Here is a 140502-nt window from a genome sequence, read left to right on the forward strand (position 1 = left end):
AGTTCGATATTACATAATTGCCAAGCACACTAGAAAAGTCACATCACTGATTATTATGAGGGAGTAAGCATTGAAAGTTCTGACTTAGGCTGCACATGCTTCAGCCTAGCCGCTGAACACTGCTGAGTGCATTCCTAAGTATTGGTAACAAATGTTGGCCAAAGCTTTTTGCTAAGATCTTTTAGAAAGTGTTCTAACCTTTTGTGTATGAGAATCGCCTGGGGGAGCCTGAGTAACTGGTACATTGCTGGGCTTTGCCCCTAGAGATTTTGATCCTATAGGTATGAAGTAAGGCAAGAAATGTGTTTGGTTCAGAAGCTTCCCTGGTGATGTGATTGCAAGTGGTTTGCGCAAAAGAATTTATGGTTTTTGAATCACAGATGTTTTTTGGAGCTGTTAAGTACTTTAGAGCTCATTTGGTGTAAGAGTTCTTCATCTTTTTTCTTCATAAGAGCCGAGATGATTGCCACAAAGATAAATGCATGACACTTTCTCATTAATATATTCTGATTTGCCAAAATCACAATGTTAGAGAGAATGAAAAATGCTACAGTTTGAACAGCAGCAATTCATTGCAGACAGAGGCATAGATTTTTCAGTGTATTTTACTCGGTGCTCTACTGTTGAACTTAATACTACCTCTTCAGAAAACTCTTCAGAATGCTAGGGAGAAAGAATAAGCAATAACACAGGGTGACCCTGAACTCAACTCATGTTTCTGGAATTGTTAATAATTTTGAACATGCTGTTAGTGATTGATTTCCTGGTGATACGAAACACAATTGGCACACGTCATTGTGTCAGAGCTAGTTGTCTCCTGGAATTTCTGTTCCTTTTCTTCCCTGGGTGAGAATCGTCAAACTTTAGACAGGAACACAGACACCCAGAGAAAATATAACTCCCGGCATCTCTTACAACTAAGCATGACCATCGGACTAAGTTCTTACCAACAGGATAAAAGGAAACAGTGTGTGGGTTCCAGACAATGCCCATTTGGGTAAGGTCATTCACCATGATTATTCAGTTTTAATAGCTTTCGTGTAGCTTTGTTCCCACCAACTGAAGCTCTACCCAAACTCAGAGATTTGCTTTTCTCAGGAGGTGAGAATACTATTTAAACTACAGATCCCAAGGGAGTGGAATGGGACAAGAGGCACCATTATCAGGAGGAGAAATATGCCGGATCTTTGGAGGTTAATTCTCTTTGGTCACCAGGCTGTAGAGGAATAGAACAAAAGATCCTGACATACATACATACATGACAAGGCTAGTGTGAGCAGGGAATTAAAGCACATAGCTTTCAGGTAGCGTGAAAAAAGGTGAAGAGGAGAAGATTTACCCACTGAGTGGGGTTTTGCAGTGCTAGGAAATTCAGCCACTGGCGTAGAGAGCTAGCTACCTCCAGGGTGTTACATTGAGGAGGGGTTAGGCACTGACTTCAGGAAGTTATGGCCAGCAATATGCTTTGAGACTGACTCAGAGGAAGAGCAGTCAGGAGAGTTTTACTACTGGCTTAGTCACCTGGGCTGATATATATACAAACCATAGAAGGTTGGGCTTAAGCAACAGATAATTATTTCTTATGCTATTTGGTTCCTGGCTAGTAGATGGCTGCTTTCTCATTATGACCTCAGTGATAAAGAGATCTAGTCTTTCTTCCTCTTCCTCTGGGGACATTAATGCCAGCATAAGGTCCCCATTTTCATCACATTATCTAATTACTGCTCACAGGCCTTATCTTCTGATGCTATAATGGGGGAGGGGAGGGCATATTTTGTCACAGTTTGTTTGGACTACCATAAGGAACTACCAGAAACTGGGTGGCTTATAAGCAGCACAAAGTATATACAGTTCACTGTCTGGAGGCCAGGAGTTCAAGATCCAGATCCCAGTAGACAAATCATCTGGAAAGGCCGGCTTCCTGGTACATATGTATTACCTCTCTGTGTGTCCTCATGGGATTGAAAAAAATCAGAGGAGCTCTCAGGAATCCCTTTTATAAGGGAACTAATCTCATTCCTGGGAAGGGTGTTACAGTCACCCACCAAATATGTCACCTCTTAGTGGCATTACATGGGGATGAGAATATCCCCTTTTGTATTTGGGAGGAGGAGGGTGGCTAGAAATGTTCAGTGTATAACAGCTCCATCCAGAACTTGAATCAGGGCAATGTGAGAAGGTATAAAATTCATAAAATAAGGGGAGAAAACTGAAAAAAATGGATTACATTGCACAGGTGATGATTTCATTAGTGATCTGGAAGGTCGAACGAAGAGGTTTATCTAGAATGGAAACATTTAAAAAGAGTCCATGAGGGCGGGAAAATTAAGGCCCACAGCGGATAGGTCCAGAAGTTTGTGCATTTGTGCAGAAACAAATTATAAGGAGAATGGAAGGAGGAGAGATAATAGAGATATGATAGAACATAACCTTCAAATCCTGAACAGGATGAAGGAAACTAATCTACATTAAGTGATACCTGGGGAGACATTTCAGAGGTCACAGGATCTAGGGAGATTTCATGTTACTTCAGATAATGGGGTTGGGAGTTATTGCTTTAGTACCTTAATTCCTGAAATAACTGCTCCTGTGCTCTGCTGACAACATGTGGGACAAGTAGGCAAGAAATATGTCTTGGCTGATGTGCCTCAAGGGAAATATGATCCAAAAAATAATATGTTTAGATTCGAGACATAACATCGCATATAATGGGATACAACATAATAGTGAGATAAACAATAATAACAATAATTCATGGGTGAGATAACTATATTATACTTATGCCTGCTGGTGAAGCCTCATAGAAAATGGACCCAAGAAACCTATTGCTATGCAAGCTGAGTTTATTGAAATCTGCTGAGAAGAATGACCTTGATCACACCTCAGTAGAGGCCCCAAGGAGGAAATGGGAGGAAGTTAGGGAAGGGCACTTATAGGGAGAGAAATATGTATTCTTGATGCCTGGGTACCAAACCCTAGTACAAAAGGAAACAATAACAGCAGTGTGAGACATCAACTAACCTAACATACACAACAGATCTCCTGTAGTTAAAAGTACCCAGTCTGAAGTCAGGCACCAGTGGCTCATACCTGTAATCCTAGCTACTTAAGAAGCTGCAATCTGAGGATTGTGGTTCCAAGCCAGACAGGAAAGGAAACATTACATGAAACTCTTATCTCTAACTACCAAAAGGCCAAAGAGGAGTCTCTGTAGCTGAAGTGGTAGAGTGCTAGCCTTGAGTGTAAAAGCTAAGGGATAGTGCCCAGGCACTGAGTTCAAGCCCCAGTAAACACAAACTTTGCACCTCCCCCTTCCACTTCCACATCCATACCCACACACAACCACAGAAGTACAATATCTGAAAACTTTCTGACATTCCTACTGGAAGTTAATTGAAATGGCCAGGGTCACTGCTTTTTTTTTTGTTGGTCATGGGGCTTGAACTCTGGGCCTCGGCGCTGTCCCTCAGCTCTTCAGCTCAAGTCTAGCGCTCTACCACTTGAGCCACAGCGCCACTCCTGGTTTTTTCTGCTTCTGTGGTGCTGGGGAATTGAACTCAGGGCCTCATGCATGCAAGGCAAGCATTCTACCATTGAGCCACCTTCCCAGCCCCAGGTCACTACTTTTATTCACTGTGGTTCAGTGAAATGGTTTTTATCATGTTTATTAAAGCCAAGGAAAAAGTGCTGGTTACTGCATTGTTTAAAGTTTCTGTTGCATTAACATTCAAATCTCAAGCACAGAGAGAAATGGAGTGATAAATCTCAGCGTTGCCATTTGGACGGGTACTATTCCTCTGTTCTTTGGCTCTGTCCTCACCTGGATGGACTGTATTCATAGGCAGTTCTACCTGAGTGCAAAATGGTCACAAAAATCTGTCTATTCTCACCACCCCAACTCCCTGACCTCACCTTGTCTTTCTTTCTTGAATTCCTTTGGCTTCAGCCACATTGACTTCCTTTCTGTTATTCACATATAACCTAAACTAACCTGCCACTGGGCATTTGTGATTGCTGTTCCCTTTGCCTTTCTGCTTAGAGCAATTGTTCCAGTTATTCACATGACTCATGGTTAAACTCTTCTGACACTCTAGTTACATAGGAAACAGTGAAGCCTTCCCAAACATGGTTTAAATTACAGCATTACGTCTCCCCAAAAAATCGCAAATCATGTTATCATTAGCCAGATCAATATAGAGAATATTATATATTATATATTTGCCTGCATATTTCCATTTGTTTCCCATAGTTTCCAGTACATTATAAGCTCCATGAAGAAAAGGCTTTTAAATAACTATATTGAAATACAATCTATATGCCATATTTTTGTTTTAATGGAAAGTGTATGACTCAATACTTGTATGTGGGTTTGTAACTATTTCTTTTTTCCTAAACCTAACCCTACATTAATGGGAATACAAATGACAGACAACCTTAGTCATAATTATAACTGAATCATTAAAATGAGTGCTCTATGCAGCGGAAATCAGGAAAGCAACTCCTTTTGTAATAGCCCCACAAAATAAAATACCTAGGAGTAAACTTAACTAAAGAAGTGAAGGACCTCTATGAAGAAAACTTTAAAAATCTGAAAAAGTAAATTAAAGCAGATCTAAGGAAGTGGAAAAACCTCCCATGATCCTGGATAGGGAGGATGAACATCATGAAAATGCAAAGGCTATCTACAAATTCAATGCAATACCGGTTAATATCCCAGCCTCATTCTTCAATGAAATAGAAGAAACAATCCAAAAACTCATATGTAACAATAAAAGACCCCAAATAGCAAAAATAATCCTTAGAGAAAGAACAGTGCTGGAGGAATAACTATACCAGACTTCAAACTCTACTGCAAAGCCATAGTAATCAAAACAGCTAGGTACTGGCACAAGAAGAGACCTGAAGACCAATGGAATAGAAATGAAGACCCAGAAATGAACTTATAGACCTATAGCCACCTAATCTTCGATAAGGAGGCAAAAAAATAGAATGGAAGAAAGATAGTCTCTTCAGTAAATGGTGCTGGAAAAACTGGTTAAACACTTGTAGAAAACTAAAGCTAGATCCTTACATATCACCCTGCACCAGAATTAACTCCAAATGGATCAAAGACCTCGAAGTAAAAGCAGACGCCTTGAAAAAATATAAGAAGGAATAGGAGAAACTCTAAGGCTCCTTGGCATAGGCCGAAATTTTCTTAATAGAGATCCAGAAACTCAACAAATCAAGGAAAGTTGGACAAATGGGATTGCATGAAACTCCAGAGCTTCTGCATGGCAAAGGATATAGCTGGCAAGATCAATGGAAAGCCCACAGACTGGGAGAAGATTTTCACTAGCTATAAAACAGACAAGAGCCTCATATCTAAAATATACTTAGAACTCAAAAAATTAAGTCACCCAAAAAACAAATTCTCAAAGAAACAATCACCCCATTAATAAGTGGGCTAAAGACTTAAAGAGAGACTTCTCTGTAGAGGAAATAAGAATGGCCAATAGACACATGAAGAAATGCTCAACTTCTCTGGCCATAAAAGAAATGTAAATCAAAACAACATTGAGATACCACCTCACCCCAGTTAGAATGGCTATAATCAAGAACTCTAATAACAACAGATGCTGGAGGGGATGTGGCCAAAAAGGAACCCTAATGCATTGTTGGTGGGAGTGTAAACTTGTTCAGCCACTCTGGAAAGCAGTATAGAAGTTCCTCAAAAAACTCCACATAGAGCTCCCCTATGACCCAGCACTCCCACTTTTGGGCATTTACCCAAATGATCACAAACAAGGCCATACTAAAGCTACCAGCACAGCTATGTTTATTGCAGCATTATTTACCATAGCTAAGATATGGAACAAAACCAGATGTCCCTCAGTAAATGAATGGATCAAGAAAATGTGGTACATATATATGATGGAATTCTATGCCTCCATCAGAAAGAATGACATTGCCCCATTTGTTAGGAAATGGAAAGACTTGGAAAAAATCATATTAAGTGGTTACCCAGTCCCAAATAAATTTAGGTCCCATGGTTTCCCTTATTTGCAATAATTAGCATCCATATAGGATAATCTTATCAGATGAGCTGAAAAGCTCAAAAAGCATGTACAAATGACCATATAAATTGATGCTAAGTGAAATGAACCCCAAGATAGGGACACAAGAGGTCTATCTTTATTGTTACTGTTTTAAATGTCCCATGTGATTTTATTATTTTTTGTTGTTGTTTCCTTTGTGTGTTCATTCCCCTACGGCATATCCCCTGTTGTCACTGTACTTGATTTTGATACCCTGGATCTTGTATATACATATGTCTAATCTGGGGAGAAGAAGGAGAATAACAAAATGCTGAAACAAGGACACAGGATGACCCATTGCAACGAAGATCGCTACTGGACAGTATATTGGAAATGAACTTTTTGACTTTGGGCAGCAAGGGAGGGGGGGGGAGGGGAATGAGAGAGGTGGGGAAGGAAGGGAAGGGGTAACAATGATCAGTAAGCAATGCACTCATTGCCTTCCTCATGTAACTGTAACCCCTCCGTATAACATCTTAACAATAAAATAAAAAATTTAAAAATAAAAAAATGAGTGCTCTATTTTACCCAAATTCTAACTTTGATTGTACTTGTAATTCTCAAATTGACTTTCAGTTTCATCCTAAACTTTGTACCGTTTTCCTAACCCCCTACCAAACCTCACCTTGTAACCCTAATCCTAATTATACCCCATGCCGAATGGTAATAAAAATGTTCTAGTTTTCATTTATCCTAACTTCAATTCCACGAGTCCTTTGTAAAACAAATTGCAGTATTGCCCTTTACCTTAGCCTTTCTTACCCTACCCCTAGTCCTAACTGGAAAACTAACCCTTGCCCTAACCCCACTGATTACCCAATCCTAAAAGTAACACAAATACACTAGGTTTCATTCATACTAATTTGGACTGGGCTCATAACTTATTAAAATTCATTACAATTATACCCTAACCCTTACTTAACTGGATAACTAATGATAACCCTAACGCTAATTAATATCTAAAACCTAAAGTTAACAGAAATACACTATTTCACACCCATTCTAGCCTTTACTTTACTTGTAATTCTAACATTAACTTTCATGTTAACCCTGAACCTTAACTTTTCCTAATTCTAACCCTAACTCTGGCCAGAATCTTAATTCTGATCCCAATTCTTGTTATATTCCAATCCTAATAGTACCAAAATTCAATCTAGATTTCATTTAACAGAATGAATTCTACTCATCCACTATAAAATTAGTTTCAATTTTACCCTAAACCTTATCCATTTTTTTACTTGAGCCTTATGGGGAACCCTAAATGTCATACTGACTAATTAACTGAAAATCCTAATGGTATGAAAAATACTCTAGTTTACACTGATCCTTTTACTGAACTCCTAGATGCTAAAAAAGAAGAAAAAAAGGTTTCAGTTTGATGCAAAAACTAAGCCATTTACGAAGCTTAGCCCTAAATGGAACCCTAATCCAAACCCTAACCCCAACCATAGGTAACCTGAACTGTAATCAGAAGAAATAGACTTTATTTTCCTTTAATTGTTCCATTTATTGCAACTGTAATTCTTAATATATAAAGAAGTTTTACCCAAACCTTAGACTTTCATAAACCTAACCCTAACTGGAAAACTCTTACCCTAAAGCTAGTGGTACCCTAATTTTAAATATGTGAATTTTCAGGCATCCTAACTCTGACTGGATTCATACTTTGTAAAATACCTTGTTATACCCTAAAAGTTTCCTTTCTCCTAACCCTAATCTAAGCGGAAGACTAAGGGGAACTCTAGTCCTAATTCTACACTATTCCTAGAACACAAAGGCTCTATTCTATTGAAATTTTAATTTTCATGCTGCTTTTAATTCTAACATTTACATTCAACCACTGTCTACTTTTTCCTTTTCTCAAAACTAACCCTAATCCAGGTTACAACCCTAATCTTAATCCTAATCCTAATTGTTCCTCATATCCAATAGTAACAAAAACATACTCTAATTTTCATTCATCTTAACTTTAATTCTACTTGTTTTTAATAAACTAAGTAGTTGTTTTGCCCTAAATCTTACCTTTTCCAAATGTAACCTAACCCCAACTAGAAAAATTACTCTTTCTCTAGCAATACTATACCCTAATCCTTTAACACAATTTCACTAATCTTAACTTTGATTTTGCTCACTCTTATCCTTTTCTTAATCATTATCCTTACCCTTATTGGATCACTAATGCTATCTCTGACCTTAAGTATACCTGAATCCTAAAATGAACAGAAATGTTCTATTTTATATTCATTTTTTATTCCACTTGTAATTCTAATCATATGTTTCTTTATAACCTTAAACCTTAACTTCTCCTAAACCTAATCCTAGCCCAGGACAGAACCCTAATTCTAACCCTAATCTGTATTAAACTCCAATACAAACAGTAAGAAAACCATATGCTCGTCCATCCCAAAACAAGTTGCAGTTTTGCCCTAATGGTGTTTTCTTTCATTCTTGCATTAATTGTACTGGAAATTCTTACTATATAATATAGTTTTATTCTAAACTTTACCTTTTCCTTACCCTAACCCTAACCCAAACTGGAAAAGTTACCCTTACCCTAACCCTAATGACATGCCAATTCTAAAACTAAGAAAAACATATACGTTTTCATTCATCCTACCTTTGACTTGACTCAGACTTCTGAAAGTAAGTTGCAGTTATATCTTAAATATTTCCTTTTTTCTCACTCTAAGTGGAACACTAATGGAAACCCGAGCCCTAATTATAACTGCATCCCCAAACTAAAATGAATGCTCCATTTTTCTGAACTTCTTTTACTCCATTTGTAATTCTAAAATTTACTTTCATTTTCACCCTAAATGTTTTCAGCCTTTCCTTTATTCCAAGCCCAATCTCATCAGCCCCTGGAAAGGCAGAAGACAGAGCAGGCCTCATGAAGGACTCATCAGGGACTACAGAGACATCAACACAAAGCCACTGCTTGGGTTGTTCCCTGTGTCTGGACACTTAAGTTTATCTCCTACTCATTACCCATGGGACTCCACTCAGCTCCTCCGAGTCTCCTCTCTCATCACCCATCTATACTTTGAATTTTAGCTTTCTATGCTAGACTTCAGTGTAACTTAGAGATCAGGGACATATTTGTGAGAATAGTTCCAATGGGTGAGGAACAGAGCATCCCTTTCTCTGAGAAAATCTACCTTCACAAAAAGGCTCATGGTTCAGTAAACAGAGTTCAAACCCCCTTTTACCTTATGCTCCTTTGTGTCGTGCACAAACTATACAACTAAACACAGAAGCTAAACCAGAACCTCTAAAATGTGCTCTTGGAAAACTCACTTACCATTTCTTTGCATTGCCTGATAAAAATGGCAGCTTTACTTTGCTTACATGATTTGAAGAATATCTCCTTGCATACACGTAGCCTGAGGAAGACAGTAACCAGGCTGTATTGACTCAATATGGTATGCCTAGAGCTGAATGCAGTGTGTGACACATCAAAGGCCTTTGATAAATAATGGTTGTTTCATGAATGGACAAGCAAATAAATATTCGTGTTATCTGTTCCTCCAGGACTGGCCTTTTCAATAAGGTTGGAGCCATAGGTTCTGACACCTATGAGCCCATAGGCAGGAAAGGCTCTCCTCTTTGATTCTAAGTTTTAAAATGTCTGGGAGAGGTGCCAATGGGCTCAAATAGACTCCTGGGCTTATTGAGGAGTAGTGGAGGGAGGAAAGGATTCCTAACTGGGATTCTTGTCACAGTTCTGTTTGGTAAAAAATAGGACGAGCAATTCCATCCAAAAGAGGCAGTCCTTTCCAGCGAATGGGAAGCGACACAGAAACAGCTCCTGATAGCTCCCCATTGCACCCCCCACTCCGCCTCTGGATCTTTGTTTCCTCATCTATGAAGTGAGAGAATGTGCTGAGCTCACCTCTGAGGTTTCTGAGCCCCAACATTCCGTTCCCTTTTGTCCTGGGGTTCTGGTTCTGCTGTCAAATTCTGTTCCAGTGCAGAAGGCGACACGTGGAGAAAGACATGACTGTGGGCAGCCTCAGTCAGGAAAGAGTTGATGGAGGTGAGCTGGGAGGGCCAGGAATGGCCTTTGAGGCTGGCTGGGGAGCAGGCCCTGGTGGTTTCAAGCTATTGTTCTCTTTCTCTCTCTCAGATATATTTGTAAGGAGTAATATCTTAACTCATCTCTCCCCACCCCACCCCACTCTTTTTTTTTAGCTTATCCAAGAACAGCAAGGCAGTCATCCACAAGTCTCTGAGGGCATGAGGCATTGGACAGGTAGGTCTCTATAAAGGGCATGTTAGTCAAAACAGGTCTTGCTTACCTTGGGTTCTGTCTGTGTTCTAGGGCTGTGTGGGAGAAATGCTTGCAGGTTTGTAACATGTACTAAGGTTATAGATAAATCAGATTTCTGTTGCAGCCTCCCACCTCCTCTGCAAACCAACAAACAAAAAAGAGAATACATGATATAACAAAGAGAAAGGATTCATTTTGGCCCACAGTTTCAGTGATTCTAGCCCATGGCCAATCAGCTCCATGGCTTTGGGCCTCGGGGGGAGGCAGTACATGGTAGTGGGAGCATGGGGTGGTGCTGAAGCACCCACATTATAAGCCAAGGAGGAAAATGAGGACAGTAAGAAACAGAGGTCTTATAATCCCCTTCAAGGGCATTTCCCCAATGACCTCAGGGACCTCTTTCCAGGATTCACCTCACGAAGTTTCTACTACCTTGGATCCCAAGCCTTTAACACATAGGCTGAGGGTGGGGTGGGGAAGGGGGGAAAGAGGTGGAAGAGAGGGAGAAATTCCAGATCTAAATAGCAAAGAGGCTCAGGAAATCGGGCAAAGAACTGTTTTCATTTCATGAGATGTTAAAAAAAAAAAAAAAGGCATGAGGCTCTTACCCATGTAATCTTCCTCAGGATCTTGGGACTACAAAACTCTTGGCCACTTATCAATTCCCTCTTCCAGTTCTTTAGGCTATCCCTCTGTGGTTTGCTTTTCAGAATGTGGTTCAAGTTTATTTCAATTTTATGCAGCTTGTGAACAGAGTTAGGACCAAACAGTACAATTTGCCCTCTCTCACTGAGGACAGGCCTGTAAATGGGAATAGTTTTTCAGGGACTGTCAGGGACAGACCCAACCTGTGGAGCCAGGACACCAGGACCCATAGCAAGGGTCCTGCGTGACTGCAGCAAGGAGTTGGGACAGGGGGACAGCTTTTGAAGGGCATGTGGAAGATGTGAGCAAGAGAGGCAGTTCTGAGCTGTGTCCTGGGGCACAGGGAAGCCAGGGGCTTCCAGTGACCACAGTGCCCAGCATGTGGGCCTGTTTTTGGATCCTCTCATATGCTTAACAAGGAAGGGTGATTAAAGGCCCAAGCTCTGTAACTGGACAATTGTGATTCACATTGACACTAATGATGGGCAGAGAAAATAGATTTGTCTTGGCCTCAAGGACTGTGCAAAGTGGGACTGCTTACTAGGCTAGAAAAATAGACACAGATCCAAATGAACGGACTTGAAGAGTGTGTTGGGGAGGGGGCCTGGGGTAAGCCAACAAGCCTCTGTTCCATGTCATACAAAGGAGCAATGTAACACAATGATTAAAAATACAAATTTGAGGCAAGCCTGCTTGGGTTTAATGATCTCAGCTCCATACTTCGTGTGACTTTGGACAAATTATTTATTTACTTGTGCTTAAGCCTCCTCACCTGAAAATAAATTTATTTATTTATTTATTTATGTGTGCTGAAACGGACTTGGGTGCTGTTCCTTAGCTTTTACAGTTCAAGACTGGCACTCTCCTACTTGAGCCACAGCTCAACTTTTGGCTTTTTGGTAGTTTATTGGAGATAGTCTCACAGCCTTTCCTGCCTGGACTGGCTTCCAACCAGTATCCTCAGATATCAGCCTCCTAAGTAGTTACGATTACAGGTGTAAACCACAGGTGCCAGGCTGTAAAATGTGTTTTACAGAAGTACCTACTTGGGATGATTAGAAGGGCTGAATGAATTAACTTGTGTTTTCAGCTGGTACAGAGTGAGTAGAACCTTAGTGCTTGCCAGTATTTCTAGTCCCCAGTAGCCCTGGGCTCAAAATATTGCCCTGAGCAACAGTTTGCTTTGGGAATGAAGATTTTGAACATACTAAAGTGGTGGTGATAGACTTTTAAAGCAAAAAATAAAAAAAGAAGATTTTGAATTGGAGGGATGAGGAGTAAAACACAAATAGCTGTGGCTCAAGGTTATACTTTCTGTGTAACTTACCAGCCTGGGCTAGGGGCAGGACAGCAGGAGGCTTAAGACACAAGGGGAACTGCCATTCCTGGAGCTCCAGTGTTCAGGAATCAGGGGACATTACCATTCAATGAAAGAGAAGGCATAGGGAGATAGTGATGAGGAAACCTACAGCCAGTGGGCAGAAAAGCAAGTTTGTTGAGGACCCACTTTGGAACTGGAAGAAACATCTAGAAAGAGATGAAGTTTATTCTTGGCATTTCTGTCAAGAAAGAGCATGTTTCCTCTTGGGCTCCATGTGTAGTCCTTCATCATGCTCTGGAGATGCAGCCCAAAGCGTGGTCTTCCTTGCTCTACCTCTGCTCCCTAGTCTGGAACCAGCTCCCCTGCCAAATTCTCAGATACCAGCAGATATAAGAAAGAATCTCATGCCTACAGAACTCTACTGATAGTTGACTAAAGCCCCAGGATTTTAAATGGAAATACCTGTTAACTTGAATGTCCCATCTAGGAACTCTTATTGTAGGAGGAGCAGGAACAGCCCACTCAACCACCCCTACGTTAAGAATAATAGCACTATTATTCTCAATGACTTTTTTTGTTATGGTTATTATTGTTTTTGTGCTGGCACTAGGGCTTGAACTAAGTGCCTGGGAACTGTCCATTAGCTTTTTTGCTCAAGGCTGATGCGCTACCACTTGAGCCACAGCTCTTTGGTGGTTAATTGGAGATAGAGACTCATGGGATTTCCTGTTAGGTATGGCTTTGAACTGAGTGTCTTAGATCTCAGCCTCCTGACTAGTGTTGCAGGCTTGAGCCACTAGTGAGATGGTCTTCCTTGGTAGCCCAGGCTTTGCCTGGAATTTCCTATGTACAACTCAGGCTGGCCACAAACTCAGGATATTCCTCCTGAGTGTTGAGAGGTCAGATGTATGTCACTACACTCATCTTTTCAATGGAAACTTAAGGAGATCAGTGACCTCCAATGATGGGGCACTGTTTAACCTATCCTGGCTAAGGCAGGGAGCATTGAGGTTAGTTGAAAGAAGACTTTAGGTGTGTGTGTGTGTGTGTGTGTGTGTATTCATGAACAGGCTTGAATAGGTACATTTATATGTGCTTCTAGATTCTTTTTCAATTTTGGACCTGTCCATTTTCTGTAGGTACTTGAATGTGTGGCTTTCTTCACCAACACGGCTTACTAGAACAGGAAGTTCTTGCTTCCATACTATGTTATCACCACCAAGGAAGTGAACATATAATTTTCAGAACTCATGTCCTCCTCTTCTCTCCCCTTGTTCCTACTGCTGTCTGTCTCCCCTATCCATTCTCCCAGAATGCTCCACTCCACGATAATGAGATGCTCAGCTGCCGTGCAGCTACCGTCATGTGGAGATGGATGGGGTCTCCCGTACTGCCCTGAGAGGGATGTTAAAAAGACATTGTACTCATGAAAGCAGGCTACAGAAGGCAGGAGAAATGAAGAGACTGACAATACACAGAAGCCATTGTCCAAGTAAAATGGTTATTCTTTCTGCCCATCTCCTGCTAGCTGAAGTAATTGAAGCAATGCTATATTTATGGAAGTAACCATAAAGAGCAGGCATTGTTTAGATTCAATTGGAAAATTCTACCTTTTGAGATTGAATTAAATGCAGCATCATTAGGACTTGATTAGCTCAATGTAGAATAAGATGGAAAAAACCCAATACAGAGAACATGTGGTAATGAATGAATACATTTTTATTCAAATGCTGTTAATTCCCTAGGCAGGTGTGATTTCCATAAAGTAAAAGGCCCTGGGTAAAAAGAAAAAGAGTCAATTTATGCATCTTATATCTGTGTTGGAGAAAAAGACTGGCAAAAAAGATTTATTAATGCTTCCTTTGCAGTTGTGTGTTGAGAAATCATGGGAGTTAGAAATAGTTTTTAAAACAAATGAAATTTCCCTTGTAGCTACTAGAGGCAAAAAGCAGCTTATTGCTAAAGAAAATTAAAATTGATATACTGATGTGAAGCATAATTGGAAAATTTTTAGTTTTTTTTTTAATATTAAAGAGGGATCCCTAAGATGGCTGCTTCATAAGGGAAGAAGCAGTTTCTAGAAGATTAAAAATACAGATTCATTTTTACTTAATCCTTTCCTAAACAGGGAAATTAGCCAACTGTACCTGTTAGGCTCACAAGGAAATAATGATGTTCCATAACATAGTCAAAACATTTATTTGAGATTCCCTCTTTTACTCTTATGATTGTACATATTTTATCTTTTTGGACGCTTATTCATCCTCTGAAATATCACTTTGAAGGAACTGAAGCCCAGACAAGTTGAGATTGGGTCTTACTATGCAGCCCAGGCTGGCTTCAAATTCTCCATCTTCTTCCCTTTGCCACCTGAGTGCAGGGATAGCCACAGGAATTCTTCTGTGTCTATCTAAACTCCCAATATCAATCAATTTTAAGTAAGGTACTGTTCAAAGAGTTTGAATATTGTTGAGTTTTTCTATGCAAAGTCTCACATCTAGCTTCAAGCTAAGCTAGTTTCACATTAATGAAGGATGCATTTGTATCCTAAATTTATAAATTCACTAAATCCTAGAAGCAGGGAAGAAAGGAAGCCAAGTCATAAAGCACAGTGACTGTACAACCCAGGATTAGTTTACAGGAAAAGAAGGATGTGGGATGACAAACCGGCTGTAATGGGGAACGTAATGGGGAGCAGAGTATACGCAACAGTACGTTTAACAACGGCATGATTTGTGTGGGATTAATGAAACATCACTAGGGTCCGAGAATTCTAATCTCTTCACTCAATACTTTCCATTTACCGCTCGATCACAGCATCCCTATGTGGCAGAGCTTATGATCTTCACTATTTTGTAAAAAAGGAGGAAAAAAAAGGCAAAAATACTCCTTAGGCTAAAAGCCCAGCCAAGAGTTGATTTAAGAAGGTTTCTGTCAATTTCATGTGTTAGTGTTTGTTTGTGACTTGGAGGAATGCTTCAATAGAGGCTGCTATGAAAGAAAGAAAGAAAGAAAGAAGAAAGAAAAAAAGACAGACAGAAAGACAGAAAGCAAGCAAGCAAGCAAGCTGGGCGCTGGTGGCTCACGCCTGTAATTCTAGCCACTCAGGAGGCTAAGATCTGAGGATCGCGGTTCAAAGCCAGCTTGGGCAGGAAAGTCCATGAGACTCTTATCTCCAATAAACCATTAGAAAACTGGAAGTGGTGCTGTGGCTCAAGCGGTAGAGCGCTAGCCTTGAGCTGAAGAGCTGAGGGACAGTGCCCACGCCCAGAGTTCAAGCCCCACGACCAAAAAAAGAGTCTTAGCTGGGTACCAGTGGCTCCCAACTGTAATCCTGGCTACTCAATATTCTGAGATTTGAGGATCATGGTTTGGAGGCAGCCCAGATAGGGAAATCAACCATCAAAAAGCTGAAAATGGAGCTATGAATCAAGTGGTGGAGCACTATCTTTGAGCAAATAAGCTTGGGGACAATTCCCACGCCCTGAATTCAAGTCCCAGGACTAGCATGCACGCGCGTGCGCGCGCGCGCACACACACACACACACACACACACACACACACACACACACACACAAAGGAGTTCTATTAATATGCCCCCACTCCAATAATTTATCAATTCAATAATGCTTAACTCTACTACAAAGATTAGAAAGCAGTCATGTGCTTGTGCTTAAATTTCAGTTTTCTGACTTAGAGACAGGCAGGGAAAAAAGCAAGCCATGCCATGTTGTTAGTATGAGGATGTTAGTTATGATGTCGTTGCTGGACAAGGACATACACCTCTGTTTGTTCACATTGACCCTATAATTGTGACCTGTCTATATGCAGATTCTGAAAAGTGGAATCAACATTTTTAATCATTCTCATAGCATCTAGCAAGCAGCTATTTGCTTTTCTATGTATATGTATGAAAAGCAGCATATGTTCCAATGACATTCTGTTATGAAAAGCTAGACAGATGAAGCGGTTTTTCAAATAGCACAGTCAGTCCTCATTGGTTAAAAGGTTAATTCCAGTAAGACTGAAGGGGGTTGCTCCTTTTCAGATGAAATATCAAAGTAGAGAATGTATCATATTCAGCAGAACCTCTTTTCGTACCCTGGATAAATAATATCATTAAAACTACAACAAAGTAGAGAGTTGCTGTTGAAATAAGATCAAAAGCATAGATAAAGAAGGATCTGTAATCAGGAAGTAATCTTTCTGATTCATCCTTTCCATAATAGAGTCATCTACAAAGGTACCTGAGAGTTCAGAAGTTGAAACCTGGTTGAAGAGTTTAGAAGTTTAAGCCAATTAATATCTGGGTTCCCTATCTTTTTAAATCACATTCACATCCATATCCTTATAAACAAATACGCGAAGTATGTGGGGGTATATATTAACTTGACTATAAGGAGAGACAATCATTCATGCTATTCTTTTCTTGCTTGAATTTTCCATACAAAGATCTAATCTAGGTTATGACTATTTCAAAATATATCTGATTAAAATTAATAGCCCTGTGCTATTAATCTTAGTTACTCAGGAGGCTGAGACTGGGGATCGCGTGTTGAATCCAGTCAGAGCAGGAAACTATGTGAGACTCATCTCCATTAAACTACCAAAAAAGCCAGAGGTGGAGCTGTGGCTTAAGTGGTGGAACCATTAGTCTTGAGCAAAAGAAACTCAGGGACTGTGCCCAGGCCCTGAGTTCAAGCCCCAGGAGATGTGTGCATGCGTGCACGCACACAAAATTAGAAAATTGCCCAACGAAATCAGGTAACACTTAATATGAAGTAATATGCTTCAATATTACCCCAAGGCACTAACCAAGTAAAAAGAAATGACATAGATATATCTCCAAATATCTCTACCCATCTCAATCCTAAGACACTCAATCATTAATTCCCCATCCTGAGATTTGAATATTAATACATAGAAATATAACATTATAAATGCACAGAAGTAGAATGTTACCAATGGGAAGAAAACTTAAACAGTGCAGTGTAGATTGGGAAAAATTTCCTTAAGGGATTTCATAAAAAGGCCATATCCCAAATATGAACCAAAGACTTCAAATCAGAAAGGGGAGCATATTAGCTATGTTTGGAACTTAAGCTTGTAATATTTGAGCATGTGTCCTGGGGACAGGGATTGACTGGGGAGTTGGGAACTTGAGTTTTTAATGTCTGCTTTGTTACTAACTCCAAGTGACTTGGATTATACATTTAATTCTTTTGAACTTCAAGTCTCATTTTCTTAAAATGAGGAAGTCGGATTTGATCATCTCCAAAGTTGCTACCAGATATAAAATTTCACCTTAAGCAACTTTCAGTTCACATTTAGGAACAATGAACTAGGGCCTGCTATACTAGGAGGAAAAAGATAACTATAAAAAGTTTCCTGACCTGAAAGGTTTATAATCCTGTGGATTACAATGACTTTAATATTTGTACAGTATCATGTATTCATTTTATTATACTTTTTTATTACTCATAAAATATGAGAGGCAGAGATCTTAGCAGTTTGAACCTTGCATGTACAGCAGACCTATTATAGCCGTCTGGGCAATTATTCTGTAGTTCACGTGAAAATAATTACACTGACCCAACTAACAGGTATATTGATAAATAATGAAGATGGCATAGTCTATACAGCTTTAAGGAAATCATTTATGTGCCAAGGGTGTGCTGAGAGGGAAAAAGCAGCAGGGAGATGCTTCACAGAATTCAATTATACAATTATAAACTTTCATTTCAGTATAGCAAATGGATAACTAAAGCAAATTGCGGACTTACTTTAGGAGTGTAATGAAGCAGTTCTCTTCTTGTGCGTTGAGAATAGTGTCTTAATCCTGAGACACTGTGATAAAAAAAGTAACAACACTTCAACCATTACACATACAAATGCTACATACAAGAGATTAAAAACTTGTATAAAATACATTTTTGCTTCCTGGATGCAGATTGGGTTGCAAATACAAGTGGAATAAAGAATGCAGGAGCATCTTGATCTTGGAGTAAAAGCAGGTTTTCTTCTTAGGATCCCTTACTTACCATATTAAAGGTACCAGAAAGGGTGCTCTATGAAAGGTTCTTGTCTATGAAAGGCTCTGGTCTTGAAAAGATTTGCACTGGTCACTTCAGCTACAATTCTGAGATTTTGGATTCGATCAGGTGATTCATAAATGTTTGGATTATAAAGGCGTCATAGAGATAAAATTACAAGGATTTAATTTATTAGGAGGAATTGGGGTCAGGAGGTATGAAGCATATTACAACCAAGGTGATGCAGAACATGACTGCTTTGACCTCTTGCTTTCAAATATCTTTTTAATTGTATCATTTATGTCCTGATTAAAAAAAAATTCCGTGTGTGTGTGTGTGTGTGTGTGTGTGTGTATGTGTGTGTGTGCGCGCGCGCTTGCGCGCTCGGTGATCATCTCAAAGTATTGGTTTCATATACTTAAAAGTCAGGGCTCATAAAAATGGTGCCAATTTTTTCACCTAGGAAACATAAGGAACAGTGTTCATCTCTATTAAGACCTTCCAAGGTTCCCCCCCACCCCCATTTTCCCCCTGACAGATGCTGGGTGACAGTGACCTTAGGTTTTCTTGGATGAGCACAGCCCTGGGTGGGGGTGAGGGAAAGTCTTGATGCTATTTGGAGGCCTGAAAGAACTGTCTGAACAAGACTTGTAGCACCTAGCCCGTTAACAGCCCGTTTGTGCCGTTAAAGGGGGAGAAAGGGAGAAGAGATATGATGTCTCTGGAAAAATAAATGCATTGCGAAACGGGGGAGATAGAAGCTGATCGTAGGAGAAACGTAATTGTTTCCCACTAGAAGGATCCACTGGAAATAAAGACGCAGCAATTCTTTTCCCAGTTCCTTGCTAGTAGGAAACAGCTGGCAAGAGACGTCCCAGTCCAAGCTGAGTGCGGACAGAGCCGCTGTGCAGGGCCTGCGGTGGGAGACGCGGGGCCAGCGGCCGAGACCCAGGTGCTTCGCGCCGGCGCTAGGGAGGGGCCGACTGCTTTACCCACGGGAGTGAGATTCCAGCGAGCCCAGCACGTCCGCTCGCCCGCCCGCGTTCTGCGGGCAGCATTTCGCGTGCTTTGTTTCGGACGCCGTCACGTCTTCCTCGGTTGGTCCCCAGGTCCACCAATCCAAGTCGCCTCGGGGCGGAGCTTCAGGGTCAAGGTGGACCAATTCCCCAGCCTCACCCCTACACGCGCTCTCGGACCCCCGGGGATGAGTGACAGCAACCAGCTCCAACCTGCGGCTCGAGAGCGTGGCCTCCGCCGGGGGCGTGACCAAAACGAGGAGCTAGAACCAATCGTAGTGCACCTCGGGGGGCGGAGCCTGGTTGCCAGCTCCAGGCCGGCGCCACCGGCACTGCTTTCCACAAATGAGAGCCGAGCAGGGGCGGTCCCTCGGCCGAGCTCCAGCCAATGAGAAAGACGAGATGGGCGGTCCGGGAGCTATAGGTGGCCGGTCCTCAGCTCCAAGCCGAGGTGCGGAGAGCCGGTGGGGGAACCGCGAGGCAAGCGCGGGAGTCGGGGCGGCGAGCTGGTGTGAGCTGCCCGAAAATGCACTCGGATGCCGCCGCTGTCAGTGAGTAGCGGAGGCTGAGCGGGCCGAACGATGGCCTGCACTCTCCCCTCGGTTCCCGCTGTCCCCGCCCCACGCCTCCGGTGTCCCGAAACCAGCCGGGAACCCCTGCCCGGGAGCCACCCCTTCCCCTTCTGGGGCCGGGGCGGGCGGTGACGCTGCGGGCGGGCGTGGGGGGGGGTGGGGGAAGGAGGGCGGAGGTGAAGGGGGTGGGGACGGGCTCCATTTCAGGGCCGGGGGGAGGGGGCGGGACGTGCGATGAAGGTCCCGGACCCCAGTGTCCGGGGTGAAGGGAGGTGGAGGCAGCTGCGGGCGCGGGCGAGCTGGGCCGGCTGTGGCCCCGGAGTGGGAGAGGAGGGAGGGAGGGAGGGAGCGAGAGCGCGGGGCGCAGGGGTGAGCGGTGCGGGCGGCCCTGTGAGGAAGGCGGGTGAGTGTGAGGGGAGCGAGCGCGGGGGCGGGGACAATGGGAAGAAGGAGTGGGTGGCGGGGGTGGGGGGAACAATGGGGTGCGGGAACGGGGCAGCGGCCGAGCCGGGGCAGTGGGGCGGGCGAGGGGGACCAGGGCTGATGTAACGGGAGGGCGAGGTAGTGTGGGGCACGGGGGTGCGACGGAATAGTTGGGGAGTCCGGGGTGCGGGAGGGGAATTGGAAGGGGTTGGGGACAGGTGTTGGGACGGTAGTGTGAGCCGGGGAGAAGATGGGAGGTGGTGGCACGGGGGCCGGGGGGAGAGGAGACGGGGTGGGAGTGCAGAGCTAGTTCGGGAGGACGGGGAGGTGGGGAGCGATTGAGGCACGGCCGTGCCCACACTCGTCCGCGCCGGGCTGGAGGTGTTGGACTGTGTGCTTGCGGGGAGGTGCTGACTCCCCAGTCGAGGCTGGATCGGCGGAAGGGGCAGCCCCGGGCCCCGGGGTGCGCGGAGGGGAGGAGGCGGGCTCCCAGGCCCCGGGGTGCGCGGTGGGGAGGGGGCGGGGCCGAGGCGCCGGCGAAGGGGACGGGGGGAGGTGTCCCGAGCTTGGAGCTTGGAGCTTGGCTGTGGCCGCGGCTCTCCCCGAGCGGCGGGAAGCGAGGTCAGTGTTGACCCGGGCGCGGGCTGCGGGACTGGGAGGCGGGGCAGGGACGCGGGCTGCGGATTTTCCACGGCCGTGACCGGAGGGGGCTCTGGCCCTGGAGCGTGGGTGGGTGGGGTGTTTGCGCAAAGGAGGTGTCAGGGTCTCGGGCGGACCGTGGGTTTGGCAGTCTGTGACGCAGTTGTCTAATTTCTGACCATCAGGTGTGGAGGATCTGGCCTGGAGATCCGCCTTGCTGTGGGGAGGGTTGGGCTGGAGGCCCAGCGCAGGGCGTGGGGAGGGGGGGGGGGCGCGACCTCTCCCCAGAATGCAGGGAGGGCGCTTTTGGGGTTTCCTTTAGGGTCTGGCTCCAGTCGCCGGTGTGAAGGGGAAAAGGCAGGCTCGTGGAATTCTGGGACTTGTAGTCCGGGCCGCGCCGGGCCGCGGTTGGGTTGGATGCACGTGGGTAACTGTGGAAACGAGTCCCACAATGCAGCGCGCTCCTCGGAGCCTCCCTGTCCTGCTAACTCGTGCTTTATTCTCGGGCTCCGGGGAAGCGACCCGGTCCTCCCGGGACTGTGCCAGCGTGAGAGGGAGAGCCCGGGCCAAGCCCTGTCCTTCCGCACTTGGGTTCTTGATCGCCGAGTTAATTATTTCCCCCAGCATTTGGTGGCGTTGCAGAGTAAATGCTTAGTCTTGAACCTTGTAGCCCGTAGGTTGTCAAAAAATATTCAAGAAGTAGCACAAAACACTGTGCCAATCCAATGCACGAGCAGCGCTAGGTTGAAAGGTACAGCCCTATGTAAATAGGGGCACACAGCAGAGACAAATAAATCCTTTGTGAAGATAATACAAACCGTGTGTTGGGACTTCGTGGTCTGTTTGGATTGCCAAGAATAAGAGGTATCATACTTTTTTTTTTTTTTTTTTAAGTGAATCGAATCGTGGAAGCAGGTTAATAGAATTTGAATTTAAGTTGTCCCAGTGAGAAAGCCAGCATGAAAATGTGATGTCTTCACCTTACAGAGAGGTGTGGAAAGGCATGAAACATTACTGGACTTGCTTCTCTTGTTAGTATTCGGGACCTTCCCCTCAGTTTCTTGTTTATATTTATTTTTAAGGCAGTCCTGAGGCTTGAACTCAAGGCCTTGGAGTTTTCCCTGAACTTACTTTGTTCATGGCTAGCACTCTACCACTTAAGCCACCACTCTACTTTTGGCTTTTTTGTTTGTTTGTTTGTTGGAGAAGAGTCTGACAGACTTCCCTGCTTTGGATGGCTTTGAACCACGATCCTCAGATCTCAGCCTCCTGAGTGGTTAAGATTGGAGACCTGAGCCTGGCATTCCCTTCAGTCCTCCAGCACATCTATTGCCATTTCCCTTTACTGAAATAACTCCCAAATGTAGAGGGCCATAAGATTAGGTCAGAAATGATATTTTTATGTGACTTATCAGTTATTCTGAAACTTGTTAGTAGCATAGTTACTAGAAGCATATAATGCAATCTAAGTTTAAAAACTTTTTGTATGATTATGAGTATATTGCATAATGATTCTTTTTGTAATATCTAAAAAAGCTGGTCAATGTATGATTTTTTGAGGGAAGTAATTTATATCCATTTATTTGATTTTAAGCCTGTGGTGAATGTCCAAGAAACCCTTTGTAATATGTAAATATGTAATATGGGCATTCTTTTAAAAGCACAAATCCTGGGATTGGTCTCACAAAGAATAAAATAATGGTTTTGAAAAATACACAGGAGCTATCATTGCGTTCAAGAGTTACAGTAAATATTAGGCTAGTTGTATCTTTTCTTTTTCTTTTGTTCTGTAATACCCCAAAGGACAAGTGTCCTTTTTATATATCAGCCATTTCCCTTTCCCCAAAGTCCTAGGCTGCTACAACAATGATCAGCTTATATATACTTTCTCCACTAGTTTTTAGACTTTTTGGTTTTTGATCCTTAGGGACTTTTAAATTCTTATGAATTTAGCTACACCTTGAACAGATGTTGTATATATTTTATCTAGAACTTTTTTATTATTGTAGAACTACCATACAGAGGGGTTACAATTACATGGGCAAGATAGTGAGTACATTTCTTATCAAGCATTGTTGCCTCCTCCTTTGTTTCCCCATACTATCCCTTCCTCTCTCCATCTCCCTACCCCCATAACTAGAACTTTTGATTTTTGTTGTGCTGGTGGAGAAAGTCTGCCTCATCTTCCTCTCCTTTGGATCATCTGTACATTTAATCTCTCCCCTTCTCCGCTCCTGGCTCCAAGAAGTGCCTCTGCTGGTGCTAGATCACAGTTTTTAAATCTCATTTATCATTATCTCCTTTTTTGTTTTTTACATTAGCTCTTAATTTAGCTGTGTTCTTAATGTTGATGATTACATTGTTTTCACCTTAATCATTACTATTGTCATCATCTTAATAATTTTACTAATAGTTAATGACTAATAGCCCAGCTAACTCTGCAGTATAAAAATCAGTCTGACAGAAACTGACCTAATGGTGAATTATATTATTGTTAGTTAGGGTACCTTTGGCATGTATTATTACTTTACTCAACTAAAACTATTTAAGTGATAAGGCCTATTGTCCAGTAGCAGGAAGTTTAGAGATTGGCTGATGGAGCCACTTAATTTTGTCATTAAGGAATATCTTTTCTTTCTGTATTCTTGAGAGCTTGTTTGGAGGTTCTAGCAGGGGAGCGCAGCTACTCGTATACCCTTGACTGAAGACCGGTCCTCCTCTATTGGGGATGGTCGTCCTCTTGGACAGATCGTGCAGCTTCGGGAGGGACGCACATGGAGCGGTGAGGGAGGAAGGGGACACCCGCCTAGCCAGCCAGATCAGCCGAATCAACCTTGGCGATCAATGGGGTGACAGATGTCGCAGCCAGATCGCCCTCACATCCTCTTTCTGTATTCTTAATAGTTTGGTTTTTGATAATCAGGCTTACTGCCTCATGTTTATAATGTGGTTGCAACATCATCAGACATCATGCCTACCTTACCTACATCAGAAAGCAGAGAAGAAGGGAACATGTGTCCTTACAATTTCTTCTTACTGAAAGTCCCCTTTTGCATAGGCTCACTTGGAGACTTTTCTTTCAGTGCTGGTTGTGAGGAAAGCTGAGCAAGTGCAAGTCTGGCATTTCCAACTTTCATTGTAGGATGTGGCCTCTGCTAAAGTGGCAAAAGAATGAGGAGAGTGCTCTGGATTAGCAGTCTAGGGAAATAAGCCCTATGTAGTTTAAACAAAGAGGAATCTGAGACTGATTTGGTTAATAAAATTGCAGTAACTTTAATGACATACATTGGGACCTTAGACATTTTTCTCATCCTCTCGCTGATTAGTAGCGAGGAGAGGCTCTGTCTCTTCTTACACCAATCTCCTCTTTCTGTATCTGTTGCCATTATCTTGAATAACCTAGACTTCTGTTGGGACAACCAGCAATCCTTGTGCCAGGCTCATCCTGTACAACTTTGATCATCTTCATCACCAATTGAATGCTCTTTGTTCTTAGGATTCCCCTACCTGCCCATGAACACTCAGGTGTTCACTTAAATATGTACAGAAGAAAAGTCCAGTGAGATTGCCAAGCCGCTGTACTGAGGCTCAGCTTCTTCTATTTGACCACTCCTTTTCCCCACCTGCCTTAATGTTGGCTGTGGAGCTTCTATTCTGTGCCCCCTGTGAAGAGCCACTGGGCTCTGTTCCCTCCCCTAGCTCTCTAAAGTAAGGATAACTTCTGTTGCTCAATTTCATGTTACATAATAGTGGATCCTTGTTTACTTATTCCTCCTTCAATTAGATTATTACCCCCATGAAATCTGGATTATGTCCTACTTAGCATGATACCTTGAATAGGTGCTCATATATGTATTGAATCTAATTAGTCGTTGCTGAATTGTTAGTGAATTATCTAGATAATTTAGTTCTCTCCTGCGGTTGTACAGGTCGCTTCTGGTTCCTTTTTCATTATCTTTTGTTTTTTCAAGGAATACAAACTTCTGCTTTCTTGTTCTGCACCTTAAATTTTTCTTTTACAAAGTCAGCCCACTGAAAACTAAATAACATGTTAAAGCCTACATGTAGATATTAGTCTTGAAGAATGTATGTGATGTGGAGAGGTTAAAATGGTGGCAGTATGGTAGAGTTTCTGAATTGCTGATCTCATGTCAGGGTTCTGCATTCAGCAGTGTATTTCTCCTTTTTCTTTCTCTGTCTTATGACAATGTCTTGGTCCTAAGGATTTATTTAATAAGATAACAGTATTAGTGAGATTACTGAAAGGGTTTCTTCAATTAGAAGTTGGAAATAAAATTTGCAAAATAAAATTATCTGTAGTGAATCTGACATTAATGCTGGTTATTGTAGCTGAACAGTCTGAATCAGTGCTAATAGTTTCCCATAGCTTGTTCTTTTCCTTATTTTGAAATTCAGGTTAGAAGTACCTCTTGAGAATTATTCTTTTCAGCAGAACATGCATCTAAAAATGTATTTTAAGAAAAAAATTGAAATATATTTTAAATAGTCATGCATTTTAATAATCATTGCATGGCAGTTTCACATCTAAGAATCTTTAATTAATTTATTTTTTCTGTGGTGTTCAGGATTCTAGCAGGGTGTGTACTACTTCAGATTTGGATTATTTTTCTTTTTATTAAAGACATTGTTAATGAGTTGTTTTCAACCTAGGAAGGTAAGCTTTTATTTTTTGAAATTAAAAATACATACTGAATAAACCACTGAGTGATAAGAATGAAAACCCATCCTGCCCCAAATAGCATTACCTTTTTTTGCCCGGTCGTGGGGCTTGAACTCTGGGCCTGGGTGCTGCCCCTCAGCTCTTCAGCTCAAGGCTAGCTAACACTCTACCACTTGAGCCACAGCATCACTTCTGGCTTTTTCTGCTGAGGAATCGAACCCATGTCCTCATATATGCAAGGCAAGCAGTCTACTACTGAGCCACCTTCTCAGCCCCTATCATTACCTTTGAGATGATTTTATTTAGTTCATCTTTGAGGATTATTTTCTTGAGTGTTTTGGAAAATGCAGTACTTGCTGCCTTATATCAGCAGGAGTTATAGAGCAGGAGGTGACACATTTGTATGTGTAGTGGTAGGATCAGCCTTCAGGGCTTTGGCTCTTGGTTCTTGATAGGGGTATTCAAGCTTCTCAGATCCCATTCCCCTCCCCTCCTCAGGGTGATCCTGCAGGTGGAAGCAAGTGATGGGAGGAAGGCTTGAGCTTAGGAAGGCTATTTTGGAAGGGTGGTCAGTACCAGCAGCTGTGCTGCTGTTGGAGTTGAGGTCCAGCTCTGTCTATGTGGTACCTGCCCATGTGGTCATAGATGTTCTTTTAGAGGTTAGGGCCTTTGTCCATATTAGTTGATGATTTGTTACTCTACTGTTCATAGAGATGATATAAAAAAGTATGATAAATCTTACATTTGCTCTCACATACTGAACTCTCTCAATTTAAAGAAAAACTATCAGTGCAGTTTAAGTTACGCATTTGATAATACTTCACTACATAAAATTACCTTAGGTTAGATGATGTGCTCTGTTGAAGATATTCCTGTGCATGACTCTTCTGTGACCCAAAGACATGCAATGCCAGCATTTGCTCTGTGGATGTGATGGTCTTCTAAGTGCTCTGTGGGTCAGGTTGGGAGGTAGGAGAACAGAGTAATTGGGTGTGGATCTTGGGGTCAAAATATCTGCATTCATGCCTTGCTCTGCCATCTTAGTTGTGTCATTGTAGGTGAGTTACTCAACTACTCCTCACTCAGAGTCCTAATAAAAACTACCTACTTTGGGCCATAGAAGTGTTTGGTCACTAAGTGTTTGAGCACCTCCTATGAGTCAGGTTCTATTCCTCACTGTTTTCATTTTGGTGTGGAGGAGGCCAATAGTAAAGCCAGTAGTATACTGGGCGGTGACAAGTTCTGTAGAGAAAAGAAAAGCAGAGAAGGAGGTAAGCATATGGCTGCTCCTGCATATGTCAGAGGTGCTATGATTTTACATAGTATGCACAGGGAAGACCTCATTGATAATAAGGCTTTCAGGTAAGAGCTGAGGAGGCAAAAGACCCTTCTGGGCAGAGGGCATAGCATTGCAGAGGCACTGATGTCCAACAGAGAGCTGCTCTGAATCTGAGGAACAGCAGAGACAGGCATGCTGCAAAAGAGCCAGAGTTCAGGAAAGGAAAGGAGGAGGAGAGGAGGAGGTCCTGAGAAGTAAATGAATTAAAAGAGAAGCGGTTACAAGAAAAGAATCAAGTGAGATTCCTGCATTCAGCCATTCTACAAACATTTGATGCATTCTTGTTGCCCAGACACTGCTATCACAGAAAAGAACGAGCCAGGTCCTTCTGTTTCCAGAACCTTCCTCTCCGTGAATTTCCATCCTGTGGAGCAAAGTAGTGTTCAGGTGAAGTATGAGAAGAGTGATGGCTATTGGGTTAGATTGAAGCCCACGATGCTTTGGGAACCTAGATTTTAGGGAAGAGTTAACAGTTGTCTGTGAGTTTAGCTCTTGGAGTTTGAAGAAAAGAACCTGAGTACAACCAAGAGAAGGAGGGTGCCCTCTGAGCTGAGGGAACAGTGGCTGCCACGGAAGACATGTGGTAGCCTGAGGGGCATGTTGTAGGCTAGAGTGCTGGGGGAGGTGAGGGACAGGGGCTGGGAAGCATTACAGGAGTGGAAAGGAAGCAAGAGCAGGACGAGGGGAAGGCAGTGGGAAAAAGGAGAGGCACAAAAGGACACAGGGAAGGACAGTTATAGTTGCTTTGCCCTCTTAATGCAACTTCTTCCCTCTTCAACTGAAGGTTAAAGTTTGTTCCTGTCATTTCCAAGATGAATAAGCTGAGTTGCAGAGAGGTTAGGTAACCTCAAAAATCACGGCTAATAATCATCAATGAGCTGAGTCTCTTAAGTCAGGCCTTCTGACCCAAGTTGCTCCGTGTCTATCCACTGCAGCAAAAGTAATTCTCAGTGTTTTATTTGTGCTTTTCATTTTCTCCATAGAATAACCCTCCGAGTGTCCTGTCTTGGTTTTTGAATGATGATGCTAGAGCAGCTGATAAGGTTATCTCCAATTGGCTTTTAGCTGTTTTGGCCCTAGAGTGATTCTAGCAAGATCAAGATGTAAGATTTCTAAACGCTAGATCCTGCTCTGTGTCCCTCCTACTCTGCAGGTTTGTTGGCAAAGGCAGTAGGTATGGAAACACTGCTTTCAACGGGGCAACCGGAGAATCGTGGCAAAGAAAAGTATTTCTGTACTTGCCAATGAAATAGTTCAGTCTTTTCAGATTTTATTTTAAATAGATGCATGCATATTAAAATACTCATGGAACTTTTAATATTATACTTAATTAAATATAGGAGATAACCTAATGACATTGCAGAAAAACCATAAAACATGAAGTTCCACTCTTAGTAGAGCTACTACAGCTTTTAGCATTTTGTAAAATTTTTTTCCTTTAGGGCAAGTTTATACTCAGGGTAGTTTTACGGCCAAATGCCGTGGTTACTAAGTTAATAGTTTTAGAGATACATCCCCTTCTTAACCCTTGTGACTTGTTTTGCAGTTCTGGGTTCAGTCTAAGTCCCTTCTACATTATAGTAGTGGGGTCTAGTGCAATTCACTGGGACTGATGTGTGGTGTAGGCCAGCCCTGTGCTAAGTGGCTCATGTACACCATTATTTAGATCTCTCAGTAACCTTGTGGAGAGGATCCTGTCGTTCTGGTTGTACATTGGCAACACTGAGGCACAGTGAGTTGGGTGGTTTACCATGGTACAGGGTCATTCAGCTTGGGCACAGCAGAGCTGGGACTCCAACCCAAGATTCTCTGAGGATACAGCTGATGTTCTTTCTCTAAACAAATCTGGAACTTTGTAACATGCATAAGATTTGGGGATGATTTTCCACTCTGAAAGGCCCAGTGAGTCTTTGTGCTCAGTGGGTCAGTGGGGTGAGACGGAATCTAGAGTCCTTTGTACCTTGCCTTATTGGAAATTCAGCCAAACTATGTATCCTGAAGTGACTGGCTCCTTGGAGGTGGAATGGGCAGGAAAGTGTGTTGGGTGCTGGATGGCACACCACTGTTTGGTACTTTCTTCCAGCTTTGCTTTTGGAAACTATGAGAGTTAGGAGGAAGATGCCAGTAGCAGCATGCTTGATAGGCTTTAGCTTTGTGTCTTGTCTTCAAAACAAGGGTTCCCTGTTTCCCTTTTTATTTTTCCCCTTTTCATGGCACCCCTCCCCTGTGGCTTTTGTGACTCACCCATAGCAACTATTTATTGATAAAGCAAATGAAATTAGTATCTTCCTCCCTTGCTGCCTTCAGTTTTTTCCCCTCTTGCTTCTGTCCAACTTTCCAGCCTTGTACTTGTGTTCCTGGATCTTGATGTTTATTTCACACACCGATGGGTGCCCTTGCATTGGAGTCCAGTCTGGCATTGTTGAGATTGGAGGAGTGGCTTGGCTGCTGGCATCCAGAATGTCAGTTCAGGACACTGCACATTAGAATCACCTGGGGTTGGTAGGGTAAAGATGAACACTGGCTGGCTTTTATTTTTCTTTTAATTATCTGGATTGAGGCCTGATTTGGATGGTTGTGGCAGGTCTAGGTACTTCTCATGTGCCATCAGCAAGCTGGGTTTGGGCCATGTGGGAGAGGGCTCCAAAGATGCCCACCTTGTCATGATCGCCAATGCCTAGGTGGTGCTTTACATTTTCATTTCATTCTTGCAATATCCTGATGAAGAAGACACTGTTAGAAAAAAGAATTCTTAATGCTGGCAGTGAATGCCATGTACTAGGACACTCACTGGTACTTACAGGTTTTGGGCTTTCCTATTCTTAGAGTGTGAAAGTCATGACAAATCATTGTATTTTAATAATTAGCCTTAAATATGAATTTGTTTGTATTTACAAGTGAATTAAGACCTGTGCCACGTCATACAGTAATGATGATTAACTGCTATGCAGTTGTAAATTTATACTGTAGATTATTTTATTTATTTATTTAATTTTTTGTTGGTCTGGGGCCTGAACTCTGGGCTTGGGTGCTTGTCCTTCAACTCTTCAGCTCAAGGCTAGCGCTCTACCACTTGAGCCACAGCGCCACTTCCATGTAGATGATTTAAAACATTCCTTTTTTATAGTTCAAGGAAAGTAGGCTTCACTTTATGGTAGATTTTTATATTCCAATCATTTTAAGGCAGAACTCATTTTAATGTACTCCTTTTTCTAAAATTTAATAGCACATTTTGTATTTTCTTTCAAAATTCTATGTACTGTGTATCTTTGATCTCAAATACAGGACTAATTGCTAATTTGTGACCTGACGTACATCTTTACACTGGCTACAGTAACATTCTGAGATATGAAGCACATCTAGTATGTGGGACTTGAGAAGATCCACAATGTCCTACCATCATTAAATTGCAATCAGCACACCTTCAAACTAGTATCAAGTTCAATCTTCTTGGAAAAGTTGCTGCACATGTCTGTCTGGACATGGTTTCCTCTTTTCCTGTTCTCAACTCAGTCTAGTTTCTTCTGCTTCAGTTCTGCCATTTGCATCTTCTCTGAGACCATGTTAGTAACCTCCATGTGCTAAGTCTAGAGACTTATTTTCAAAGCTTTAATCCCTCTATTCTACTCATACCTGCCAGGTGTGAGGATTCTGCTATTGGATGTATTGGAATAGTGTGGTGAATAAAGCAAAAAAAAGTTCTTGGCCTCTTGGAGCATGGGCTCTATATAGAGTGACAGATGTAAATGTATATAATACATAGGATGTCAGAATTGTGAAAGACCCCAGAAAAAATTGTCCAAAATAGGCAAATCTAGAGATCAGAAGTGGTTGCCTAGTGTTGAAGGGATAAGCGGAGTGATGAGGAGCAGCTAATAATGAATGTTTTATGAGATTGTAATGAATATGCTGAAACCACTGGATTTGTTGTATGTTTTGAGTGAATTATATATATGAATTCTCAACAAAGCTGTTAAATTGTACTATCAGCAAGTGGTAAGTGCTCTGAAGAAAATTGAATTCCAGTGGCAGTGAAGGTACTGCTTTGGATAGGAAAGTCAGAGGCAACTTTTCTGTGATGGCGTTTAAAAAAATAAGGTAGATAGCTGTTGGTACTTACAAGCTCCAGGTCATTGAGGCCGAAAGCACAGTAAATTCAAAGGCCCCGTGGTGTAAGACTTGACTGGTATATTCAAGGAAGAGAGTGCTGAAATAATAGGGCCAGAAAGGATAACAGAATAAGTTGACCTGGGACAGGTCATGGGGGTAGAGGGGGAGCTCATGAGGACTTTTTTTTTTTTCCCTTCCTTTTTCTCTCAGTATGAAATACAGAATCTCCATGATGGATGTCAGATAGATGTCTCTGAGGTGTGACAGGAATCTGTGCTCCCTATCATTGATACTCTCATCTGTCTGGGGAACTCAGGAGGAGGGCTTCTGTTCCTGGAGGGAAAGAAGCAAGATGAACTGAAAAGAGGCACTCAGCTACTGAGTACCCTTAGCTTTAACTGAACTCTTTTTCTTTTTCAGAACACTTAGTAAAATTGGCTTGTCAAAAGACTGAGCTGTGTACCCCATGGGGCTTGGAGCACCCCTAAGCATTCTCTGTTGATTCTCAGAGAGGAAGAGCTCTGTGCCACTAGATTGTCTTCTTGTTCTGTCCCAAACTCATTCAGAATGAGTGCGGATTTTAATATTCTGTAATTCTAATTTTATTGTTTTTGGTACCAACACGGTTGTGATTCTGCCCTTATTTCCTCCTATCCTGACCCATTACAGGTTATTTAATCATTTTCATTGTTATGGAAAAGTGCTAGGGATGTATTTAAAAGGCTTATACCTGAGAATATTGCTTATTGATTGGCAGTCTGCAGTTTAGCTAATAATAAAATACTTCAGTGACTCTTTAGTGACCAGAAGAATGAAGTGTACTTAAAATGGGAACAACACTGGTGTTATGTATCTTTTCTTCACATCCTTCTTCCTTTTTTTTTTCTCTTTTTTTTTTTTTTTCTTGTGCCTGTCCTGGGGTTTGAACTCAGCCTAGGCACTGCCCTTGAGCTTTTTTGCTCAAGGCTAGCACTTTACCACCTGAGCCACAGCTTCACTTTTAGCTTATTGGTAGTTAATTGGAGATAAGAATCTCATGAATTTTCCTGCCTGGGCTGGCTTTGAACTGCAATCTTCAGATCTCAGCCTCCTGAGTAGCTAGGATTACAGGCATGAGCCACCTCCACCAAGCTGCATCTTTCTTTTTCTAAATGCTGAACTGCTATGCAATTTGACTAATTTGGCAGAGAAATAGCCATCATTTTTGATTAGGAAAGAATATACATTTTCAAGTTTTTAAATACATGTATTTTTGTTCTAATTGATTGTAATTTTATACTAGGGAAATTGACATAACTACCACCTTCCACATACATTTTTTTTGGTATTCAGAACGTTCTTGTAGCTATTTGAAATATGCAATTAATTCTTGTCAGCCGTATTTATCCTACTGTCACACAGAATATTAGGAACTATCTAGCTGTACCCTGTACTCTTTAGCTACTCTCTCCTTCCCTCCTTGCCTCCTCTCATCTTTTTCAGGCTTTTGTTAACTATTCTGTATTTCTTTGGAGTAAACTTTTTAGCTTTTACACTTAAAAACATTCAATATTTTTCTGTGACTGACTTATTAGCATGCAGTTCCATGCACGTTGGTGAAAATGACAGCATTTCATTCTTTCTTATAGTGAATAATATCACATTGTACATAGATGCCCCATTTTCTTTACCATCATCGATTGATGAACACCTAGACTGATTCCTTACTTTGGCTATTGTAATAATGTGAATAGTACTGCACTAATATATACTATATAATATATAATGGTATGTTAATATACATATCTCTGACATACTGATTTTGTTTCCTTTGGATATATACCAACTAGTAAGATAGCTGAATCATATTGTAGCTCCATTGTTTAAATGGGCAAATGATTTGAGTAGACATTTCTCCAGTGAGGTTACACCAGTGACCAAGAAGCTTATGAAAAGTGCTCATCAAACTAATCATCAAGGAAATGCAAATCAAAACCGTAATGAAATACTATCTTACCCTACTTAGGAGAGAGCACCTAGCTAAGTGCAGCTAGAGACGGAGGAATTCTCACACAATGATCCCTTTATTTGTTTTTCTTACCTTATTTTTCTGGATTTTTTTTAAAGAAAAAGAGTTGTTCAATTTTCTAGGTTTAGCCACTTTTTTTTTTTTTCCTAATATTAGACCTTCACTTAAGTTTATGTACTTGTTTATTAACAACTTTGGGTAGGAAATGCTACTGCTTTTTTTCCTGTTATCCAATATGAAGATAGATTGCCTTTTTTTTTTTTTGCTTTTATTAGAAGTAAGTTGGACTGGGAAAAGCAGTTTTGCCTTAGCAATTAAAAAGATGTAATTATTCCTAACTTGGCCACAGCTAGCTACCCTGTTTTTCTTGCAGTATAATCACATTGTATATAGAAATGGATTCTTAAGTTTCCATCTAAGGAGAAGAGTACCTGTATTAAAAATATTATTAGAATAATAGCCGAGTCCCATTGGAGAGTATGGGTAAATCCAGCACAGCTAGTTCCTTTTGCCAGTGCTGGAACGGTTGAGCACTACTTGAAGCAGCTGGCATGTGTTTTGGGACTGTGTTTTAAATACTAGATTCATACAGTGTTTGATGTAGAAAATGTGATTGGCATGTGGGAACTGAGACTTGAATGCATTACCATTCGTGTGTCACATCTCAAGCTTAGTTAAGTGGGACAGGGCAGTTAATGGGGCAATCGAAATTTTTTTCCCTCTCCCAACCTTTTTTTTTCCATTTGCTAAGTGAGTAAAAGTCAGGTTTGCCCGGGGTGAATGGCTACTTTTTGCAAATTTAGTGTACTCAAGATCTTTCCACTTGTACTAGCACCATGTACCACAAGGCTCTGATTATTTCCTACCTCAGTAGTGGCTGTCTCTAGCTGTCTTTATAAATGACCACTTTAGGTCCAGGTCATCTGTCATGCAGGCTGCATACTTGTCCAAGCGTGAGCTTTCTAACTCACTAATGTCCACTCCATGACACCTGGACTCTCACAGGTATACATCTCAGACTGAGTTCTGTTGTGCAGGGGTCAGGGAAGCAGTCCCCTGGGGCTCAGGAAGCTCAGTGCATTCAGTATGGTAAAACATCTACTTCTCCTAAAGTCTTGCTTGATTCCATATAAAATTGTAGATAAATTACTATTGATTAGAACTTGACTGTGCTTGAACATGCCATGTTTACCTGTTAATTTGCATACACATTGGTGGTGTGGTTGAAAGTGCATATTTTTAGGAAACTCAGTCTGTTCTAAACTCTCAAGCAGAGTTTACAGGCTCTTCCATTTTTGTTTTTTCTTTGAATCTGTTCTTTTACTTGTCACTTCTCACATCTGAAGATCTTTTGGAACTCTGTACCTGAATATTTCCTGAGCACTTAATATGTGCCAGTACTGCTCTTGATACAGCAGTAGACAAGACCAAGACTCTAGCTTGGGAGTTTAGGTTATAATACATTTAGGTCACAAATACATTCTATAATACCAGGCATAAATACAAATGGCACTAATACCATAAAGTAGAGTATGGTAAAGTGTAAGGAGTGCAAAAGGGATCCTAGTTTTCAGTCTCTTGAGGTAGCAACCTATTGAAGTGTGAGAACAAGTCCTAACTGGGGAGAATGGAGGAAAGAACTCAAGGCAAAGAGAAAAGCATGTACAATGACCTCTGAAGTGGAGTGTACTTGGAGTGTTCACAAAACAACAAGAAGCTCACTGCAGCTAAGAAAAATGAACAAGGGTAAGATGAAAGGAGATGGGCTTGGTGAGATAGGTAGAAGCTGAGAGTGCAGAGTTCTAAGCCCGTGGAAAGTTTTATTTTGCTTCAAGCCCTCCCCTTCCATTTATAACTTTTAGATGAGGTTAGAGTTATTTTTTTAGGTTGTTGTACATGCTAGCTAATTGTCCCTTTATTCCTAGGTAATTAATACTTTTCTATTGATGTGAAATGTTATGTTGCCATATATTAATTATATAATTTTATATGTGCATAGACATGTCTGTTGATTCCTGTTCATTCATTTATCTTCTTGTGCACATACTGTATAATTCCATACACACTGTTATAATGACTATACCTTTGTATCAGCGTGACAAATGTGGTCTGCAAGTCACATCTGTCCCCCCCAGCTAGTACTACAATTAAAGTTTACTGGAAAGCAGCTGCCCTCATTTATTTGTATATCGTATATCGTATATTGTATATGACTGCTCCTGAACTACAGTGACTGAATAGTAGAACAGAGACTAAAAAGACCCAGAAAACCTAAAATATTTACCCTGGCTTGCCAACCTTTGCTTTATGCTGTGTATCTGGTAAAGTAAATTCTTCCTCATTCTTCTTTTTCAGCATTTTCATGGCAAGTATGTCTAGCATGTTTGTCCTGTGTTAATTTCAGACTCCTCTGCTGAACTTGCCTAACTCTCTTCCTTTACTTCTTTTTTGAGTTTGCAAAGAACCACAGAGTAGGCAGAATAGGAGGAAACTGCATTTAATTTGTAGCTTAGTGAGGGAAAAGTGCTTGCTGTATAATGGCTTTAAGTTTACTTCTTTCACTAAGCTTTTAGTGTTTCTTCATTTATGATATATATATATGCATACATATATATCTACTTTATTGTTATTTTGAGATCTCCTCCTGGCCATAATTTTCAAGTAATTTTATAGTTTAATAGCTTTTACTCTTTATGTATTTAGTTTTTTGTACTCCTTATGTATTTAGTTTCTGACTCTCATGTGGGAATCAGTTGTTAGGACTGCTGATTTTTAAATTTGATTCTTTTGCTTGAATAGTCATTGTTTGAACTTATCCATGATATTTCATTCCTATCCTTTACATGACTACCTGTATTTATGGGGTTCTATAGCTACTATGGTTTAGGGAAATTGACTTTGATTTCAGTGGTGTTCATTATTTTTCTTTGATAATATGTGGGTCACAGCACATAATCCTAATAATCGAGACAATTTTTATACCCAGCTAGCATTTGTTGAAGGTTTTAAGAATATCAAGAAGATGATTTGGGCAAGCAAGCTATCAAGCAGGCTTTGCTATTTTTTAGAGCTAATGGTTGATTTTAGTGTGGAATATGCAGGAGTGTGTCTGTCACACAGTGCAGCCATCACTTTTACTGTGGAAAGCCATTTGGTGATGGAGTACAATTGACTTAACCTCATATTTATCCTTTGGAATTGAAATATGAGCAGGAAGAGATTTTGATGATTTTGATTTGCTTCCCTAAATGCATTGTCTGTAAAGCATTTGCTCTTTACCCCTAATGTCTAGGCCTTAAGGAAGTAAAATCTATTTTAGACGTCAAGATCTGTTACTTGTTCTGAGTATTGAACCACAAATCCAATGTGTTAATGTTTGTGGATTTATCTTATTCCATTTTTGTTCCCCCTCCCCCAGTTTGCATTGTCTTAATTGCTTATGTTAATAAAATTAAAGAACAATAGTTCATGTTACCAGTTTCATATCTTTTTTTCTTGAGTAAAGTGATAATGGTGCTAGTCTTAGTAGGGTTTAGATTTGGAGATGGATAATTGCTACCATACACTGTATGATTTATTGAAATGAAATCTTTGTGCAGCGTTCAGTGAAGTGAAACATTATGGCTAGAAACTAGTAAAATCTTGCGGCATTTTTTTCACTGTGTTGAGATTACCTGCGGTCATTATAAATGTCAGATGGTGGATATAAATACAACAGTGCCCTCAGCTGTAGAAATGAATCAGGGCACATGCTGAGTCATAGAATGAATCCTGTTAGGGTCTTTGAGGTGGGGTCTGAGTTGGACACATGGAAAGTAATTTTTTTTTTGGGGGGGGGGGTCCGGTCATGGGGCCTGAACTCTGGGCCTGGGCGCTGTCCCTCAGCTCTTCAGCTCAAGGCTAGCGCTCTACCACTTGAGCCACAGCGCCACTTCCGGCTTTTTTCTTTTTTGCTTATGTGGTGCTGAGGAATTGAACCCAGGGCCTCAGGCATGCAAGACAAGCGCTCTACCACTGAGCCACCTTCCCTGCCCAGTAGGTATTGTTTTTGATGACAAGAATGCAGTAAGAAATATAGTAGTAATTGATAGCTTAATGGTAATCGTGGTAGATACCTGATGGCTTGTTTTTATCCTTACAACAACATTAGGAAGGATAATTCCCAGTTCTCATACAGATGAGGAAATTAAGATTTAGGTCAAATAACAGGTAGACTTAATATTTGAACAGCTGTTAGATTCTAAAATCAGGTTGCAAAATAAAGTAGTGTTTTGGCAGGAAGAATAAGTGCTTCATTGTGCATGCTTGGAGTTGGAAGTAAGGTTTTGTTGAATGATGTGGTAAAAGACGTTTGGAAGTGTGGAAAGGGTCTAGCTCTGAAAAGTCCTGGAATTCCAGACGAAGGACAACTGGTTTCTTATCGTTTCTACTTCTTCCATATTCCTATACAAGAAGGAGAAACATTTAATGACCTCAATTCGTTTGGATTGTCTTTTGTGAACTCTGACAATTCAAAGAATGGGGGAGCTGGGTGCTGGGAGGTTAGCTCAGTGGTAGAGCGCTTGTCTTGCATGCATGAGGCCCTGGGTTCGATTCCTCAGCACCACATAAGCAGAAAAAAAAAGACCAGAAGTGGCACTGTGGCTCAAGTGGTAGAGTGCTAGCCTTGAGCTCAAGAGCTGAGGGACAGCACCCAGGCCCAGAGTTCAGGCCCCACGACCGACCAAAAATAAAAGAAAAAAAAAAAAGAATGGTGGGGAGGTGAATTGACAAGCATTGTGTGAGGGCCAGAAGGGCCTCATTTTTTATCACCTCTCTCCTGGCCCTCCTGTGTGGCCTCCTTGAAAAGAGACTCTGTGGCCTCCAGTTTCCTGTTTAGGTTATTTTGGAGGGAGCTCAAGGGCTCAATTTACATTTCAAGACGATAATAGAATGTATTATTTGTCTTTCTGATTTTTGTTTGTTTTTGTTGTTGTTATGAGAGTCAGGGTCTTGCTAGTTGCCCAGGTTGGCTTAAATTTGACATTCTTCTTCTGCCTCAGGCTCTGAGTGCTGGGATTTCAAACATAAACCATCAAACCTTCTTCCCTACCTTTCTAACCTGTTTTAAAATTGAGAGAGCCAGAGAGGTATGGTTTGGGGAGGGGCTGTGGGAGTTGGCTTTTTCAGTTCAAGAGGATCAGGACAAGGTTAGCACTTGCAGCTTTAAAGACCTTTCATTTGTTTTTCTTAAATGGAAACTTGAGTAAGTATATACATAGATTTGCAAAAGTTGCACACTCCAAATGCTATTCTGATCCCTTCCTGTGTAATTGTACTAATTAAGATGGAAGATGTAGATTCTGTACAACCTTATTCACGTGCCAGATAGTTCACATGTGTCTATATTTGAGACCTGTTTCAAGCCTGAGGTCTTGTGCTGGCTGGCTCTTAGTCACAAGTGCTGTTTTTCGGGAGCATTCTAGGTGGCTGTGACTGGTCAGAGCAATGCTCATGTAGTATACAAGTCCAGTCTGCTGCTCCTGCAGCTGCATGTGAACGTCAGGGGCTCTGCTGTCGCTCAGAACTCTGTCCTGCTGTCTTGCCAAGAACTAGATACTTAGCAAGATCTAAAAGAGAAAGTAAACTTTTCTAAGTAGTGGCAGGCAAGATATTTTGCTTACTAGATTCAGAGGGGCAGCTTGGAGATTCTAGCTCCAGCACAGACAACTTACACGGTAGCATCTGATCTTTGGGACTGTCATTTGCATTTAGAGTGTGTATATGTTTCCCAACTATTCCAGGAAAAGGGGCTTCGTTTCTTCCTTCCGACTAAAATGGTATCTCTTGGGGACTTACAGGTTCTTTTAAAAGATTTCTTTCATAGTAGTGTTTATGATAGAAAAGGACCTAATATAATTTTGTATATTTTATGTGAAAGCACTTCTAATGATGGATTTTCAAATTTGAAATTATTCATCGATTTTCAACTCATTTCGTAGCCTAATATGTATGTGTAGGCATGTTTTATAGAAACATTTGAAACAAGAAGTGCTGAAGCCTATCAGCTTATTATTGTTTAATTGTGCAAGATTCTAGGATGGAGCAGTTTCCCTGTCTTTTTTGGTTGCATATGATTTAGTATGTGATTCTGAAATGTTTATAGAGATGATAGGAAGTACAGTCCTTGATCTGGGCCTGGTTCCCCAGGCGTGTGGCATAGGCCTTGTTTCTGTGGCACACTTCACCATTGCAGTGCCTGTGGGCCCTGGAGCTCCAGGATAGCTCTGTGGGTTTTCTGTCATTGTAGGAGAGCAGGAGGGGTAAAGAATCCAGATTTACTCTGCTGTGTAATCAATCACAAAATAAATGTAAACAACTATATCTTAAGAAATGCTGACTGTTAAAATACATTTCTATTATTTTCTTGCCAGGAGCTAAAATTCTAGGAAACGGCAGTGGAAAGTGAACACGTTTTATTTGAGATATGATCTGAGTTATTTGTGTGACTTGTTTAATTTGCTTGTATTTTTTACATCTTGCTGTTAAGTTCGAGTTTATTGTGAGTAGGATTTTACAGCTACCACAGTACTTTCCTTTTATCTTAAATCATGTAAAAATTTGGTTGGGAACATTTGACACTACTAACATTTGGTTGGAAATTTGACGTTTTTGTCATATTTTATTTCTAGGAGATAGCTTAGTAATTGTATGGTTGGGTTTTTAAAATACGTAAGGATCAAATTAATCGATATGCCAAAAAACATTTATCTTCGCTTTTAAGGGTTTATAAAATATTTTTTAGTGGTCTTTGCAGTTTGGAAAGTAACATTGACTTTTCCCCTTTTTTCTTTTGAAGACTTTCAGCTGAACTCTCATCTCTCAACGCTGGCAAATATTCATAAGATCTACCATACTCTTAACAAGCTAGTAAGTCAGTCTTTTAAACATAAATCCACTACCTGCTTAGTCATTTCGTACAAGTGTATTCAATTTTTAAAAAATGGAATTATAGATGAGGTAGCAATTGCTTATGAAATTCTGAATCTTAAAACTTGCTATATGGCATGTGATTTCTTGGTTAATAATGTGCATATATTTCTTACAGAATCTAACAGAAGACGTTGGCCAAGACGATCACCAAACAGGTATCTATAAAAGCTAACATTAATTTTTTTTCAAAATATACTAACATAAAACTAGGAAAGCTCTGTGTTGTCATATATGCACTCCATTAGCAGTTGCTACTTGATTGAGGATGTCATTCAGGTAAAGCAAAGACAGCTATGTTACATGTTATTCTCTAGTCCTGTGTGTCTCCAAGTTTAGGGTGCATTATAACATCCTGAAGGGCTTGTTTTAAAGATTGCTGGGCCCCACCCACAGAGCTTCTACAGAGATTTAGGGTAGGGCCTCAGAGTTTGCATTTTTCACAAGCTCCCAGATGATGTTGATGCTGCTGATCTGAGACCTTTTTTATTTCCTTCTTTTTTTTCTTTTTGTTTGTACTGAGGTTTGAAATTAGTCTTATGCTTGCTTGCCTTACTTGCTTAGCTGATACACCACCATTGGCTTTTTGTTGGTTATTTTGAAGATGGAGTTTTAAGGTCTTTTTTGCCCAGGCCGGCCTGGAATCTTGATCCTCCCGATCTCAGCCTCTTGCATAAGTAGAATAACAGGCATAAGCTACTAGCACCTAGCAGGACACCACATTTTGAGAATCATTTCTCTAAAATGTTAATGTGCTTATAAAGTTCAGACATTTGCATCTGATTGATATTTACTAAACTTCTAGCAAAGAACGATTAAAATACCTTTTAAAATTTGAAAATTGCCACAGTAATATATGAATCTATGCTTATCTCAGTCTGTTTGGGCTGCTGTAACAAAAAATCTTAGCCTGAATAACTTACTGACAACAAAAATCTAGAACTCATATCTCTGGAGGCTAAGAAGTCCAAGATAAAAGCACCAGCAGTTCCAAGATTAAAGTACCAGCAGGTTCAGTGCCTGGATAGGGCCTGTTTCTCCTTGCTCCTCACACAGGGGTAAGGAGGGTTGAGGTGGACATTGCTTTAGGATTATTTTGTCAGAGTACTCATCTCAGTCACAAGGGCTCCACCCACCTGGTCTTACCACTCCTAAAGCCACCACCTCTTTATTTCAGTACTTTGGGGATTTGATTTCAACATAGGAATTTTGGGAGGGACACAGACATTGAGGCCATAGCAACCTCTATTGGAGAATTTTGAATAGCATGAAAGTAAGTGAAAGGTGATGTCTCCTAACTCCACTGCTTATTCTAGTACATAACTAGTTGATTATTTCAGATATTTTTATGCATATGTATATATTTGTGTGTGCTTTTTAAAGAATTTAGAATCCATGATATATTATGCCATATATTTTTTAGTGTGTGTGCAGGTCCTGAAGCTTGAACTCAGATGTGGGTACTATTTGAGCTTTTTTGCTCGAGGCTGGTGCTTCTTGGTGGTTCATTGGAAATAAGAGTTCTGCCCAGGCTGGCTTTCAACTGTGATCCTCAGATCTGAGCCTCAGCTAGGATTATAGGCTAGAGCCACTGACACCTGGCTCTTTCTTCATAAAATGGTATATTTTGGAAATTGGTTCACAATCTATTGAAAACTAATATTAAGATGAAGATTAAAGTAACAGGTTTTTTTGTTGTTGTTGCTGTTGGTTTTTTTTTTTGGAAAACAGATTCGCTGTGCAGCAAGAATGCTCATGTTTTTTAGAGTCTCACCTGAATCACTGCCACAGCTAGGCAAGTACAGGTGGTTTGTCCCCTTAACCTTGCTACAGACTTGAAAGGAAAGGATTCAGGCCTTTTCTGCCTGTTGCTTGGCCTGGCAGGCAGGTCTGAAACAGAACTCCAAGGAGCTGGACTCTCTGTTCAGTTTCTACTCTTTGGATCACCAATCAGAGCACCATCCTTCCAGGCGAGTAGGGAAAGGGAGTGAGGCAGGCAAAAGGGAGGGTTCTAGAAGGTCAGGGATGTGAAGGGTTTGTTTTTTTTTTTTTAATAGTAACACATTTATGAAGAATCTCTTTTCTTTAATAGTTGCATAAGTTTTTTCCTTTTAAATATATATATTTTTGTGGTATTAGGGTTTGAACTCAGGGCTTTGCACTTGCTAATAAGCAGGAACTCTACTGCTTAAGCCATACTCACAGCACTTTTTGTTCTAGATATCTTAAGGTCTTGTTTTTTGCCCAGGCTGGTCTGGATTGCAATCCTACTGTTTATACTTCCTGCTGTACCTGGGATGCCAGCTGTCCCCCACTGCCCAGCATTATCTGTTGAGATGGAATCTCACAACTTTTTTCTTTTTTGACCATGGGCCAGCCTGGAGCTGTGATGATCCCTGTCTCAGACTCCCACATTGTTGGGAGTCCTATATAGTGACACAGTGGCAGCTGTGGTTGAAATGAGTTCTCATGAACTTTTTTGCCCAGGCTGGCTTCAAACTATGATCCTTCCTATCTGCCTTCTGAGTTAGCTAGGATTATAGGTATGAACCACTGACTTGTGCTGGCTGCATAAGTTTCTAGTGCATGTATATATCAAAATATGTTTCTCTAGCCTCCTTATGTTTGATATTTGCATGTTTAACTTTTAAATATTTTCAGTGATACTGGAATAAAATGTTCAGGGCCAGTTTTAATAGTTAAAGGGAAAACACATTTGTTTTTGTGAAACAATATGTTAGGTGTTGTCCATTCCCTATTTGGTTATAGCATTGCTTCATGATTCCTGTACTCAACAGAATATGCTTGAACAACAAAACAGTGTAAAATCAGTAATGTTTAAAAATCTGAACAAGCATAATTAGCTAAGGTGCTTCTTTGACTGTCTTGTCCAGTAGTCTGTCTCTCTGCTGTTCTGTAACTGGTGCATGTGAAAGAACCAAGTCTATACAGAAGACTGGGTGTCCTTCTCTATCTTTAAAACCTCTCTTTGGAACTTGGAGACAGAAGGAGAGTGGGGTATAGGAGAGGAAAAGAACAAGTGGAAGGGCCGAAAGAAGGGAAAGAGACTGACTAAGAGAATGAATAACTTTAGTTAAAAAAATAGCACAAATAGGATGATTTTTTTTTAAAGGCCAAAACAGAAAGGACAAAAAAAAAGTAAACAATGACAGGTATGAGAAGTCAGTTATTTAGAGATGAAGAGGGAAGGCAATTTTGTCTTAAATAGTAGGATTTAAGGGAAAAACAAAAACAAAAAACCCTTTGCATTTAAAAAATAATAGTTTCCCATAAGCAAGCAAGTAGTTTAATGAAATGAACTACTTTTTATTTTTGCTTTATTGTGTTGGTCCTGGGGCTTGAACTCAGGATATGGATTTTATCCCTGAGTGTTTTTCTTAAGGCCAATGCTGTACCATTTGAGCCACAGCTCTACTTCTGGCTCTTTCTATAGTTAAATGGAGAGAAGAGTGTCATAGACTTTCTTCCCAAGGCTGGCTTTGACGTGTGATCCTTAAATCTCGGCCTCCTGAGTAGCTAAGATTATAGGCATTGAGTCATGGCCTTTTTGGTAATGAGGAACTTTTACTCTTGCTTTGGGTTCAAGGGAGATTGTGCCTGGAAAAGTTGTGGTCTTTGGAAACTTACTTCTTAGGATTGAATTTAACCTATCTTTTCTGTGAGGTGACAGGATCCTTCCATTCTTAGCTCCTAGGCAGCTGGGACTACAGATGTGAGCCACTGGCTAGACATGATTTTTTTGTAAAAAATGGCTATAGTCATTCATGTTAAGGTTTAGGGAAGAAAGATCTAAAAGACCCTGCCACATAAGTTAGTGGTTAAAAGTTTTGAATAAACTAAAGGATAAACTGGGCTGATAAGCTTACAAATATGACTAAGTTTTCATAGACACAAGAAAACTTTACTTGTAAAATTTTAACAGAAAGCATTTATCAATAAGAAAAGAAAAACAAGAGAAAGCTGAGAAAGTTGGTTATTTTTGACATTTTAGTGTTTACCAAAAGCACTCTGCTGTTGACAAGTGGGATTTAGTGAAAGGCAGTCATATACCAGTGTCTATGAAAAAGCAGATGGCAGTGGATTAACTTTCTATTAGAGAAGACATAATTTTAAAGTGTTCATGTCCATGGGCTAAGGTAGTGAGTGTGTTTTGTGATCTCTAAATACTTGGGGAAGGGCCAGGTGCTTAGAACCAAACATGGTGTTAGAAGATGTCTTTTCTTCACATGTACATATAAGGAGGAAGAACAGCTCCAGATGGAGGGTACGCACTCATTTCATGTCATTTCACATGCTTTACTACTAGGTGAGGTTCACCTCTTTATTCTGCAACCTGTCCCTGAGTCATTAAGTGACAAAGATAAATCTTGTCTGTTGAAAGTCTTGGGAGCTTTTTCGTGTGCTTTAGTGTTGTGTGCAAGCAGGTTTCACAGGGAAGATGAATGAGGTATGTGGGTTGTGAACAGTACTCTGGCTCTTCCTTTTCCCATTCTTGTTCTCACTGAGGTTAGAAACTGCCCATATGGGTAGTTTCCCAGTTTATAAGAGGTGCTGCTGTTGCCTGGTATGCTCCCTAAAGTATATTGTCCAGGGAATTTAGCACAATAGCAGAAGTCTAAATGGGAATCTTAAGATTCAGGTTCTAGTTCTATTTATTGCACTTAGCAGGGTTGGGACTTTCACCTTGCCTTGCATATGTGCTGCAAGAGCTGCCTACATCGCTGATTTCACCTAGCAAGGTGAAATTCACCTTACATTCACCCAGTCTGCTTCAGGCTGGCTTCTGACCCCTACCTAGCTATACTGTCCTTCACTGCTCAGCGCCTTTACCTGATGGGCCTCTGTGTGGCAGTGGATCACTGTCTTTTCCAAACTCTCTCCACCTTTGTCTTCTAGGCTATCACAAAGGATAGGAGAGCCTGGGTTTCCTTGCTGTCCAGCCCCTGGAGTATCCACACACCCATTTCTCTGCTCCTCTCAATGGGTTTTCATCACCTGTAGAGGTAGCAGCAGATAGTGGCTGAGAACTGGCTTGACTGCTAGACCACCTGAGTTCCTTCATGAACCTGGTCATCATATACTTGGCACCGTTTAAGCATTTTCTGAATGAATATTTTTCTTCATGAAAATTCTGAGAGAGAGAGACACTGTTCCCATTCTTTAAGAAATGAGTAAGCAAGAGGCCTGGACTAGATTAGTGATTGCCCAGACTACAGAGGTACCTTAAGAGTTGGAGCCTATTCATTGAATGAAGGTCACCAAATCTCAGTAGGTCTCCTGTCCACACAACTCACTAAGGGTCCAGGACCTTCAACCAAGGACTAAAGGAAGAAGGAGTGGTATGTGTCCCAGATTTCACCACTTCTCATCTCAGAGACCCAGAGACCTTGGCAAGTTACCCAAATGCTGAGCCTTAGTTTTTCCCATCTTTTCCATAGAGATAATTGTTTTGCCTGGCCTGTCATTCGGGGTTATTGTGGGAACTAAATGACACACCTGATAGCATACATGCCAAAATGGGAAATATAATTATCTTATAATTACCTTGTAATTTATAATAGTTTAAGACAGTCTGAAGCAAAACTGCTGGTCTTTTGAATCCCAGTTTTGTCCCAGGCCTTGCCTCACCTTTTACTACCCCTGCAGTTTAAGCTACATGAGGAAACTACACACTTCCTACATAGCCTTCCTTTTAGGAGCGTCACAATTAGTACATGCAAGGCTGAGGGCCTGGGCTCCTGCTAAGTTCTCAGTACATTTTCAGTGTTGTTATCTTCTGTGAAATTCTAGCATTCTTTTGCTAAATGAGAGTTTGGCTTCCTGATTAAACGCTGTGTGAAAGTGGTAGAGTTTTCCTCAAGTGGCAGAAACAAGAAAAGTTACTGTGGAAATTTTGTTTCAAGTCATGTCAGACTTTTTGGTCGAATGCAAATCCTGTTTAGGATATCCCTTGAGGTGTGAGTGTGGAGGCTTGTTGGGTTTCAGAGTCCAATTACTGCTTGAGCTGGCTTTGTCTCATAATAAAGTGCATAGATTATAAGAGCAGGATGCTTTCTCTTGACGGGACTTTGACGTATAAGAGAAGCAGAAAGTTTAGGTGAATTTAGGTGGTTTTCTTCAGTATGTTTGGATCACTTCTATTTCTGCTTGATTTGGTGTGGTGGGAAGTAGTCACTTGTTCATGTTATCACTAGATTTTTGACTGACACTTTTTTCAGAGAGGAACTGAAACTCATTATCCCTCTGAATAGCATTTACTGATAACATCTAAGCCCCTTACAATTCGTGCTTGGAAGAGTTACTAGGTTGGACTTAACTTTGCGTTTCTTTGAATTTGTTCTGTAGGAAGCCTGCGATCTTGCAGTTCTTCAGACTGCTTTAGTAAAGTGATGCCACCAAGGAAAAAGAGAAGACCTGCCTCTGGAGATGACTTATCTGCCAAGAAAAGCAGACATGATAGGTACGGTACCAAGACACTGTATGATAGGCATGTCTGCCATGGTCTTAGCATGCAGTTGGCAGCTAGAATACTTTCTTGGTTCAGTGGGTATTTGTTACAGTGTAATTATTTAATAATACTTACTTTGTGTTTGGGCTTAGAAGACAAAAACAAAATAGACAGTTTCAGTCCTTAGAATAAGGTTTTGGGCTGGGTTTGGTGGTTCATTGTTTGTAGTTTGAAACCAGAAAGGCAGAAAAGCCTGTGAGATATTTCTCCAGTTAACCAGCAAAGTGTCAGGCCATAAGTGTGTCTCAAGTAGTAGAGCCTCAGCTAATCAAGCAAACTGAGTAAGAGTGGGAAACACCTGAATTCAAGTCCTAATACCAGAAAAAAAATTAAAATCTTAATCCATTGATCCTCTTAATAACTGGTTAGTGTTAGTTTATTTCTTTGAAGCCTTTCTGTCTATGCCTGGTGAGGAGGACAAAACTGACTGCTGTTCTTTCAGAGGGTCTCACCCATTAACTGTTGCCATTGGGCTGAGTAGCCCACTTCTCCTAGGAGCTTTACACACCTGGAGCAGCCATCCTAAGGCTTAGTCTCAGATAAAAACTGTGAAAGACAATACTGTTTAAAACACTTCTCTTTCTGACAATGGTTAATTTAGGTAATTTCAGAGACTTGTTAAATGTTTATTTGGGGCATATTTAGTTTTTCAATCTGATTTTTAGTAATTTTTCCTGTTGTATTTTTTTTTTTTTTTCTTTTTGGGTCCAGTCGTGGTCCCTGAACTCTTGGCCTGGGCGCTGTCCCTCAGCTCTTCAGCTCAAGGCTAGCACTCTACCACTTGAGCCATAGCACCACTTCTGGCTTTTTTCTTTTTGCTTATATGGTGCTGAGGAATCGAACCCAGGGCCTCATGCATGCAAGGTAAGCGCTCTACCACTGAGCCACCTTCCCAGTCCCTCCTGTTGTATTTTTTAAGCAATAAATCACAATAATCTTTCTGCCTCTTTTCAATTTTCCCAATTCTGGTTCTGTGGGTTATTAATGACCTGGAATTTCCATATCTCTAAATCAAAGTGATTTCTTTCTGTGGTACTTCATTTGCCACAACTCAGTTGGAAAAGTAGAGTGATAAACTCTAAAATATGTAAATAATGTCACTTTTCATAAACTCAGAGTAGAAAACATTACCTAAAGAAAACAATAGTTTTAAAGATCTTGGGGCAGAAATACTCAGTTTCACAAAGCCAGATTACTTGATTTCCTTACTGCTGAGAACTATAATCAAGGAATTGTTAAATTCTAATAGTCACTTAGCATTTTGTATATAGAACTTAATTTGTATCACAGCCTAATATTTAGTATAATAAAGCCAGATTTAAAATAAACAGTTGGGGGGCTGGGAAGGTGGCTCAGTGGTAGAGCGCTTGCCTTGCATGCCTGAGGCCCTGGGTTCGATTCCTCAGCACCACATAAGCAAAAAGAAAAAAAGCCGGAAGTGGCGCTGTGGCTCAAGTGGTAGAGTGCTAGCCTTGAGCTGAAGAGCTGAGGGACAGTGCTCAGGCCCAGAGTTCAGGCCCCATGACCGGACCCCCCCCCCCCAAAAAAAAATAAAATAAAATAAAATAAACAGTTGGGTTGCAGTTGCTAAGTTTATTCTTAGTAATTTTTAAAATACAGCTTTACATACTGTAAGGTTGGTTTTTAATTTTTTTATTTTGGTCTGTACAAATTGTCATGTAAATTGGTCATTAGAACATGTCCATCATCCCCCACACACCTCTGATGCCCAAACATCTTTCTCCATCTCTACTCCCGGTCCTAGGCAACCACTAATCTACTTCTTTATAGACATTTTATGTAAATAGTCTTTTGTGTCTCTCTCTGAACTTAGTGTGTTTCTCAGGCTTATCTATGTAAGGGCCTGTATCAGTATTTCATTTCTCTTATTTGCTGAAGGTATTTCACTGTGCAGTATTGGACCATTTCTATGTAGAGTGTTTTTAGGTATTTCAAGTATTATAATGTCATATAAAGAATTCAGGTTATTCACTAATTAAAGGCTTTGAACTAATATAGGACTATCTGACTCAGGTTAAAGCTTACCTGTTTGATCCTGAGGCAATATCCATATCCACCCTTATTTTTAGGAACATGTCTACCTTTTATAGAAGAAATACAAAACTTTGTGTTTTTCGGTTTCAATAACAACACTCCCCTCTAAGTATGGTTTTGTGTGTGTGTGTGTGTGTGTGTGTCGGTGTCGGTGTCTGTGTCTATATCTGTATGTGAGTGTGCAGTAAAACCAAAGATCTGGAACCAAAGATATGCACAAATACTTGAGTGTATGTCTAGGTCATAAGTTAAAAAAATCACTAAAAAACAAATTACATATGATTCTTACATTCTTACACATGATTAAAAGCTACACTTATATATGTGTGTACATATATATATATAAGTTTTATTTATGAATCATGAACTTAAAGCTATGGCTTCGTCTGAGTCCATGTAAGGTAAAGCTATCTGTCCTCAGTTCCTGGTTATGGGGTAAGAAATTCCTGTGACTTGCAGGAGGGTAGAGGTGGGGGAGGGGAGCTGTTGTGCTTCCTGGTTCAGTTCTCCAGCTTTGTCTGATGTTTCTAAAATGCTGGAACAATAAGAGAGCAGCAATGTTCTCTATCCTTTCTGCTGAGGCTTTAAGGATATAATGAATCAAGGAGTCATCTAAAAGACTATCAACCATACACTGAATTAATTTTTTTCTTGGAAGCCTGGACATGAATTGACATTTCTTATTTGTTTAATGCCCTCTTGGATTGCCTACTACTGATAAGTTGTTTCTTAGACTATTTAAGTTGTTTCTTAGATTATGTTGTATACTCATCCTGACTTGTAAGACACAGAAGTCAGGAGAACTTAATGAAAAGACCCATTCTTAGGATCATTAATTGAAGAAAAATGCCTTAGACATTCCGTGTTTTAACTTGACTATTATTCTGCAGTTAGTTCTGGCTAGTGATGTAGAAGAGAGTATATCAAATAACTATTGTGTTTAATTCTTACTAGTTGTTAATCAAGGAAAGATCTATAGCCCTTCCTTAACCTTGGACTCTATTACAGTATTACTGTATTCAGTTACAAAAGTGGAAGCTTGCAAATGCAGGAGGCAGAATGTTTAAAATAAATTTAAAACATGGATTGAATAGATGTCTGATTTAGATAAAAGTATAATAACTTAAAATTGACTTTTCAACTTGCAGTATGTATAGAAAATACGACTCAACCAGAATAAAGACTGAAGAAGAGGTCTTCTCAAGTAAGAGGTGCTTAGAGTGGTTCTATGAATATGCAGGTAGGTAATCACTCGCATTCTGTAAGAATGATCCTTAGGAGAGATTAAAGAATTTTAAAATGTGTACTTTTCAGATTTAGTGCATGTGTGCCTTATGTGTTTGTGTCCCTGTTGGAGAGATGGGGAGCGGAAGGGAGGGACATAGTTGAAATGAATCTCTACATGTCCTATTTATAGCCAGCAGCTAAGCCAAAGAATTCAGAACACTAGAAGAGAACTGAAAAGATGAAATGCACTTGGGAGAAATGCTTTGGATTGCTAGGAAGCCTATTTAGAATGCTGATAATGGGTAATTATTTGGCCTAAGCACTGAAGTTAAAATAAGCTTTACTGCTTTAAGCTCTCATGTAGTATAATGGAATTGCTTATTTAAGAGTATTTTGAAAGGATCATTTGACAGAAAATGTTTGTTTTGTCTTTTAAAATGTCTTAAATTCAGTATCAATTTTGCAGTATATCTGTAGTTGTTTGAATAATACAATGCCTCAATCAAAGCCTTACTTGAGGCTGTGCATGGAATAAAGAGAAAGAAACATTTTCAGATCGAGTTTGAGCTTTTGGCTCTTTGACTTTTCTTATTTTTCTCTTCTTATTTCAGGCCCTTTCAACTGTTAAGTTGAAATCTGTCAACTTGACAGTTCCAACTACCTTTAAGCCAGTTTTTCTGTCATAGTCTATAGACCCAGTTCCCAGGTATCTCTGGTCTTACTTTAAAAATGTAGGTAAAAGCTGGGTGCTGGTGGCTCACGCCTGTAATCCTAGCTACTTAGGAGGCTGAGATCTGAGGATCATGGTTCAAAGCCAGCTGGCAGGAAAGTCCGTGAGATTCTTATCTACAATTAACCACCAGAAAACTGAAAGTGATGCTATGGCTCAAGTGGTAGAGTGCTAGCCTTGAGCTAAAGAGCTTAGGGACAGCACCCAGGTCCAGACAGAGTTCAAGCCCCACGACCGACCAAAAAAAACCAAAACAAAACAAACCACAACATGTAAGCAGATGGTGCATATCGTTCCCTAACAATATCCCTGGCTCCTGCTACTTACAGGATAAGGCAGATTGCCGATTGTCACTTCATTACAGTGCTCTTCACCACTTTTCCATTTGACAATAATTGTTTTGTTCTCACTGATTAGTTCTCACTGTTTAGTTCTCACTGATTAGTTGTTGATCATTGCAAAACCTGTATTAAAGTGCTTGACACTTAATTCTAATAAGGTATGACTGTATTTCTTCTGGCTATATCTTTCACACTTTTAAATTAGCTTTATAGCCTTTTTTGTACTCCCATAGAATTCTGTTCAAAACTTGTTTTGATCCCCTTTCATTGAGTATCCGAAGTTAAGATTTTTCCCCTGTGGCCTGGTTTCGCCATTCTCTGCGTCCTGGCACTCTACCCTTTTCTGATAAGAACTCTGCCCTTTTGTCACAGAGATTGGTCTGGGTAGTCAAATTTTCTGAGAGTTTCAGATTTAAGCTGGGAAAAAAGTTTTGTTTTGTTTTTGTTTGTTTCCAGTGATGGGCTTGAAACAATATAGTCCCGATTCCTTTGGTTTTCTTGGATTTTGGGGCTACTCATCATCTTCCTAGTAGATTCTTCTCATTAGTTTGATTAGTTTCAACTGAATTTTATTGACAGGGTATAGATATGAGAAGAAACACTTACATGGCATTTGTTGTGTTTCATGTTTACTTCATTAAAACATAAATCCCTTGAAGACATTTTGTAATCCTCATGAAAGTGGTTGATACATTGCCAAGGGTTCAGGAATAGGTGCTGAATGAGTTTTCCCATATTCCTGTTAACTGATCATAGGAATCTTTTTCTTTCTTATATTAGTTTGGATTTATTTTTTTGATGCTGAATTATAAAAAGAAAAGTTTAAACAGAAAACCCAACCATCATAGCCCAGCTGTTTTGGTTTTGTGTTAAGCAAATGTCAAGCTCTCTTTCCTTTAAAAAGAGAGCAAGGTAAAGTTGCCTTCTTGTTTGCTTTTCTTTGGCTTCAGAAAGGTGACATTTGGGGAATAAAAATGAAGCCATGTTATTTAGATTTCTTGGGGGTCCCTGCTGAGTGATTGTTTATCATTCTTTCCTGCAAGAAGTTTATGTGGTTGTCTCTTGTTTTTGTTCTCTAGTCCCCACTTTCCTGTCCTTTTCCTCCATTCTTTTCATGGCTTCAAATTGGGAATAGTAGAAATCCCCAGTTGGTACTCATTTTTACTTTGAATATCCTAGCCACATGAATTGAAATTGTAGGTCAGAATTGTTCAAGAAAAACAATCTGAAAAGAACTGTAATAACCAATAAGGTGTGCCGTTGGCTGCTTCTGTTGGGGAAAACCTGGAGGCCAGGCCACATGAGGGCCTGAGCCTGCTGACCAGGCCCTAGGAGCAAGCCAATTGGTTGGGCTTAGGATAGACGTTGATTTCATACATTTTCATCTGGAGTGAAGTTGGTGAGCAGTAGGGGGCCTTGTGTGCGATTGCTTCACTTAAGTCAACCTTTACTTCTCTTATCTGTTCCTCATCTAACCTTTCCTACACATTGAGCCCAGCTCCTCACAGCTTCACTGCTTAGCCAAAGCCTTGCTTTGTACAGTGACCTCTTCACTTAAAAAAAAAAATCCTGTTAACACAATTGCTGATTTTTAGAAGTTTGATGAATAAACCATCTCTACTGGGAACCTCTTCTTCCTGTTTTTTTTTTCTTCCTGTTTTCTATGGTTCTAAGTTTATTCCCTTTTTTACTTCAGTACTTCAACTCTCTGCGACTTGAGATGGAATGATGAGGATGGGAAATAGTGCATTTAACTTCCATCTGACACTGGAACTTAGTTGCTTTTCGTTAGAATAAAAATGGCCAGTTTTACATAAATTATTATAAAATACCTTCTACTTTTTGAAATATATCTAAGAAGAAGAAGTTAAGTCAAATTCATTAGTGCCAGTACTGATTTTGTAGTTATTCTAAAGGTCACACTTAGGGATGGTTGTGTTAATTCTGCAATCCCTGACATATATGTATAAGTCTTTAGTGTACTTTGGGTTAAGTTCATCGTAGAATTGTCTTTTGGTTTATGAAAGTGAAATTAGGGTCTAGGAATAGGTCCCAATGTCAGGCATGTTCAATTTCAAAAAATGCCAGAATTTTCTGATGGTGAAGGAAGGTACATTTAACAATGCCCACAGGTGGCTCTGGAATCCCATATGTAGCTTGATGTAATTATTAAAACTTGGTGTTTTGGGCCATTATGAAAAAATGAAAAGTGTTTGGTTAGACTAAGTATATACTTAAGGTAGCAGAAGAATGGAAGCACTGTTTTTATTTCCAGATTTTTTGGGCTTTGTTAATACTTTTTTTCTTTTTTGCAAATTTGCTTTCTTGTCAATCAGGCCATTTCATAGCTCATTATTGCAACTATAACTTTTTAAAAATCATTTATCTCAAACCGTGCTTTTCAAATTCAAGTCTAGTGACCAACTAAATCAGAGAGAGAAAGAGGAGAGAGGCAGAGAGAGGAGAAAGAGACAGTTTTTTTCTACTTTATTTAATAAGTGTAGTATGTGCAGTACTCACAGGAGGAGCACACACACATATGAGTATGTGTACTCTCAAGTCCAAAATTGCTAGTGTATGAAACAATAAAGTGCTAAATGTCTTCCCATTTGGGTCATGAGTGAGTGAAGGGTGCCACTTTCACTGGTCTCTCTCTCTCTTTTTTTTTTTTTTTGGTTGGTTGTGGGGCTTGAACTCTGGGCCTGGGCGCTTTCCCTCAGCTCTTCAGCTCAAGGTGAGCACTCTACCACTTGAGCTACAGCGCCACTTCCAGTTTTCTGAGTGGTTTATTGGAGATGAGAATCACGGGCTGGGAAGGTGGCCCAGTGGTAGAGCACTTCCCTTGCATGCTTGAGGCCCTGAGTTCGATTCCTCAGCACCACATAAGAAAATAGAAAAAAAGCCAGAAGTGGCACTGTGGCTCAAGTGGTAGAGCACTAGCCTTGAGCTGAAGAGCTGAGGGACAGCGCTCCAGACCAAAAAAAAAAAAGAGTCTCAAGGCCTTTCCTGCCTGGGCTGGATTTGAACCATGATTCTCAGATCTCAGCCTCCTGAGTAGCTATGATTATAGGTGTGAGCCACCGGTGCCTGGCACTGGTCTCTCTCTTAAAAAAAAAAATTGTAGAAGTTACTAGCCAGTGCTTCTTGAGAGAAAAAAAAAAAACAAGAGGCATAAATACTGGAAAGCAGGAGGCAAAAATGATCATCTATTGAAGATGAAATGATTATTATTTTATTTCTGGAAAGCTAAAGAGAAATGCTTGGGTGAACTTAGGAACATTAAATCAGTATGGGAGAGGAGTACTTAAAGAACCTTTCACAAGCACTTGACTCTGGAATGTAGAGAATAGGTACAGAGGAAGCTTCACTTTTTAAAAACATTTTATTTTTACTTTTAAGTGAAATTTTGTACCATATTCATGTACAAAAATACACCTGAATTAAATAAGCTTTTATTTGATTTTTTCCCCCTGTTGGACAAGACAGTGAAATTAGAGATACGTATTTTTTAATGGAAAAAAAGAAACAGGTAACAGTTGAAAATATCGAACACTTTTTTTGTTGTTGTTACAAAATAGCACATTGTGATTAGAAGGAAAATAAATGGCTAGAGAAAAAAGCGTTTGCTTTGACCAGATCATGTGGAAGCCCTGAGTTTGGGCTTTATCACTCAGCAAGAACAGAATTGAAACCTAGAAGTGACCCAAAGCTTTCCCAGCCAGTGCTCCGGGTGATTTTCATGTTCATTCTCTACTGAGAAGAACCACCCCATGCTTTTATAGTGCTCTCACTATCATTTTGTATTATAGTTACTCCCATATTTTACCTCTTACATACAGGGCAGGGCTGAGTTTTCTCCTTTGTATGTACCCTAAGCACTATGACAGTGCATACTCCAGGATGTTTCTCACAAATATTACTGATGTGGAACTGAGATGTAGGAAGATAGGGAGAGTTTGCTAGACTTGGTATCTTCTTGGATGTGGAGGCAAAATGAGAAATGTCGAGTGATTTATGTATTTTGGTTTTCATCCATTCAGTAAACATGCCAGGTGGTACGCTGAGGTGGTAAAAAGGATAAAACAGCTCTTGCTTTTGAGGAGCTCTCAGAGAGAACCAGATAAGCTGGCACTTGAGAATATAGTGTGCATGGGAGAAAACCATTCCCAGCATGGGTTACAGAGTCTGCCTGACTTGGCCTCACAGGTGGGAGATTGGGACGACTGTCTGGTTCCAGCCTTAAGAAGATGGGAGGAATAAGGAATGAGTCGACAGGAAGATTGGTTGAGGCACACAATGTGGTATGGTGGTGGTTGGGTGCGATTCAGAGAAACACTAGATCAGTAGGTATTTCTGGATCTTAATTTCTGTTCATTCAGTAATAGTTATTGAGTAGCCTATTTCTGAGAGGCTTGCTTTGCAGGTGGGAAAGCAGTAGCTTAGTCTTACTTGACAGACTAAACACTTGGACTTTAGGGGCAGTGGGGAGCTACTAGAGAACTTTTAAGCCGGCATGGGAGTTGTGTTTGAGATGGACCCCTTAGTAGTTATGTCCATGATAAATCAGGAAATCTAAGAGAATAAAGCCCCTACTAGGACTGTACAGGAGGGTTGGCATTAACTAATACTGAGAAGGAAAATTAGGATACTATTGGTATTTGATTGGTGGTGGAGAGAGAGTAAAGGGAGGATGGTTCTCAGGTTTCTATTCCTGGTGGTACCCCAGTGGAGACAGAACACATAAAAAGTAGGTTTGGCACAGAGAGTTAGTAGCTCTGTTTTTGAGAGGTGGTATTACAAGAAAAGCAGTATGAGTAGGTTAGGGGTAGAAGATTAGCCTAGTTATGGTAAACAGGAGGTGGAGTAGGATAGGCACGTTAATATGGCAGACAGACCAAAAGTAAGGAAGATAGTAGGCTAGAAATAGCTGAGTAGTATCTGAAATTTCCTGAGAGTTCATAATAACCTGAAAGAGCTTTGATAGTGGAACTCTGTACATCTACCTTAACGTATTTGTAGAAGCAAGAACCCATAGAGACGCCAGAAGAGGAGAGGAAGTAGAAAAAACAGACAATGAGCTGCTTCTGGAAGCCATAGGAGGACACAGTTTTGTGATTAAAAAAGAGCTACTTCAAATTTGAGAGATCACAAAGAGGCCACATTAAACTAAAGATGGAAGTGTCTACATTGCTACAAGAGTTTTAATGGAAAAATAGAAGTAGGAAAAAGCAAATTATAGTAGAATGGATAAAATAAATATGGAGCAAAGATAATACTAAAAAGGAAAATGATTCTATTCCCTACATCAATACCTATCCCATCGTATTTGTTAAGCATTGGCTTCCAGAACCCCTGGGTATACCAAAATTCATAATGCTCACGTCTCATATAGAATGGTAAAGTATTTGCAATATAGTCTAAGTAAATCCTGTAGTATACTTTAAATCACCTCTAGATTATTTATATTTAATATAATGTATGTAGGCACAGGTTTTATGGAGATTTTTTTTCCCTAAACAGTTTTGATCCTCAATTGGTTGAATTCACAGATGTGGAACCAAGAAATAACAGAGGACCAACTAACTATATTATACTTGATTATTTTTCCCCTATGTGAAAGAAGAATTTATATTACTTTTCAATTAATTTTATAGAGACTAACATGTGATTCTTTGGTACGTTTCTAAAATCTGTTGATGTAAATGTAAAATATATTGAAATTGTTAGCACAATAAGAGTAAAACTTTCTTTTAAGATACTTTAAAGAACAGGAATTAAACTTAAGTGGCCTTATCTTTAAATATAAATAACATATACCATATTCCACAAGTTAAAGGGCATAGTGGTAAACTGACTTAAATGATAGTAAACAATAGAATTCTCTAAAAATTTAACTGAAATTCCTCAACATGTTTCAATTTATACTTAGTTTTCCTTCCAAAAGGGGGTTAAAGCCCTGGTCTAATTTGCTGAGCATGTAATACTGCTACAGGACTTGGTCAGATTTAACTTAAAAGACTGTACTGCATCACAGGTACCGATGATATTGTGGGTCCTGAAGGCATGGAGAAATTTTGTGAAGATATTGGTGTTGAACCAGAAAATGTAAGTCTACCTTAACTTAGTAATGTAAATCAGTTACTTTTCTTACTTAAATGTTTTGGTCCTTTTCAAAGAGAGCAATAATAAAGTTAACTATGCTGTATTTTATGAGACCACCTAACAAGTTCTAATTCTAGTTTGCTGTGTAAGCTTTGCAAGTGGCATGGTGTAACTCTAGTCTCCCCTCTCCATTGGCTTGATTTCTTATGTCTGAAAGATGTAGTGATGGAGTAATTAAACTAGGTGTTTAAAAAGTGATGTGGCCATCTATAGTGACAGATCAGCTAAGGTACTGAGTCCCTACATGCTGTGTACCTTTGAGCCCCACAGTAGTCAATAATTATTCATAAAGGCTTTGAGTAGGTTGTGATTATCATAAATTTTCCCCAGATCTTTCACTTCCAGTTGAGCTTAACTCAGAATGTCTTTGCTTTTCAATATAAAAATTTTAAAATTTTTATCACTTTATGTAATTATTTCTGCATAATTCTTAGCTTCATGCTATTGTTGCATATGTTTTCTTTTTCCCACCTCTTACACTAAAACGAAAAATTATACTTCTACGCTTCTACACGTGCCTTTGTACATATATGATTTAATTTAATTTTACACCTTCCAGTTTAACAAATGTAGATCCTAAATGAATTTGTGATCTGCAAGAGATCTTGTGAGATTCCTGAGACATTTAGTGCCTATGGTATGCATCTTGCTTTTAAAGAAAACTGGGAAATTAGACTGTATAATTTTAACGTTTTGGTTGTTTGGTTTTGTTTTCTGGTGGTTTGTTGGACTCTCACAGATTTTCCTGCCCGGGCTGGCTTTGAACTGTGATCCAAAGATCTCAGCCTCCTGAGTAGCTAGGATTACAGCCATGAGCCAGTGGTGTCTGGCTTAACTCTTTTTACCCTAAACTTTTCTGTGCCTCTGTTGTCTTTATCTCATCCCCAAAGTCATAATTTTTGTGAAGTGCCTTTAGAATGTCTTTTACTTACTATTTGGATTACTTTTTTTTTTTTTTTTTTTGCAGAATTGGGGGTTGAACTCAGGGCCTTTCACTTACAAGCTGGTGCTTTACCACTTGAGCCACACTCCTACTTCTTTATGCTGTTATTTTTTCTTGGATAGGTTTTTATATTTATGCCTGGGTCAGTCTGGATCTCCACCATCCTCCTCTTTATAATTCCTCCATAGCTGGGATGATGTGCATGTGCCATTACATCCAGATTCTTTTTGGTTGAGATAGGCCTCCGTTCCCTGGGCTGGCTTTGAGCCATGGTCCTTATGATCTCATTCACTTGAGTAGCTGGGGTTACAGTACCTGAGCCATTGCACCTAACCCAGCTCATGTATTTTGATAAATTACTCGCTTTAATATAAAGGTTTGGGCCAGCCAAGTCAATAGGATTTCACCTGATCCTAATCCATGAACAGGAAAAGGACATTTCATTGACTTTCAGAAGGCAGTTTTCTCCTGGGAGCTGGGACAAGGTTGGTAGTGTTTTCTAGCAGTGCTGTTAGAGTGGCAGTGTGTTGTTTCTAGTGGGGTTTAGAGCATCCTCTCAGAGGACAGCAGTGGTATATTATGAGAGGAATAGGCATCAGGACCCAGACGCAAAGTCTGATGAGCTTGGTAGGAGGCTGGAGGAATGCCAGGGATTTGCTTCTAACTGAAAAAGGAAGGCCTAGCTGTGCAAAGTTTGCCATCCCTAATAACAGTGGTCAATAAAGTACAGCTATTATTAACATCCTTCTCAGGCAGTTAAGACTGCTTCCTCCCTTCCCTTTCTTCCCCTCTCCTGACCTCCCCTCCCTCCCCCCTCCCTCCTTTTCTCTGTCTCTCTCTGTCTCTCTGTCTCTCTGTCTCTCTCTGTCTCTCTGTCTCTCTCTGTCTCTCTGTCTCTCTCTGTCTCTCTCTCTCTGTCTCTCTGTCTCCCTGTCTCTGTCTCTGTCTCTCTGTCTCTGTCTCTGTCTCTCTCTTTCATTTGCCAGTCCTAGGGCTGGAACTCAGGGCCTGGGCACTGTCTCTGAGCTTCTTTTGCTCTACCACTTAAGCCCAGTGCCAATTCCAGCTTTTTCTGTTTATGTGGTACTGTGGAATTGAACCCAGGGCTTCATGCATGCTAGGCAAGCACTCTACCACTAGGCCACATTTCCAGCCATTAAGTTTCCTGTAGAACTCTTATTTTTTTCTGAGTAGAAATAGAAGAAATAGAAAATTACGTTGAAGTCTAAAAGACCAAATTAAAAATGTTGTTCCAAGTATGGATTATTGTACTTCAATTCCAAGATGACTTCAATAGACATTGTATTTTATATTGTCCCTAAGAGAGAGTATTGCTAAATAAACTCTGATATGCTGTCAATCAATTTTACCACTTGACAAACAAGTGGTAAAATGAAATATTTTATAAAGGGTGTTGCTGTAATGAGCAAGAATGTAAGACTCTTGCTTTCCCTGATAGTTACAGTTTTTATGAAATGTAAGAAGACCTCTAGAATTCAACTCATTTCCTTTGCCAAGATAAGGGATTACAAAAAAAAAAAAAGTTGGTACGGTTTTGTTTTGCCAGTCCTGGGGATTGAACTCTAGGCTTGTGCATTCTAATGAGCTGTTTTTGCTCAAGGTGAGCGCTCTACCCCTTGAGCCACAGCACCATTTCTAGCTTTTTTGAGTAGCTTATTGGAGGTAAAAGTCTCATGGAGTTTCTTGTTCTGGCTAGCTTTGAACCACAGCCCTTAGATCTCAGCTTCCTAAGTAGCTATTATTAGAGGGATGAGCCAACTGGCACCCAGCAGAAAACAATTGAAGATCTTAGCTTCCTTATTTAACCCAAGAAAGTTTTTATTTTGTGTGAAGATTGCTTTGATTATTAGCTGCTGTCCTGTATGGTGTATGTGTGTGTTGCAGGGTTATGTTCTCACCTTTAAAAAAATAATCTTTTTATGTTGAGGTTTCAGTCTTTCTAGTGGAGGCTGAATAGAGTTAGAACTATTCAGTTAATCAACATACATGGTACATGTAAGAAAATGTGGGTTGGTTCACCTAAATAAATTGATGTGCAGGAGTCAATTCCACGAAAGCTGAGGGCTGAGGAGAAAATCCACTACTATGTGAATAGGCTGAAGAACATATAATACCTTTTTGGGAAAATTCTTTAGTTGTCCCATTGGTTCTAAATGATCATTTAAAAATTTTATTTAGTAATCATATTTAACCCCTTTAACAGTATGACTAGTCAGAGTAATCTATATAGTAATGTAGTTTTAAATTTAAAAACTCTAATGACCTTCAAAAATCTTTTTTAAATAAAAAAATACTTTAGCTTGTAACTGGGTACTATATTATCAAACTTTTTCAGTGTTTGCCAAACTAGAGCTAACTATTGAAGACCTCTGTTCATATTTTAGTGCCTAAATGACGGGCAACAGAAGCATTTGGCAAGATATTGATGTCTTTAACTGTAGGGAATTTGATTTGTGATTTTTTAACAGGTAGTTATGCTTGTCCTTGCTTGGAAATTGGATGCACAAAACATGGGCTACTTTACGCTACAGGAATGGCTGAAAGGAATGACTTCTCTACAGTAAGTCCTAGGGTGGAGTGGGGTGGGGCTGTCCCTCTTCTGAGACCTTAGGAAGTGGTTGAGTTATGATCTGGGCAAGCTTGTCTGGGCCACCCATTTTGTTATGGATGAATTTGGCACTTCAGGTTGAGAGAGAGTGAAGCTGGGGGGGTGGGGCGGAGGAGAGCAGGAGAAGAGAGAGGGAGTTAGGATTCTTCTTTAGCAGATCTATATGTAAAAATAGGCTGACCATTTATCATAGATGTGAACCCCCATGTGTAATGTAATAGAAAATTTCCTAATAGTTACATTAAAAAGGTAGAAAGAAACAAGGAAAATTAATTTTAATATATTTCTTTAATTCCTGATATCTAAAATATTACTATGCTAACATGCAGTAGCTTTAAAAATCAATATGCAATTTTACATTCTCTTTTTTAATAGTACATCTTCACATTCTGTTTTTTTTGTTGCACCCATATGGTCTTTTTGGTTGATTCATTTATCCTTGTTGGACCACTTGGTCCAGGAAAAGAAAAAAAATAGTGGTTTTATGCATTCATGTGATACCTGTGGGTGCATTTGCTAGGAGTTCTAGTCACAGAAACGATATTCTGCTACATTATGTCTTGAAGGGTACAGTTGATGTGGGTGCCTAAGCAGTTCAGATGAAGCCTATTCTTAAATACAATAACTTGGATCTAAAGCATTTGAAAGCACTATTATTTTTTCTTCACTTCAAGAGTAACACCATAAATTTTATTGAATTATAGTTAAAATTGAAATGGTTCTATAGTTGTATTTAAATAATTTTGGAACTTGCCAGCTTTTTTAAATACCTTTGTCCATTTGTTGGTGTCACTAATTGCCTTGTGCTGTCATGGTGATGGCAGGTGAATTCTCACAGGTGGCTGCCACATAGTTCTTGAAATTCAAATGATAAGCCTACTCTACTATAAAGGTGTGGAGGAATATGCTTTCTTTTTATGATGTGCAGTGCTGAGGCTTTAGTTTTTTTTATCAGTGAAGTAGAGATGATCCTTAAGAATAACCTTTAAAGTTCTATATAGTTCAAAGATGGTCCAACCTCAAGTTTTAGGAACCTTCCTCTGGCCTCCATAGATTGGTTTTTTATTCAGCAAATACTTTTACTCTTTTTTTTTTTGGGTCCGGTCGTGGGGCCTGAACTCTGGGCCTGGGCGCTGTCCCTCAGCTCTTCAGCTCAAGGCTAGCGTTCTACCACTTGAGCCACAGCACCACTTCCGGCTTTTTTTCTTTTTTTGCTTATGTGGTGCTGAGGAATCGAACCCAGGGCCTCAGGCATGCAAGGCAAGCGCTCCACCACTGAGCCACCTTCCCAGCCCCTAGCAAATACTTTAATGACAGTGCCATGCCAAGATGCTGTATTCTGTTCTAGAACTTGGAGCAGAAAAAACCCCCTAAGAAGACAAAATCTGATATGAGAATAGAGGTTTAGGAACTTTCAGGTAAAAGATCCAAAAGTAATATGGTCACTTTTCTTTAAATTGAATCAAATAAATAAATCCTATATTTGTAAGGAATATCTAATACAGAAGAAGCTTGGGGAAAAGTTGTTTATATGCACTCAAATGGGTGAGTATATATTTTTAATAACCTCTTCTGTCTTTTTTTCACCCTTTGCTCATTTTCATTTTATTAAATCTATTCCATGAAATATTTTGGACTCAAGCTGATGTTAATGTGTATATGATAAAACCTCCATTTATTTACACTAGTAAATGTCGTAGTCCATCAAAGCACCATAGACTCTGGTTTATAAAGAATAGAAGTTTACTTCTTACATCACTGAAGCTCAAATCCTAGATCAAGATACCAGCAGTTTTGGTGTCTGGTGAGGGCTTGCCTGCTTCATAGGGTAATGCCTTCTGCATGTGTCTTCACACCATAGAGAGGACAAACAAGTGCCTTCAGCCTCTTTCATAAGGGCATTAATCTCACTAGTTAGCTTTGTAAGGCTCCATCTCTTAATTCTATTCCCTTAGCGGTTAGGATTTCAACATATGAATATCAATGGGGAAGGACACAAAGATTCTAGCTGTTGCCGTACATTTGGTTAAAATGGTAGGTTTTGTTAAAAAAGATTGCTACTGTATAGTGGGAATGAGCTAGAAATAAAAAGCCCTTGTGTTTTAGAATCGATTCTGAATCTGTTTTATTGCTTCTTCTCCAAACCAGGACCTAGAACTGTAGTCATCTTTGTATAATACTAGTGAGGGCTGCAAAAATAGCTTTGGGCTTAAGTGAAGGAGCACAGGTCATTGTCAGGATAGTATGGAAAACTACCTCTGACCTTATAGTATCTGAGGATTATCCTCCTGTTTTTCTTTCTACTTGACCTTTACAGCAGAGACACTTAAACAGGAAGTGACTCCACATGGGAAACTGTGGCTCTGTCATTCCTTGACTTCTGTGACTATTATGCCTCATGAGACATAGAAGAACTTGGGGAAACGGCTGAAAATGCAGCTACTTTCTAGAAAATCTTCAATTGCGGCTTAACCTTCTGAAGCCTGCTTCTTTACTGGCTTTTTCTGAAACTGCTGCCCTCTGAATGTCCTTGTTGAGTGGCCACTAGACAGTAAGCTCTAAGTTGTAGGCAGGTGATTTGTCATAGCTATACTATAGGATGAAGCCCTTTGAAATTGGATCAAACTCTCTATTGATAATATTTGCCCTACTGGGTACATGAAATGAAACTGTTGCTTTGGACCTTTTATATTTAAAGCATGAGACCTCTTCTCCCACATTTGGGACAAGAGCTCTGAATGTCTTTCAAGAATAGGAATATAGTTTAAGAAAGATCTTGAGGTGAGGAAAATCTCAGAGAAAAACTTCTCTACTGAATTCCTCAGTTACCCTCAGACTCATAGATTCTTAATCCATGATGAGAAAAATTTCAAGGAAATTCACAAAGTAAGCAGCCAGCAAAGATGTATTTAGCAAAACAAGAAAAAGGGAGAAATAGAAAGAGGAAAAAGAAGCAGGTCCTGGCGCCCTCTGACATAGAGATGATCAGAATGAGGGAGACTCAAGTGGAAGTTCTCTGTCAGTATTTAAGCCTGCTGAACTAGGGAATTCCAGTTTGAACTTTCACCTACATATGTGCTAATCCGTAATTTAGCATTTTACTAAGTTTGGTGGTTTGGTGTTACCACTCAAACATGGAGAACATGGGTCTAGGTATGTGCACAACCAAACGATGTTGGACCTGGGTATCTTGCTTCTTGTGATGTTTGAACATTGCTTTCTGATCAAAAAAATCACCTTCTATCTTTGGACCAAATTCCTTACCATGGGGAGTTATATATCTCATTTAACATCTAAAGGAAGGGAGCATAGTGGAAAGAATGCAGGAGTCTGCATTCTTGAATAGTTGGTTCATTTCCTTGCTGCTGTAGTGATTTTTCAGCCATGTAGTTATGGGTGGTCTTAGTTCTTTTATAACACTTTAAAATTTTGTGTGATTTTCGTGTGTCACCTGTAGCAGCCTTTGCTTTACATTGCAGGGTTCTTCCTGGTGTGGTAGAGAACTTCAGGTTTCCCTTGCTGCTCTGTGGGAGACTTTGCTTTTGTTTTCTTTTAGGCAGGAGTACTTATCTCCATGAGAGGTTCCTGTGCCCAAACCCATGGAAACAAGCAATTGCTTTTCTTCCTCTCTCTCATTGCTCATGATAAACTATGCCACCAGCCCCAGTCTAGCTAGTTCCTAGTGGCTTTGGTAATTGACCTTTCTTCTCATTGGAGACCAGGGACGTGGGCTTTACATGGTTTTGGAGTGGTTGGTTTTCTTCTCTTTGACTTTCTCTATTATTAAGTTAATCAGGAGTTATTGTTCATTCATATATATTGATGTCATATTATTTAGTACATCCAATGCTAAGTAAACTCTTCCGTCATTCCTGCCTCAGACTTGCCTCCACTGACTGCCTTTGTCTGTTTTTCTAGTCTTCCTCACCTCTCATTTGGGTTCACAGTGAATTACAAAACCCTTTGTTTTCTGACCTTATCTGCCTTCCTTTATTCCACTTCCTCTCCTGTTCTATCCACTCACTGTCACTATAGATTTCTTGTAATTCTTTGGGCCTGCCATGCTGTCCTGCCATGGGGCCTTTGCCCAGCCTGTCCATACATATGGAGAGCCCCTCTCCCTCCTCAAAGACATTTCTCTAGTCCAGTTCAACTGTTAGTTAGCATGGCAATCCCTTGAAGAAGCATTTTCTAACTTCTAAAATAGTCCTATTTTAACCTGTTGGATCAATCTATTTGATTCCAATGTCAGGAAGAAATAAAGGGTATTCTAATTTATTTTGCCATAAAAATTAAGAATTTACTCCTAATTTTTGGCTCTTAGGTGACTGTTGTCATAGAACATTCTTATTTATAGTTTACCAAAAAAAAGAATTTTTGCAAATTTGTTAGAAATAAATCAGTATGCTCTTAATGATCTATATTTTGATTCATATAGTAGGCAAACTTTATTTTGGCAATAACTTATTTAATATATTACCAATTTTTAGAATATGTAGCTAGGAGCTCTACAGAGAAACACAAGGAACTTTAGTAGTGAAAAGATACAGTAATGCTGTGGAAAACAGCTCTAGGTTCTCATTTTTAAGGGCTATATATCTTTTGAACAGAAAATTAATTTGTAAAAATAACCAATTAGTCTACTTCTTATGAAAAGTCAACAGGGTCACTTACCGGTAAAAATAGGTTATCATCACCAAGGCTTCCTGAGAAGTGTCTGGTTTCAGGTATGAGGCAGACAGTAGCAGCATCCAGTGCCAGAAAGCAAAAAAGGGCTCAGAGACCAGAGGAGACATGCCACAAGACATTGGAGCCGCGGCCCAAATTGGGACAGTTTGTGCATTTAAAAGAATAAAGACAGTAATGGATTATAGCACTGAATGCAAAGCACAAAGAAAGGACCCTACACCCAGAAAATAAGGCTAGTGTACAGATCCCTTCTTAGTAGATGTAGACAGTAACGGTGGAAGAAATGATGTTTTGTACCTGAAGAGGTAATGGGTTGATTGAGGCAGGAATTGTCTATGGATGCTAAAACCATCCCATGTTATAAATGGGTCATTCTGCACTCTACCAAAGTTGCCCCAGGAGAGGCACATGGCTGGGCACAGGGGCCATGTGGGAGATGCCATTAAGAGTGGCTAGGACCCATGATCAGAGCCTTCATTGAGGGTCAATGGGGGAACACAAGCAAATAAATAGCACAAGGGTATTTCATTGGTGCATTTGAATGTCACTGGGTCACAGCCTTTTCTGATTGGCACACTAGTCTCTGGTTTGCTCAGCCTATTTGTGAGGGTGTTGAGGCATCAGGAAAATAGCGTTAAAAATCATTTATAACATTGAGCAAAATATTGTCAAGGAAGAGTTTCAACCTGTTCACCCACAGGCTAGTTGCTATTTTGAAAGGAGGAAAACCCACTTTAGACTTAGAAATTAATTTTTAGCAATAATGGGACAGACTGGTGAGATAAGCCTTCTTCTGAGATGCCCTTGGAAGAATACACTTTCTATCAGAAGTTTCTATCAATGGTGTTAAACCTACATAGAGTCATGGGAAATTACCTGAAAAATTGATATGCTCCAAAAACAGTTGGTCTGGTCTCTTCAAATGTGACAGTGGTTATAAAAGGAAATTTGGAGAATGATAGAGACCTGTGCATGTGAACTATGTATTAACTTAAAATATTGTTAGGAAGGGAGTGGTAACAGTATCGAAGTATTTATGGGTGAATTGTCGTGTAACACGCGAACAGGGCAGGTATGTGAGGGAGTGCGTCGTGTGAAGTGTTCATTGCTGAAGGAAGGGGTAGGTAAACGGGAGCCTATGTGCTCTTCTTTCAACTTCTCTGGACATTTCAGAATTTATGAATAAGTATAGAAAATAATGGTCATGATGGCTATTTCCCAACTAAAGGGTTTTTATTCTTCACTTTGGTGTGAGTTTTATATTACTACCCCAACTTAAAAAAAGAACGATGACTCCATATTGTAATTTCCTTTATTTTGTTTTCCCAGATGTGATACAACAGAAAAACTCAGAAATACTTTGGATTACTTAAGATCATTATTAAATGATTCTACAAACTTTAAGCTTATTTACAGATATGCATTTGACTTTGCACGGGTGAGTTTTCTGGAATCTATCCAGATGTTTCCCTCTCTTGCCTCCCTCCCCCCCCCCCCCCCCCCGTCTTTTTATTGCATTTTTGAGATTTGTTTTTACATACACAAATAACTCAAAAAGTACTCCTATGGTGTTAGTATTTCTATATGTATTCATTTCAAAACTAACTGACTGGTTCTGGGCAAAAATTCTGTATGTTAGCAAAAGACTGTAGTAGCAGACATTTATTAGCTCTTATGATTAGCTTAGAAGTAATATGTAGGTGTGTAATGAATACAGTTTTAAATGATTCTTAGATAATTAGGGAAACTTTTCCTTCTCACAGAACAACAAATCTTTACCCTCTGAGGTACTTGAATAAGCTACGTCCATATGTAATCCAGTTTTACTTTGGGTGCTGTTAATATATTTGGAAGCCATGTGGCTTTCACATCTAAGCTGATTTCCTGTTTGTTGCATAGTGAGTCAAGCCCAAGTATGTGACAGTGGTTCTTTGGGGTCTGTAGGGTGGGGTGGGAAATAAAGCCTGGTCACCACAAATGGTGGACTCCAAGGTTCCAGTTGACAATGTAGCCTTGTGTTCATTCAGACATGATCCACAGGCCTTATGGTTACCCTTTATTACACAATGTGTTTTTGTCATGTCTCTGTGTGTAGTGGATTCAAATGACTTAGGCTTTCTTAGTTGGTTTCATTTTTTAAGGATTTGTTTTTTTAAAAATCAGGGATTTGGTGAAAAACGATTATTTCTTCCTTACCACCATGCTGAACTTTTTTCACTTTTTTAAACTTTTTTTTAGCCTCTAGTTCTGCCAAGTTAGTGTGGTATAAATCCTGATGTATCTGCAACAACACATTAGGCGTTCTCCTGTCGTGCCCTTATTTGTGCATCTTTTCATTGTGACAGCCTCTAGTAAAATCCTAGCATGTGTGGCAATGTAGTGAATCATGATAGTGCATATCTGTAAGGCCATAACTCAGAAGGCTAAGGCAGAAGGATTTTGAGCAGAAGCCAGCCTGGGCTACGTGGTGAGACTCTTATCTCCAAAAACAAAATGAAGGTGAAATTCTGATAAAGTGTTTGCCTAATTGCCTATATATTTGTGATAAAGGAATTAAATGACAAAAAGGGTGCTTCAGTTAGTTTATTACATGAAATTTTTCCCTCTAAGTCATACTTGCTAAGCCATACTTGCTAAGTCATATAGTATGAACAAAAGTCCCTTTAGAAACATCATAGCTTATACATGAAAATAGCTCTTTCCTGACTTCCTTGGTCAGTGTCAGAATTGTCCCAAAGTCATCCTCTATAATTTAGATTTAGGTTCCATTTTACTCCTGCCTGGCTTCAACCTTTGTGGGTTAGTCTCTGTGGTCCAACTCACAGGAGCTCCTTTGGCCTCCTCATTCTTGGCTCCTATGCTTCAGCTTTGCCAGTTGTAGCCCTTGTTACTTTGAACCAGCACCCCTCCCCCCCTTTTTTAATTGTAAAGGTGATGTACACAGGGGTTACAGTTACATGAGTAAGGTAATGAGTTCATTTCTTTTTTGAACAGTGTTTCCCTCATTTTCTTCTGCTTTTCCCACCCCCAACTCCCCTCCCACCCAGTTATAAAGTTCATTTCCAATGTAGTGTCCAGTGAGTATCACCATTGCATTGGTTCACCCTTTGTCCTGTTTTTGTGTTTCCCCTTAGGCAAATCAGATAAACTTAAATACAAGACAAAGGACAGAAATAAAAAACTGACAACTGGGCACAAACCAAAGGAGAAAAAAAGGAATAGGTGCAAACAGTATATTATAAAAACAGCTTGTTTCCATTTCTTGGTGTTCATTTTGATAAGCTTCATTTTATATGGTTATATGTACATAGCTATTGAGCTACTGTAAGTTATTACAAATGAGCGAAACCATGCAGCCGATGTTTCTTTGGATTTGGCTTGCTTTGCTTAATAAAATTTTTTCCAAGTCTTTCCATCTCCTTAGAAGGAGGCGGTGTCATTCTTTCTAATGGAAGCATAAATTCCATTTGTATATATACCACATTTTCTTCATTCATCTTCTGAGGGGCTTAGTTCCATATCTTAGATATGGTAAATAATGATGCAGTGAATATGGTTGTGCTGGTAGCTTTAATGTGGCTTTTTTTAGAACGAGCACTCTTAAATTAGTCTTATTTCCACATTCTTTCACTTTTCATTCAGTATCCGTGTCAGCAGATTGTCATCCCTCTTCCTTCAGCCCATATGAACTTCCCAAAGCCTTCATTCATTACTTTCCATTGCACAGCCTTTGTGTTAGCATAGCACTTCCTGGTGTGTGCTGTCCCGTTGCTTCACAGCAACTCTCAAGAATAGCCAAGGATGGTTTCATCTGCTTACAGAGGAAAATGGAAACAGCTATTTTTGTTAATACATCGTAGATCTAGCACTCAAACCAAGGTATGCTGACTTTAAGCCCAGTCAGTAGTTTACTCCAGGACCTTAAAAACCAGTCCTAAGGTGCTTCCTAGTACATATCTATGTTGAAATTTTATTAGCTCTGGATGACACCTTGCCACCTGGTCTTTTAGCCAGAAGCAGAAATGCTTCTGGTCATGCCTAGAACCCACAGCTCTGTCCATCTCCAGACACTGAGTCAAGTCACATGCTTCCACTTCCATTCAGCCTTCTGGGTCAGCCTGTCCTGGAGGAACCATGTAGCCCTTGCCTACACAACCCTGCAATCTTTGTGGTTTTAGAGCTTAAGTTTAAGCCTTAATCTTCCTGGTAGATGAGGAATTCTGTGGGTTTGTTTTTTTTTTTTTTTTGTCTTTATACACCCAAAACCAACCAGTATAGTCCTTTGTTTTAAGGAACATCTCACTAATGAATGAAACTGTTTATGTAATGATGGGTAACAACCCTTCATATTTAATTGCTATTTAATTACCAGAGCAATTTTGGCATAGAAAAATTTAATGAAACTTTTTTTTTGCTTTGCTTGGTTTAGCTTTATCCCATAAGGTATAGGATGTTTATTTATCTTCAGTTAGAAATACATTCCAACTTGCCCAGTGGTTTCTTTTATAAACACTTTGGTTATTTTTTTTGTTTATTTTCCAGATAATCTTTCCATTATGAATACGTAGCTTAATTCTGTTGTGATCAGAGACTGTACTGTGTAACTGTATATTTAAGTTACTGTCTGCTCTGATGAGTGTTTGGCATGTACTTAAAAAGAAGAATATGGCTGATAGTGATGTTCAGATCTTCTCTATCATTACAGATTAGAAAGTAACAAGGGCCTATTCTTTACTAAGAGAAGAATATTGAGTTCCTCTGTTTTAATGATTTCTTCTGTTACTTCTGTTGGTTTTTTGTTTCATGTAATTTGAAGGTTTGAGTTTAGACATATTTAGTATTGTTACTTGATATGTCCTCTGGATGAATTGACCATTTATCATTATGAAATTATGATATCTCCTTATCTCTGATTCTTTGTTTTATAGTCGGTTTTGTAAGATATTAACAAATTTAGCCACTCCAGCTGTTATTTGACTAAAGTCTTCATGATTTGTCACTTTTCCTTCCTTCACTTTTAACTTACCTCTGTCCTTATATTTAAAGTAGATATTCCCATTCCCTCCCTCCCTCCCTTCCTCCCTTCCTCTCTCTCTTCACTCTTCCCTCACTCCCTCCTCTTTCCCTACCCCCTGCCACTCAGGCTGAGGATCAAACCTGGTGTCTTGGATATGCTATCCTGGCATTTCATTACTGAGCTATATCCTCAGCCCTAAAGTGAATTTTTTTCTTTTTTTTAATGAAAAGTTTCCTGTTGGAGAGTCTTTCTTACTCTTCCTTATAGCTATCAGGAAAATGCATTTTTTTTTTCCTCAGGAGCATTTCAAGTTTTTTGTTTTTGTTTTTTCCTTTTACTTGGCTTTTTAATACCTTAAATCTTTGGTTTCCAGTGTGTTTTATATGTTATCTCTATGTGGTTGTGCAATTTGCTAGTTAGGTAATTTGCTTGACTTAGTGGCATATTGGTTAACATTTAATAGTTTATTTTTCTTATAGATAGCAAATATTGGAACCTGACAATACTTGTCTTGAGATGCTAAAACTACATTTAATGTAATTAATAGTATAGTTGGTTTATATTCTTTCTTGATATTTTTCCCATATTTATTTGATCATTTTTGGGTTGTTGTCAACATTTCTTTTTCCTTTTCATGCCTTCTTTTTAATCGAGGGTTTTTTTTAATGATTGGTTTATGTCCACTACTACCTTATTGCCCTATCTGTATTTTATTATCTCTAGTAGTGATTGTAGGCCTCATGGTGTGCGTTTTATAAATTTCACAATCTTTTCTCAATGTTGAACCATTTCAGGTATAATGTGAGAATAATATGAGAACTTTTATAACAATATATTTCCATTCTGTTTTGACATATTTTATGCTGCTGTGAACATTTTGCTTGTACTGTATCTCTCATAATACATCATTATTTTTGTTTTAAATAAGCAAATATATCTGCTGTAATTGCCCAGTATACCTCATTTCTTTGTTCTTTATTCCCCTGGTGTTAATATAGATTTTTAACTAATACTAATTTTCTTTCTTCCTAAAAAAACTTCCTTTAAAGTTCCTCAAAATACAGAAGTGATGAATTCTCTAAACATTTTATTTTTGCTTCAATTGGCTAAGATACTTCTCTGGATAAAAAGTCTAAGTTAATACTTTATTCTTTCAGTGATGTCTTCTCATTGTCTTCATGTATTATTATGTAGTTTCTGGTGATAAGTCTGGCATCATTCTTTTCCTTTTTCCTTTTTATGTTGTTTCTGACTACATTTATTCTATTTTTACTGAATTTCAGAAAGTGGATTATAATGTTCCATGATTATTATCTTTAGATAGTTATACAAAGGGGTTTCAGTTCAACATATAAATTTATGAGTACAGTGCTTCTTGATCAATGTCCCCCCTTCCATCATTCTCCCCCATCTCTCCCAACTGTACCCATCCCTTCAAATTGCCTGGTTCCATTTTTACATGTGTACATTGAATTACTGTTTTCTCCCACCTCCTTACTCCATTCATCTGTACCCCCCCCCAAAAAAAAAAAAAAAAAGACAGACATTCTAGATTCCTGGTATTAGATTGTAAGTTAGTTGATTATGGTAGTGAAAGAGTTTTCTGATGCTCACTTTAGTTAAGGCTTTTTGGATCTGTGACTTGCTAGTTTAAATTGGGAAATCTTTTGACTGTCACTTCTTTAAATATTTTCTATTCTCTCTCTTCTCTCTTTCTTGAACCACAAGGTATTTATGTTAGATTGCTTTAATATTGTCCTGTAAGCCATTGATACCGTGTTTGCCTTTTTTTCCTCTTCTCTGTTTATTTTGGGTAATTCTTTATTACTTCCAGTACTAATCTTGGTAATGTCTAATCTGTTTATCACAACAAGGTTATTTTTCATTTCAGATACCATATTTTTCATCTCTTGAAGTTTCATTTGAGTCTTTTTATATCTTGAGTTTCTCTCATCATGAGAATATTTTCTTGTCCTTCCCTGAACATGTTTATTTAAAATGTTTAAAAAAACCTTTTCTTTTGGTTCCATAGTGTCATTTCTGGGTGTCATTCTACTGGTTGGTTTTTCTCTTGATTATGATTCATATTTGCTTTCCTTTCTTGATGTTGCTAGATATTCTGCATTGACTGCTATGTTCCTTTTATTTTTACTTTAAAGAGTGGTGGTTTTCTTTTTTTTCTGTTTGTGTGTGATTGTTTTTGTGGTAGTAGGTATTGAATCCAGAGCCTTGTTCATGTTAGGTAATTGTTCTGACATTGAGCTATAACCTTTGACCCTTTGCCTAGATTTCCTTTTTAATTTTTCTTTCAGGTGAATAGTTACCTTACTTATAATCAGTTTGATCCTTTGAAAGGGCTGGCCCAGAGCAGCCTTTTATTCAAACAGTGACTAAGCCTTACAAGTCAGGAAGCTCCTCTTGAGGATTCTCCTTAGTGTTCCCAGCATATTATGAGATCTTTCCATGCTGGCCTAAATATAATCTATCTACAACCTCATGTAGGCTCTAGAAATCTCTGTGCAGTTGTTGTAATACAACTTTGTCCATACTCAAGTTGCTTTCTCTCACGTGTGCACAGATCAGTACTTGCCTGAAGACTTGGACCGTGTACTCTAGAGACCTCTTAGAGTAGGTCCCTTTGGCGCCTCAAAATTCAAGCTGTTTTCTCTTAACTCAGCAGGAAAACATATGGGTTCTGGTTGAGTTTCTCTTTCCTTTACTATGGTCTAAAATCTGCCTTCTGAGAATAAGGTGGTATCATATAGGTGCTGGGCGCTGTCCCTCAGCTCTTCAGTTCAAGGTTAGCGCTCTTATCACTTGAGCCACAGCGCCACTTCTGGCTTTTTCTGCTTATGTGGTGCTGAGGAATCGAACCCAGGGCCTCATGCATGCAATGCAAGCACTCTACCACTGAGCCACCTTCCCAGCTTCCTCTCTGTTAGGAATCACAGTCCTTTGCTACTTATTTTGTCTAGTTTCTAAATGAAATCGGATGTTGATTAAAAGCAGAACTCAATTCTCTCCCCCCCCCACTTTATTTTTTTTACTACTAGTAAAATGAATCATAGGTATAATAAGCTATAATTAACACCACAGATCTTTTTAAAATCACAGCTTCAGTAAAAAATGAACTCCCTGACAGTTTTAATATCCTCAATTTATATTGGAAGCAGTGTTGGGATATACCATTAAATATCCAGAATGATGATTTTGTATATTCCCTCTAAAAATAAAACTATGATACGATACTAGAATGTGATTAAGTATCTAGAAATGACCATTTCTCCATGAAAATTAGAGTCCCCTGGGAGTGATCATTTCTTTCCTCACCTTTTGAACCTTGCCACCGAGTTAAAGTATTATTTAGTTATAGGCGTACTTGCTTTTTTCTTTCCAATTTTTCTTTGACTTGTACTTATTTATAGTTTTGTAGATGTGCTAGAATTGTGACACTTCAGAAACGAGGAAGGAACCTTTGCAGTGACTTGCTCCACCCAGTGTTGTCTGTATAGATGATGAAGCAGAGCTTTAGCACAGGGGGCATTGAAGGGCTTGAGCTCAGCCACTGGCATGCAGGCCAGCTGTCTCCACAGAGCTCTGGAGCCTCCTTTAACTGTCATCATCTCTGGGGTATTGTTGGAGGATGGCAGAGGGATAAAACTTCCAAGTGCATACAGTAGTTCTTTCCTACAGTTACAACTTTGTCTTTCTATATTTCTGCATAGGATTCATTTCTCCTCACTGGGTAAATTGTTAATGTATTACTTAAACAGATATTGTATGGAGTTCTTTAAGTTAAGCAGTTAATTTTCCTTGGTTGTGTTTTTATTTTAATCTGTGAATAGTGATATCAGTGCATTTGATTTTTGACCTTCCTGATAGTGGAGGCAAGCTACTACTACAGTAGCTTCATAGAGAGAAGTTGGCTTTTAGCCTTTTGGGTAAATGCAGGATTGAGTGATGTGCTGATTAACAGAGCATCAAGGGCCAGGTAAGACCATGAATTCACAATGCTGTCATTGTCCACAGCAGTTGAGCTTGTTTCTAACAGCGCAGTCCTGCCTGATATAAAAAGAGACAGATTTCACATGAGAAGTTTGCTGACTCCTACCACTGAAGTTGAAAGAAACCCTGGTGGGATAATTGGAGAAAGGAGCATGCTGGGTGGGGAAAAAGCGGCCTTCCGTGTAAGGGAGAGTGAGGCAGAGCGAGCAGAGGAGGACATGATGGGTGTTGGGGAAATAGGAGCACGTGGCTTGCTTTCTCACTCCTTCAGGACATCTTAAAGCCAAATTGGACGCCCTATAGGTTAACTCCTACTGAGACATGATCTTGTGACAAGCTAGTTTGTTACCAGATCAAGCTAGTCAGCACCTTAGTGTGTTTGTTACTGCTCCAACAGTAGGTACTGACTACTTTTTAACTCTATGAAGTCCCACAAACTAAAGCCAACAGCTGTTAAACTAGAAGTGATTCTGAGTGGTACTCACAGGACTTGCTAAGGAAAGTTTGGCACAGTTCTTGTGTTCAACAGAATTTCTCCTGTTATTTAACTGAAATCTAATATCAACATTGGATTCATTTTTCTCCACTAATCTGAGTTAATTTTAAATTACAAAATAAAGAGACGGTAGACCTGAATGAGGGCAAGAATGGGAATAATACGAGGCCATCTGATTACAGGTATACTTCTCAGAACGTCTTAAGTAATTTTAACGGTAGGTTCCTCTTAAGCTATTACAGAGCTGCATAGAGTAGACTTTTCCCTTATTAATTTCCAAGGAGTGTGGGACTATATAGTAAAAGAGTTTAGGATAGAAATCAGACTTCCTGGCTCAAATCCTAGCTCTACCTACCATATATTGACTGTTAACCTCCTATGCCTCAGTGTCCTTATTTTACATTTTTCATAATGATAGAACTTATCCTACCAATGTTCTATTAAAGAAGTTTAAGCATAAACGAAGTTTTCATAAACTTGGAAGTAGCTGTTGTGTTTTCGCTGATGTTCCCTAGATGTCTATTTCAGTGCAAATTATTTTCAGAAAGTAGTGCTCAGAGTAATAGAATCTGAGTGTAGCAAACAAAAGGGAAAGACAGTAATCAATACTCATCAAGAGTTACCTTTTTAAAAAATTTTTTTTAAGATGGACAAGGTATTGGGAACTGAACTCACGGCCTGTACTTGCTTGGTAGGTACTTACAATATGAGCTGTAACCAGACTCTTTTTGCTTTAATTTTTGGATGATAGGATCTTGCATTTAGGCCCAGGCCTACCTGGACTTCACTTTGCCTATTTCCGCCTCTTCATAAGTGTGAGCCACCGCACCTAACTACTTTTTGAGATGGAATCTTGCTAATTTTTATGTAACTCAGCTGGTCTCAAGCTGTCTTTTTCTCAATCTTTGCCTCACAAGTATCTGGAATTACTGATAGGCACCACCATGCTCAGTCTTTTTCCCTCTTATTTTAAAGAAGTGTAGAATTGAGCTTATCTATAAACTAATGTTGGCTCATTTCTAAGACCATAATTTTTTTAGATTGATTTTTTTCCCCCAGTAAGATGGCAACCAATTGAGTTTTATTCCTTTTCACTTTTTTATTATGTACTTTTAACTATATATACACACACATATATTTCCTATTCATAATCTGATTTGCTATAACTTCAGTTTCCTAACCTGAACCCCACAGTACTAAGATTTGAATTCTTCAGAGCCTTGTGCTTTTTTACCTCAGGTAATGATGTCAAGATGAACAACATTTTCTCTGTGTTATGTAATGCCTCTGGTTCCAAAGGAGAATGCCATGATGCACATCATAAGTCTGAAGGCCTTCTTATTTCACATACCAATTTCTAAATCAGTTTCTACTGTTCATGTTTGGAGTCATGCTTGCTGATAAATCATTTCTTGAGTTCAACTATTCTCAGAAAGCTTTGGGATTATTTTTTCTGATGGAAGTTTTTTTTTTTTCACTATTTTAATGTTTCTTTATAGCTATAAGTTTCAAGCTATTAAAACTTAGTAAAAATTGGGAAAGATTATCTTGACTAGTTAGTGGTCTCAAATATACCAGATATAGATACCTAAATATTTATAGACTTTTTTTTTTTTTTTGGGTCTGGTCATGGGGCCTGAACTCTGGGTCTGGGCACTGTCCCTCAGCTCTTCAGCTCAAGGCTAGCGCTCTACCACTTGAGCCACAGCGCCACTTCCAGCTTTTTTCTTTTTGCTTATGTGGTGCTGAGGAATCGAACCCAGGGCCTCATGCATGCAAGGCAAGCGCTCTACCACTGAGCCACCTTCCCAGCCCTTATAGACTTATTTTTGTAGCATCAGGCTTACCTGTAGGTATTTATCATCTATCTATTTATTTATTTATCTTATCATTTTAACTATCATCTATCATCTAACTCTTATTTATCATCTAACTATTTTATCTAATCAGTTTTAGTTTCTTTGTTCATTTGCCACTTGAGAGTTAAAAGAAGAGCTTACTTTTCATAATCTTACAGGAGAACTTACAGTGTGATGGTCTTTTATAAACAAAGGCACATTTTCTTTTAATATTTAAACTCTATAATCAGTCCTTAATAAAACTTCATTTTTCTCTGCAGTCGCTGTTATCAGCACTTAGTATCATCCTATTTACTCCATATGTAGTATGTACTATAGATGTTTTTTTTGGTGGTGGTGGTGGTGGTAGTTGTGGTGGTTGTGGGGCTTTAACTTAGCCTGAGCACTGTCCCTGAATTATTTTCACTCAAGGCTAGTGCTCTGTCACTTTGAGCTACAGCTCCACTTCTGGTTTCCTGGTGGTTAATTGGAGATAGGAATCTCAGGGACTTTCTTTCCTGCCCAGGCTGGCTTTGAACTGTGATCCTCAGATCTCAGCCCTCTGGATTACAGGTGTGAGCCATCAGCACCTGATTACTATAGAGTATTTTGAATGAGACCCTTTGGCTTTGTGACTGTCCTATTAGAGGACCAATACCTTGAAACTGCTGTTTTCAATCTGCATTTAATAAAAGCCATAGTTATAAAGTCCATTTGAATATTGTGAGGGATTGGCACATCCATATCTTTTTGGTTTGTATTATTTGAAAAATGACAAGTTGTTTTTCTATTTATATTAACAGTTTTATCTTTTATGAATTACATATGTATACACTTTGGTATATACAAGTGGTAGTTAAGTAGGGAGAGAAGTTTCTATTTCCTTTTCCTTTTCCCTGATGAGCCTTCTAGGGATGCCTGTCAACTTGTGGCAGGCTGTCTTAAGGCACTTTGTGCTTAGATTCTGACCTTGGGATGTAAAATCCACTAGTCCTCCCCCTTGTTCCTTGGCAGCTCATAAGCAGATGGTGACAAGATTGTTGGTGACAGTGTACTCTCAATTTCATGCAAAGAGCTTTTGGATGTCTGTGCTGTACTCCTTGTATTTGTCCATGTGACGACTTTTTATTTTAATACTCATGGCATTTAAATGCCTGATTGCATCCTGGGAGATTCATTTCACTTTTAATTGGGAATCCCTTTGCTTAGAAGGCCTGTAGAGCTTATTGTTGTCAGAGGACCCCTGGGAGGTCTACATTTTGATGCTGTTTGCTGTGGGCTCTCTCCACCAAGTTGTTTCTAGAATTTTGAGCGTTTCTAGGTATGGTTACTCGTACTTAGCCACAAGTCCACCCATAGGCACTGTCGGTTGTCCGTGAGGTGCCACTGTTCAGATTGTGAGTGCGTCCATAATATCTCTCTCTTATTTGCTAGGCAGAAGATGGTGTTAGTGATTTCAAGCTGCTGGCTGCACCCTGCAGAGCAGGAGTGAGTGAGTGCTGTTCAGCTCTCCGGTCCTGTGAGTCTGATGCCTTTCCTCCATGTTTTGGCATCACTGCCAAATGCATTGAAACCCTTCGTGATCATCGGTTTGTTGGATTACTATATTGTTGCCAAGAGTCTGTCCAGGTCCTTTGTATCTTTTTTCTTTTTCTTTTTTTTTTTTTTTTTTTGTCACTTTAGTGTATGTCCTTTGTGATGGACAATAGGCATTCATGGTGAAAGAAGGCACAATATATACCAGAGCCATACTAGAAATTTGAGAGGGTAGCCACTTGGCCAAGGAAAATGTTTTAGAGCACCAGTGTTGTCAGTCTAGATGCACATGCGCTTTTGTTTGACAAATGGACTTTGGGGTATCCCTGTGGGGCCACATGTGTTTCTCAACACTTCACTCATTTTCCTTGTGGATTGCGTCATGGTATGATGTACTATTGCCTTCTGCCAATGTCATAGGCCAAAAGGTTGTTTTCCATTTGCTTGTACTGCGCATCATAGATGCATAGTAGCACTGAAGCACAAGAAACCAGCAAGGCTTGGCTGGCAAAGGGCAGACAATCTTTCAGTAACCTCTGCTGTCCTCTTCTGCTTGGGAGGGAGTGCCACCTAGACATATGGCAGGCTCATGTGCCCGGCCAGGGAACAGGCCGAGAATGCTGTAGGAAGGAGGCCCCCACCAGTATTCAAAAAGTATGGAATCGAGATGTCCCCATCACCATCAGGCTTCCAACAGAAGGGTGGTGTGGCGCCATTTAACCCAGCTATTATGTGAGATAAGTACAACCCATAGATAGACCTCTGTACATCTTCCTTAAGCAGCAAGTCTGTATCTTCATCTCCTTTTTGCTTTTGTTGAGTAGGGCCTTAATATTTGCTGTATTGTTGCAGTCTTTCTCTTTTACAAACAGTGTTATGGGTAGAAGTTCACTGTACACTAAAGAGTACTTACTTCATGGTTAAAGTCAGAGGTGTGTGTGCTTGCGTCTGTGGCTGACAGTGGTCATGGGCAGCATACACTACACTGGGATGGCCAAACACTTTCCCTCTCTGTAGAAAATGTCCAGTGTAGCTCACATAGCATGTGGAGGCTAGCTTTGAATGCATAAAGTTACTTCTTATAGTCCCAGACCCCTTTATTCCTTCCCATTGAAACTGCCCACTTGTAGTTCTCTAGAGAAGAAACTTGGAATGAGAAATGGAATGAGAAGAAAAATGGAATGAGAAATTCAGATCACTAATTACAAATATATGAACTTTTCTATTCTTCAATATTTATCTCTTTCCTGCTTTCCTTTCTCTTGGTGACTAGTGAAGGGATATTGTGTTAAGGGAGCCATGTCTAAAACATGCAGTGGTTAGGGGGACCGTGTAGAAGGGTGTCCTGCTTTCCATAGTAGGTGGATGGGGGAAACACACCTTCTCTGAGAGGATCTCCACAGCTTCCACCTTTATTGTGAGCTGAATTCAATTCTAGACTGTTTTGAGTATAAGAAAGCTTATTCTATAAAACACAGAGTTGGAAAAATGAGTTTTATTAAGGAAACCTGATTTTTAGGCCTGAAAATCAAGACCCTTAAACTCCAGTTAATGAGTTCTAGAATCAACAACTTTGATTTTAATAATTATCCTAAATATGAAAGGAAGAAGTTACTGAATTGTAAGTTTTTATTTTACTCATGAAATGATTGTAGATACTGCTATTATATAATTGACTTTGCATGAAGGTAATCATTCAATTGATCTGTATTTTTCACAAATATATATTTACACTACTTATAATAATCAAGCCTTCCATTGTGTTTGCCTACCTGCTTCCCTTAGTTCCCATTCAGAATTTTTATGGTGTATGGTAAATGAGCAGCTTACTAATTTCTTGCTGAAGTAAAATACAAAGTTGAATGATTAGATTTTCTGATGTAGAGACATCTGGCTCATGCTTGTTTTTGTTTGTTAAACAGGAAAAGGACCAGCGCAGCCTAGACATTAACACTGCCAAATGCATGTTGGGACTGTTATTAGGAAAAATCTGGCCCCTTTTTCCAGTTTTTCACCAGTTCTTAGAGGTACTAAATTGTTATTTTATCAAATGTATGCTTGCTTGCTTTAGAACTACCAAATATACTTTATTTAGCCATTTTATGTAACTTTTGCTTGTTGTACTTCTGTGCTTATAGGAATTTTGGTGCCATAATTGCTGTTAGTCAGCAGCTACCTGTTGTGTTGGAGGTCTTGGAGTGCATCTGAATGTGTGTGTGTCATGTCACATGCATCCTCCCACGTGACAGTGCGTCAGTATAGCCACCGCTCTGCGTCTCCTCTCATCTCCCAGCCCATTTTAGAAGCTTCACTACTCTTTAGATCTTCTGTTCTTTGTAATAATAGAAAACTGAGGTTTACTTGCTTTTATGGCTGCATGAATTCACAGTTTTAATAAGACAAGGTTAAAACCTAGCCCTCTGTCTTTATTACTAAAACTAGTTTATAATCTATTCTTTTCTATTCTGTTCTTATCTCCAAATGATTTGGGGACTACTTACAACATGCCGGTACCATACCGTGTGAACTGACAATATCTTCTTCATGTAAATTGTCTTCAGATCTGTGTTAGAAACAACCTAGCACATTCTGTTGACCAAACATTTGGGGCTGCTGGTTCTTGAGCTGATTTCATTAGAGGGTCCTACCGCAGGATCTGCAGCTATCTGATACATGTGTATGAGGACTTGGGTGTCTCACATGGCATCCTCTTGGCTGCCTTCCCTAAGTCATTTTAGAAAATGCCCTTTGCTGGCAAGGATTGGAGGATGGGGAGAGGAGGATATTGGAGCTTTGAGAAAAATCTTTTTCCCTAACTCTGAAGTCTGTTATTAAAAAGTACTTACAACATTATTACTGGAACTCCAAAGGAAAGTTATAAAAAACAGTTTTAATGTAAGAAATGTTTGTTGACATAATGGTCCATTCTCCATATAGTGTAATTTCTCTGATACTTCCGCAAGATATGCTAGAATGATTTAGAATAGAACTGGAAATGGGTTCTTGCTCAGTGAGCTTAACAAGATTTGAGCCTGAGTGTGAAGGTCCTTCAGCTGACAGAACTTCTGTAAGGAAATGACCGCACAATTCCAGGAACATCATCAGCTGTTTCAAGACTGGTTATTTCTTTTAATTACTTAGAAAGTTAGCCTAGTAGCCTATGCTTGCTCTTATTGCTTTTCATTTTTCTTCTTCTATCTGAAGATAACAGTAATCCTTTTACCCAGCTTCTCTTGTGTTTATAGCCTCAAAACCCTTGACTCAACTCTCTTTGCCTTTTATGTATTATATTGTTCAGTGATGTATTTTTAAATCTTAATAGTGGTGAGGATTTAAACGTTGGTTCTAGATTTTAGTTTCCAATCTTTATATGGTGTACTCTACTTTAAAGTACCATTAGAGTTTATTTCTTACATAAGAATAGAACACTTCATATCTCTTCGGATTTCTTTCATGATTTGACTCAAGGCTTGAGTTCCTAGTTTTGAATTTTCAGTTTTCTTCAACAGCAAGAGCATCCAGCACAGAGGCCCCTGTGGCACTTACACAGAGTCTCAGCAAGTGACTCTGCTGTCTGACACTCAAGCCAATAGCTGGGTAGTGAGCAGTGCTGATCATGTCAGGGTTTACTCTTTGTTTTATACTTACTTGTGCCAAGAATGAGACGAAATGCTTTACGTAAATTACGTCAGTTGTCTCTTAATCCTTGCAGCTTTACGTGAAAGGGCTCTAGAGTTTAGACATTTCACTTTGGAGGACATACAGTTGTGTTTCTTTGACACGCTCACCTTCTTGGGTTAAGTCCCAACCTGATTTTGTAGTGAAATTGCCATCTAGTCTTTGATTAGACACATTCCTCTCTTGTTCACCAATCCTCCTAGATTGATTTTGAGTGGTAAAAGTTAACCTTACATGAACTTTTCTAATTGGTTTCATATAGGAATGGAAGCCATCCTCTTTGTTCATTTAAGTGTCAATAATTCATATTACTTTTTCCTCTGTCAGCAATCAAAATATAAAGTCATAAACAAAGACCAGTGGTGCAATGTGCTCGAGTTCAGCAGAACAATTAATCTTGACCTCAGCAACTATGATGAAGACGGAGCATGTAAGTAGTGGGTGCTGACTGGTCTATCCTTGTGCATTGTACATCTTCCTCCCTAGGGAAATGCTCTGAGCCATATTTTTTTTTTCTCTCTCTCTCTCTCCAGGGCCAGTTTTGTTGGACGAGTTTGTGGAATGGTATAAAGACAAACAGATGTCCTAGGACTTTATGCATAGCAGCGAGAGAGTCACTGTTACCACAATTATGTCACCCATTAGCCATAAATTGCTGTTTGTATCAAAGCGCATGCTGCTTTTCTTGCACTGTCTCCCTTTTGCAGGGATGTTTTGGTGTTTGCTATTGAATGGGCCAGCTCTGCTTGCTGTGTAGCATTGTTCTCTTGGAAGGCTGCTTTGCAGTTTGTATTTACACTACAGATTGGTGAATTTGCCAACGTCCTCACTGTGATTATGTGTATATTGCTGTTTAAATTTTGTATATGTGTATAAAATGAAAAAGCTTCACCTAGAGATTATTTCTGCAAAAATGTATTGTAAAAATAATTTTGTGGCATATTTCTAGTCCCTTTTATCAAAGGAACCAGTTATACTTCATTTGGTCTCAAATGTAGCATTTCAGAAAACCACACAAAACAACTGTTACTGTGGGCAAACGTTGCCAGAATTAACCTTACTGCTTAAGAGGCCAACTTCTGGAAGGAGGTAGGAGTCATAACTTTTAGGTGGCCTACGCCAAATATTTGGTTTATTTGGTTTACTTGACAATATTAGTGTTTTAAAATGGTGAAAGTGATCATTATTTGATGATTTAGACATGTAACACGCCACAAATCATTTCCAACATGCAAGGTATAGGGTTTTGATTTTTAATATTAAAACTGTTGTAAGCTTGAATATAGGTACAAATGAACAAATTTAAGATGCACCTTTTTAAAAAAAATGGAATTTTAAGTTCTCATGAACTTTCTTCAATGATTTTTTTCCCCTCCTCCTTTGCACTCTTCTAGCCTGTGTTTGTTGGCTAGTGCTTCCTGGCTCACTCCAAGTGAAATGTATTTTGCCCCCTCCCATGAAAGCCTGTTAGTTTGCTAGCAACTTACAGCTGCAGAGCACTTTTCGTAGTTATGGCTTGAATTTTAGTTAAGTTTTCTTGGTGTCTGATTTCATAGGTTGTTTTGTTGTTTCTGGTTTTTGTTTTTGTTCTTTAAGAATAATACTCTGACAGGTGTTTTGTGTTCCTTGTTTGTTTCTTTCTTCATGCTAGGCTTTTCCTGGCAGCATGTCCATTGCAGGCAGTGGACACAAAACCACCAGCATTGCGCTAACCCTGTTAGACACTAGGACCTTTCCTTGAGGGGCCTCTTGTTAGTACCTGAGTGATTTGTACAGAAAGGTGATAGCCATTATTTATATGGAGGAGGAAGTCAGAGTAAACAGCATGGTAATTTAGGCTTATATTTTGTCTCTTTTTTTTTGCCTTGCCTTTTTTTGAGAAAATGTATAGAGATATGTTTTCACCCTGACTATCTGGTGCTATTGAACAGCTAGCTCAGTCCCTAAAGTTTTGTGGAAACACACAATCTAATAATTTAGCTAAGCAAAGAGCTCATCGTGCATTTGAACAAGCAAGTGCTGTAATTGTAAGATCCATGCGTGAGTATGTAGGGATTGGAAGATTTTATTGGCCGAAAGATCTTACAGATTTAATATGGCATAAATGAGTAAAGCACACAGACAGGACTACTCTTGACCACGGTTCTACAGTTTCTTTGCAGATGCTGTTCTGATTTTTCTATTTTTTCCCCAACTAAGCCACCAAAGAAAATTTTGTATGTATATACAGTATGTGTGCATATACAAAATCATGGTATGGTAGAATATACCTTCTTCCTTTTTCTACCAAGTAATAAGGTTTGGTTTGCAGTAAAATGAACCAGAAGTTAAAAGAAAAACAAAAACAAACCTCAAACTCAGTAGCAACTAAGAATACTTAACTTTTTCTGTTTATTGTCTCACTTATAACTTACAAATTAATGCCAGTTTACAAACATAAGTATGTACATACATATAAGTATATGTATGTACTTACATAAGTCACTATCTGTACAGAACATAAAAAGTTGCTAGCAAGCCATAGTCACTGAAATTGCTGTGTAAGCAGGGCTCTAGTGTGTGCATGCATGTATGTGAGACAGTGTCAGTCAGGCCAAAGACAGGGCTGGTCTGTGGAGAATTGATTCATTTTCAGGTGTGTACTCCAATAAAGTTGTAAGAAAAAAAAATTTTAAATCACACTAAAGAGAACAGTTCTTAAATTTGACTAACTACTGTTTTGCTCAAAGCAAACGTAAATCATAGATGAAATTATCTTAACAGTTATGTTAGAATGGAGAATTTTTTAAGCACTAAAGACAGTTAATCCCCAAATAAAAGAATTGTTAGCAATTGTGACAGATGGTTACATTTTATCCACAGTGAACATTTTGGTGATAGAGAAATGATGTGAAAGTATTTCGAAGGAATACTCTAGCATATTTAGAAAACTCGATAATCTCTAAACTGCCTTGAAAAATAAACCTCTGTGACTACTGATTGCTCGTGGTTTTTATTGATTTCACATAGTTATTTTTAAGTTAAAGGGTCAGAGTAGTAAAAAGACACTTTTTTTCTTAAGAAATTGCCAAGTTTCACAAAAATGAAACAGTAATTGAGCACTTCTTCATGGCTAGTGTAAATAAATGAGGGTGCCTTCTTGGTTCTGTAGTACCTGAGTCTATATTCTCTCTCTTCTTTATATTTGAGTTCCCATTGCAATACCCTGTCATTATCTGTTCACTGCTGCTATAGGTCAGAAATTTCATTGGTTTTTTTTTTTGTTTTTGTTTTTGTCACAAACATTCATTATAGCGTTGCGTGCACATTTTTTTGAAGCATGAACTGGGAGTTATGTTTTTATAAACCTGACCGGACAAATCTAGCTAGATCCTGGTTTAACAACAGAGTTCTGTTGCTTCTTGGTCTCTATTCTAACAGTGCTTTTGAAATTTATATACAGGAAGCTTTTACAAGTTAGTTTTTGCCCTTGGTTTTTATTCTTACAACTGCTAAAATACCTCTGTAAGCCTTATCCTTTATTCTTTCATATGTTGTATAATAAATGTATAGAATATCTGTAAATGAGACCAAAATGTGGGTTGCTTTTTTTCATAAAATGATTTCTATTGGGGGTTACTGTTACATGAGCAGTAGCTAGCCTGTGACTGTGAATGCTTCATGTCGTCAGTATTTGCATTACATCATACAAGTGTGCAAGTCCTGTGACTCCCAGCTTAACTACAATATTGTTATGCCACCTAACTTGAGAACAGCGAACTGTTTTTAGGTTTTAATTGAATTGATGTAAAATGATATCCCATAAATAAAGAAGTATTTGTGTTTGGTTTCAGAACTGATTTGTAAATTGTGTTTTCTTTAGCTTTCTCTTCAAAATCCATTTGCAGTGGCTTTTTAAATGTTTTATTTTTTAAACTAAACCACTGCCTGTGAGTTTGATCACAAGCACTCAAAATATTGAGCAGATCTGTAGCACTTGGTTTTGTAGACCAGGCTGGCCTTGGAATCACTATCCTCTTCTTCCATCTCCCAAGGGCTAAGATTCCGTGCGTGTGTGTGTGTGTGTGTGTGTGTACGTGCGCGCACGTGTGTGTGTGTGTGTGTGTGTGTGTGTGTGTGTGTGTGTGTGCCACCACACCTGGATTTTTCTCATTTTTCTACTGAAAATAATTTAAAGCTACATAAAGAAAAATGAATGTTGTAATTAACACTGTTTTAATTTGGGCCAAAAAAAGCAGGATGAAACCAGAAATGACTAGTCTTCCAGACACCCAGAAAGAGAGAACATGGTGAGTAGTGAGTGGAAACAAAGGGAAAAACTTAACCACTGACTGATGGGAAGGAGAGGGAGGAGACAGGTTTGGACAAGGCATTTGGGCATTCTCAGCCTGGGATGTGGCCAGCAACAGAAAAGAATGCTTACCCAGTAATAGGAAATAGCACAAGATGGGCTCTACTGGACAGTATTGTTAGTTCACATGGAAATGAACTACACATTTTCCAGCAGTGAAATTGGAATATGATAGAAGGGAGAGAATAAATCACTAGTGTCTGCCCAAGACAAAAACTCAACCGAGGTGCATTACAGACATACATACCTATGAAGGAAGAAAATTACAGGAAGTTTACTCTAAAGGGAAAGACTGGTTTTTTCCAGACAGCATCTTTCTTGAATTGTCTGCAGTTAAAGACAGGATATATGCATCATGGTTGTTGCAGCATGTAAAATCATATCAAAATCATTTGTTGAAGGCTGTCTCCAAATTCTGTGTAAAAAGTAACTTGTATTCAGAATGTTAGTACTTATTAGTCAGATTCAGAACTATCTTTGGAACTCCGAGCCAGAAAATACCACTTTGGGCACATTCAGCAGAAAACTTGTTTCCCTCTGTCTAAATGTATTCATAACATTTCTCCCCATCACCTTAACAACCAAAACAATAAAATAAAAGAATTCCATATGTAGAAGTGCTTTGCTTAGAAATCATGCCAAACAGGCTGTGCTAAGAATTGGAAACTAATAAACAAAAATTGACAATTGTGGGGCTGGGAAGGTGGCTCAGTGGTAGAGTGCTTCCCTTGTATTCACGAGGCCCTAGGTTCGATTCCTCAGCACCACATAAGCAGAAAAAGCTGAAAGTGGTGCTGTGGCTCAAGTGGTAGAGCACTAGCCTTGAGCTGAAGGGCTCAGGGACAGTGCCCAGGCCCAGAGTTTAGGCCCCAAGACCAAGAAAAAAAAAAAAAAAGACAATTAAGTGGAAAGGTTAGCACTTAAAATGTAAATCTCTTAAAGAAAATTCAAAGTTAAAAAAATTATTAAAGAAATTCCTTTGAAATTAATCTGAAGAAAATGAGTATTTTGGAATCTGGTGATAGGAAAATGAGCTCAAGAAATTTGTGTTTTGTTGTTGTTTTTCTTTCATACTTTATGGCAGTGATTGTAGTATTCTCTAGAAATTACAGGATAAATGTGTGAGGATAAAGACTTGGAATCTGTACTAATTATAGTAAACTAAAAAGTTTGGGACCAACTTCATATATTAAAAAGACTACTTCCTTATTTTTGTTCCCTTCCATGTTTTGTTTTGTCTTTAATTCCATTTGGGGGATGCCACAGATACTTCCAGAACCAGTGAGTTAAATAATGAATGCCTTTTAAAACTATTCTGCATGTCTCAACTCACTCATGAATCACTTCTTCACATGCTCTTTGTAATCACTGTGTCAATTGTAAGAAGCATTTAAGTTTATAACAATGCATAGAGGGGACTGAGAAAATAGAAAATCAGCAGACTGAACAGTGAGGAGGAATCCACTGGAATCCAGTTACAAATGTTAGACAAGAATAATACAATTCAGCTCGATCTGGAGGCTCTTTTTTGAGAGTAGGGGATTTTAGGGGTAAATCAAGAATCTACAGGTACACTCAGGGATCTTGAGTTGGTACTTTGCAGACTGGATATCAAGCTAGTAATAATAAGTTTAGAGATAGTCAAGAAGGGTAGCTTATTGACTTTAGCTCCTTTTTAGAAGAGAAAGTAGTTTGTCGGGCCTGTGCTTTCCTACTGAACCCATTGAACACCTTCCAAGACATGGAGGAAAATGTGGTTCAGAGAATGTAATGTATATTGTTTGGCTTTTCATCCATGGTTCTTGGCTTGAGCTATTTTGTTCTGTTTTAATGCTAAAAGCAACAGCCAGGTCCATGTGTGAAAGGTGAATGAGAGGAACTCGACCAGCCCGGACATTCCTTAAGCTGCTGAAGCTCTACTGGTCTCTACCTATTATGGCCTGCGTGAGCCTTCTGCTGCCTTGGGAGGCTGGAAAAAAAGGAAGTGCAACCAATTGGAGGAAGTTCACAGAATGCGTTCCCAGTGCAGTCTGTGCTGGGAGACAGCACAGAAGCCCTAAGAGCCCAGCAACTCAGCAGGCAGGGAAGCAGGACAAGGCCCTGGAGGGAGAAAACTGCTTGCCAAACACACAGCATTGAATATTATGTGCTAGGCATGATATTAAGATCTAAGAATGAGATCTGATCCACACCCCTACGCTCAGAGTCATGGAAGACCTATAGATGATTATACCCTGTGAAGATACATTTAAGGTGTTCAAAGGTTGCTGAGGAAGAATGATGGGTGTGTGAGGATTCTCTAGAGAAGCAGAACGGGGGTGGCCACGAGCATATATGCATTGACTTACTAGTAATTGGCGGTAGGCTGAGCAGTCTTAAGATCTGGAACCAGCAAGCTGGAGACTGGTAGAGTTGATGTGTTCTAACACAAGTGTAAATGCTTCAGAGGGGGGGTGGGGGTGGGGAGCCAGTGGTGTAAGATCCAGTCCAAAAGCCAACAGGAAGTGAAGACCTAAGAAAAACAGAGTTCCCTCTTGCTGAATTTCAGCATTTCTCTTCTGTCGATGAGGCCCATCCTCATTAGGGAATGCAGTCTTACTCTGCCAATTCAAATGTTCTCAATCAGAAACACCCCTACAGACTCTCTCAAAATAAAAGCTGGGCATTCTGTGGCCGAATTAAGTTGACACAGAGTCACCATCACAAGTCCACCTCGTATACCCATGCACATCTTAAACCATCATTATACTCCAAATAAAGACAACAGCAAAGTCATGATGCTACCTAACCTGGCATAACTATCCTGTATACAACCAAAACCATATTAATTCTTCCAGAAGAAAAGGTAAAGTATTAGAGGAATGGGTACTCCTCTTGGAATCTTACAGCTTAAATCCTATGATATGAAATTAATAATACATATAGTATATTCAACATATAAAATGAGGATATAAGAGAAAGAAAACATGTGTAAAGGGAATGATGTATGGACTATGTAACTACTCCCAAATTTGTATATTGGGATCCTAGCCTGAAATGTGACAGTCCAAGATACAGGCCTTTGGAAGGTAATTGGGTCATAGGGTTGGGGTCTACTTGGAAGGATTAGTGCTTTTCTAAAAAGAGACTCCCCCAGAGAGCTCTCCACCTCTTTTTGGTATGAGAAAATGCAAGAACTTGGCAATCAGGTCTCAGGGTCCTTAGACTGACTGTGTTAGCATCAGATCTTTGAATTTCAGCCTTCACAACTGAGAGATTTCTGTAGTTTGTAAAAGCACCCAGATTATGGTATTTTCTTACAGCAGCCTTAAGTGGGTGAAACTGGCGTGCACATACAGAAACATTTGTGATAAAATGGGGAGAGGATGCTTGTGACGATTCCAGTTTTTATTAGTGTAATGGCCATGTGGTCATGTTGCTGGTATTTATAACTTCTCGTTTATTTCCTTTGCCTTTAGTAAATACATGAGCTGACCATGATTTGTTACCTGTTAGAGTGATTCAGGCCTTCATTGCTAAAGAGAATTGGCCCTTAGTAATCTTGCCTGGGTTGAGCTGTAATCATTTTCAATTGACCTTCAGCCTAGGGCATACTAATACCCCTTCTAAAGGACCTTTTGTGTTCCAGACATTCTTTTAGCTCCAATGTAAAGATGAGTACAATTTCCCATTGATCAATCCATTAGCCTACCCCACATTGTAACACACTTTTTTTTTTTTATCAGTTCAAATGTGTGTGGAACCTAAACTGTTCAGAAGCGGTCTGAACTTCCAGGTCAGTAGAATCATTGTTTTGTCTCTTGGTGGGAGTATTCCTCCCTTTGACACCAAGATCTCTTGGTCAAGAAAGCACAGGTGGTCACAGGGACAAGAAGCAGAAATCTTGCCAGTAACTTTGTATATTAGATGTTTATACAGAGCATATATAGCTTTCTGGAAAATCTTGCCCTTGCTACCTTTTGTGTTTTCAAAGAGCCCTATTCCACAGTTTTATTGAGGTAGCTTCTTGAGGATAGCAAGGACACAATATGATTGCTAATTCCATGGGCCCACCACTGTACTTGTTTTGCTGTGAAATGAACACTTTGATGACAAACAGTGCTGTGCAGAGTACCATGATGTCAAAGGAGGTGTTCATTTCATAAATCCAAATGTGTTCAGTTGGCTAGAAGTGTGCTTATGCTGCTTTTGCTGAAAAAACACTGACTACTCACTTGGGCCCACAAATTTAACTAAAATTAGGACAAAAGCCTCCATTTGGTATCTAAGTCCTTTGCCCAGAGTCTCTCTTGCCCTACCCCATCTCCACAATGACCTCCAGAAAGGACAAGACTTACCAATGAACCAATGAACATTTTGTGACAGAAGATGAAACTGCCTCCAAAGGAAGAGAAGAGCCTGAAGCTCAGGACGGAGACCTGTCTGCTCTGGTGACTTGTTTGCTGCCCTCCAGGAGCAGCTTTGCCATGAACTCAGACAACAAAGAATGAAATAATGGAGGACCAGGCCAAAACTCTGACTGGAATTTAATCATTACATAAACTCCCCTTCTACCTTCAATCCTCAGTGTAGTTAAGCCTATAGTTGGCTGAAAGCTTACCTCTCTGTCCAAGGCTGCCTGAGTCTCCTTTCTCTGCCCTTAGCCATATAGTCTCTATTGGGTACGTTATGGGTGTAGGCAACTGTCAATTCTGAAAATAAACTTACAAGAGTCTGAGGAGCTCAGAAGACCTTTAGAAAGTATCATTAGGATGGAGTGACAGTGCTAAAGTCCAGTGTCTGCCAGAGATGATGGGTTAGGCCCCCAGAAAAACTTTCTAGTAGGACTAAATGTGAGGATGAGTTAGAAACTCACAGGATGAGAATTCATCTGGACATCAGTTCCATCTCTGATGGGATTAAGGTGTCATTCCCTACCCTAACTGCTTTCCTGGAATCAGAAATAAATTCTTTCTGGATCCATGAGTGGTGCTTCTATCTATAAAGTCAAATTCACCCATGAAAAAAGTAATTCCAGTGTAAAACAGGGAGATGTAATGTACCTCCAATAAAACAGATGAAAATACAAAATCTAATGACAGCGACATACATTTTCTCATACAGAAGTAGATAAGATTATCCTTGATGTCTGCTGAGATTTATTTGTGAATGTGCTGCCTGACTTCAAAACCTGATATGGAGGACTGAACCAGAGGTGCATGCCTGTGCCATGGGAAAGTAATACATATGGCCCCCAATTGATGACTGCTTTTGACCTAGGATTTTTTTTTTACTTACTAATGTAAAGGCACTGTGCCTCCAGTATGAGCCACACTTCCCAGTTTTGAATTTTGGTTTATTCCTGGGCTTTTGATCAGTGAGACAATACTCCTGAGAGAATAGACAAAGAATTAGGCACGTCAAACACAGATACATGATAGGCTATTTTGTGGCTAAGCTGTGATGTTTGGTAAGATTGCTCTACTAAATGCAGTTTTTACTTGAATTGAAAAAAATGCATTTTTCTATTTATGATGGGCATATCCAGGCATAACCTTATTGTAAAATGAGGAGCATCTGTGGAGAGGCTGGCTGAACCTTTCATACTCTTTTAGGAATTTAAAATTAAGATACAGTGAATCAGTCAGATGGGTAGTAGGTGGCTTCAAGATCTATAATGTCATGAAAATTTAGGGCAGATTGACATTTTATCTTATTTATATGTTAGACAGACAAGTAAAAGCTGATCATCCGAGAGCAGCAAGTATGAGTTTTTTGCAATTTCCTAGGAGACTGGTGGGGCAGTGTTAGTCTCTAAATTTCGAGGTCCTGAGCTCATTTCCCAGCTGTGTCTCATTTATTTATTTTGGTACTAGGGATCAAACTCAAGCCCTTGCACTTGTTTGTGCTCTGCCACTAAACTACATCTCTAGCCCCTATTTTATTAACACTAATTTTTGACAATTTTAGAGATTAAATTCACACTTGTTCTCACTTGGGCCATACTCCCAGTAGGGTTTTGTTGTTGTTTTTGTTTTGCTTTCAGTTTGTTTTTCAGAGTCTCATGTTTTTGCCTCAGCTTTGAATGGTGGGTGATCTGTATGTATTTGCAAATTTAAGAAACTAAAAAAAATCAGGTTAAATATAAATAAAATGTATTAGTACATTACCATTATACTGGAAAATCAAGAAAAGCAAACAATGAAAGCCATGAGATAGCAGGTGAATTCTAATAGCATGCTCAAGTTAACATATGCTTGTCAACTTAGAATCTCTAGAGTGAAGACATCTTGGCCATGAGGAAATATTACCCCCCCCCCCCCACACACACACACAAAATTGAGATTTCCTTCCACTCCAGTCAGAGCAGCCATCATCAAGAGCAGAAATAACAACAAATGCTGGGGGGGGGGGGAGGGGTGCGAAAGAACTCTTGCATACTGTTGGTGGGAATGTAAATATGACCACCACTAAAATCAGTATGGAGGTTTCTCAAAAAACTAAAACTACCATGTGACCCCAGCAATACCACTTTGAGGGAATATATACAAAGGACTGTAAGTCTGGATATAATAGAGCACTAGCAAGTATGGTATATACGTGTTTGAAATATCACAGTAAAGCCCAAACAATGAATATACACTTTCACAAAAGTGGATTAGGAAGAGAACATGTCCTGTTTGGGGTGTGGGTACTAGTGGGTGCATTGAGGGTGAACCAAGAAAGTGAAAGAGGGTGAATATGGACAAAATATTTTATGTGCATGTGTGAAATTGAACAATGAAGCTTGTTGAAACTGGTTTTGGAAGGAGTGAGAGAGTGGTGAAACCTCTTTGCACAATTAATTGATGCTAATAAAAATGAGTGAAGATAAAATCAAGGTTGGGGTGTAACTCCTTCGTGGATTGCTTGCTTGGTCGTTTTCATGTAAGTGCTGGTGTTAACTACTCCTTTTTGTCTGAGGTACTATAGTTGTTCTGACAGTTGTGTTCACGCTAGTCATCTTCCCCTAACTAATCCTGTTACTGGGTGTCTCCCCTAAAGTAAATGTTTTAGCTACTACATCAACAAGTCATATTAATTAGTTGTATCCATTTACTAGTACTCTTAACTAGTTGACTTCCATTAATGTCATACTAACTAGTCAAGTCATTTAGATTCATTTTAACTAGTTTGTATCTTAAGCTTTGATGTTAACTAGTCGTTTTCATGGAAGTGCTGATATTACTTTAGGTGCTGTTAACTAGTAAAGCACTTAAGATATTTGTGTTCACTTTAGATGACTTCCCTCAACACATTCATTAACTAATCACTTACCCATAACAGGTCCTCATAACCAGACATTCACCCTGAACTAGTTAGTCATTCTGACAGTGTTGATAGGTATTAACTAGTCCTTCTTATTAACTAATCTCCCTACCATCATCTTCCCTTAACTAATCCCCATCACTAGTCATAACATCTTCAAAGCATATCCTAAGAAATTATGAAAATTGAAGCGAGGGGTTAGGAGAGGGAGCAATGATGAAGAGGATAACGTTGGATCAAGGTTCATTGTACTCATAAACTGATTTGTTGAATGGTAACTCCATTGTATAACTACTTAAGATAAAAATTTAAAGATATATACTGCATTTAAATGCAATAAAATTTATATGTAAAAAAATGAAGATAAGTAGACATTTTTAAAAATAATCATCTGGCCTGTCGATATGTTCTGTTTCTCCATTTCTCACCCAAATTTGTAAAAATAAATGAATTGCACTGGACAAATTTGTATATGTTTTTCTGTAGGTTCTGCCTAATAAAAAGTTAACACCAAACCTTCTTACAAAACGAAATAAAGCAGAACATCAAGTCCAGATGGCCTTACCAATGAGTTGTCCCAAACATTTTAAGGAAAGGATAACACTAACATTTGAAACTTTCTAGAGAATGTCAGCATAACCTAAGAACTTTACATGAAAGAATCTCATGAGCCAATTTCTTTTGAAAACATAAATGTAAAATCTTAAGCAAAAACGTACATAAAGATCATCAATTGGACTTGTTCTAAGAATGAAACACTGGCTTAACTTTTGAAAAGCAATGCAATCTACTTGCAAAATTTAAAAAAAAAATACACAATGATCTCAATTGACATAGAAACATTTTTTAAATCCAATGAAGGATCCTGACATTTGAGAAAAACAAATGAGATTCTGAATAACACACTTCTTACTAAACCTAAGCATGGATAAAATTAAAAAACAAAATGAGCCGGGCGCCGGTGGCTCACACCTATAATCCTAGCTACTCAGGAGGCTGAGATCTGAGGATCGAGGTTCAAACCCAGCCTGGGCAAGAAAAGTCTGTGAGACTCTTATCTCCAATTAACCACTCATAAAACCAGAAGTGGCACTGTGGCTAAAGTGGTAGAGCGCCAGCCTTGAGCTGAAGAGCTCAGGGACAGTGCCCAGGCCCAGGGTTCAAACCCCACAACCAACAACAACAACAAAAAAAAGACTGGTGGTACACATGTATGGGGTGAGGATATGGAACAACTGGAACTCTTATCATGTGTGGTATGAATGAATATTTTGGCAGAATTGCTACAGGCAATACAAATATCCTATTATTCACCATTTGCCTCTAGTTCCTCATTGGAACTGCAAACATAAGGGCTCTAAATGACACTGAAATAAATGTTCAGAGCAAATTACCCTTACATTTAACAGCTCCCATGATGACCACAATTCTAATGTCAAATGGAAGAACCCAGACACAATCTATTCTCTGTGATCCCATTTACATATGGTTTGAGAATGGGAAAGCTATTTATGGTGTTGGAAGTCCAGACAGAGCTTCATTGGAAGAAGAGGTAGGTCATCTTGAGAGGAAAATGTTGGCATCAAAATAATTGTTGCATGTTTTCTAGAGGCAAGCCCTGTCCTAAGCACTTGTCCTTAGTACAGTACATTAGAGTGCAGTACAGTCAATACAATGCAATTTGGTTATTACTGTTCTATTTACACAGAAAGTAAGTGGACCTTTCCACTGTCATTGCCCAGATGAAAATTTTAAAAATGTCATCAGCTCAGACTGGGACAAGTAATTGTCCTACAACAAGATCTGAATTCAGGCAATCTGGCTACAGAGGCCGTATTCTTCTCTGCCATCCAACTTCCCCAGGCTCATCTGAACCTTATAACTGCTCTTGCATAGCTGTTCAGCCAGTTCTGTGGAATACAGTTTTTATGTACTGGAAGAATGTTCTCTCTGCCCAGCTACTATTATTATTTCCTCTGCTGGTGTGGTTACACACTCATTTATATAGAAAGCCTTTGCTTTGGCAGTTTAACAACAGAAAGTCTTTCCTCGGCCCTAGCCAAGGGCAAGACTTGGAATTCAGACTGCTGACCTGGGGCGTGTCCATATGATCACAAACAACTGTCAGTTCTCAAAAGCAGTAGAAGCCCAGTGTTAGTCAACTTTTTATCCCTGTAACTCAAGGCACTCACCTTGAGAGAAGAAATGGCTTATGTTGGCTCAGTTTCAGAGGTTTCCATGTATGATCTGTTGGCGCTAATGCTTTTGGATCTATGACAATGTAGTATTTAATGGTGGGGTCTGAAGTTAGAACAGAGCTGTAAAATTCATGTGAAAGGGAAGAAGGGCTTGGGATGCTAATATCCCCTTCAAAGACACACCCCCAAAGACCTAAGACCTTTCATTAGGCTCCACCCCTTAAAGGTTCACCATCTTCCTGCACAGTCTCACCTCCCCGGTAGACCCAGCCTTTCAACACCTGGCCTTTAGGAGGACAATCTAGATTCAAACAGCACAACGTCCTCTCTCAGGAAAGCACCCTTTTTTTTTTCTTCCTCAAAATCCTTCCAGTTTCAAATTTAAAAACTCTGGAAAGAAGGGAGATTATAAACTGCATATCATATTGTAATAGTGTACTTTCCTCAGGGTAACCCCATTTAGGTTGCGCTTGTTTGTTTTAGAGCATCTTGGTATTTATTGTCGTATTTTATTTGGATCTATGCAATTTAAATGAGCATCAGCTTTACCTCTCTCACGAGAAACACTTTTCCCCCATCAAAGGTGTTACTAGGAACATTCTACATTTCCAGAGTTGCAAATTTCTGACTTCATCTCACACATAATAATAATTTAGGAAGGCTAGTCACTTCTTCAAATTAAGTTCTAAGCAACTAAATGGAAGATGTCCAAGGAATTTGCTAACAGCTAAAATATTAACATTTCATATCGTTTTGACACACTGCTTTCCGAGATTCTGTGTTTCTAGAAATGCTCCATTAAAGAAAATGCTGGGAGAGGAGGCAGAACCCTAGGCTGGGCTCAGACGGCTCAGGGTGCCAGGCTGTCTGGGATCTAGCTTCCAACTCAGGTAAACAGTTGGGTGTCAGCAGATGGCTAAGCATTTGTTTGCTGGAATGAAGCTTGAAGGAAGCCAAGGGGAATTCTTGTAAACATCTCTATGTTCCTGCTTGCCCAAGACTGATCTCAACATGTGAGACCAGCTACGTATGGCTCATCTTGTGTGTGATTTAATTATATGAATACTAATTGTAAGGATATTGTTAGATGCCAACATGGTGTCACATTTTTTAAGTCACCAAATAGATAAAAGAGAAGCTTAGAAATGCCAAGTTTATGGGGAGCCAGCATGTCCTTCACTTATAATTTCTGTTTCTGGGAGAGGAAGTTACTCAGATTCTGTTAATGGAAGAGTTTGGGGGTTTTGTTACTTTAAATCCCTGTGTCTAAACTTTTGCTGTCATCAGCAATATATGACTGAGATCTCTTGTGTAACTTTAAAATCTTTCTTTTGCCAGAAGAATATGAACATGATTGTATCAACGTGGAAATTGGTAATGCAGAAATATTTTCAATGAAAATGAATGATCAGCTTCTCCATACATTTTCAGTCTGCTCCATTGTCTGCCTATCATACCTTTTTGTTTTGTGTTGTTTTGTTTTATTGCTGGTACTGGGGCTTGAGTTCAGGGCCTGGGCTTAGTCCCTAAACTTTCACTTCTACACTTGGGCCACAGCAATATTTCCTGCTCTGTGTGTGTGTGTGTGTGTGTGTGTGTGTGTGTGTGTGTGTGAGTAATTAGAGATAAGAGTCTCATGGATTTTTCTGCCCAGGCTGGCTTCAAATTGTGATCCTCAGATCTCAGCTTCCTAAATAGCTAGGATTACAAGCATGAGCCACTATGCTCAGGACCTGTCATGTTCTTAATATCCAAGAGCTTTTTCTTGGTATTAATTGAGCTGATCTCCAATTTATCTCTGTTTACTACTATCATTTTGCTCCATTGGTTTGCCATGGTCTAGTTCTTAAAAACCTTGGCCCTTATTTATGAAGGATTGTCACTGGACAGAGGTGAGGGTTAGTGAAGCTCCCCTTTAAATATAGGAACTCTTCACTTAGGGTCCTTGACTTCTATGGCAGAAGAAGAATTTTTGGACAAGTCACAATGGTAAAAAACAACAACAACAAAAAAAAAACCTTGGCAGAGCTTTATTGAGTAGGTAAACAAGCAGTCAAGCAGACAGACAGAAAAAGGAGACAAACAGGATAGGGCATACTTTAGCAGAGTGTGGGTGCTTTCATAAGGGAGATAGAGACACAGAGAGACAAACATGCAGACACACACACACACACACACACACACACGCGTGCATGCACGTGTGTGCACAAGGAGGCAAGGAGACACCCAGAGAGACACACAGCTCCTTGGGCTGTTGGGTATTTCTAGGGTGAAGGCAGAGGGTCTGGCTTTAAGTTATACAAAGCTAGGTGCTTTGTCTTTGCTTTAACCACACCTGGTGTTATTCTCTGAGTTTCCACGTAACAATGCATCCTGTCATAAAACAGATCCTTGTCCTTGAAACAAGGAGACTCCCTGTTACCTGCATTTTGGGGTATCCTGTCAGGCAGTTTGTGAATTCTTGGGTGAGAAATGCATCCCTCAGGAAAGAATGCATTCAGTTGCCTCTTTTGAAGCAAAGATAGCATTTCTAACTTTCTAGATACCATATTTCTGAGTTGTCTACACCAGGCCTCAGTTTCCTTAAGTTATCCTGCTTCAGAATGAGCTGACAGAAAAAAAAATCAGAATTCACAATTATTCCTGAATATATCAGAGTTTGGGTTGCAAGTCCAACGGTGGACTTGAAATCCATAGAAAGTTGTGGATGGAGAAAGAGCAGGCCATGAACACGTTTGTGTCCAGAGCAGCTGCTCCTGGATGCAATACAAGTGAGTAAGAATCCACTGCGATATTTAATGATGTGCTAAAGGCTGATGTGAGTGAATGGAATAACACGGATGCCTCCGGACGCTCCACAACCTGCACCCACATGTGTGGTCTTCGCTGGACCTCAGCAGTTGCTCTAGACAGCTTGGATTATGGAGAAAATGCTTTGTGCCTTGCCCAGGGAAACTTAAGGCTACCGCTTCTACAACACACCTGCTCTGTCTGACAGCTTTCAGATGTCACCTCATCCTTCAGGCTGCTCCCCAAGCTGTGGCCTGGGACAGGGACAGGAGCTTTGCCTTCTTGGCATACTGGGTAAGGACTTGCGGGAAACACACAAGAGTCACCTCTCCCAACAAGGTCCAGACCCAGCCTCACAGGCCTCTACTCCAAGTCTCCTCCTTTGAACCAGGACATCCCTTTCCTCCCATGATGCCCAGGCGTCAGGCTTGCTGCAGAGAGAGGAGAGTGGGAGGCTGGGAACTGCTGCTGCCTATCTTTGGGGTCTGTGGGAGGTGATGAAGGAGGGAGGGAGGCCAGGCAAACATGAACAAACATGAAGCACTCACTTAGGACCCTGTGGGGGCGGGAGGGGGGATAGACCCTCTCAGTGGCTCCCTGCACACCAACCTGGGCCAACACAGCCCCAGTACAGCCAGAGACTCAGAGGAGCACCTGGTGAAGGAAGTGAGCTGTCCAGAACTGCCCTTTGCTCCAAGGTAGGGCAGCTCAGACCCAGACAACTGCAATAACTCAACAGGTTAGTCAGGGGAAGTTACCAGATACTGAGTAATCCAGGACAAGTGACAGCTGATTGAAAACACAGAGTGAGAATAGAATGAATAGCTCTGGACAGTCCAGAGAGATACCTTCTAAACCAAATCTGAGGTCCCCTTCCTGTCCAGGCTCCCCAGAGTGTGACCCTCATGAGACCCTCACACAGTCAGACACCAAGTCATAAGAAAGAGTGGAAAACAGATAAAAGTCTACTGAGACCGGGCCAGCCAGTTCTGGTACACAGTTCAATTCATATGTAATCGAATAACATTTTGAAAACAAAACTGAGAAATCAGATTGGAATTCAGACTGTTTCCTGTTGGCCTGAATTATTCCTGCTGTTCTCAGGGTGATGGATACCCGGGGAGGACAAAATAGATGAAAGAAACAGTGGTTGGTCTGCATGCCTTGTGAATGTCTGAGCTTCCATTATAATTCACTGAAGTCTCAGAGGAGACCCTTTCCTGTGGGCAGTAAGGGTTGGAGGAAGGAGATCTCCATGTGGTGGTTCAGGCAGAAGAGAGTATATTGGAACCAAACTGCTGGCCTGCAACCGATGTAGGTGTACAGAGATTAAACTTATGGTGGGGTGAGAGGTTATATGGGGAAGGGGGAGAGGTAAGACTGGGGTTGGATGAGGAGGTGACCTCAGAGCCTGGGGGACCACCCACTGCCCCCAGGGGTGCCAGTTAACTGGATTACAGGTACTGGGCAGGGCCTTCTAAGGAGGGCCATGTGCTCGTGCTTGGAGAGAGACCAAAGGGAAGGGGCTAGGCAGACCTAACATGGGCTACAATCACATATTGTAGATGGTGCACTGTACATGGCTCTGAATGGGCAGAAGCAGACATGTCTGAGCCCATTTACCACCTTTGTGATGGGAGGGAATTCTTCTCTTTGAATGTGTCTGTTGGGCCAGATCCCTGATTGATTGTAAGGCAGAGTTTTCATACTATAAATGTCCTTGAGACCAGACACAGTTATAAGTGAGTAACCAACACAAATTGGAAGGCCTTTATCCCCTGTGTCCAGGGGATAAAGTCATTGCCTGGCTGTAGTTCCAAGTCAAAGTATCAGGGAGGTAGATGATCTCATGTCCAGTTCACAGTGCTCCTTGAGGAGACACTGTTACCTTCCTATTTCAGATGAGGAGGGAGGGGGGAGAGACTTTCAGTCCTGAGGCTCCCAGAGGTTAGGTAACTTGAGCATCGTACAACAAGTAGAAAGTGGCAGTGGCAGAGCTGGATTGGGATTCAGGCAGCCTGGTCCCAAAGCAGGGCCGATCCCAATAGCAAACTTCTCCAACAGTTTGTTTGTCTTTACTGAGAAATCAGTTAATGTTCTTAACATTAGACTCTATTAATTTAAAATATTTTTTAAAAATACTCTACAAACTTAGGAAACACGAAGCATGAGCCAGTTTGTCTGTGGATTTCCAGTTTATGTTTGCGTTCCAAGAGACTTACTAGGTTGGGCACTGGTGACTCACACCTGTAATTCTAAGTATGGAGAAGGCTGAGATCTGAGGATCACTGTTCAAAGCCAGCCCAGGCAAGAAAGTCAATAAGATTCTCATCTCCAAGTAGCCACCAAAAAGAAGTGGAGCTGTGGTTCAAATAGTAGAGCACTAGTCTTGAGCGAAAAAGCTCAGAGACAGCACCTAGGCCCTGAGTTCAAGTGAAGGGAGAATTCCCAGGCTCTGAGTTCAAGTCCCAATACTAGTAGAAACAAGGAAGGAAGGAAGAAAGGAAGGAAGGAAGGAAGGAAAGAGGGGAGGGAGGGAGGGAGGAAAGGAGGGAGGGAAGGAGGAAAGGAGGGAGGGAGGGAGGAAAAGGAAGGGAGGAACGAAGGAAGGAAGAGAAAAGAAGGGAGAAAGAACGAAAGAAAAGAAGGAAGGAAGTTGTAAGGTAAATTAAATAATTAGGTAAGGAAGGAAAGAAAGAAAGGAAAAGAAAAGAAAAGAATTTCCCCCACAGTATAACCCCTGCTTTCACTATATTTGATGTCAGTATAACTTGTGGAGGAGATGGGGAAAAACCAGTTGTTTAAGGATACAGGTGGACCTGTTGCAACAATGAGAAGTACAAGTTGTCATGTCCAAAACGAGCTTTACAACGTTGGTGCGGGGGGGGGGGGGGGGGGGAGGGGGAAGGGGGGAAGGGGGGGGAAGGAGAAGGATTGGGATTAGGGGGGGAGGGGGAGGCTGGGAAGGGATGTGAAGGGTAAACAAAGGAGGAGGCTGCAATGCTTGGTAAGAAATGTACGCATTATCCTGCCCATGTAACTGTAACTCCTCTGTACAGTATGTTCACAAATAAAATTAAATTAAATTTAAAAAAAAAGAAAAGAAAAGAAAAGAAAAGAATTACTTATGAGGTATCCAGCAATGCTTTAGTGTTTTTTTTTCCCTCAAATATTTGTAGCAGTGTTTAGCCTTGTAGGTTTTCCTTTAACATAGTCAAGAGGGGGAACCTCCAGACTTTCAGATAAAGCTCCCTTTTGCTTAAAAATACTTTCAGAATTGCCTTCAGAAAGGTTTGCATAGCACTTGTATTGGTTCACCTGATGCAGGTGAAGTTTTGTGAAATTTCTGTCTAAAAGTAGGGACTCTTCACTTAGGGTCTTTGAGTCTGACCACAGAATAAGAATTTCTGGACAGGTCACAATGGTGAGAAAACTTGGTGGAGCTTTATTGAGTAAGTAAAAACAGTTTGCATTCTCACTCGGCATGTACAGAGGTCTAGTATCTGCATATCCACATTGACACTTGCTATTTCCTTTTTTTTTTTAAGTGTATCCTTACTGGGTGTTATTAGATCACATCTAGTGAGTGTAATCATATAAAACCATAGGAAAAGATGAATTTATTTCATTTTCCTTTAAGATCATATTTTTCCTTTCCTTCCTTCTTTTTTTTTTTTTGTCCATCCTGGGGCTTGAACTGAGGGCCTGGGCACTGCCCTGCACTCCATAACTCAAGGCTAGAATTCTACCACTTGGAGCCATAGCACCACTTCTGGTTTTCATGGTTAATTAGAGATAAGAGTCTCACTAACTTTCCAGCCTGGGTTGGCTTTGAACGTTGATCCTCAGATCTCAGCCTCCTGAGTAGGTAGGGTTACGGGCATGAGCCACCAGTGTCCAGCTATTTCTTCTTTCTTTCTTTCTTTCTTTCTTTGATCTTCCTTTCAGCAGAGGGTGGTCATTTTAGTTATTGTTTAAAATGCCCTTCAATGAAAGAATTAAATATTAATCTTTCAAATTGAAAGAAAAATTGAGGTTATGAGATTAAATATAAGAAACATACCGAACAGATAAGAGCAGTAAAGGCATGAGATCTGTATCAGACCAGAAGAGAAATGTTTAAAATCCCAAAAGATAGGAAAATGAACCAATGCCATCATAGACCAAATACAGCCAAAATAATAGACCACTCAGCTCAAAGTCAATTCTCCCGTCTGATGGTAACTACGTAGATATCCAAGTGTATGGGGCAGCTACCCCTAGCTACTTACCCCCACTGCCAAGGAGACCATGAAACACAAATGATCTATTCACTGACGGTGTTTTATATACTTCCTTAGACTTTTTCCACTTAAATAACATAGAAAACTCCATTCTCCACATGGCTGACCACTGCACTGGAATTTGTTCTAGATCACAGAAAATAAAGGGGAAAGCTGCTATAGTAGGTGCTTCTGGAAAGGTCACCTCAAATAGCACAGGTGTAAAAATAAACACCAATTGAATGCACTCTGCTTCTCTTTTCAAGATTCAAGGTATTCTGTTATATACCTAATACCATTCAGGCTTCTGCACCTTTGATAATAATGCTTAGCACCAGAAAAATAAGATATGATTGGTTTCAAGTGACAGAAATTGCAAAGAGACTATGTCACAGCTCCACTTAGAATAACCAACCTAGAGAAAGTGAACATGATGAAGGTTTATATTCATGGCTCGTTTTGGAGCAATAAAATGTGAAGAGATGTGTTGGTGTGTCCTTTTAAACACTATTATCTCAAAGGCTACATGTGAAGCTTAACAACTGGGGAAACATTCTTTTGAATGATTCCCTGAGTAAACCATCACCAGGCATGCAGAGTGGATGTGATTTCTGAAAATAGCCTTGATTGAGAGCCACCACTGGTCAGAAGGGCTGCAATCACACAGGGAAAAGCGACTTTCCTCAAACAACATGATCTGGCTGAGGAGGGATAGATTAGGGAAAATGAGGCACGCTAAGCTTACAGCAAATATATTTGCTATCAGGAGATATTCATTCATCTACTTTCCTTAAGATTAAGGGACCAAAGTCATTTAGGGGAAAATGAAGCAGGATAACTTGAGGAAAATGAGGTCTGCTGAAAGCAACTCCGAAACATGGTGTTTAGAAGCACAGAAGCACTATCTTCACTTCAAAGAGAGACAACAGGATGCTTTCCTTCCTGAGAGATGCATTTCTCAACCAGTTAGCATTTGTTGGACAGGATATATGCCTTCCTGAGAGAAATGTTCTCCCAAAACTTCAGCAACCTCTTACCCAAAGTGCAAACAGGATGCCCTCCTTAACTTAAGGATAAGTATCTGTTTTATGGCAGGAAGCATTCTTACCTGAAGGATGCCTTCTTGCCTGGAAGAAATGCCCCAAACATCCAGGAACTCACAAAGTGTAACACCAGGAGTAATGAGAGCAAAGATGAAACACTATCTTGGCATAACTTTAACCTCAGACCTCCCCTGCCACCTTTACCATAAAAATAGTCCCCATGCCAAAGAACTCTATGTTTCTCTCTGTCTCTCCCCTTATGAGAGCATCCACACTCCATGAGAGCATTCCTCTGCTTTCTGCTTGTCTGTCTGCTTCTTGTCTGCTTGTCTGCTTGCCTGCTTGGAAACTGGTCTAGTTGCTGTGAAAACAGTGTCGCTGTTCCTCAAAAACTTAAAAAAGAAAGCTGGCCACTGGTGGTTCACACCTGTCAGCCGCTCAGGAGGCTGAGCTCTGAGGATCACAGTTTGAAGCCAGCCTGGACAGAAAAAAATTTGAAACTCTTACTTCCAATTAGCTAACAAAGTGCCCATACTGGAAGCTGGAAACAATGTGTCTTTTGCATCGGGTGATTTCAGCCTTCTAGGAGTCTGTGTCCTGAAGATGAGGCCTTCCATGGGGAGCCCAAGCTGTAGGATGCCATCATACAGGGTATCTCCATGTCTTTGCCACCAGGAGAAGCAATCATCCTGAGGGATACCAGTACCAGTTGAATGTAGCCCAGACTTCCAGTTTCTTGACTAAGCTCTCTCTTAAAATTTCTGATCCTTGCTGCACTGATTCAAGAGGTGAGGGATTTGTCTGTTTTTAGAGCAAGTTAGCTAGGGGATGTTAGCAAGTTAGCAGCTCCTCCAGGGAGAAAGTCGAGGAAGAGTGGTCAAGGTTAGGTAAAGGTGTAGGTAGAGAGAAAGAACTGGAAAGAGTGAGTGAAAAAAATACATCTCCCTCCCTTCCTTCCAATGGCAAATGCATGCTTGCATGCAAGCGCATGTGCGCGCACACACACACCTGTTGTCAATAATTAACCCAACAAACTTTAAAAGTTAGGGTAGGGACTAGTTTCCCTTTTCTTCTTAACCATTCTATCCAAATGGTGGAGCAGATTTTCTGAAGCCAGCAACCAAATAAATAGCTGGTCAGTGGGAAGTTAGAGTTTGTACACCACATACTCAGCAGTGTCCTGGGCATCCTGGGGGCCCAGCCTCAGTGTGATCAGTTTTCCTTTCTTCTCTCAAAAGGTGATCATGGTGACATGGACACACACACAAAAAACCCCCTAAAAGCCAGGCTGGGAGGGGCGTAGTTTTCCAGCATGTGAAAGGCCCTGGTTTTCATCCTCAGCATTGCCAAAAGTAAGTAAAGCAGACCTCCAGACAGGAAGGAGAAAGGCAGCAAAAGCCCAGCGAGCACCTGCCAAGATTGAGAGGGAGATGCCCTCCCCACGTGGGGAGGGGGCCATGCACACCTGTGTGCAGGTCCACGCACGTCCAGCTGCTCATGTTTTGCTGATGGATAAACCGAGGCATGTAGAGAACATCAAATTACAGAGGAGCAAAGGAGCCATGGAGAATTGGAATAAAATCCATTCCTAAAGGAGGAGAAGTGAGTGGTCTGAAGGTTTACTTAATATTTCTCTGCTTCTCATGGATAGCCTCTCATGGATAGGCCTTGTTCACAGAACCTGTGATTCAGAAGAGAACCTAAATATTGCAATGTGTGGGAGCAATGATCATAGACAGTAAAAAAGTATGGGAAAATTGACCTAAAAAGTGATGGCATTTGATTAGGAGCAGCTAGAAATATACTGAGTATATTTGTGCTGCAATAACAAAACACCTTAGGCAAGGTAACTTACATGCCATAGAAATTAACTTCTTCTTTCTGTCCGACATCTTGACGAAGCTGCAGCGGTCTCTCCCGCTCTCCAGGCTTTGCGATGCCGTCCAAGGATGACAAGAAGAAAGATGCTGGGAAGTCGGCCAAGAAAGACAAGGACCCAGTAAACAAGTCTGGGGGCAAGGCCAAGAAGAAGAAGTGGTCCGAAGGCAAAGTTCGGGATAAACTCAACAACCTCGTCCTGTTTGACAAAGCCACTTATGACAAACTCTTTAAGGAAGTTCCGAACTATAAACTCCTAACTTCTGCTGTGGTTTCTGAGAGGCTGAAGATTCGTGGCTCCTTGGCCAGGGCAGCCCTTCAGGAGCTGCTTAGTAAAGGACTTATCAAGTTAATCTCAAGGCACAGAGCTCAAGTAATTTACACTAGAAATTCTAAAGGTGGAGATGCCCCCCCCCCCTCACTGCTGGAAAGATGCATGAACAGATCCAATCAGCCGTACATTTAGAAAAATAAAACTTTATTACACCAAAAAAAAAAAAAAAAAAGAAATTTACTTCTTGCAGTTCTAGAGGCTGGAAAGTTTAAGATCAAGACTCCTTCAGATTCTGTATTTTTTTTTTCCTAAGACCCCCATATATCTTCACATGGCCAAGGGACAGTTTCCCTTAGCCTCTTTTATAAAAGAAGAATCCCAGGGCTAGGAAGGTGGCTCAGTGGTAGAGCGCTTGCCTTGCATGCATGAGGCCCTGGGTTCGATTCCTCAGCACCACCTAAGCAGAAAAAAAAAAGCCGGAAGTGGCACTGTGGCTCAAGTGGTAGAGCGCTAGCCTTGAGCTGAAGAGCTGAGGGACAGCACCCAGGCCCAGAGTTCAGGCCCCATGACCAGACCCAAAAAAAATAATTAAAAAAAAAAAAAAGAAGAATCCCATTCAGAATGGGGGCTTTTGTGGCCTAACCACTTCCCAAGAGCCCCACCTCTCTCTCTATCTTTTTAAAAAAGCAGTCCTAGGATTTGAACTCACGTCTTATACTTTCCAGACAGGGACTCTAATAACTGAACCTTGTCCCCAGTCCTTTTGTTTTCATTATTTTTCAAGTAGAGTCTTTCACTTATGCCCAGCTGGCCTGAAAACCACAAATCCCATTTAGACCTCTCCAGTAGCTGAGATGGTAGATGTTTATCATCAAGCCCAGCTTTTTATTGGTTGGTTAGGGTCTGATACACTCTTCTACTGTGTTAGCCTTGAACAGCAGTCTTCCCCAAATCTTCCCCAAATCAGATTAGCTGGGATTACAGCTGTACTCTACTATGCTGGCTCCCACTTCTTAATTCTATCACATTCATTTTATCATCTGAATATTGGGGTGACATAGAAGGGACACTAGTATTGTGGATAGTGGCAATAATATCATGGAACACTGTGCCAGGTGCTTCCTGGGTATTGTATACACAAGGGCATACTGCATGCGCAGTCCAACTGTATAGGGTGAATACTCTTTCCATCCTGTTATATGGATGGTAACTTACGCTCAGAGGCAGCAGCCAAGTCCTGGAAAAATGTTTTAACAACCAGCTTTGGGAGAAACTGTCAAAATATCAAAATATCACTGTTGGGATTTGCTAAGGTGAGGTATTTGAGTTAAAGGAGTTGTGATCAGGTACGGCATGGGTGTGTGTTGGGGGCCGGGGAATTGTATAGACTAGGATGGGGAAAAGAGTAAGTTTATTACTCATCACTCTCAGGAGGAGGCAGGCTGCCTGCTTCCCAGGATCTATGAGGAGAGAGCACCGTCCCAGTGCTGTGTGTCCTCAGCCGGTGGATGGGAAGCAGGAGAAGGGGCGAGGGTCTTGTGAGCTGAAGACTGAACTGGGGTCCGAGGCATTGCCTAGGTGGGTTTTCTAAAACATGGTTAGGTTGGTTAGTTTTATTTGATATGAGTTCATCAGGCCTAAAACAGAAGCAATTTCAGGAAGTTCAGGTGAGGGCCTCGTTTATGTAGGACATGAGACTGAGCTGGCTGGAGACTTGTCAACCATGCAGGTCCAAGGTGACAAGCCAGAGACAGGACAAGAAGATGGTTGCCATCTAGCAATCATACGATGAGAAGCAATGTGTGGTAGTGAATACTTGTAATCCTAGCTACACGGGAGTTGGAGCTAGGAAGATGGTGGTTTAAGGCCAGCCAGCTAGGCAAAAGCAATGAGACTTGTCTGAAAAACATTGGCAATGTGGCTCAAGTTCAATTTCCAATAACAAACACACAAACAAAACATTGTGTTGGTTACTGTTGGCAGTAACACCTCTGAGTTAAGTCATTCTTAACCCCCCCCCCCAAAAAAAGTCCTTCTTTGGGTGAAGCTGTGTAAAAGGAGGGGAAAGGATGAATGAGAGAGGGCTTGGGATTTTTTGAGAGGAAACACTGAAATTTGAGCTCTGGGCGTCCCACCTTCAAGGCAGGCATTCTATCACTGGCGACACACTCCTCCCCTTTTGTTTGTAGTTGTTTTTCAGGTAAGAGTCATCCATTTTCCCCCAAGGGCTCTCCTCAAACTTTGATCCTCTTTTCAAAGCCTCAAGAATAACAGACGCAGCTGGGATTATAGGCATGCTCCACCCCATCAGGCTTTTTATTTTTTTGGAACAGAAAGCGCTCTAAAAGAGAAATGCTTTTCATTTTTCTCATCCAGCAGTTTGAAAAAGCAGAGTTCAAAGATCAATGACAAATTAACGTTGGACTGCCAAAAAGAACCAGCAACTGGGAGCTCAGCAGGAAAGATAATTCTTCTTGGCTAGAGATTTCCTAGGAGGAATTGGAGGGAGCCTACCAGAATCCTGGGAAGGACTGGAAGAAGATTTATGTAATAATTCAGAGTTGTACCTCTTGAGGCTATGAGGTTAAAGAATCTGTGTCTATGAGTTCCAAAGCCAAACACATTGTCATGATGTGTGTAGTGGGAAGGGGTCGAGGAGTAATTTCCAGCTCCTTCCATATGCTTCTGTGTTGCCTTCTGTACTCATGCTTGCTCACTGCAGTTGAAGTCTTGGCTTGGCTGGGCTACTGGTGCTGGGGGCTTACTTTGATAAGCATGGAATGCAGTGGCGCATTATAAAGAGGTTTGGCCTAGATTCTCATCCAGCCATCACAGACTGGGCTGGTTGACCTTAAGTGTACTGCTCTGAGCTTGCTCATGTCATATGTAGCACCAAAGTGCTGGACTAAATTGTCTGTAAAATCCTTTCTAGCTCTGAAAGGCCTGATTCTGCGACACTGAAACATTTGATTTCCTAAGGCATCATGCTTCCTGTGGGACCTGTGATGAAGTGAAAGTAACTCGGAACTAGAATACGAATAACGGGAAACATTTATACGGGGCTTATGAGTGCTGTCTAGCGTTGGAAGTGCTTAGCTAATGTTCAACCACTTACTCTTTATATAATGGGGGCCTCCAGGTTGCTGTCGCTAACACTTGGGCCTGCAGATGCACGATGGATAGGTAACTTAAGGCTTCATTTTTGTGTCTGTCTCCTTTATTTTGGCTCAGACTTCTGCTCAGCTTTTTACATAGGTAAGTGTGTTAATCCTTCAAAGAGTGTCTATCTAACGATAGCGCTCATCTTTTAAGTCCCAAGGCACCTTGAAGAGCAACTAAAATATTTTCAAGATTTGTAGAGACATTCACAACCCCCTGCCCTTCCCCCCCCCTCCCATCCTGAATAGTGCCTAGAAATCACAGTTTAAAACGTTCCTGGAACAGCAAAGCCTTGCAGGCAGGTCAGCCCTGATGAGACTGCCACCACCAAAGTGGGCATTATTACCACCCCTAGCAGGAGCAGTAATTTCAGATGGGAACTGAATTGCCCTCTCAAGTAACAACAATGAGACTTCTCTCCAGAGCCAGAATGGAGAGAACAATCAAGTGGATCACAACTTGACCAAGACTGCTTGATGATTATGCCTACTTCCCACCTCCTGGCCTTCCTCTGTCTTATGTGAGTCTAAAGCTCATGTCAGCATCCTTGAAGATGGAAATCTGGAGAATGGGCAAAATGAGTACTGAATCCTTTCATCATGATATTTGCTCTCTGGAAGGGGAGGGCTGGACTTGATTTGTTAGTATCTTCCAGCATCAGGCCTCTGCTGCTATGAAAACGCATGTGAGCAAAGGAATCTGGAGAGGCAACTGCATTAGATCCAGTCCATTTCCCTTTTGGGTGGTTGCAGGTCATCTGGGTCTGAGCTGCTCCACCTTGGAGCAAAGGGAAGCTCTGGACAGCTCAGTTCCGGTCCTCCACTTTCTTCATCAGGTGCTCCTCTGAGTCTCTGGCTGTACTGGGGCTGTGCTGACCCAGGTTGGTGTGCAGGGAGCCACTGAGAGGATCTATCCCCCCTCCCGCCCCCACAGGGTCCTAAGTGAGGGCTTCATGTTTGTTCATGTTTGCCTGGCCTCCCTCCCTCCTTCATCACCTCCACAGACCCCAAAGACAGGCAGCAGCAGTTCCCAGCCTCCCACTCTCCTCTCTCTGCAGCAAGCCTGGGGCCTGGGCATCATGGGAGGAAAGGGATGTCCTGGTTCAAGGGAGGAGACTTGGAGTAGAGTCCTGTGAGGCTGGGTCTGGATCTTGTTGGGAGAGGTGACTCTTGTGTGTTTCCCGCAAGTCCTTACCCAGTATGCCAAGAAGGCAAAGCTCCTTCCCTGTCCCAGTACTAGGTGTTGAACCCAGGTCTTCACGCTTGCTAGACAAGCAGTCTACCAACTGAGCCACACTGTTATCTTTTGTTAGGTTTTGTGTGTGTGCGTGTGTGTGTGTGTGTTTGTTTTAGATTCACACACTAAATTTTCCCCTACCTAGCCTCCACCCTGATCCTCCCATCTCTGCCTCCCAAGTGTCTGGAATTACAGACATGAGCTATAAGTGCCAGCCCCTCAGAGAGCAGGTAGATTCCCTCAACACAGTGCTCCTTGAACCTGACCAAAACCATTCACTCTCTGCTCCAAGATGTCTGCAGGAAAAAAACAGAGGCAGGGGCTGATTGCTACCATCCTCACTGTTGAGGAGTCTCTTGACTCTACAGCTGCCATTGGGCCTGAATATGTATAAGGCTAGGTGACTCAGTCTCCCAGGAACAACCAGCCATTTATTAGCTTCCTGACTCCAGATAATCTGATTGGTGATTTGATGTTGTTACTCAGGGTAGGGTTGTGCACCCTCTCTGGAAAAGAGTTTTCAAGGTAACCAGGTAGAAAATGGCTCATGCACAAGCTGCAGGCCGTTGGTGGGGCGGCTGTCCTCACAGGGCTGAAACACTGCACCAAGGGAATTACCAAGCCTGCTCCATGCCCCAAGGAGTGCTAAACTCCAGGTCGACTCCCTGCTGAGCCCACAGAGCATTGCGCTAAATCTTCTATTGATGTGGGACAACTCTGATGTATGCATGGCACACGGAAATCAGGCTAGTGTCCAAAGGTGGGGGGAAAAGGCCAGGCAAGTTCAGGGTTTTGACTGAAGTCCTAGAAAAGGCCAGGGAAGGTGCACAAACTCCAGACACTAAGAAAAATAAAGGTGAATGACAATTCCTCTGGGGATCTAGAGGTCCCAAAACTCCTGTCCCCAGCTTTCCTATTTTTCCCCCTATTTTTTTCTTTATATGTTTTTATTGTAAAAATACTGTACAGAGGGGTTACATTACATGAGTAAGATAATGAGTACATTTCCTATCGAGCATTGTTACCTCCTCATTTGTTATTCCCCTACCATCCCTTCCCTCCACACCTCCCCAACTCCTCTCTCGCTCTCCCCCCCAAGATGTAAAGTTTGTTTTCAACATAGTGTCTCATAGATCTCATTGTTACAATGGGTCAACCTGTATCCTTATCTCAGCATTTTGTTATTTCCCTTCCCCTCCCCAAATTAGAAAATGTATATACAAGATTCAGGGCACCAGAATCAACTACAGTGAAAACAGGGGTTACACCATGGGGGAAGAACATATAAAAGAAACAAAAAAAATCACATAGTACATTATAAATACATTAAAAAACAACAGCAAGAAAGAAAAAAACCTCTTGTGTTCCCATCTTGGGGTTCACTTCACTTAATATCATCTTATCTGGTCATATGTACATAGCTTTTGACCTTTTCTGCTTGTCCTAGACATATACTAGTTATTGCAAATAAGGGAAACCATGGGACCTATGTTTCTAAATGGAAAGACTTGGAAAAAAGTATATTAAGTGAAGTAACACAGCTCTTTTTAAAAAATACAGTGTTAAGGATTGGCATGTTAGGGGAAATCCCAGCAACTGAGCTAGGTCCATCATAGAAAAATGTCCCCTTCTCTTTGTTTTCTCTCCATGCAAAATCACAGGTAGACCTCTTCCCCTTTGTTCTCTGGTCATGCAAAACTGCACGTGGCCCTCTCTAGAAGTCCCTGTAACCACCAGGTAGATCACTGGCGTGTATGAGTTAGTGTAAGTTCCCCTAGGCTCTGAGCTCACTTTCTCATTCGCTCCTGTCACTTCTCCTTCCCACCCTTCCCTACATAGTTTCTCTGGAGTTAGCTCAAGCTGCTACAGCCTATCCTAAAGTGTGGCCTGGAAATTTGGCTCTTCCCATAAATGCTTTTCTGCCTGAACCAGGTGGTGGTCTCCTTTTGGCAACCCTTATACTCAGGAGGCAGAAGTGGGAGGATTGAGGTTCAAGGCCAGCCTGGACAGAAAGACATTATCTGAAAAACAAACAAAAAATCCCAAAAGGACTAGAGGTATGTTTCAAATGGTAGAGCACTTGCAAGGCCTTGCATTCAAATGAACTGGAATCAAAATTTAATCACTTACTGGGCTACTTAAGTAACCAGGAAGTATGTTTTGCTCTTAATGAGAAAACAGAAAATGGAAACAATAATTTCATGGATCACTTTCTCTTCTTTCTTTTCTGTTTTATACTTCCTTCCTTCCTTCCCTCCCTCCTCTCTCTTTCTTTTCTTTTCTTTCTTTCCCTTCTCTCTTTCATCTTCCTTGTTGATATTTGTGCTTATCAGGCAGGTGTTGTACCACTTGAGCCACACCTTCGGTCTCTTCTGCTTTAAGTATTTTTAGATGCCTACTTTATGCCTGGCCTGATCACAATTCTCCATGCCTCCTGAATAGCTAGAATGACAGGCAAGCAGCGCTGTGACCAGCATTTTTGTTAGTTGATATGGGGTCTTATGAACTTTTTGCCTACTCTGTCCTCAAACCATGATCATTCTCAGCCTCCAAAGTTGCTAGGTTTACAGGCATGAGCCACCATTCTCAGCCTGTAGGTCATTTTAAGATGAATGAAGATAAACACTGATCTGTGGTGGAGGATGCTTTGAGTGGGGTGTGATACTCTAGACAAGATAGGAAGGTCTCTGAAGTGAGAGCTGGGCTGGGATCTTCACTACAAGAAACCATAGTAGGAACAACAGATGGCACATTCCTTGCAGCGGAAACAGACAACATAAAGAAAGGCTCCATTGTGGTAATGAGGTGGATAGACTAGGGAAAATGAGGCATGGTAAACAGCTGCCAGGCATTCAAAAAACTCAAGCTAAAACTAACACAGGGGGTATTCATCCATCTACTTCCTTTAAGATTAAGAGACCAAAGTCATTTTAGGGGAAAATGAGGCAGGATAAATTAGGGAAAATGAGGCCTGGTGAAGGCAATTCAGAAATTAGGCAGTTAAAAACAGAAGGAACACCTATACACCAAAGAAAAGCAACAGGATGCAACATAGAAGTACTCCTTCCTTCCTCCCTCCCTCCCTTCCATCCGTCCTTCCTTCCTTTATACCATATAAGTACACCAAAGATCTCTCTTTCTCTCTCTCCACCCCTCTCTCCCTCCATCCCTTTGTGAGCACCCTCTGTTAGAGTGTGCCTTCTCCTTCCTGTCTTCTTGCCTGCTTACTTTCTTACTCAATAAAGCTCTGCCAAGTGTTCCTACCATTATAACTTATCCAGAAATTCTTATTCTGTGATTGAAGAGTCCCTCCTTTCACAGGGAAGCTACCCAAAACTTCACCTGCATCCTGTGACAGTACCAGCTGGCCTGTTCCAGGAGCAAAGAGAAGCCTGTGTGGCTGAAGTGACGCATCAAGGACAGCAGCTGGAGGAGGTCACTAAGGGGTGGCAAGGTATAGAGCATGGGGTGTTGTGGGCCACGGGAAGTGCTGAGCAGGGTAGCGGCTCCATCTGGCTACCAATGCAAAGCGTGCTTGTCCCCGAAAATTGCATTCTCTGGTGGGTCAGTATTAGGCTTTTTAAAAAGAAATATTTCCTGTAAGGGTAATTTAATTCCTGTACCAATATATGTACATTTGCATTTCTTCCCTTGTGTTGAACATTGCTCACTTTGCATTTTATAACATTACATACTCACAGATAAAATTTCCATATGCTTCCATCTGTTGATTTAGATTGTCCTAAATGGTTGGGATTTCATCACTAAATGTAAATAGAGTATTGTTCATGAATTTGCAAATTGGCTTTTCCTTTACTGAGTCATGAAGGGTAGTAGCCCATTATATTTTCACAAGCAATTTACCATCTCTTATTTAGATGTGTGGCCTAAATAATACAGTGGTGTTCCTTCTGCAGAAATTCATAGTTTACATTAAAATATAGACCGAAGTCTAGCATGCATGCTTCCTACCTTTCTGGCCTCTCGTTCTTCTCCTCTTTCAACCTCGTCTCGCTGGGAGGAAGGCTCTAAGCTTTCTGAGGACAGGACTGCTTTCCGCCAGCCCCCATGTCCAGCTTTCCTCACAGCCTAGTCTCATTCTGTATGTTAGAGATGTTCAGTGGAATTGCATGGCAAATACAAGAGAATTTCCGTGCATGTGTGTAAACAATTTAGCAAGCTGGAGTGAGGCTCATGGGCTTTTAACTGTGCTGTGGAGTTAAAATGAAGAGAATTCTTTCCAGGCTGCTGAGTTTTCCAAAGTCAAAAGCTGATACTTTCTGAAATGGCAAAGTCCATGGGGAGGAGGAACGTGGGGAAGAGCCAGAACTAGCATGGAGCACAGAAAGGTCTCCATTTTCACAGCTTTTACCTCATCTTTTCTCCCTGAGGAGCCCTGTGGTTTGGGGTAAGAAAATACTTTTTTGCAGGTATTTTGTTTTGCCTCATTTTATTTATTTCCTTGGTAACTGCAGGCAGGACTTGATGTTCTGGGATTTCTCCTCCTGGCTATGTGTGAGTGAATTTCCATTTTTACTGTTTTGTAAATCACTGCTCAGGCTTTGACGAGGCCCTTCTGCAGGCATGGGTGGTCTGTGCTGAATGCTTCTGCTTCCTGCAGAACATATAGCAGTTAATCACGGCTCTGCTGCAGCAAACGTTACTCAGTAACATTCGCTTTCCTGCCCTTGCTGGAACTGCAGATTCGTTCTGTATATTGCATGGAAGATTTTTTTAAGCTGTATTTTATTTGGATATTAAAATAAGGTTGCCAGATAAAATACAGGCCACCCACCTGAAGCTGAAATCCAGAGCAGTATTTTGGTATATATAGAACTCCCAAATATTGCACAGGCAGACTTAAATATTAAAGTATTTATCGCTTATCTGAAATGCAAACTTTACTGGGCTTCCTGGATTTTTATTTGCTGAATGTGGAGGCCATAATGAGAGCTTGTCACAGTGGCTCTCTGCTGATCTTCTCCCTCAGAAAACTGGGAAGGTTTTCGAGGAGGATTTCTCTTCTTCAACATCTTTTTACCCAATCTTTCCTTGTGAGACACACAAGTAGAGTCTGGGAGTGCTAAAGGGGGAAGGGCTTAGATTAAAAGGGGCACAGCCCGGTGGGTTGAGGTTGTCTTGAACAGGGGGCATCTTTCTTTTTCTTATTTTCTTTTTATTACAGTTCTTTTAAAATATTTTTGATTGTAAAGATACTGTACAGAGGGGTTACAGTTACATGAGTAAGGTAATGAGTACATTTCCTATTGAGCATTGTTATCCCCTTCTTTGTTTTTCCCTTACCATCTCTTCCCTTCCCACCTCCCCAACTCCTCCCCACCCCCAAGTTGTAAAGTTTGTTTTCAACATAGTGTCTTATACATCTCATTGTTTCAATGGGTCAACCTGTATCCTTGTTTCAACATTTTGTTATTTCCCTTCCCTTCCCCAAATTAGAAAAATGTATATACAAGATACAGGGCACCAGAATCAAATACAGTGAAAACAGGGGTTATACCATGGGGGAAGAACATACAAAAGAAACAAAAAAAATCACATGATACATTATAAGTACATGAAAAAACAACAGCAATGAAGATAAAACCTCTTATGTCCCTGTCTTGGGATTCATCTCACTTAGCATCATCTTATCTGGTCATATGTACATAGCCTTTGACCTTTTCTGCTTGTCCTAGACATATACTAGTTATTGCAGATAAGGGAAACCATGAGACCTATGTTTCTTTGGGCCTGGCTTACTTCACTTAATATAATTTTTTCCAAGTCTTTCCATTTCCTAACAAATGGGGTGGTATCATTCTTTCTGATGGAGGCATATTTTCTTTTTCTTAAAAAAGAAAAAAAGGGAAAGAAAACAAGACATTTCAAGGCTAATTTTGTTGTCAAGCCCCAATGGCTGTGGAGATCCCTTGCTGCCAGCTACAGTGCAAGCCCAGGTAAGCCTGAGGGAAAAACACAGGAAAGGCATTGTGGGAGGCAGGAGGGGACAGTGTAGGGTTCCTCTGGATCTGGAGGGAATGACAGAAAAAGAAGGTGGAGAAGGCCCTGACGTTTGAAGCTGATGGTGAAAAGAAGATAGTTCAGGCTGGGACTGTGGCAAGCACAGGGCTAAAACCAACTGCAAGACACTACCTGCTTTCATAGTGAGGGAGCAGTCAGGATCCAGGTGTGGCATCTGTTGCTGCAGGTAACTTGTTCTTCTGCGAAGGAGTCTGCAAGGCATCAGCTTGCTGTGGCCTGTCTTGCTGACACCCATGATCCCATCCTGGTTTCTAGTCTTTAGTCCATGTACACTTATCTTTTTTGCAGGGTTTTGCTTTCTGTGATTACTCATAGTCAAGCATGGTCTGCTCTTTGTTCTGTAGGGAGACAGGCATGCCATCCAACCATTCTTGAAAAGGCATTCCAGAATAGATGCAATCATTGGCTTTCCGTGTTCTTCCTTCACAGTCTCCTCACTCTCTCCTCACTCACAGCTGTCTATGGAAGACAGGGTCACCTGTACAAAGGTGGGTTTCTCGGGTGCTACTATTCCCCACATCAACAGAAACACCAGGAGAAGACCACTGTGGAGCCCAAGGCTAAGTCCCAGTCATGGGGCCGCCATTTTCCTTGGTTTATGTGAATTTTCACTCTCTAAGATTGTAGTCCCTAGCCATGCCTGATGGGTCATCCAGGATAGTTTCTTAATGTTCTGGTGACAAGGTAGCATACTGTTTTGGTGGTCTCCTCAACTCTATTTGTCCCACAAGCCTTTTGGCTTCTAAAGTATGATTTAGGACCAGGAGGCTTTTTAGTAACACAAATTTCTTATTACAGTAGCAAAGGCTGAACTATATATTCTCCACTAACTGAGAGCAGGGCTCCTTAAAGTAGGCTAATTTCTATTTTGGAGGTAATATTCTGGTCTGTCTTTGAATGTTTATTGCTAAAAAAAAAATAATGCTTTAGAAATTCTGGAAAAAGACCAAAACTAGCTTAGGGGAGATGGTATTCATCCAGCTGTAATGATTTGAGCATCTAAAAATAAAACAAAAATCTTACGTTGAGTCGTGAAAAGCCAGAGTCAGGAATGATATCCAATGAAAACAATGAGAATTTTCTTTCCAAATACAAGTGTTATATGTGGGTTGTATTTATTCAAATGAACAAAGATGTTATTCATGTTTAACCCTATGAATAGATTCAAGATTATAGATACACACAGATACAGACACACATACACACACACACACACACACACACACACACACACACACACACACACAACATACAGAGGCAGATGAAAAACATATGTGCCAAAGGCTAAAAAGATTGCACGCTTAGGTTTGGGATGTCTTTGTCTATTATGGTATCTGAGATCTACTCATTATATGATAAAATATTAAGAGCTTGAAAAGCCTTGAAATGCAGTAACACTTTGATTTTTCCATAACCTCTAGAATTTTCAGAATGTGAGTGAAATATTAGGACAGAAGTTTGAAAAATAAAATTAAACTAGACATAGTTTGTGCAACATCTAGATTCAGCTAGTCAGAAGCCTTTTTCTCAAGTTCTCGGGAGCATGAGATTTCCAGACAACCAAAAAATGAGATCCACCTGACTCCTTACAAATTAGCAGGCTCCTGAGGCCCCAAATTCAAATGGTAGTGTGTATTTAAAGATACATAGAAACAGGTTATCGAAAGAAAAAGACACATGTTACAGGTCATTTATGTAATAGCAGAATTTGAAACCTAATCAGCATAGGTGCAAGTAAAACAGAGGGAAAGCCGAAGAAAAGAGGCTTACTAGAACTCAGCTAGCTTACTGTTTAGGACAATTTGGGAGGGACTCAAGGTAAGATATTTTGAAAACCTGGACTCAGATCTCATCCATATCAAACAACCATCACCAAGCCAATAGTATGCATATTCAGAGGGGGTATAAAAATGTGTTTTAACAAAAAAAAAAAGTAATAGGATTGCTTACCTGCTGTCATCGTGACATTTATGCCACATTATCGGAAGTTTGTTTTGTTTGAAAGTCTGAATAAGAACAAGCAAATAAAATAGTCAAAGCTTTATAAACTTCTTTCTCTGTGCAGCTGGAGAAACTGCTTTTCTTCTTAAGAACTTTTAGCTCTTACAGGAGCATCTTCATAGACTCCATGTTGGAACTGAATTCTACCCAGCTGCCAGAAGTTGACTGACAGGAGACTAGTAGGTCTGTCAAGCTATAGGAAGCCTCATCTCTTCCACTATACACACATGGTCCAGTGGAGGTCTAAAGAAATAAGTGAGCAATTCTACATGGGTGGAATGAAGGAAGAAAGGTTTACAGAGGAGCTTATACAGATGTGAAATACAGAAAGTAGACAACAGTATGGGCCAAGGCACAGTGGAATGACATAGGCCCGTGTAAGGTATAGCTGGTTTGAATTTTGCATGTGAAAGAAGGGCAGGATATAATGAAATGAGATCAGGGTCCAGTTATGGACTCTTTGTCCCACACTAAAGAGTTTGTGCTTTCACTATTTATTCAACAAATGCATGTGTTAAGAACCTATTAAATACCAGGCCTTTAGGGAAGAGATATATTGATTCATGGAGCTCTCAGTAGAGAAGGGCCAAACACTAAGCTAATAACTACACAAATGCTAACTGAACTCAAGATGAACTCTCCTATGTGAAGAGTAAGGCTATGCAATGAGAGTTTGTACTAAGAATATTGAACTTAGTCTAGGCTCCAAAATTTCCACTTGTCCAAAAGTGACAATGAAGCTGAGGTCTTAGTAGGAGTTAGTCAGTTAATTGAAGGGCTGTTTGGCAAGAGCATTTGGGGCAGATGTTGAACCAAGTGAAGGCTGGGATACAGTTATTGTGAGTGACGAATTACAGTGAGTGATGAATTTACCTTATATGAGGTGAAGAAAAGTATTAAAGATCATAATAATCTAGGCACTAGACAAGAGGTGTGCCTTATTTGAGGATTGAGAACTGGTATACCAAGTTAAGGGTTACAGAGGAGCTAGATCCCTTAGGACTAATGATGCAATGAGGCAGACTGACAGATTCTTTCTCCAGATTCTATCACTTTATTTTCTACTCAAACTCTGATCTGACAAAGTTTGGCCAGCTCCTATCCCTACCTTTGTGCTTATTTCTCTGAATAGGCATCTAGGAACTCCCATTGCACTGTGCTCAGAGGATTCTGTCTCAGAGGTAGGAAATGAAAGAGAAGGAATCAGAACACAGTTAGAACTTATAACCAACTTTCTTGGATAAATGTCTTAATAGTATTGACCAAGAAAGGGACAGGGGAAAAAGAAGATGAATGACCTATGTGTATTTGGGTGACTAGAGCTAAGGATTTGAATCTGGAACTTGGGAGGGAGGTTGGGCCATCTGTATGGCTGTAGAAGCAGCAGGGCCCATATTTGTTAGAACATTGTTGGCAGTATTATTTCCTTGCCATTCTCAGTGCCGACAAAGTGGTTGTAAAGAAAGACTGGAGAGAAACTCTTGAGGAGACTGTCTTTATGTGAACATACACAGAAGGAGAGTTGGGAAAGGAAAAGAAGAAAATGTCAGAAAAGGTAAAAGATAAGCAGAACAGTTCATGAGAGGCCATACTTGAAAGTTATACCAAAAAAGAGCTTGTTTTAGGCTAATGGCAGAAAATCCTTATCTTTTACAGAAAGCATCATTTCTTCTCTTGAAGGCTGATTTTTTAATCTACATTTTGTTCTAGAAACTGGCCACTCTTTTAACATAAATTATTAAAAATACTTAGAATTGATCTTAATTTTGTAGTGTCATAATTGATCTCCCAAAACATTGTAATCTTCGCGAAGAATTTGTTTCTGTTCAGCATTCACAAATAAGTGCTCCAATGATTACCAAGACGTTCTTTGGTTCTCAAGTTGAATGTCCCTGTCTTTTGTCACAGTGGAGTTGCTCTTAACAGACACTTGCATTCATCTCCCATCCCATCTCTGGATCTGTGTTTGAGCATGAAAGTTAGAATCCTTTTCTTTCTACTTGTAACAGATTCTCCCCCTGAATATTCAACCTGCTCTATTTGGCTGGAATTGTTCTGTGTTCTTAATGAACTGTGTTTATCTGGAAACTCTTATAATAATAATAGCATTTAGTTCTCAAAACTATCTTCAAAATATTGTCCCTTTTTTACCGAGGGCTTGCTCATCACCAGAGACTGTAACACTTTCTAGAATCATAGTCCTCTGGTGAACATATAGACACCTCATTTATATCAGTGTCTATCTGGTTGGGACCTAGGTCACTCCCTTGAGAATCTTGCTGTGGAGGTCTTAAAGTCTTCTCCTGCTCTGACCTTGAAGGAGTATCTTTTGTCTGTTCCTTGAAATGTCTTAAGTCCTTTCCATAGCAGGCTCCTTGAGATCATCAGTAGAAGGTGGTGGTGTCGGTGGTAAACTGTCCACATTTGAAAACTGCAGGTCTCTAAGTGAGCATTGCCATTCCACTGCTCCAGGCTGAAGAACTCTGTCATAATCACAAACAAACACAGCAGTCTCATCACTTAGAGGTGGGTTGTCCAGTGTCCTGGGCCAGATCAATGCATCCTCAGATACACTGATGTTAGAGGCACTTTGCAGATGTGTTTCACACAAACCAGAGTCTGCCCTAGAAATCGGAGGCTTTCCAAAGCGGTCTTCCTCCGTTTCATACTTCTCCAGAATCTTTTGGAAGGTGATGTTGTCTTCGGGATGTTCCACTGAAGTCACATTGTCCTTGTGTTCCTCTGAGTCCTCGATCTGCAGAGGCTGGCCGGCCCCACCACTGCCCTCACCATGTGCCTCTTCTTTAGTCACACTCCTTGTATCCTCTGAGCCCTCTGAACTGAGAGTAAACAAAGACCCTTCATCTGAATCGTAGTCAGATTCCAAGCCATACTGAAGGCCAAAAGGGACATCTTTTTGCACTGGCTCATCAGGAGCAGGAATGTCCTGCAGGCCACTGCGCCATCTTGGCAGAAGGGTGGATGGTTCTCCATTTTCTGGGACACTGTATATATCTGCACTGCAGAAGTCTGGGAGTTCTTTCTCATTGTTGGCCCCAAGGAGTCCTGGATGCTGTGTGTAAGGCAAGCTGATAAAATTGTTCACCTGTATTTCCTTAGAACATTCCATGTGTGGGCCAGTGGTCTCCACAGACAGCTGTTCAAGACACCTTCTTTTACTCTCTCCAGATCCCTGTGTCCTTGCATTTGTTTCTATTCTGGAGGGAGAATCTGCTACTTTTCTTAGGTGTGATAGGTCTAATTCTTTTAAGTTGTGATGGATTGTGCCAGAGACAGTTCCAAATGTGCCAGCCATGGGAGATACACTCACTGAATGCCCAGGAGGAGAATATTCCTGGGCCACAGTGTCATAATCTGATTCCCAGATCATATCATTCCTATAAATGTGATCCTGTGCTGAGGAAATCAGTTGGTGATGATCAATCTTTGGATGCCTGCAGAGAGGGGAAAGGTCTGCCTGGCCATTTGGAAGCATACTGACATTTCTACTTCCTGCCTTGTTCCCACATTGTTCTGCGCTCTGCCATCTTCCAGGGTCTTTTCTGCCATTTCCCAGAATCCCATCAGGAATGATAGTAGTGTGTGAGGTTGGCAGTGTCACCTGGGAAGGGTTCTGATTCTTATAGAGGTTCTGATGGAAAGCTGGGTGCAGATCTTTCCTTGGGTGCTGTGTGCTGCTTGAAGCTTCAATTTCATCATAGAATCCCTCATTTGAGTAGGTGTTGTTGGAGCTAGGACTTTTAGTGCATCTTTGTGTCCACAGTCTGTCAATATAGGGCCTGATGAAAAACCCCAAGCAGAAAGCTAAGATAAATGTGATGAACACTGAGAGACAGACAGCCAGGGCAAGGTCTGGGGCATTGTCATTATCCTCTTCGCCAGTGGCCCGCACATTCCAGGTGTTTCTGATCCCTCTTGGCCACAGTGTCTGCTTCTCCCGCAGATCAGAGTCCACAGGTGCATCCTTCATCAGAGGGGAAACGCGCAGATACATTCCTTCCCCAGGCCTCTCTGCTTTGCTCCTTATGAGGCTTTTCACAGGATTTTGATTTGTGTGAGAAAGGTGTATCTCCCTGGATGTTCTGCTTTTGGGAATCTCTGAATATGAGTCCTCATTGCCTGCAAGTGACAGATAAAAACCATACACTGAGAACAACATAAGATTCCAGGTTTTCAAAGCTTCTGCAAGTCGTTCTCAGTCCTAATCTAGTTATATTTTTAGCTGTGGATAACCTGGTGCCAAGTAGCTTCGTTTGTTCCAGCTTTCTTAATTCAAGATTCATTTGTGCATTCGCTCACCCATTCATACCCTCTTTCTTGTCTAACCACAGTATGACTCTGGGCACAGGTACACATGACTGTTAGCCATAGATTTGCTGCTCACAGACCCAGTAGTTGGGTTTCTCAGGCTTCCTTTCTGACAGCTGGACATGTGAGAAAAAGGCCAGACTAGGTGGGCAGCCTCATTGCTTCTCCATCCTTCATAACCTTGGCTACTTCATATTTGCCAAAACACTGTATCAGTACCCCTCAAACAAAACAGCAACAATAAAACAAAACAAAACAAACCCCCTATCTCTGCCTTACCTCGGTCTGTACGATTGTTTCCTCACCATTCCAGATGCTGATAATGAGCAAAATATTCATTTTTCTCTTCTGTCCTCCACACTTGAATGCCAATGTGGATTGTAGAAAGGAACAAAACAAGCATGGATGACCACCTTTAGCCCTTAACTGTTCTTTGTGGATTTCTTCTACACTGTCTGACAGTGCTATGATTCTACTTTGATGGCAGTTCTGAACAGAACTTAGTGAGGGTGGAGCTCTGTATATTTATTTGTCTTTTTTTCCAAGATAATTAATATTGGGACACAAAACCTTCCCAGATTGTTCAACCCCTGTAATAACTCAGGAGAGGGGCAAGAAGCAAATCAAAGGAAAATACACTGTGAAATGTGAGGGATTTTTTTTGTGTGTGTGTAGAATGAACATGTATCACTTTGAGAATACATTTCAGATCTTAGAAATTAAGACGTGGGATGAAATTGTGATAATTTGGGCAAAATTCTCTTTAGTGACATTTCTATTTACTTTTTCTTTCTTCCCTCCCCTTCCTCTTTCCATATCTCTCCCCCTGTTGTTTTTTTCCTCTCTCCTTTCTTCCCTCCCTCTATCTCTCTTTCTTTTTCCTTCCCTCCCTCCCTCCATCTCTCTCTGTCTTTTTTTCTTTCCTAAATGCAATTGAGGTGATTCACACTAGGTTTCTTTGACCACAAGAAGAAAACTGCCCATGAACTGATGGCACCATGATCGATGACACTAGACATTATTCTGTGACACAGCTCAAGGCTGTGGTCACTCTCTTGCTTTCAAAGGAACTGTCACTGTCTCAAGCCTCAATTTTTTTATGCATTAATGGGACCATCCCAGGGAAGAGAGACATTACTGACATACCTATAGACTTGTTGCAAATTACATCCCATGTTTTCCTCCAAGATTCAGAAATGCAGCTTTGGAAGACTGTGAAGCTATCATCACACTGCCATTTGTTATCAGCCACGTTGACCTCCAGATGGGGAAATTCTAGAGCAATGATCATCACTGGTAGGATGGTGGTCAGAGCATTGTTGCTGAGGTCTACCACCTATAGAGAACAAATTTAAGGCAGCCTATAAACCAAAACACTTTAGGAGTAAAGTACGTTACAGAAAAATACATTCATGGTATTCAGAAGTGAAACGAATTTAGGAATGATTTGAAAGTCAACGAATAGTGAGTATAAATCTCTACTCTTCTTATAAAAACTCCTGGAGCTCACCTGCTCAAGAATTAAGTGCATGTGAAATCTTCCATTAAGATTTTTTTCCTTACTAGCTATAATTTGTACTGTTAAATAAATTTGGACTCTTGTGTTATCAGGGTTTAGGATTGTGACGGTTTAAATAGGAAATGTTCCTCATAGGCTCCAGTGTTAAAATCTAGGTCCTTAGCTAGTGGCACTATTTTTGGTGGATCTAGGGTGAGATCTAGTAGGAAGAGCTGGCTCCCTTGGGTGGAACCTTTGGGGGCAGGGCTTGCTCCTGCTCCTGGCCCCTTTCCGACTCTCGTCCTTCCTGTCTGTGCTGAGGTGATGAAACTCCTCACAACATGGCTCTGCAGCCGTGATGTTCTGCCGGGCACATAGGCCCAAGCAACCATGGGCTAAAAGAAATGTTTTCTCTCTTATGTTGTTTCTGTCTAGTTTTTTTGTTGTAGCCATGATAAAATCAATTAATATAATGAAACTGAAAGCAAAACTGGAGTGAGAAATGAAAATTAACGACAGGAAGAATGATTCCTGAAAAAAAAATTAAAACAGAATAGTAAAATGTGACTGAAGAAATACCTATCTACCAGCATTTGAAGGGGGTTATATATTACCAAAGGACTGGAGAAACATATAATAGTGCTTCACAATTTACTGCATTGAAGAAGAATGAAATAAGATTAAGAAATACTAGTTTGAAATGTTAGTGAAATTTATTTCATTCCCTTTAAGCATGATGAAGATTTTACATTTTGAAAAATCTATCTGGCCTCAGAAAATATCCCCACATGGAGAGATTAATAGAATAGTCAAGTATTAAATGTATCACTCAGAAGAAAAACAGTGTTCACTGTGATACATGAGTACTAAAAATGTTCATCAAGTTTCAAAGCTAGTTTCCCAGTTATTTTCAAACATGTAGAAGGCATACAGCAAAGGAGATCATGTGTGATTATTGGCAGTTCCAGGGGGTATTGAGAATTACTACTGCACTTTAAACATTCTCAGATGTGGAAAATGAACTATACAACTTGTGGAGGAGGAGGGGGTCAGGAGGGAAAACAACTGGGAGAAAACAAGGGAAGACATGACAGTGTTCAAAAAGAAATTTACTTAATACCTAATTTATGTAACTGTAACCCCTCTGTACATTGCCTTTACAATAAAAAAATTCTCAGAGTAGATTCTTAGTTTGCCTGTGGCATCCATTACCTATGAGCTGCAGAAGACTCATAAGGAACAATAAATATGCACAGAAAGTGAAATAGGCATAGAGCAAATTATATATAATCAGATCAGCATACAACGCACTAGATAAGGTTCCCCAGCACTTTTACAATATATTCTTGGTGAAGATAAGTAGGCCTTCTCATTTGCTCTATTAATGTCTGTAACAGCAGACAGAATCCTTTGTCCCCAGGGAAACACTTGCTGGTATTCAGACTCTTGAGCATTTCCCTCACTGAAGTGTGGGCAGGACCTGTAACTTGTTTCTAGAACACATTGCAGCAATGATACATCACTTCAGGATTACATATAAATTAGCCATTTTGTCAGCAGGATCCCTGGCCCACTACTTCTGAAGCAAGCTAACTGTTAGGTCCTAACCAATTCTACTGGAAGGCCACAGGGAAGAAACCTGAGGGCAGGCTGAACCAAACGCTGGTGAGGAGCTGAGCCTCCAGCCCAATAGCTTAGTAAGGAACTAAGTCTTCCAACAGCAGGTGAGCTTGGGAAGGAATCTTCTTCCAGATAGATTTCAGGTATGACTGTAGCCTTGGCCAACACTGGTGCAGCCTCTGGAGAGACCATGAAGTGAAGGCCCCAGGAACTGTGAGACAATAGGCGAATATGATTTAAACCTGTGCAAATTCATGATGCAGCAATAGTTAATGACTTCACCTATTCATTAACTTTATTTATGCTTTTGTTTATTCAGTTAAGTAAATGTAAATGTCTTAAACACTGGAAAACAAAGCAGACACAATGTCTATAAAGAGCATGATGACTGTCATGTCATTGTAGGGTTAGGAAGCATAGACATTACCAAGTAGCCACAACCAAGGCTATGATGCCTTTTTGTGTAGGGGTTGAGGATAAGTTAAAGCACATTAGAGGTGTGTTGAAAGGAGGCCCAGGAGAATCTCCCTTGATAAAGTAACATCTGTTAAGATCTGGAAGGACTAACAACAGTTAGCTTTTGCAAGTAAAGGATCAGCAGCTAGGGTTGGCCTGAGGTGAAAACAGAAGGACAGCAGTAAGCCAGGGACAGATGGCTTGGAAAGAGGCTGGAGAGGCAGGCAGGGGTCAGGCCTTAACTGAAATCTTGTAAGGGTTTTAACCAAGAAGTGGCATAATAATCCGGGTGGTATATTAAGAGAGAAGGCATGGTGCTCACTTTAAAAATTATTTTTTGTTTGTGGCTTCCTTCCAATTCCTTCCTTCCTTCTTTCCTACCTTCCTTCTTTCTTTCTTCCTTTCTTTTCTTTCTTTCTGTCAGTCATGGGGCTTGAACTCGGGGCTTGGGTGCTGTCCTTTAGCTCTTCAGCTCAAGGCTAGTGCTCTACTACTTGAGCCACAGTGCCACTTCCAGTTTTTTGGTGGTTTATTGGAGATAAGAGTCTCATGGACTTTCCTGCCAGAGCTGGCTTTGAACCATGATCTGCAGATCTCAGCCTCCTGAGTAGCTAGAATTACAGGTGTGAGCCACTAGTGCCCGGCTTATTTATTTTTATTGTTATCTTTAAGTAATTATAAAAAGGAGTTGCCATTTAACAAAGCAGTTTATGAATACAATATATCTTGATCAATGTCACCCATTTCAACGCTCTTCTTAATTTTGTAGGATATACATTGGATTTGTGACTGCATTTCCCCCTTCTCTTCATTCATCTATTCCTTCCTCTTCCATCTACCCCCTTTAAAGTCTTATTTTGCTGAGCTTTGATTCTGTAAGTGGCCCTTGGCTCACATTTGTAATCCTAGCTACTCAGAAGGCTGAGATCTGAGCATCAGAATTAGAAGTCAGCCTGGGTAAGGAAAGACCATGAGACTTTTATCTCTAATAAACTGGCTCAAGGGGTAGTGTTAGCCTTCAGCGAGAAGAAGCTCAGGGACAGGCATGCCCCATGGCTGGCTGGCACACACACACACACACACACACACACAATTCTCTAAGTGGTACAATGTTTACTGTACCCTAAGTACTGTCTTAATAAATTTTTGTGCATCAAAACATGTAGTCCTCATTAAAATAGTCTATAAGACAGGAACTAAGTTGTTTCTATTTTACAGATATGAAAACAGGCACAGAAATCTGATAACTTGGTGAAGATAGTGTGACTGGGAAGTAGCAGTGCCTTGGTGGAATCTTAGCAGCAGGCTTCCTAACTTTCTTTCTGTGAAGCAGGCTTTCAAGCTCTATTGGTTAGAAGGGGGAGCTGGAGCTTTGTCTCACAGGTACACTTCAACAGTATTTCACACCAGGCAAACAGCAGCTGTTCATGTGCATGCTGCCTTAACAAGACAGCTGTTAGCCACATGTGGCTATCAGACAATTCTGTGGGATGTAAGATACACAAAAAAGGTGTTGAAGATTGTAAAAAGGGGGATGCAAAAAACCCCTCAGTATTAATTGATGTAATTTCATATGTAAAAAGCAGCATATTGGAAACAGCCTGGATACCCTACAATAGATGAGTAGGTCCAAAAAGTGTGGTACCATAGAATTTCACACAGCCATTAGAAAAAATAATGTATGTCATTTGTAGGGAAATGGATGGACTTAGAACAAATTATGTTAAGTGAGGTAAGCAGGCCCAGAGAGACAAATGGCACATGTTTTCTCTCATATGCAGAAGCTAGATCTAAGATATAATGGACTATGATGAATTTCACAGGACTCTAGGCATTCACAGTGAGACTAAAGGAGGGTATTAGGGCAGGAACACAAAAGCACAATGCCCATATGCCTCTGATCATATGAAGTAATATTTATCAAAATGAACTCCAGGAAAATGAAACAAGAGGATTTTTCTTTGTTGTTGTTTTCTTTTTTTTTGGTCTTGTTTGTTCATCTGTCTTTGGGACACCCAAATGGAGGGACAAAGGTGAACAAATTGCAGCAGTGGTATTCACTAGACGTGATGTTGAAAATGAACTATGCAACTTGTAGGTGGGGACGAGAGGGAAAAACTGGGAGAGAGCAAGAGAATGGATCACATTGTCCAAAAGAGAAATGTACTAATTACCTGATTTATGGAATTATAACCCCTCTGTATATCACCTTTATCATAATAATAAATAGCTAGTGCATTGGGCTAACTAATATATTTCAATAAGGTGAAATTTACTTGCTTATTTTTGTTTTTTACATTTGGCTTCTATAACACTTCAAACTATATCTTGCTAGAGAATAATATTGATCCATATAGAGAACAGTGGTGGGTGACAGAGGTTATGACAGAAGTTTCTACAAGATCATTTCTGGAGGTCCCTCTGATTGGTCTAAATGATTAGTGAGGGCATTTTACACTGTCCTCACAAGGGGGATGGTATGCTGAAAAGGGCTTGAAGCAGACTTTGGGGTTCCTTATACTCAGCTACTAGGAGTTCAGGAAGATTAACTACAATGTTTAGAGCTCCAGAATGTGGCACAGATTCCCCCAATCTGGTTTGATGTTTAGGAGAGTTGTGGCATTGGTAAGTGCCAACCAAGTATGTACAGTTACTATTTCATTGCTATTTTTCCCATGTCTAATTTTGGCAATGAAGCAGTATGGTTACGGACTCACTCTATGGTCTTGAATTGTTCACATTTCAGTGTTGGCCAGCGATTCGCAGCCACCTTTGAAATGTCCTAGTTTACATAGGACAGTGACTCATCTTGTAGCTTATAAAGACAGACTGAAAAATCACATATTTAATTTCTTGCCAACTGGTAACTGGGATTTTGGAGTGTGACTCAATTTGATTTGGAGGAATAATGTGCCAATTCTTGCTGCTAAGTATTATGTTTAAGCTCATGTTGATTACTGAAAGTTTTGATTTTTGAGGCAAGAAATCAACTCTTTTCAGGGATCTTAAAATAGACTTAGGTGTTCAATCAATAGCTAGGAAGAACTTCTTCTATTGAAGAACTTCTTCAATAGAAATAGTCTTTTTAAGGTAATTACCCATATAGCTGCATATTTAAGACAGTATAGACATATTTCAGAACCTTTAATTTTTTGAGGTCCTTGAAGGCTTCTGGGTGGATTTTGAATATCTTGTTACTCTTTAAATAGATGTGCTCCAGTTGCAGGCAGCTATGAAAATCAGAAACCCCAACTTGCAGTATTCCATTGAAGGACAGATCCAAACTCTGCAATGACTTCAGTTTCCACAGACCTGTTAAAATTAAGAAGTAAATGAAAACTAAAACCAGTAGTATTTATAGCAGTATTATTCATAATGGTAGAAAATTGGAGACAACTTTAATGATCCACAAATGAAAAACTGTAGAAATGTGACATAAAATGATACTATAAAATAGAAAGTAGTCTTTAAAGTTAATAGAGTGGGGTCAACCTGTGAACTGATTCAACAGAAAAAAAAAAGTTAAGTTCAGAACACTATATTGTTCAAATGTTTTAGGTGAAAAAGAGTCATACACAAAGTTAACCATATATTTTAAGTTAGTCATTATTAGTAGTCAGTGCATTGAGAACTAGGGTGGCGGGGAGAAGGGAAGAAATATATGAGAGGGAATTTCCTTTTATATGTTATATACTTTTGGATTCTTTCTTTCAATCAGTGTGTTCTACTTTTAAAATAAAAGATTCAATTTTAAAAATCCAAACATTTCTTGGCAGTACTTAGGTTTGAACTCAGTGCTTTACATTTACTAGGCAAGCACTCTACCACTGGAGCTACATCTTCAGCATTTTTTTTTTCAGATAGTATCTTAGTATTTTTTGCTCTAGGGTTGGTCTTGAACTGTGATCCTCTACCTCCACTGGGATCACAGACATATTACCACGATATCTGGCCAAACCTTGATTAAAGGAGGTGATGAATAGATATTTATTGATTTAGGTAAATGATTCTGATATATCAGGGAAAAAGCTGTTTTGATGCTTTAGTACATAGATCATTTTTTTTTTTTTTTTACTTTTAAAGTTTTTGCAGCAATGTCCTTTCTTTTAACTACTTATTGTTGGACCTATCGCTATTTTCTAGATAGTCTTGTATTTTTTTCTGAAGTCAGTGCATTACAGCTAGATTTTGTTTTTTTCAGGACAAAAATTAAATTGCATTTTTGTCTCTGCCTTTGTTTCACTTGGTTCCAGGGAGTACCCAGAAGGCCCACTTGGCACTGAGAATGTAGGTTGAGAATAAGGTGCCAGTCAAAGCAGACTCCCAATTTTGCTTTCCCAGATGGGTCTTTCAAAGAAGTGACTTCAATTTTACATTTTTTTTTTCTGTTCTGTTCACGCATGCGGGCTATGTCTTTAACTCACTACTGCATAACAGATCAAATTGGTTCAATTCCATAAGGGTTTATTACTTTTCTACTGTCTGCACAGTACTGATTGCAATACTGATTATGCAGAGATGATGACTTAATTGAAATGGCTGTAACACATAAATTGTCACATATTCATTTGTACAGATTAAGCAAGAGACTTTTAGGGCAATAAATCAATCAAAATATTATGAGCAAGGTACTTGGTGCTAAGGACAGAGTACAGAATCTTCACTTTAAAGCTTAGTCTGTTGGATTGGTAAAAAAGACAAGAAAAAGTTTATTTATACAAAATAGTACATCCAACTATACAATTCCCTATTAATTGCCTGTCTATTCATCAAATGATCAAGTCCCTTCAGGGTAGAATTCACATTTTTGAAATCTTGCATTGCCTCTTATCCAATATACATTCAATAGGCCAGAGGCAATAGTATTTGGCTTACATAGTGATTTAAAGGTCTTTGAGGAAAATTAAAGATTCAATAAAAAATTTGCATTTCTGGTTTCTTTCGAAGAACTGGAAGTTCTTAGTGGCATAAGACAGCATTAGCTAAAGCTGACTAAGAGGTGCTTGCTTTAAGTGGGGGGGGGGGTTAATAAACTCATAGAAGACTGTGATTTCTTTGTATTCATGTTTGTATAAAAAGCAAGAAAACAGCAGATAGGCCAAGAAGACCACATGTCTAAAAAACAATGAAAGAAAACCAAAGCTAATATTATGTTGGCATAAGCTAGTAAGAAATACTCCTGCAATAGCAACTCCAAATGCTGGAGTCCCTGTGTACTGCCCACTGTCCTTAGACTTGTCCTCAACTCTTCCCAATGCAGTTGGACACTGCACCAGTACCGTAGTTAGGCTGCATCCAATGGGAACTCACCATGAGGGCTAGTTATTAAGAATTTGAATATAACTTCCAGAGAAAATGTTTCTCTTTACAGAGGAGAATATCACTGAATGTTTTTCCTTTCTTTTCTCTCTCTCTCTCTTTATTTTTTTTTTTGGTCAGTTGTAAGGCTTGAACTCTGGGCTTGGGTGCTGTCCCTCAACTCTTCAGTTCAAGGCAAGCGCTCTACTACTTGAGCCACAGCGCCACTTCCGGTTTTCTAATGGTTTATTGGAGATAAGAGTCTTATGGACTTTCCTGCCCAGGCTGGCTTTGCACCATGATCCTCAGATCTCAGCCTCCTGAGTAGCTAGGATTGGCTCACCCCTGTAATCCCTGAATGTTTTAATATGCAAATACATAGCTCTAGAAGAAAAGATGCAACAAAAGCCATTGGTATTCTATAGGTTTCCTAACATTTTCATGATACCTTTCTGGCCTACTTGGAGATGTGAACTCTTATTTCCTACAATACCTCATTACTTAATTGCATGGATTAAGTACCCTAGTTGCTCAGTAGGGAAAGCTCATGTCTAACTCTGAAGTGAAAGAAAGAAACAATTTTAAATTCCTATTTATATTCTTTATGCTCAAAACATTTCACAATCATTTCAATTTTTAATTTTCACAAAATCCTGAGGCTTATCACCATTTTCAAAGGAAAACACCAAAACCCAAGAAGGGTACAACAAAAAAGAAAATTATAGACCAATTTCTCTGATGAACATAAATGTAAAATTCTCAATAAAATATTTACAAATCAAATTCAATAACACATTAAGATTATTTATATACCATGAACAAACTGGTCTCATTCCTGGCATGCAAGGTAGCTCAACAATATACAAATTAATAAGTATAATACAGTACATATACAAAATTGTGGACAAAATTATGTGATCATTTCAATAGATTCAAGAGAAATTCTGACAAAATACCAAATCCTTTAACAACAAAAGTGCTAAAGAAAACAGGAATAGAAGTACTATATATCTTAACATAAAAGGTTACATATGTTAAACTTGTGCCAACACTGAATTGGGGGAAAGAGGGAACTATTTTCTCTAATGTCAGGAATGAGACAAGAGTTTTTACTCTTATTTTACTTTGCTTGAATCCTTAGCCACTATAATAAGGCAAGAGAAAGAAACAAAGGAATGTAAAGGGGAAAGAAAGAAGTAAAATGATTCCTATTTTCAGATGTGATACCATACTAAAAAGACCCTACCAAAAACCTCTTCGATCTGAAAAGCACTTTAGCAAAGTAGTAGTAAACAACAACCAGTAATATTTCTATATATTAAGAGTGACTAAGCTGAGAAAGAAATCAGGAAAACAATTCCATTTATAATAGCCTAAAGAAAAATTAAGTACTTAAGAATAAACTTAACTAAGGTGGTGAAACACTTCTATAATAAAACTATAACACCTTAAAGAAATTGAAGGAGACACTGGAAGATGGAGACTTAATGTTCACAGATTGGCAGAATTAATATTGTGAAAATGGCTGTGCTACCAAAAGCAATCTACAGATTCAATGCAGTTATGTTGTTACAGATAATACAAGGTTCCATTTTTTAGGACACTTGAATTTAGAAGTGACATTATCACCTACTATATTAGTTAAAAATGCATCGTGGCTAGGTACTGGTGGCTCATGCCAGTAATCCTAGCTACTCAGGAGACTGAGATCTGAGGACCGGTTCAAAGCCAGCCAGCCTGGGCAGGAAAGTCTGTAAGACTCTTATTTCCAATTAACCACCTAAAAACTGGAAGTGGTACGGTGGCTCAAGTGGCAGAGCGCTCACCTTGAGCTGAAGAGCTCAGGGACAGTGCCCAGGCCCAGAGTTCAAGCCCCATGACTGACAAAAAAAATGCATTGCGCCATATGAATATGTATACATAAAATGATGTTCATCAGGGAAAAAAATACCTTAAATGTTTAGTAAACCAATTAAGCCAACTATTAAAATACTATTTGTAAGGCAGGTGCAGGTGGCTCAGGCCTGTAATCCTAGCTACTAAGGAGGCTGAGATCTGAGGGTTCTGGTTCAAAGCCAGCCTGGGCAGGAAAGTCGGTGAGACTCTTAACCTCCAATTAACTGCCTGAAAACTTGAAGGGGCCCTGTGGCTCAAGTGGTAGAGCACTTGCATTGAGCTGATGAGCTCAGTAACTGTGCCCAGGTCCAGAGTTCAAGCCCCATGATTGACAAAACACACACACACACACACACACACACACACACACACACACACACAACCAACAACCAATGTAATATTTCTCTGTTATCTTTCATCTATCTACCTAACATGATATAAAATAAAAATTATGGAACATAATAGTAATCTCTAAAATTTTGGAAGGAACAATATATAGGTAACAAAATAAACCTGAGGGGCTGGGAAGATGGCTCAGTGGTAGAGCGCTTGCCTTGCATGCCTGAGGCCCTGGGTTCGATTCCTCAGTACCACATAAGCAAAAAGAAAAAAGCTGGAAGTGGCGCTGTGGCTCAAGTGGTAGAGCGCTAGCCTTGAGCTGAAGAGCTGAGGGACAGCGCCCAGGCAGAGTTCAGGCCCCATGGCCGGACCCCCCTCCCCCACCAAAAAAAAGAAAAACAAAACAAAAAAAAACTTGAGCTGGGTGCTGATGGCTCACACCTGTAATCCTAGCTACTCAAGAGACTGAGATCTGAGGATTGTGGTTCAAAGCCAGCCCAGGCAAGAAAATCCATGAGACTCATCTCCAGTTAGCAGCCAGAAAACTGGAAGTGACACTATGGCTCAAAGTGGTTGGCTGCTAAAAGAGCAAAAAAGCTCAGGGACAATGTCCAGACCCCAAGTTCAAGCCCTGTGACTGACAAAACAAAAAACAAAAACAAGAAAACCCTTGAAGAATGCATACTGCATGAATAACTTTAATTTCCCCCTTTTTTCCTTCAACTCCTAAATAATAACAGGCATTCCTTTTGAAAAATGAACAATAAGATAAAAATTACAAAATAAGATCAAAACTAGTTTACACTCTACGTGAAAATGCTACACATGGTTTTATAGAAAAGTCAGGAAGGGAAACTCTCACCTTCCACACAGCTCTCTGACACAGTGATTGAGGACTTACACCACCTGCGAGGCTGTTATTGTCAAAATGATGCTTATGGCATGGATAGATGCTATTAAGAGGCAAAAATAAAGATATGAATAGTCAAAACTGAAAAATGAGGAAAAATGGTGATTTGTGATAGAGAAAAGATACAATCTTCTTTAAAAAAGTAAAATTGTCATATAAAGTAAGTGCTTAGCAAATAGTGAAGGTTAAGAACAAAGAGAAAGTAAAGTGTCTAGTACTCCAGAATGTTTTGGCAAAGGAAAATCCGGTGCTGGTGGCTCACGCCTGTAATCCCAGCTACTCAGGAGGCTGAGAAGTGATGGTTGCGGTTCAAAGCCAATCTGGGCAGGAAAGTCCATGAGACTCTTATCGCCAATAAACCACTAGAAAACCAGAAGTGGTGCTGTGGCTCAAGTGGTACAGTACTAGCCTTGTGCTGAAGGGCTGAGGGACAGTGCCCAGGCACAGAGTTTAAGTCCCACAACTAAGAACAGCAACAAAAAAAGGCAAAGGAAGTCTTGCTTCATAAACCTGATATATTTTCTAAGTAAAATCTGGCCTATTTGTGAAGGAACTCTAAGATGTACACTATTGGGTTCAGATGAGTATTTATTACAATAAGAAGAGATGTAAAGCATTCTGTTAGAAGGTAGGACAAGAAATTCTGGTTTTGACTTGATAATAAAAAGTGTATATACAAATTCATAATACTGATTCATAGTACTGATCTACATTTGGAGTACTACTAAGTAAGAAGAGACAAAATGTATTCCAAGAAGAAAAAAATCACAAATATGTCAACATAAAATTGCATTGCTACTTATTAAAATATCCAAACAAGTTATTTCTCAGTGTTTTTTTCTGTATTAATATACAACACTCAGAACAGATAAGTTAAAAATCATATATTATTATTTAGCACCTAGATACTTTCTAGTATCTCTTGACAAGTGTACCTAACATTAATGTGAGTCATACTAAGTGGAGATTAGATTGGATTTCATATCGGTTCCACACTATATATCCTAATTTCCACTAAGAAGGACCTTTCATTGTATTTGCTCCAATCATATATTGACATTCGGCTGCTCCCTTAAAACTGAAAATAAGAATTCGGTTGACATAAAATAGTAGTTTTCCATAAACTCACTGTTTCTCTGATTCATTCCACTTTTAAAACTACTCACCTGTGGGTATATCTCTGAGCTTATTTCTTTGAAGAATGAGCACCTTTAGAAATGGAAGCTCATGTAGAAGGCTGCTTCTATGTAGTCTCAGCTGTGAGGAGTGAGGTCCCGGCAGATCCAATGAGATAGAGTGGATTACACTGTCACTGAGGTTTAATATTTCCAAAGCATGTACATGCTCAAGAGGGCATGAGATTATTTTCCATATGATATCATAACTGGGGTCCAAATGCTCTATTTCCTGTCCTTGTTTTGTAGGAGAGTGGAAGAGAACTTTAAGGAAATGGAAGCTCACATCCACTGTGGCTACTATCTCTGATTCATCAGGAGGTGGAAAATGTTCTCCAGTAAAAGAACAATTTGTCAGAAGATACTCATTCCATTGGTCCTCAGAATTGGAGAAAATGCTGCTTTCTCTTGATGGCTCTGCCATTATTCCAGTGAAGACAAGACTTGTAACTATGGTAGCAATGCTGAGGTTCTTCATCATGCCTGAAAAAAGTAAAGTAAGATGACTTACTCAAAATGAATTGTGTAAACACTAACAGCAAATAAGAAGCAGGAATTTAAAAATTTAAGAATAAAGAAAATTATCTTGACTATCATTTTAAGTGAATGAGTTCTTAGAAGTCGGGGTATTTTAATGTAGCTAACAAACTGAAAGCTATAGTATAAAAATTACACTTCTGTGACATTTTAAAGGACCCCTTGATTTTTCAGAAAATATACATTCATTAAGGCCTCACCTGTGCATCTGTTTTTCCACTATCATTCACCCAGCAGTCTGCTTTGGAGTGACTTAAACCTACTCAGACCAGACTTTTCTTTGCTGGTCATTAGCACAGGGTAAAGTCTATTGCGCTTATCTAGAATACTGTAATCAGCTGTGTGGTTTATTACAGGAATGACATCCAGTTTCTCGAAACTGGGAACCTCCCGTATGAGTAGAAAGTTCAACTGACAAAAAAGACAACTTGATTAAAAAAAAAATGAGTCAACGAACTAAACAAAGTTCATCTTTGTGGCTTTGACTTTCAAACCATTTTGAAATCATTTAAGTGTAAAGAACATAAAGTAAAATGGGTCAAGAAAAGGATTCTCTGCCTCAGAACATGAAGATATAATGAGATATAGAAACATGTATTTTTTTTTCACCAAAAATTCCAGGAGAGCAATAAAGTTCTTGTAAGTATACACAAGTTATAAAGGTTAAATGTAAACACGAAATAACCTGAAATGATTTGTTCTAAGTTCTATTTTAAAAACCAATGTGTACACAATCAGTAATATTCTGTATTCTCTCTACAAGTCAAATAAATGACTCCTTCCTTTTTGGTCTAATAACATGCATACTAGTCTTTATCACTACAGTCTAAAATATGAAATGGCTTAACTGCCTCTTCTTGAGGCAGTTAATCTACCCTAGGGAAATTCCAAGGATACTGTTTTCTGTTTTCCTTATATAATTTCCTCATTTAAAATCTTTCAAGAGCTTCCTTAATTATCTATAGCCCAAGTCCTTTGGGTTGCCATTTGAAGCTTCCCATTATCTACCTAGTCTTATAAATTAAGTTTGGTAAATTCATGTGGAGCAACTGCTAAGATGTGACTTGGGCAAAAACAGTTATGTTTCAGCCAATAAAACATTGCTTATTTTCAATTCCAAGCAGAATCCTTTTCTCTACTCAGCCTAAATCCTACACTTTCAGACTTATCTAAAATCTGATGGCCCATTGCCTCCTTTCCTGCCCTAGTGTCTATTTTGTCTGTTTCCACCCATCTTTCAGTCAACATTTACTGAATGAATGGATGTCAGTAACATTTAGAGTGTCAATACTATGCCTCACTGCCAGTATTTTGCCTTATAGCTGTTTTTGAACCCCCCAAGATAGTAAGGACCCCCCTTCTCTCTCTCACACACACATTATATATATTCTATATAATATATAAATATATATATATATATATATATATATATATATATATATATATATATATATATGGAGGGGGGCTTGAACTCAGGCCTGGGTGCTGTTCCTGAGCCTCTTTTTGTGCTCAAGGCTAGTATTCTACCACTTTGAGTCTCTGGTTTTTAAGTGGTTAATTGGAGATAAGAGCTTACGGGGACTCTTCTGCCCAGACCGGCTTTGAACCATGATACTCAGATCTCAGCCTCCTGAGTAGCTAGGATTAGAGATGTGAGCCACTGATGCCCAACACATTTTATATTTTTAACAGTCAATACTCTCATTGGGATACCTGTGTGCATGCATGCAGAGTGAATTAAATTCACAACACACCTCTTACATTTGTTTCACAGGTCAATTCTCCCAACAATTGAAGGACACCTAAATTCAGGTACACATGGTCGTAAACTTCAAGGTGCCTTACAGCAGGGAGGAGTGATTTCCACTGTGCCCTATGTGCAAGACTCTGAAATGGAATTAACTTGCTCAGCTGGAAGGTATTTGTTTATACACTCAGAGCTGCAATCATTATCTATACAACTGCACACCAAGCTTTGACTATAATATGAGCAACCCTTCAGAAAAAAACCCCAATACAGTCATTACTTTGCAATATTTAAGAGAGAAAGCTACGGTTAAAAACGCCTTTTTAAAAGGAGATTTAAATTAGATTTTTTTTATTACCTGGTTTCCTTTTAAGTTGAAAAGACTGACAACTGAAAGTCTGAAATCAACACAGTAGGTAAGGATAAATCTAAAGTTAAAAGCATTGATGAGAATTTTATTTATACTACATTCAAATTTATCCATACTAGGTAAGAGACCACTGAGATCTCTTAAGTTTCTGAGGAAGCTGTAAACAATTAGGTAAAATATAGCCCTTAAGTTGACAAATTCCAGCTGAAGTATGAGGAAGCAGTTAGAAATACTTGGATATGATGTATCAGAGTGAGTCAGGGGAAGGCAGAATTAACAATGCAGAAATAAGAATTCATTCTTTCATCAAGAGAAGTTGGAAAAAGACAGGAAAAAACAAGATACTGATGAAAAGCTATGGAAAGACACAATGTTACTACTTGCACCTGAAGCATACCTTAAGATCCTTAGAGACCCTTACCGGTTGGCAAGTGGGTTGGTCTACAGCTGGGTCAGGCCAGGTGGAGATCCTAGACTTGAGCCATGGAGGCTCCACCCATCCCATCAGCTTTCTCTGTGGAGCCTTCACTCTTTCATTTCCAAGCTCTTGCGACAGTGACAGTGCACAATCCCCTGGGCCATGGAAGCATACAGAAAACTCTCCAGCTGGGACTGAACAACTTTTCTAACTTTCATTCCATAGAAACATAAATATGGGTCCAATTCATCTCGTGTGTGTGTGTGTGTGTGTGTGTGTGTGTGTGTGTAAGAGACAGAGAAAGAGATCAAGCAGAAACCTTGTAACCATTAAAAAACAAACAGCAAATAGTTTACAGAACTTTTATTGTAAAAAGAGGTCATTAATTGTTATTACAAATGAATCAACTAACACTCAAGTTAGCAATCAGTAACACATTTATGTTTTTTTTAATATGGCATAATTTGAAACCTTTGCCTTCTCAGCATTTTAAAAAAATTAATAGAATTATCAGCATGTCAATGGTCTCTTCAAGTGTAGCACCTTAACAACAGTTTTACTCCCTTAAAAAAACAGTCATTCAGAACTAGTAGAAGTTCACCTTTTCATCATTAAAACAATCATACAGCTTTATTTTGGTTTTGTTTTCATAATGCAAAAAGAATACATGTAAGGTAGACTTCTGAATATTGCACACTGTGGATAGTCTCTGTTTTGTGATATTTTCATTTTTTTCCCAGGTGCCTGGTAGTGACTCCCTAAAGTCTTGCATTTATTTATTGCGCCCCTCTTTGCCATTGCAATCACTTCTCGAATGCTGTCCTAATTTAAACAAGGACCATCATGCCTCTAATGGAGGTCCTTCCTTTGTCACCTACCTCCACGTGGCTGCTTGTCTGGTGGAGCTCAGTGCAAAGGAATGAACACATAGCAGGAAGAGACAAACTTCTGTTTATTGGAAAGATACCATCTGGTGGAGAGACTGAGTAGCTACGCTTTACTGGGAATCAAAGTCATGGGTAAAATGGATGGTTCATGGTTGTTATGTTTCTTAGTGAATTTTCCAGTTTCTCATTCAATGGAAAAACTAAGACCCTGCAAAGTACCCAATAATACTATACCAGGAAACAATCAGCTCTATAAAAACATCAAAATATCTTCTGTCAAAAGCATTTAATGAAGATGTATCAAAAAGACAAGTATTTCTCAAAGAGAAGTAAAAATAGATTATTTCATGAATTATATATTCAATAAATAATATTTTGTAATATAGTATTATATAGTTTTAGTAAAAAATATTTACTGAAACTCCCAAAGCAATTTAAATAGAACAGTAACAAATGCACAATTTAAAAGTCTAAACAAAAATTCTATTGACTTAGTTTTCTGAGCATCATTCAGATATTAATGA

At 40.1% G+C, this 140502-nt stretch overlaps 3 protein-coding genes across 7 annotated transcripts; 2 read left to right on the forward strand and 1 right to left on the reverse strand.

Annotated features, from left to right (window-relative positions):
• The first annotated feature begins 19793 nt into the window (after positions 1-19793).
• On the forward strand, positions 19794-85812 carry Dcun1d4 (defective in cullin neddylation 1 domain containing 4). Of its 5 annotated transcripts, none has more exons than XM_042678136.1 (11): positions 19794-19912; positions 39972-40042; positions 40221-40260; positions 46469-46583; positions 49835-49926; positions 57019-57089; positions 60579-60670; positions 66737-66845; positions 80222-80326; positions 82305-82407; positions 82511-85812. In XM_042678136.1, exons 1-11 carry the CDS (start codon positions 19888-19890, stop codon positions 82564-82566), a joined length of 879 nt encoding a protein of 292 aa, XP_042534070.1. In that variant the 5' UTR covers positions 19794-19887; the 3' UTR covers positions 82567-85812. The 5 variants fall into 5 exon arrangements, with proteins under 5 accessions (XP_042534070.1, XP_042534074.1, XP_042534073.1 ...); XM_042678140.1 differs by lacking the exon at positions 19794-19912 and adding an exon at positions 20253-20332; XM_042678139.1 differs by lacking the exon at positions 19794-19912 and adding an exon at positions 20308-20336.
• A 19979-nt stretch (positions 85813-105791) lies between these two features.
• LOC122106824 (40S ribosomal protein S25-like) lies at positions 105792-106252 on the forward strand. The gene has a single exon (XM_042678363.1). It carries the CDS (start codon positions 105845-105847, stop codon positions 106250-106252), a length of 408 nt encoding a protein of 135 aa, XP_042534297.1. The 5' UTR covers positions 105792-105844.
• Positions 106253-118983: 12731 nt separating this feature from the next.
• Positions 118984-139084, reverse strand: Lrrc66 (leucine rich repeat containing 66). The gene is made up of 5 exons (XM_042678479.1): positions 139071-139084; positions 136011-136502; positions 129544-129713; positions 123974-124163; positions 118984-122638 (listed from the first exon to the last, which is right to left on the reverse strand). Exons 2-5 carry the CDS (start codon positions 136498-136500, stop codon positions 120849-120851), a joined length of 2640 nt encoding a protein of 879 aa, XP_042534413.1. The 5' UTR covers positions 136501-136502; positions 139071-139084; the 3' UTR covers positions 118984-120848.
• Positions 139085-140502: the final 1418 nt, after the last annotated feature.

This window comes from Dipodomys spectabilis, unplaced genomic scaffold (genome assembly GCF_019054845.1).
Source record: "Dipodomys spectabilis isolate Male_0828 unplaced genomic scaffold, ASM1905484v1 ptg000043l, whole genome shotgun sequence".
Taxonomy (NCBI): domain Eukaryota; kingdom Metazoa; phylum Chordata; class Mammalia; order Rodentia; family Heteromyidae; genus Dipodomys; species Dipodomys spectabilis.

What these genes read in the sequence shown, in the direction of transcription:
- Lrrc66 (XM_042678479.1), bottom strand. Translation starts at nt 136,500, where the DNA reads ATGATGAAGAACCTCAGCATTGCTACCATAGTTACAAGTCTTGTCTTC. An exon ending in GCTCAGAGATATACCCACAG is followed by an intron (nt 129,714 to 136,010) that starts GTGAGTAGTTTT and finishes TAATTTTAACAG; the next exon opens with GTCTGTGGAAACTGAAGTCA. An exon ending in AGGACCTCAAAAAATTAAAG is followed by an intron (nt 124,164 to 129,543) that starts GTTCTGAAATAT and finishes TGTTCTCTATAG; the next exon opens with GTGGTAGACCTCAGCAACAA.
- LOC122106824 (XM_042678363.1), top strand. Translation starts at nt 105,845, where the DNA reads ATGCCGTCCAAGGATGACAAGAAGAAAGATGCTGGGAAGTCGGCCAAG.
- Dcun1d4 (XM_042678136.1), top strand. Translation starts at nt 19,888, where the DNA reads ATGCACTCGGATGCCGCCGCTGTCA. An exon ending in ACCATACTCTTAACAAGCTA is followed by an intron (nt 40,043 to 40,220) that starts GTAAGTCAGTCT and finishes TATTTCTTACAG; the next exon opens with AATCTAACAGAAGACGTTGG. An exon ending in CTATGATGAAGACGGAGCAT is followed by an intron (nt 82,408 to 82,510) that starts GTAAGTAGTGGG and finishes CTCTCTCTCCAG; the next exon opens with GGCCAGTTTTGTTGGACGAG.